This window comes from Cygnus olor, chromosome Z (genome assembly GCF_009769625.2).
Source record: "Cygnus olor isolate bCygOlo1 chromosome Z, bCygOlo1.pri.v2, whole genome shotgun sequence".
NCBI lineage: Eukaryota > Metazoa > Chordata > Aves > Anseriformes > Anatidae > Cygnus > Cygnus olor.
Window position 1 is genome coordinate 74864625 of NC_049198.1, and position 144179 is coordinate 75008803.

At 40.4% G+C, this 144179-nt stretch overlaps 1 protein-coding gene across 4 annotated transcripts; it reads left to right on the top strand.

Annotated features, from left to right (window-relative positions):
• The first annotated feature begins 335 nt into the window (after window positions 1–335).
• VCAN (versican) lies at window positions 336–113375 on the top strand. Of its 4 annotated transcripts, XM_040542050.1 has the most exons (16): window positions 336–568; window positions 658–756; window positions 7923–7998; window positions 16114–16485; window positions 26718–26892; window positions 27007–27134; window positions 41360–41653; window positions 53815–56997; window positions 75829–81354; window positions 83536–83649; window positions 85944–86057; window positions 93206–93364; window positions 93988–94070; window positions 108049–108193; window positions 110544–110726; window positions 111232–113375. In XM_040542050.1, exons 3-16 carry the CDS (start codon window positions 7929–7931, stop codon window positions 111360–111362), a joined length of 10677 nt encoding a protein of 3558 aa, XP_040397984.1. In that variant the 5' UTR covers window positions 336–568; window positions 658–756; window positions 7923–7928; the 3' UTR covers window positions 111363–113375. The 4 variants fall into 4 exon arrangements, with proteins under 4 accessions (XP_040397984.1, XP_040397979.1, XP_040397983.1 ...); XM_040542045.1 differs by lacking the exon at window positions 658–756; XM_040542049.1 differs by lacking the exons at window positions 336–568; window positions 658–756 and adding an exon at window positions 1213–1346.
• Window positions 113376–144179: the final 30804 nt, after the last annotated feature.

Below are 144179 nucleotides of genomic sequence, written 5' to 3' on the forward strand. Positions count from 1 at the left end.
AATTGGGGAACAATGCGCGTCCTGCACCCGCCTGCCCCTCTCCGCGGGGCCGAAGCCGCCGAGCGCAGGGACCCGTCCGGGAGTCCCGGGGCGGGGGGCTCCGGGGGCCGGGGACCCCCAAGGGCTGCCCAGGGGGTTCCCCGCGGAGGGCGGTGCGGGTTTGTAGGGGGGGTCGCGGAGCCCCGTGCGGGAGGGCTTTGGGGTCTCTCCCGCTCCCAGAAGCTGCGGGAGTGCTGCGATTGCGAGGGAGGCTCTGGCGGAGCCTGAGAACCCTCCTCTCGCCGAGCCAGCGCCCCTCCTCTGCAGCGCTGGCGGTACAATGATATAATAATGATGGGTGGCTGAGCCTCGCATTTGAACTTGCAGGCGAGCTCCGTGCAACTCGGCGCAGCTCGGAGGCAGGTGCTCGGGGAGCAGGGGGCACCCCGGAGCCGGCCACCTCCTTCCAGCACCACCACCAAGAGGATTTTTTTTGCTCGTTCATGCGGCCACTGGGATCTCTGGACTAGCCGAGCCGCCACGCCGTGATTTTTTTTTTTGCAATCTCTGCAATACGCTACCTTTTAAGGTAACTATAACTCTTTTCAACGCGCTTTTTCTCTCCCCCCTTCCTTTTCACGCGGGTGCCGGCAAACACCTAGCTTTGTTAAATTTAAGACGATCGTTTGGCCGGCGGTACCTGGAGGGACAAAGAGTTGAACTGCAAACCTTGAGCGGGAGAGAATAGCAGTGATTGGCGAATTTAAACAACCTGGGGTAAGTTCAGCGACGCGCCGGGGGAGAGGAGAAGGGATGCTCGGGGACCCGCAAAAAAACCCTCCGTGCACAGGAGAGAACAAAGAAAAGTAAGAATAAAAAGATTTTGGGGTGGGAGCCCTGGCAGAAGTTTGTGGTGCTGGTTGGTTTGAATGGCCGGGAAGGTAGAACTGCACCTTGGTTTGCGGCGGGGTCCGGAGGGAGAAGGGAGGAAGCTGTTTTGTACGGACCCTAAATACACAAAGCGCTCGTGTAGCAGGAGCCACGGCAGTGCTAGGAGGGAACCCTTCCTGCCACCAGGTCTCTTCTTGTGCTGGGAAAAGCGTGTGCTCAGCCTCCTACGCCCTTGTGTGCTCCCCCCACCCTCCCCTTCTTTTTCCTTTTCTTTCTTCTTCCTTTTTTCTTTCCATTTTTTTTTTTTTTTCCTTCCTTCTTTTCCCCGATGTTCCTGGAAAGCTGCTGTCGGGGCAGAGCGGGACGGAGGTGCTCAGGCAGCATCTCCCGGAGGAGGACGGCGAGCAAGCATCGTCCGAGCCACTTTTCCACCGCTGGAAGGGGGGTGGGTGGGTGAGGAGGAGGAGGATCAGAAGGTCAGCAGAGCAAAACGCCCCCTCTAACCCCCACGGCCAGCTTCTCGGGGGCACACGGCACTGCCTTCCCCCGCCACTCTCCTTGGGTTTTCCTTTGTTTTACAAAGAAAGTGAGCGAGCATCGTGGAAGGAATTAAGGGAGTTTCGACGGCGGGAAAAAGCGGGTGTGTGTGCGTGTGTGTGAGTGTGTGTGTGCCGGGGGGCGGCTCTGCCAGGGGCTCGGGTACCTCCAACAGGAAGGGGGCTCCGCGGGCAGACCCTTCCACGCAGCCCAGAGGTGCCTTCCCCACACAAAGGGGCGGCGGGGAGCCGCCGAGGGCCAGCCCTCATTGTCCCACTTGTCACGTCCTCCCGGCCGCCCCCTCTCCCGCCGGGCACCGTGATTAAGCCCCGAAGGATTTTTTTTCCTCCTTTTTCCCTCTTTTTTCCCTCCTTTTTCCCTCCTTTTTCCTCTCCTCCTTTTCCCCCTTTTCCTTCCTTTTTCCCTCTCCCCCTCTTTCCCCATTTTTTCCTTCTTTTTTTCCTCTTTTTTTCTTTCCCCCCTTTCCCCCCTTTTTTCCTTCAGTTTTTCCTTCTTTTTTTTACATTTTTTCCTTTTTTCTTCATTTTCTTTTTTTCTTTTTTCTTTTTTTTCTATTTTCTTTTTCCCCCTTTTCCTTTTTTCCTCTTTCTTTTTTTTCTTTTTCTTTTTATTTTTCCCTTCCCTTTTCCTCCCTCCCCTCCCTTTTTTTTCCTTTTTTTTCCTTTTTTTTCCTTTTTTTTCCTTTTTTTTCCTTTATTTTCCTTTTTTTTCCTTTTTTTTCCTTTTTTCCCTTTTTCCCTTTTTTTCCTTTTTTTCCTTTTTTTTCCTTTTTTTTCCTTTTTTTTCCTTTTTTTTCCTTTTTTTTCCTTTTTTTTCCTTTTTTCCTTTTTTCATTTTTTTATTTTTTTATTTTTACTTTTTTTTTTTTTTTTTTTTTTTTTCCTTTAAGCAATGAGTGTCGAAACGTGTTGCAGAAACCCATTCCAGGACAACCAGAGCGTGAATGTTGGGTGGTTTTTCCTTTTTTTTCCTTTTTTTCCTTTTTTTTTCCTTTTTTTTTCCTTTTTTTTCCTTTTTTTTCCTTTTTTTTCCTTTTTTTTCCTTTTTTTTCCTTTTTTTTCCTTTTTTTTCCTTTTTTTTCCTTTTTTTTCCCTTTTTTTTACATTTTTTTTCGCTTTTTTTTCACTTTTTTTTCCCTTTTTTTTCCCTTTTTTTTCCCTTTTTTTTCCCTTTTTTTTCCCTTTTTTTTCCCTTTTTTTTTCCTTTTTTTTTTCCTTTTTTTTTCCTAAGGGAGGTGGCGGAGGGGGAGAAAGAAGGAAGTTTCCTCCCAAAAGGGGATGAGTAAGACTTGGCGGGCTGCGAGCCGCGCAGCGCTCTGGCGGCGGGGCGGACCCGGGGGCCTCACGGAGGGGGGGGGGGGGGTGTCACCGTCTGCACCCCAAAACCTGCCTCCATCCCCTCTCCCCACCCAGAGGAGGGGATGGAGGGCGGAATGGGGCCTGGGGGCGGTGGGTCCGGCCGGGGGGAGCCGCCGCGGAGCCCCCCCGGGCGCTGTCGAGGAACGGGACTGGTCGGGGCGCGGCGGCGGCCCCAGGCGCCCCCTGGCGGGGGACGGGGGACCCCGGCCATAAAATGGTGGCAGGGAGGAGCTGCACGAGGCGGGGGTTCCCGTCTCGGTGCCGTGGTAGGGGCGGCTCCCACAGAACAGGCCCGAAGCCGCCGGGGAGGAGGGCTGGAGCCAGGGCTTGGTGGCCTCGGCCCGGCTTGTCCCCCCGAGCCAGGGGGCACGGGGAAGGCTGTGGGGTGCTGGGAGCCCCCACACCCTTAGGATGGGTTCCTGGAGTATCTCCACAAGCCTGCCTGAAGGGACAGGTCCACTTCTGGGTTAAATGAAGGCCTCGGGGGGACGTCCAGGGGCGGCTGCCAGAACACACTGTGCTCTGGTCAGCCTCCCATCTGTGTCTCACTGGCGACTGGGACGGCCGGCAGCAGGCCGGGGAGCTCCCCTCCATGCCCGGGGTGGCAAGGAGGGGATGCTGGAGGTGCCCCCAGGTCCTCCATGAAGGCCTCACGGAGTCCTCTGCAAGTGGTGATGGGCTGGGCAGATGCCACTGGTGAAGCAGGCTGAGGCGAAGTCGGCCATGTGGCAGCACGGCCTGCTAATTAATCACGTGGCCAAGGCATAGTGTCACCGGTAAAGTCAATTAAACGGCACTTACACTAAAGCTGATATGTGTTAGCAATTAATGGGCATATCATTGAAGGATCAGAGGCATGCAGACGCAGAATAAGGCACAGAGCATGTGTCTCTGAGGAAGGATGGGCCGTGAAGGTGTCCGCCACCACTCAGCAACCAGCAAGAGAGATGCTGCATGTGGGATAGGTTATTTCTAGCCTGCCCGTGCTTCGCTGGAAAGTTGTGTAATTTGCTGTTTTACCCATTAGTAGGAGCAGCAACCTCAAGTCTCTAGTGCCAGGTTCTCATAGGTGTTTTTTTTTCCTTTTTTTTCTTTTTTTTTTTTTCCTTTCTTTCTTTGTATGAGCCTTACCTGTGCAGGTAAGGAGGGTAGATGGGTAGAGACTGCTTTCTGCAAACATATCCCACTCTCACAGTCCAGCTGTGGAAAATGTGCTGAATCGATCTCAGCATGACCTGAGAAGCTGCAGCCTTTTGTGATAGCGTCACCTCTAGGAAAGTAGCTAATGTGTCATTTTTCCAACTTCGGAGGAGCTGGGCAGACTTCTTGGTTGGTACATCTCAGTCTGTCCAACACTGGGACGATTCGCCGTCTTTCTTAACCCAGCATTAGAAAGAGAGACGTGATGTTCTCCCATCTGGTTAAATTAAAATAGCATTGGTGTGAGATCAAGCTTACACTGCAAACTAAGCGCAGGCTGGAATAAGGTCAGAACTTATTGCTCCTATGCCTCTCTGCTCTTGCAGGGAAGGTAGCAGTGCCTGCAAAAATAAGAGCTCTGTTCTTTCCCCAAAGAGAGAACCTCCCCTGCTAGTTTTTAAAGATGTGAAGTATATCAAGGACTTGGCATCTTTTGGTTTAAAAAAAAATTTACCGTGCTCAGGGTAGCATCCAATTTAGAAATGTAGTGCAAATGACTACTGTGGATCAGTCTGTATGCAGTAGCTCCTAATAAACTGGATCAGTACAGTTGGACAGTAGCCAGCAGGCAACCCGAGTGTGGTCACATGAAGTAAGACACTTTTTTTTTTTTTTTTTTTAAATAGAAGGTGGAAATTAAACACTTACTCAAGTCGTGCAGCCTTTAGTTGGCAGGATTTCCTTGCTGTGTCCATAGCATTATGGCTTTCTCTTCCTCAAGGTGTAATAACACCAAGGCAAAAAAAAAAAAAAAAAAAAGTGTATGGAAAAAGGTATGATTGGAAAGAGTTTGGTTAATTGTTGTGGACTTAGGGGCAGTACAGCAGCCAGCCAGCAGAGGCCTTTATAGAAGAGCCGGATGGGAGATACAATCGATTTTAGAGCAGGGATTTTGTCCAGGAGCACAGTCAGCTGCAGTCTCTGGTACAAGGAGCGGAGGCAGGAGCAGCTCCATTTGATTGCAATGCCCTGCCTTGCCTGCAGCTCCTGAAGGAGATTGCTGAGGTCTGAAGAGCTCTGTGTTCTTCCAGGTGAGACTGCCCTTGGGGGCTGAGTTGGGTATTGCTTTTTTCGTCTGCTGCTTAGACAGGGCAATGGGGTAATTGCACATTTAATTCTGGCAGCTGTAGTGGAGCAGCACTCAGTAACCCAGGAGTGTTTATGGGAGCCTGCGGAGGACCAGTGTGAAAACCCTCATGCATGGCATGTTGCATGGGAGTCATGTTTGTTAATCTGAGGGGTGAGAATTGAACCCTTTCCCCAGCATTTTTCATTGCTTAAGGGCCTCAGGGTGGAGGAGATTTAAAAAAAGAAAGGGTTGAGAGGTGATTTTCCAAGTGCTGGGTGGGGATTTTTGGCAGGTGTCTCATATTGAACTCTGCTCAAATGAGTGCATTTTTTTTTTTTTTGGGCTGTCCAAGCTCTCAGTGTAGCAGGTGTAATTTTAGCAGCCCTCTGTACAAGGCCAAGAGTAGAGATCACAACCATGAATACTCTGATGGTTTGGTACCACCTGGTCTTCAGCAGGAAGTTATCTCTCTGAAGTTGTCTTTTCTGTTTCCATATTTTTTGGGGGTATATGTGTTTTTTGTGGCTGAAAGCTGAAGATGTTGTTTTCCATACGATTCCTCAAATTGCATGGGTGACTGCATTATAAAGGCAGGGCTGGGGCTATGGTGCTGTGTGTGTATGTGCGAGGTGGAGAAGAATGGGAAGATGAGATCCTTCCTACACCCTACAGCCACAGCACAAGGGAAAATGAAAGTCCTTTGCTAGTTCCTTTTTCTTTGTGAATTTGTTTGATTCCGTTGTTGATTCCCTTGTTTCTGGTTAGAAAATCCAAGGTTGCCTTCTGGGGGAGGAGGGAGACGAAGTGTGTGGGTAAACACAAAAAGCTAAACTTGTAAACAGTTTGTTCTAGGTTTTTGTTTAGCTGCTGATACAGCCAGTGTGTGACACGTGGGAAACACATGTGGACGGAGCAGCTCAAAGGGAGATCTGGAACCACTGTGCCTTCACAAAGGCCAGAGGTCTTGCTCTGTGGGTGGGTCCTGCATCCTCCATCTGTGAGGGTGGAGAATGCTGTGGTCTTCTCCACTCTGTCTTTAGAGTGCTTGTGTTAGTAGAGGAGCTGCTCTGCAGTGGCTTTGGTGCTCGAGGCTTCACAGAAGCTTCAGGACACAAATGTTGCTTGAAGCGTCTTCTGGTTTGTGCACATCTGTAGGCTCACAGTGACCTCTTATTTTCTGAGATGTGTAATAACGAGGATCATTTAAGTGTTTATCTAAGCACACAAATGGCTACCTGTGTCTGAAAACTGGCCCACTGCTTTAGAAGGACTCTGATGTCTGCAGCTCTTACCTTGTGCAACCTTCTTGCTCATGAGAGCCTTCCATAATGTGTTATGGGGGCATGGTATACTGGGCACAGAATAGGTTTTTATCAAACTAATAACTGTAGATAGTTATTAAATAGCCACTTTTGTTTTCTTCATGTACAGCTTTGATTGTGCAAATTGTGGGGAAGATAAAACTGGCTGGTGTTAAAGTCTTCAGAAAAAGTTTAATGGAGGATAGGGCTTGAACTGAATGAAGTCAAAGAGGTCTTGGTTCTTGTTTGGGATTCAGTCATAAAAATCCTGTGAAGTTAACATGGCCAAATCGGTGATATCACATCACGCTGTGTGCGCTATCGAGTGGATGAAGCAGAGATGGGACGTCTTTGGCAAGGCGCAGCCTGCTCCATGGAAAGCAGCTGTATTCTTTCCTCCACGCCCTGGGAATAGGCTGCAGCACATGTTTCCCCGTGCAACCAGCCAGCCCTGGCCATCCACATATAGGGAATGAAAAACTCTTGGGTTTTCAGCCCCTTTGGGTGGGAATTTTGAACACGATGCTGTTATGCTAGAGACTGCCTCACTGGAAGGGCTTGGTTTGAGATGTTTTGCATCTTTTCTTAACCATCCAGCCGTTACAGGGTAGATGCCAATTCACACAGGCTCCTGTGAAGTTTGGGCTGCAGCTGTAATCTGTGTAGAAAATGTTCCTGAGGTTGAACACATCACCAGTAGCTTTCTGAAGAAGTTACTCTGTCTTGCTGTCATGTTCAGGATAGCTTGCGGAGGTTTGTGGGTGTGTTCATTAATGCTTTAACGCTAAAACCTTACATGTAAAGACTAAGGAATAAAAATGCTAATGTAAAAAATGCTAAAATATCTATATGTAACACAAGGTTCATAGAGATAACACAGGTCTGTATCTACTAAATCTCTATTTCGCTGTTCCATAAAGCAATTCAGCTGTGATGTCTTTGAGTTCAGGTTACTTGCCCAAGTTTAGAACCCAAGCAGTGTATTTTGGCAGCAATATCAGGAAATTTGGGATTTTGTGATTAAAAACTTTTTTCTAAGGGCAGTGCTTGACAAACTGCTGCTGAAAGCTGTTCCCTGTGATGGCTCGATAGTGCATATATGTAACTATGTGGAGGAGAGACTATTTATAAAAGCATTATAATTGTTGACATTTATGGGAATTGTAATGCTTTTGTTAGCGTGCTTCTTAATTTTTCAGGGTATTTGCAGGTTCAAGCAAACCTTTTCAGAAGCTTTTCTGGTGAAACAGGTTGTTTGCTGGTGCTAAATGATAAGACAGTCTGTGTTACTATCGTTAAGTTACCTGGAAGTTGGCTCTGAACTGGCAACACCTCACCAGGGAGAAGTCATCGCGTTGTACTCATGTACTGCTACCACTGTATGGGATTAGGTTTAAAACAGTGAATAAAATGCCACAAAATCAGTATATTAAGGATTATTGTACTGTCCTGCTGAACATCGTTCCTGAGCAGATGACTGCTTCTAATGTCAATGATAAATGTTAATGTACTGAATTGTCACACAATGTACTACTAACCACTTACTCCTTTTTTCTTTATTTGTAGGTCAAGATGTTGTTAAATATAAAAAGTATCATATGGATGTGCTCCACGTTAGTTATAACATATATGCTACCTAAAGGTAAGTCTGTTATACACCATATCATTTATTAACATTTATTTTAGTGACAATGGGAGTCAGCATGGTACAATTGGTAGAGTATTTCCCAGGACTCAGGAGATTTGGTTTCCGTTCTTGCCTCTGCCACTCTTTTTACTGTACTGTGTAACTAACTTTGTTTCTGTTTTCTCCCTATTGCCTTACTGATTTATACAGAAAACACTTGGTGGGTGGGCATGCTTTTGAAGAGGTTTTTACACACCTATCTGATATCTCTGGAGGCTTGTAAGTGCCATTACTATAATTCAAGTGATGATAAAGGCAGTAGCATAGCGTGATAACAACATTACATAGCGTGAAGCAAAACAGCTTGCCTTCTCCAAATGTTCAAGAATGTGTCTTAATCCTTTAGCTTGTGCTTGTGAAATATTGGACCTATTGCTCAGATATATCTTATACATTGAGTGTGATTCACAGAAGAGCTTCCCCACAGTAGATAAGGTGAGAGCTGCCAGGGGCTAATTTTAGTGTAAGGCAGACACCCTCCACAAGGGCTTCAGTGCTGCTGATGGGGAGCAAGAACAGACTGCTGGGACAGACGTAGACAGGCTGCAGAGGTGGTAAATAAAGTGGGAGATTCCTGGGACTACAGGAAGAGTGGTTTTGCATACCTACCATCAGGTCCCAATGACTGTTCCCATCTAAGTCATGCCACAGCAGAATTTTGGGTTTATAGGTCACTGACACCCTCTCTGTATTCAGGGTGAAAGGTGACACGTAAAAATGGGACATGAGGAAAAACAGTAACCCCAGTTTATGCTTGGCTTTGTGGCCTGCTGAAGAGCAAGAAGATGGGGACAGTTGTGTTTAGCGGAGTTGACTTAAAAAGAAAACATGTTTTTCCTCCTCTTCCTCAAGCAGATTGGGAGCCTTCCTCCTTAAAGCTACTTTTGTTTCACCATTCTTCACTAAAAACACAACAAACCAGGGTGATTAGAGTCATCCTCAGGGACAACAAACTCAAAGCTTCAGGCAGAGGGCAAGACACTAAAACTGAGCTTCCATTTTCTTATTCAAGAAGGGCTGAGATTCATTTGATTATTAAATGTTAAGCTGTTTTTTCCCCATTTTTTACTTAGTAAAATGTCTGTAAATGTACATTGATGTATGGCTCTTGGATCCACACCAGTCATTTAATAATTTGTTCATATGAAGCATTCTGAGAGGCAAAGTAAGTGATGGTCACAAGAGGTCATGAATTGGTAATGTAAGTCTACATAGTAAACTTACAGCTTTTTATTTGATAAGTTATAGCTTTCTTCAAGGCAGAAATGTCTGTTTTAATATATGATAAAGTTAAGAGTGTTATCCATAGTTAGTCAGCTTTAAAATTGAGTAAATTATAGTATATCACTCAAAGGAGAAGAGGTATAAATATAGGATTTTAAACTGATAATTGATCTTGGGATGGAGAGCATGTAAGGAGAGAAAAAGCACAGCAAAGGAATCTGCCAAGATATTTAAACCTGATGGTTCTGCTACGACCGATTTAAAATCTGTTCATGATTATTTTGGGCCTCGGGGTCAATCTAATCTTACATATATTTTAGCAGTAGATGGGGTAGTTCTGCCCTTTCTCTATCCCCTGGGTGCTAGTTGGCATGTTTTGCTTTGTGATGACACTACTGTTTATGGGTATATAAGGCCAGATGAATCAGGTAAATGAACTATCTGAAAGCGGATGACTTTTTTTTCTTTTTTTTTTTTCAGCTGGATCAAGTCTTTGATCTGGCTCAATGCTTTGCACATCTGCTAGAGCTGGCAGAACTAGGGGATTGGGAGTGCATCGCTGGCTGTGGGAAGAAGTGGGTCTGACCCTTATAGTGGTGGAACACAGGGTGTCACCTTTAGATGTCCCCTAATTTAATCCAGCTTTCATCACCTCTAAAATGGCTTTTGTGACCTCTAGAATAGAATTTCAAGTAAACAAAAAAAAGTTTTTTGTGAAAGTGCTGGAAAGGTCACCTCAGGAATATAGACCAAGTTCCAACTTGTCTTTATTCACCTGAAACTTTTGCAAGAAGTGTAGAAAGACTCTTTTGTTCCTAGAAATACACTGTAAACTTCATGAGTTTTATTTTCGAAGTTGAGGGTTGTACTTTTGCCTTAAAGGTTCTTAAACATGAGATTCCTTAGAGTGTGGCCATGGTGGAGAGGACAAAGATGATGAAAACATTTTCATAAATCAATCCAATAGAGTCTGGTATCGATCCATGTCTTTCTGTTTTGTAGAAGTAACAGTCAGTTTGTGTGTATATATACACCCATTTTTGAGGATAGGTGTTACAAGATCACAGACAAACTTTTCCAATACAGCTGTTTCTTTAGTTAAAAGCAAAGCAAACTTTAAAAATGAAATCTGTGTTTGCGTTTTGATAATTAGACAGGAATTTCTTAAGTTTCAACTTTTTTAACATCGTGCTTTAGAATGCAAAATTTATGCCTCAAAATCTTTCACGAACCACACATTCCCATACCTCTGTTCCTAGAATGGATCTGGTAACCCCATATGGCTTAATTAAGTAGTCACTTGCATATGATTAATAGCAATATTTCCTTTCAGGCAAAATTGTTCTGAAAGCTTAAAGTCTTTCAAAACTCATATGGGGGAATTTGATAAAAACAACAATTGATTTCTAAGAAGTAAGTTCTGGTGAGTTGGCATTTTCTACTAGGAAATATGTTATCTTGAAAACTTTAAACTTCAGTTGAAAATACTAAGCATCTGTAATATTTGGAAACTAACCTTATTTTCCTATCTGCACAGCACTACTCTCTAATCATGTATCATTCAGTCTGATGTTCAATTTTGGCATCATTCAGGTTGCTTCAATTATTCGGCTGCTTGCTGGAACATCATCCTAAGCACTTCCCTGTCTCTGCCAGTGGCCCTGGAAGGCTTTATTTGTATGTTCACCTCAATATTTCTCTTTCCCTCTGTCTCTCTTTCCATCTGTCTCTCTTTCCCTCTTTCCCTCTCTCTTTCTCTCTTTCTTCTTCTTCTTTTTTTTTTTTTTTTAAGTGTAAATCCTGGAATCTGGGAGTCAAATTAAGCCATAACAAAACTGAAGCTTAATTTAGAACAGAGCAACTTACAAGCATGCAAAATTTGAAGCATTCATCACTAATTATTATTCATGTCTTTGTTTTCTCTTCCACTCTCATCTATTTGAATGGTTACGTTCATAAATACCTAGCATATATGCATGGCAAGCTTGTTAGTTTTTATGTAGCAACAGAAGTATTTTTCCTTAGAGAGCAGACTGAGAATGCCTTCTCTAAGACTTGAAATTCTCAGAAGATACATTTGTCAGGAGGGCAGCAGGAAACACAGTGTAAGCTTCTGGGGTCATGGGAGTGCCCCTCTGCAGGACCTTTGCTGTTTGCTGGGTTACATGTGAAGGATTAATGACAGAAGTTCATAAGCAAGGTTTACACCTACTCCTAGCTTGGTATTTACTCACTTTGAACTAGCTGGTCTCATGATATTGTAGTTTACAAGCTGGACCTTGTGATTATGGTCAGTGTTGGAGTTTACCTTACCTTTTTTAAGCTACCATTTGTCATGCCATGAGTAAGTATGCTTTCATGAAAGCCCTGTAATCCAGATAAGAACACAAATGCCTTAGGTTGCAGTGTGTGATAATGTCCTTTTGAAAGTGTATAAATAATATTCATCAGTTTAGTGTATTGTGTTTATATTGTATATGTACTATAAAATATATAGGTGCACGTGTATGATGTCTGCACATCTGCATGTACGTTACATTGAGTTCTGCAGCTGTGTTTTAAGTTTTCCTGGCTTCCTTTGTTTTTCTTGCAGAATATGAAAGTAGTTGGTTCTTTGTTACTCTGTCTCCTTCTCTTACTTTGCTTGCTCAGGCCCCAAATCACCTGGCAAAGAATTCAGGGAGAACTTTCTTTGGGTCTTGGTCCTCAGTTACCTCTGCTGTCAAAGTTTCATATAAGTTTGTGTAAGCAGTTCATTAATTTTAATTTTTGAATATCTTCATTAAAAGAAGGGTTAATGAAATTAGGGTTACTGAAAAGACTTCTCTTAGACTTATTAGTAGTAGTCAGATTAACAGAACACACAACTTCATTGGTCATTTCAGTTGCTCTTGGCAGACATTGTATGTATGTGTAGCTTGTGGATGAAATAAAAAATGAGATTAATTTTATCTCATAAATGTGGTTTAAAATAGAATCTTATTCTTTAAACACCGTTTTTGTTTGCTTACTATGTAAAAACATTCTGTTCAGTGAAGCTTAATTACATAGCAAAATTGTTCCTATAAGCATTGTCACTTCACGTAGGGCATTTGTTTGTTCCGCTTTTTGTCCATTCCATATCTATTGGTCTTGTCATATGGTTAATGTAATACAACATTGCAGAGTTCTGTCCTTTTTTTATCCTTTAAAATTCTACTTTAAGAGTTTTGTAACATTTACCAAAAATAAATAAATAAATAAAGTGCACAAAAAATTCTATGGAGATGCTTTGCTTCCAAGTGAGAAGTTTTTCTATAGTTTGTGTCCAACTTCAAAAGAAAGATATCAAGCCATATGTCATTGGCAAGGTAAGTTATCTTTACAGCCAAAATGGTAGACTAGGAGGACCTAAGGCATTTTTGCTAGAGGGGAAAAAGAGTGTGAAAAGTCAAGCTGTAATTTTTATTTATTTATTTATTTATTTATTTTTAAGAAAAATAGTATTATCTGCCATCATCTCCATGATAAACGGATTAATATATCTTAGCTTTACGTTTGGGGAAGATAGCACAATGTTAAGTCTGTGAAAATCCTACCCAGTAATTTAGACCTGACAGGACTGACATTTGTCAAGGAATCACATAGGAAAGGTCCTCATTCTGCTCATGCTACTTATTCTGATGTTGGAGCTATTTAATATTTAAAGTGGGGAAGACACAAAAATCCAAATGCTAAGGCCCACAGGACCTGCTGGTGAGCTGACTGTATAAAGTGCTCTGAGCCTGATGCTGCAGTCCCATTATCTTGTACAAAGCTCCATTGACTTTGCTGGGAGTTCTGCCAAGACATGTCTGTGGCCAGGTGATTTGGATTTAACTGTGTATTTTATTTCTTTATTGTCTGTGCATTTTCCCTAATGAATTAAGTATGCCCATAAGTGATACGTTTTAGTTAGCAACAGAATGCTCACATTAATTGCCAGCCAGTTTAGACATTTCAGAACAATCTCTTGCTGAAGAATGCATGATATTACCAGTATTTTAGGTCCTTCGTGGATAGGTGAAGGTATGTTATGGAACAGTGATATGGTATGGAACACTTGGAAAGCTTGTGATTGCTGAGTGGGCAATACCTACTTTTCTCAAGTTGTGTTCAAATTCCTTCTAAGGAATACTCTGTCACATAACATGCATAGTAGTTGAAAAAGAGACCTAACGTTGAGTACAAGCATAGGGAAAATACTAAAGAAACAAAAGGGCTATATGGATTAATAAAAGATACTGATGCTTTCTCCATTGGCGAGTAAATTCTGCTTGGACTACTGCAAGAAACCAAGTTTTTTGTTACCGTGCAGTAACATCTCCTAGCCTTCAACGACAACCTTTTTTTTTTTTCCAGTAAAAGATCTCTTCTTTTCTCACCTTCTGTCTTCTTTTTACTCATTCTCTCTTCTCATCTGCTAGTCAAAACAGAAAGTGCTTTTAAAAAGCACTTTATAATGCTTACTACATTTAGATGTATGTTTGTACCTACATGGTCTTCCTCTTTTCTAGATTGTGGTCCTGTGTAGGGTAAATCTAATTTGCATATCACGATGATATGTGTTTGCTGCCAAGGGTTTCAGTCTACTGATGTGAAGACACAATTTTTAAAGAGAATAAATTTCCTTAGGGTTCAGTACTGATATTCCAAATCACACATAACCAGAAACAACTGTCTTGAAAGTTTATTAAAATTCTGTCAGTCAGGATAATTATAATGAGGTCATTTTTCATTTAAGAAGTTCCTGTAATGTATATAGATGACAGGAGATCATAATAAATGCTAAATATTTTGAGACTGATTTTAATCTCCCACCTGTGCAATTTGGCAGGTTTTCCATCACAACTGATAGGACTAAGTCTTCATTCTATTCTTCTGGCTCTACCCCATGGTAATTCAATGACATTTCAAGAAATTAAAGGTGATATAAGAGCCAGTGATGTTTTCCTATTATAAATCTTCAGAATAAAACCAGCCCTTTCTAGCTTTTAGCAATCAATTAACGTTAGGGAAGTCAACTTTTTATTTCCTTGTAAGCGGTATCTGACTTCCCCCAAATTCTTGCTTCAGTGGTTTGGTGGTGTTTTTATTTTTTATTTTTTTTTTTCCTAAATCAACGTGTTAGCAATCAAAGCTTTTGAACTGGTGTTTAGTCTTCTGTAACTTCTACAGGCTTGCCTTCAATTTCAATTTGCAATTTCTCTAGTCTTCAGTTTTATATTGGTCCTGTTTTTGTCATCCCTTGTTTTACATACAGATTCTTGCTAAATCTGGCCCAGGCTGTGTGAAGCAATTAATGCTTGACTGTTAAATGTGAGTTGTAGCATCACCAATCTCTGTTTGCTGGTTAATGTAAGCCTGAAAATCTCAGTGCATGCCTGAATCATAGAGTGAAGCACCTTGCTGGTAAATCTACTCAGACAGTCCAGTTCCATGTGGACTTTTCAGCTGAGATTTGTATGCAGTGCAGCTGTATTCGCACAGCACTACACCACTGCTGTTATACTTTCTCTGGTCTAATCAGTTTTGATACAGATATCTTGAATGTCTCTGTGTTGTGTTCCCAAGAATTTCAACTTAGGTAGGCATGAATAGAAATGACCTAAGGACTTCTGGTCCAATTTCTGGGTATTTTTTTGTCAGTCCAATATTTTTCTTTTTCAAATTAGTTCTTTATTATCAAAATGCATGGCCAATATGCTGGTGATTGTTGTATTGAACCGTTTTACAAGATACTATTAAATTCTTTATGCTACATAATGTCATCTGTCGCTGTTAAAATAATCTATAAGCAGTCTTTCTTTTTTTTCCTTTCTCTTTCTCTCTTTTATGTTTCAAAATATTCTACTCCTTTTGTGAATAGATGGTATATAGATAAATAACTAGGTAATGTTCATGTGCTGGTGTCTCTTATTTCACTGTGCTGGTGGCTGGTATTCGAAGATATTTTCTTTTTAAACGTCATGAATCTTAGCTGACTTAAAATTGCTGATCATCATTTTCAGCCTTTGAAGAAATGTGTGAGTGCAGGTCAGTGAAAGAGGAGATATAGGTTCTATTACATGTCAGCTTTTAATCTTCATTAAGCCATTAAATATGGTGAAATAACATGACACAGAAAATAAATCTAACTGAAATCCTGTCTTCAGACAGTTGCTGTGTGCAGGTTGGATGAACAGTAGTCAACTTTCCCCTCAGGATATTGTCAGATGGAAGCATTTCACTGTAAAGTGTTTGCAGCTGGAGATGTCATAAACATGATAAAGGTCCTATCAAGTCAAGTTTGAGCCAAGTAGGGACTTTCTGCACACTTTGCTTCCTTTTTTGCTTTAACATCCTAAAATACTTCATTTCTGCAATGTGTTAATGGCCCCTAGGCTACAAGGAAATAATTTTGAAAGAATGACTAGTTGTGAGGATGTAACTGGAAAGGCTTTTGTTTCAGCATGTATGCAATAAAAAGAGTTAACCCTTGAAAGACTAATGGCGTAAGGGATGCAATGTAAAACAGCCTATGACTTTGTATACTTCTAGGACATGAGCACATGAACATGCTGTTTTGAGGTAAGACAAGGAGTAAAAGTCAGTAGCTCCCCTAAATGCCCCAATTTGTCCAGACAGGAAGGGCCTCAACCAAGGGCTGAGGATGTTGATACAAACTTTTTTTACCTTACAATGATCAGACCTGTTATGAACGAGCTAAGGTTCATAGAATTCTGGTCTTGAAATTCTGTTAATCATTAAATACCGATGAAATGTATGTTTCTGATTTTGCTGGTCCACTAATGCAATATCTCCTTTCTCTTCCCCTCCCTCTTCTAGTTAAAGCAGAAAAAAAAACCCTGGTGAAAGGATCCCTGTCTGGAACTTCAGTCCTGCCATGCTTCTTTTCGACCACACCCACTATAGCCTCCAGCTACGCAGCCGAATATCTTCGAATCAAATGGTCAAAGGTTGAACTGGATAAAAGTGGAAAAGATGCAAAAGAAACCACAGTCCTGGTGGCCCAGAATGGGAACATCAAAATAGGCCAAAACTACAAAGACAGGGTGTCTGTTCCAACCCATTCAGAGGAGACTGGTGATGCTTCGCTGACTTTCTCTAAGCTGCGTGCGAGTGATGCAGGGGTGTATCGCTGTGATGTGATGTATGGAGTTGAGGACACACAAGGCATTGTATCATTGGCCGTTGATGGTAAGGATTTATGTTTTTCATTTGTAGTCAGAAGTGATTACAGTCAGCATGGCAAAAGCTAATAATTACCATGTAACCTGAAGGCATTGAAAGGACCATCTTTAGCAAATTGTCCTTCCTTAAGTGTTGACTTGTTCCATTCTCTTTTTGTTTATTTTTAAGAATCTTTTCCATCCTGTGGCTTTCCCATTTCTCAGTTACACCTTTTGGGAGGCAACTGTTGATTCTTGGAACAAATGCCCTTCACTTGTTCCCGTAGTAGTTTGATTCTTTGATTGGTTTTATATCCTTTGCAAGATGAGCTCCTGCTTTTACAATTTGTTTTTAGCAGATACTTCTAAAGTTTTCCTAAACCAGTCCTTTTGAACCACGGGACATAATATAATACATCTATTTGAAAACATCAGTGTCTTTACAAGAAGACAAACTTGGTGGGCAGAAGTAGTTTCTTTATAATAGTTTCTGTAGAATGAAAAGAAGCAACTGCCTTGCCCTAATGGAGCTGTGGCTGGCTTCTCTTGCCACTTGCCGTATCTAAACTGAGAACCACTCTTTTTGTGATAGGAGCATCAAGCACAAAGGAGGGGTTTCTTTTGTTCCCATAACTATTATTGGATAGGTTGGAGAATCATCTGCCAGCAGCTGCATGAAAACACATAGGGAGAAAGCAGCTAATATTCTTCCATGTGGAAGATCCAGGGCTAATAGTTGGCTTGCAAGCACTAGAAGGAAATAGCCTCCAAAACTTTGAGGAAGAGAATTGTTCTTATAAAGAAATAGAAGAGACAGGGCTTTAAATAGAGTGTAAATGGCAAAAGGAGAATTGGATCTATAGGTGTTCTTCTCCTAAGATCCTGTTTTTACAGCATAAGTACAGCGTAGAGTGCTCCAGAGCCTGATGCTGTATAGCCCTGTCTGTTTGGCACTAAACCTGAAGTAATAAACTGCTGAAAGGCAGGACATGTTAGCCCAGGCACTATGCCATGTCAGTGCAAAGTCTGGGCCCAAATTACTCCACTTAGAACACTGTGCTGTGTAGATGTACCAGCTTGCACAAGCATTGGTTTGGACTCTGCCTTGTGCTTCTTTGCACTCAGGTGTTTTCTGAAAGCTGGGTATTTACTCAAGTGATTGAACCTCCAAACAAACATTAGTATCTGCTTTTGAAAGACATGGCTTTGGCTAAGATTTTTGGTAAGCTTAATACTGCGTTGTTTGTCCAGTATGTCAAACCTAACTTTAGCAGTCTTTTGGCGTCTATTCAATGGAAGGTTTTGAAGGTGTGGTCTTAATTTGGAAATACAATAAATCAGTATAACTATTAATGTCTTTATAACTTCGTAAGCTGTTTAGTACTAATGGCAAAAGCAAAAGAAATCCTGGTTTGAACATTATTTTTCACTAATGAATGTACCTGGCATTCCTTCTTCCTTTTCAAGTGCTCCCTTGACTACATAGCTATATCCAGGAGCAGCAGATGTTCACTACAATAAAATATCAGATGATTTATGGCAATACTTTACCTTGTGTTAGTGTTCCTGCAGAACACTGCGATGAGATGCACAATTCAGGTCTTTTGGGAATATAAAGAAAGTTTCACATGCACCATTTTCTCTCTGAAACTACTCTTTTCTGTGATTACTTTAATGTTGAAATTTGGGGTGAAGAAGCCAGATCTTGACCCACACAGAAAACAGTATTGTTAAGTTATCATTTTTGCACTTGATTTTCCATTTTCTACATTAACTACAAATGGCATTTATCAGACTTTTAAAGATTTCATATTAGTGTTGTCACTCAAATTTTATGCCCTCATTTCAGTAAGGGTTTCTGCATGCTTGCAAATTCAACTTTTATCTTAAAAAAATGATAACAAAAGGAAACGAGTTTGTTATAAATGTAATGTAATTTAATTTGATTACATCAAATTTTTGAGCCTGCACCCCAAAATGATAACAATTGCCAAAGGAGAGAGGTGTGTTCTCTGTGTGCATACTTCATCACCTGTTGTTAGCACAGTATGGGAGAATCCTCTTTCCATGTTAATCACGGTAACTTTCGAGGTGACGTCTGGGGTGGTTCAGCACTCTGTTTTGGTCCACTCTCCCAAGCAGAGCTGGAGCTGGTGCTTGTGCGGAGCCCCATAAAGCCCAGGTAAGATTATTACCAGTTTTGGTAACTTGCACATTCCAGGCTCATAGAGTGAAAGACAAAGTGCATTTGAGTAGCACTCAAGGTCTGAGAGGTCTGAGAGGCATGTTTTGCTTCACCTTTTCAGTGAATTAAAAGTGTGTGGACAAAGTGGTTACTGTGGTTCAGCTAATGTTAAAGTAAACTGCTTCATCATATAGCTGAACCCCAAAGTAAAGCAGAATTACTCAATTGGAAGCTTTTGCCAAACTGACTGTGTGGCGACAATTTAGAGGTAGAAGGAGTGTTACTGATGCTTCAGAAAGCAACATTCTTCTATTTCTATTCTTTAAGTGACAATGCTGTTCTGTACATTAAATCAAGTTAATAAATTACGGGAAAGGCAGCAACACAGGGCCAGAAGGACATGCTGGGTCACTTAATCTGGTTCCTTTGGCATTGCAAGTAACAATGGTACGTGCCGTGATATATGCCTTCATTAATCCCAAGATCAAGTGAGACTGCCAGTTTGCATGACTTGTCAGGCACTTTGCGTGTGCCTGACATTGGGATGTGTGCCCACATCCCAAAGATCCGTGTGGTTAGACTGAACCGTACCCTGCACGTTACTATTTTCATTTCACAGCTGGTGAAAGTGTAAGAGAAGGGAGGGAAATACTTAATTTTAGTCGACACAGGAAGCCTTGGAGCCGCCAGATGCCTACCCTGCTAGTTAATGGCAACCACGGAGCTGTCCTTGAGGCCGGGGAAGGAGCCAGTGCCGGCAGGTCCGCAGTCTCGTGCAGAAGGGCAGTTTCGTTGCACTGGATACCTCTTTTCCTGTCACTAATTGTGGGAAATACTTTCCTTACACCCTGCTTGCTGCTATAATTACATCAACTTCTCAGACAGGAAGCTTTTGCGTTCAAAATAGATCTAACAGTCCTGCAGTATTATGCACTTGGAGCTCTTACAAAAAGTGGAATATGCAGAACACATGTCATTTGTGTTTGTTTTTCCTTTGAGGTGTTGTCTCCTCTGCAGCCTTCATAATTTTCTGCTTGAAATTTTCCCCTTTTCTCAGAAACAGTTCTTTCTTTGTCAGTTCTTGCAATTTTATTTTTCTAATGTGTTTTGAGTTTATCTTCAGAACCCTTGTTATTGATATTATTAAACGCACATTACAAACTGTCTCACGTTAGGAGCCGTTGGTAGTTGTGCTTGGTCTTTGTAGGCCCCTTCCAGCTGATCTATTCTACTCTATTATCATAATTTTTGGATGCTCAAAGTTATTTTTTCCTCCATTCCTTGTTATTTCCTTGCTGCTGTTACCTGAAAATCCCAAGCACTAGAAGCCTTCAGATAACGAGGAGAGATGGTTTTCCATTCTTGTTAGCTGACACTGAGCTTCCTCTCCCTTCACACTTCTAGCTGCTTTTTGGCACTGAGGGATTTCACCAGTATCCCAGTAGAGACATGTCAACAGAGACAAAGTAGAAGTTAACTACCAGTAGGCAGTGATCTTCAGGCCCTCTGGCGATCATCCCTGAGTATTTGCTTGCCCACTAATAGTTTACCAATCACAATTCCACAACTGTGAGTTGGCTGCTAGGTGTGAAATCAGGAAACAGGAAAATGGCGTAGGATAAGTTTTACCTTCACCAATTTAAACTCAGGTGCCTGGCCAAGGCTAAGCATGTTGGCTCGTGCTACTCACAGCTCCTCTCTGATGAGGGTTGTGGGTAAGATGAGCTCTGTGGGAGACCATATCCCTCTTCCCTGACCAGAGAGATTTAGATGGATAATGTGAACGAGACTCCTAACCTTTAGGCAAGCAAACTTAGGTGAGTTGAATCCCGCAAAGGATTTAATAAAAGTGTTATTCTGCCTCTCTATTTTCATGTTCATTCCCTTTCTCTAGGTATAACAAAGTCCACTTGTATAAAATAGTTTCATAATACCTCATAAAGAGCTGACTTAGAAATGCAGAGTAACAGTATCCTTCATTCTTAAACATAATTGAACATTTAATGAAATTGTCATTTTGTGTGGTGCTATGAAATGGGATATTAAAAAGCGATAAAGATGACCAAGTGTAAACAAAATGAAAAAGTGTTTTTTGATTACCTGTCTTGGAGATGTCTGCAGGTTTGAAGTGGCAAATATGATCCTTCAGTTTTCTTGCCCTTTTTTATCTTCTGGTTAAATACTCGTCTTGTCAGTGAGTATGTTTTAGCAATAGTGTTACCCTTTTCTTACTGATGTTTCAGGAGTCCCCTGTTTTCATCGGCCTTCTTTTGTTAGTTTCTCTTTGAATCCACTGCATGTCTGAGAAGCCTTTTAGAAATTAGGTTTGAAAAAAAAATAAATAAAAAACAGTAAGGAAACTCCTGGGCTTAAAATACTGGCCTCCTTAATGGGAAGAAGCAGAAATTAGGGAGGCAGAGTAGATGGTAATTCACATTTTCATTTTTATGCAAACTCTTCTTTCTTACAGGCATTATAATGATAATAAATGGGAGTTGTTTCCAATGTGGGAACACTGCCACTCAATTGTGCTCTGAGCCCTGAGAGATTGTGTGTTGACAATCTAATTGATTTATTCTCTCTAAAGCCAGAACTCCCCTTTATTATCGCTGACGTATGGCATTTGAAGAGATTTTTTTTAATCTTTTAGATTTATCTGTCTTTAAACTTTATCACCTGTTGATGATGAAAGTCCATGCTTCCTTGAGAACTAAATGAAAATTGTCTGCTTCATTTTTAAGCTTGTACTTTACTCTCCCAAGTGAGTGATGCTAAGGAACCTCCAACTCCCTTAGCTATGAGGAAAGAGCACAATGCATAATGGCCATCAAAGGGAGGGAGAGGGGAACCGACTTCAGGGTCAGAAAGAGCTGAGTCTGAGCACAGGGCACCTCAGGGGCAGGGAGGAGGATGCTGTGGTCCAGCTGTCCTTGCCCTGGTGCAGGGACTGTGGAAGCGGTGGCTGATGGATGTGGTTTTTGAGTCGGGCTGGAGGACCTGCAGAGGGTCCTGCAGAGGCTGACACGAATGGCTGCGCTGATTTTTTTCCTGTGAGTCATCACCCAACATGAGGGCAGCTCTGAGAGGGGCTGCGTATTTTTTGTTTCTAAATCTTAAATAATTTTAATTTCGATATGAGTGCCTTCGCCTCGGTGAACGCTCGTGTGGCCAAGTGCAGAGGTAATAAGGCAGGTGATCTATTCAGAGGTGATGCAGATGCAGTAACCTAGTCCTCCACTTCGGCAACTCATCCCCAAGAAAAACACAGGTAATGCTCAGCGTCAGCTGCTTTCCTTCTCTGGAACAGTTTGTTTGGAGGAGCCTGCATACACCTGCAAGCTGTTGCATTAGTCCATGAGGATGGAGGCAAAGATTTTGCACAGAGGAGCAATGTGTGAGTTGGTGCAATAAATCTCTGCTCCTGGAGAGCAGGAGGATGGAGCAGAGCAGTTGGTGCATACTTTTTCTCTGCACACTCAGAGGATCCTGGAGGCATTTGGCAACTGATCTCCTGCTGATGCAATGCAGCCCTGTTCATCTCAGGTTGCCAGAGCATAAGACAGGTCAGAAAATGGGTGCAAAGCCTCAAATGAGGAACACAGCTGAATTATTCATGCAGAAAGCTGAAAATGCTGTGCTGTTCCTCCTTCTCATACAGTGCTCATTGCTGTTGCCTCTGTTTTGGCATGTATTTGTCATGTAAGTTGTTTTCTGCATTAAAAGCAAGAAGGATCACTAAATTTGTGCAGAACTCAGGTAGCTTTGGCAGTGAGGGGTATTTGAAGGGTCTGCACCACTGTGACTAAGGCTTGGACCTAAAAATTAACAGTATGACCACTACTGTCAGAATCTTTTCTCTGTAGGTACTCTTTGCTGTATGAGACTACTTCTGAAATTTAGGCTTTATGTGACTCCACGTGGGCATGTTGCAGGCAGTGTGAGCTCACTAGCGAAAGTGAACTGTCATTTATTAGCCACAATAAGGCAAGAACCATCTTGGAGGACTCCTTCCCCTGCCATCCCAGGGGGTGTTGCATCATGATACCCTGGCAAGTAATAAAGTAAAGCTGTAGCCCAAAGGTGTGAAACCATAGAACGAGTCTCTTACCCAGGGAAGTCCTAGTTTGTTAAAAGTGAAATACTTCACACTTTCATTCCCTGGTGTAAGGCAGGGCTGAGTGAGTAAAAGACATTCTCTTTCGCTCGGACAGAAGAAGTGAATTTTGGATGCTACAAATTACTTTCCTATGAGTGCCTTTTCTTGCAGACACGGCTGCTCCTTCCTGTAATTAGGCTGACTTTGTTTGCCAGATGTTCAGTGACAACATTATACTGTTTTCCAGTTGCTTTATTTGTTCCTAGGGTAACTTCTTTCTTGCCTGTTCTTTCAGAGAGCAAATAGACAAAGGGAAAAAATCCTTTACAAATGTTTTAAAGTGCAAAAACTCGGACAATGGATTTTTCCTCCCTCTCTCTGTCTAACTGAAACAATGAAAGTCCTGCACTTTAATCTTCTTAGCCCCGGGGGGTCTTCTAATTATTGCAGCTGTTGCACAGGCTTATACATACATGTCCTCCTTCCCATTCATCTTGTAGGCTCTTTTATGTCCTTTAGCTCCTCACTGGAAATGGAGGAGCCTTAAACTCTGAGAATAGGTGAAGTTTACCTTTTGGATCAGGGTGAGAAGAACAAAGCATTCCCCAAGTTCCTTTCCAGGATTTACAAATGACCAAAGGCGTTTTCTCAGCACTGCAAAAGCTCCTTTAAATTGGCAGTCACATTAACTCTTTAGTCCTGCCTTATTCAGGTATTGCAGAGAGCCCACACTTATGCCAGCCAAGAAGGGCAGTAGTTGCTTTCACCACGTAGAAAACAAGAAGCAAGGTAACTGGTTGCTGAGAATGCACTCATATATTTAGGCAGCCTGAAACTTTAAAAAAAAAAAAAAAAAAAAAGTGATTTCAGAGAAATATGTTGCTGTCTCGTGCTAAGTTAATGAACCTGTTGTACTGAAAAGCAGTGCCTGGATGAAGTCATGCTACATCAGTTAAGCAAACTTGTGGGGGAAAAATATTACAGGCAATGAATCTAAATTTATACAAAATATGTTTTAGTTATTATTAAAATGACAAACCAAATGAGCAAAGTGCTTCACATACTTCTGCACTCCTGGTTTGACTCTGAGTAATACTCACTGTCAAATATTGTATATTATTGGTACAATAACCTTCAATCAGGCCAAGATGGCCAGCTTGTGAATATTACAGGTTCATACTTAACGATTCAGGGTAAATGTTTTATCCACTTCCATTGTGAGCTATATAAAATTTGCCCGTTTCTTACATCTAGACCCCAGGTACCACGCAGGTCAATTGAACCTCGTTTTCTCATTTATTCTTGTACCACTGAAGAGAGCTGTACTGATTTACACCACGAGTACCTGGCCCACAGTGTTGACCATGTTACTAAGTGCCTAATAAATTAAAATAAATAATGCATATCACAGCTTAAAAAAATCTTTAAGTAATATTTTTATTACTTTAAGCTTTTAATTATTCCAAAGGTAATTAGTTGCTGTTTTCTAACTTTTCATGTTGTAAGGTAGTGTTCTGTGATGGACAGGGGATAAGGGACTGTGTGGCTTGGGGTACACAAAGCCAAAATACTGCTATACATACACATGTACATATGTACAGACATGCATATATAAATAAAGTTTTGCACAACTTAAGGCAACACAAATGGTCCATAAATTTGCCTTCGCCAGGCAATGGAGGATGCCCTACAACAGAGAAAGTACAGAGGTATAGGAGCTGGAAAAGCTCTCCCTCTAACATTCCCTTTCAGTGTCTCCCACTGCAGAGAGTTTTCATTAGTAAGAAAATGTGCTGGCTCGGGACCGTGGTGTAACACTGAGGCCATCTGGAGTGGTGTGGCCCCATCCATACAATTATGTTCTTTTGGCTCCCAGGAGGGCATGAAGGTGCCCACTGGAAGTTGTTCCTGGGCTTTGCTAACTCCTGATGTCTGCCCAGAAATTGTTTGGAAGGGTGTTACGGAGCCTGGGCCAAGTAATGCACTGAGCTAGTCTAACCACTTAACTGTCTTGATGATGGAATTGTGGGCACCTGGAATATTTAATTTATGAATATAAACATAGCTCTAATTTTTCAAGATGTGTTCTTCACTTGCTGCCTTTGCCAGTTCAACACTTGGGTTCATTTGAAGCTGAAATTACATCATTGCTTGGAAGAAGCACTATGCATTATGGATTCTGTCAGCAGCTCTGAAAAGGCATTTTATAAGGACTGTAGTGGTCTGTGAAGTTCCAGCTAGTGGCTGCAGCTGGTGTGTGGGTCCATACTGAATAATGAAATAGGGGGGTTCACAATGTTTCCTCTTCCGTTTCCTGTTTCTCCGCTACTAGCTTTGATGAAAATTGGTGTCTGATGATTGAGGTTTACCTTACCTGTCTGTGAAATGTGTTCTATTTTCATGTGAGAAACTTTCAAACCGAAACATGATATGAAGAAAAATGTGTATTTTCTACATATTGGCCATATTCAGACCTCTGATAATGGCACAGGTTTACTGACTTGGTCCGTAAGAGAAAAACTAAAAAAAAATAAAAAAAATTCTAAATACACTGGAACCTCTTGAATTACCACTTTACTAAGTTACCCATATTACTACTAAGTAGTAAATTAACAGACTTCTTCCATCTTTCAACAATGCTCTAATAACAAAGACTTGTCATTAAATTCATTATTGCCACAATGCCACCATTTTTCTGGACCATATTACAGTATGTTATTTCCTCATCATGAAATACTTCAATAAAATCATTGGAAAAATGAAATAAAGATTTATTTTCCTGTTTTGTAGACATTCTGTGTAGTGGTTTATGATGTTATAATGCTTCTGAATATTTTAAGAGTAAAATAAATGAGGTTAAAAGTTATTTTTCAGCCATCATCAGGAGGCATCCTTTTGATGCTAAACTGTAAGAGATACTAGCGATAGAGAGGAAAGTGATTTTGCCAGATGGGCTATGTGTTTTCTGCCACCTCACAGTTGGCACCCTTTATAGGTTGTTTTAGGTGTGCATGCACAGCTGTTACCGAATTCAGTGGGAATTATATGTATATAGAAAACAGAATGTGTCTCCTCAACAGAACCCATCTTAACCAAAACCATCTTAACTCTACCTCCGCCTCTCCAAACATCTGACATGTTCAAGCAACTTTGGAAATTTTCTAGATTCTTTCCAGAACCAGAAGGGCCCCAAATAAAAGCAAGCTTTGTTTTGTCTGTTTCACTTGTACTGTGTGCAGGAAAACCTACTTTTGAAGAATTGACTAACAGACTTACGTTTATAAATGTCACATTTGTAGTAAGCTTTGAAAGCATAGGAACAGACATCGGGGCCATAACCAATGATCAAAACTGTATCAGAAGCACAATTTTTTTGGTGTCACTGTTGGCCATGTGCCTCACTGCAGCTATCAGACCTCAAGGGATTCCCTGTTCCTTCTTGGCATTTCTGCGTGCAGCTACTGCAGCTGGCTGCTTAGGAAAGTCTGGTTTTAATCCTGCCTTTTCTGATGACTAGATGTGCTTAGTCTTGCCTAGTAACACAGTTTGACTTGCAAGTGGATGGGCCAATAAGCCAACGCATCAGGTAGCACCCATAGCATACGTGCCATGCCTACAGTGCAGTTGGCTGACCAGTCACAGTGACTGTGTGGTGCCATGGATGTACTCAGTGTACGGTCTTCCTTTTGATCATGATTTTCTGTAACACACCAGTGAAAACACATGGTTTCGTTACTTTTTCTGTGTACTCTGAGTATAGTTCCAACTATTTTAACATAGGGTGTCATATAATTACTGGTAGCAGCCACTAGAGGGGGAGACATCATTTATATGACGGAATATCTCATAGCCTTCTGGTGTTTTAATTGTACCCATCTGTTTTCAGCATTGTAACAATATGCAGGTAAAGTTAGAATATAATGATGATTGCAGAAGTGATGTAAGATGTGTCACTAATCTGAGCTTGTTATCTTTTCAGGTGTTGTATTTCACTATCGTGCAGCAACCAGCAGGTACACTCTGAATTTTACACAAGCTCAGCAGACTTGTCTGGACAATGGTGCTGTCATAGCAAGCCCAGAGCAACTGAAAGCAGCCTATGAAGATGGATTTGAACAATGTGATGCTGGCTGGTTGTCTGACCAGACTGTTAGGTGAGATATTTAAAAGGCCCCTTGAGAGTGCTTCTCCAAATTAATATGCTTAGCCTGTACAGACTTAATGTGCTGACTTGCCATAATAAAAAATATGAACATGCTGCATTTCAGGTATCCAATTAGACATCCAAGAATTGGCTGTTTTGGAGATAAAATGGGAAAAAAAGGAGTCAGAACATATGGGCGTCGTTTTCCTAATGAAACTTATGATGTGTATTGCTATGTGGAACACATGAAAGGTAAGATAGGTCCATATTAATTCTACATGACAAAATTCAAAGTGACTTGGGATTCTAATGTGGAAGGGCAAATAAATAAGAAATTTTGTGTACAATGCAGTTTGACTGTTTTGAATCTGAAGAGAATTGCTGAATGAAGTGAACCTATAGTTTGTGGTATAGCAGGCCTTAATTAAAAGCGAATGTAGAGTATACAAAGCGAAAGTCAAGTTTAAAGCTGCTATAGTTAGTGACAGTAGATCTCACAAAAGTTGCTGTTGAAACATCTTTTTTTTTTCAATGTTATAAAAGGATTTTCAAAGAAATACATTAAATGTTTGAGAAGCTATATATATCATATATATATAAAGATGGATAAAATACATGTGCCAGTAACTGTATTATAGTACATAAGGTATGTAATTAAAGTTTTTAGATGTCCAGAACATAAAATTAGAAATATATTTAATTGCAATCCAAGTTTAATAACATCTCTTTGGAAAAGGGGCATCTCAGCATCAAAAAGAAGCAATCAAGAACTTTTCATTGAGGAATAGGCATCTTTAGTGAAATTATTTGCAATTCAATAGTATGATTATAGTCTTTGCCAAAGCTGCACATTAAACGGCTCTAATGCAGCAGAGGGATTATGATCCTGCCACATGGTAACTACAAACCATGGATCATGGTGTGAACCCTACAGTAACTCACGGTCCATGGTTAGATTCTATGATCCATATTAATTCTGCAAAGAGTTGGATGGCAAAAAGAAAAGTATGATAAATTTCTCTGTGATTTGGCTGTTCCAGCATGCTCAAATCTTCATATTACAGTTGTGATATTATACTTTTTCTTATAGTCTCCCTTCTGAAGTGAATTTAACCATATCCTTTCAGTGGGCCTATAGATATATTCCAAATACCAGATATCCTTATGCTTAGACATTACTGTGACAAATTAAATATGTATACTTAAAATATAAGCGTAACAATATCCTTTCCTGTTCTGTAGCCTATTTTTTTTTGGCTTTGTGCTGGTTATGTGCATGGGAACTTCACTCTGGTACAGAAATACATTGCAACCAGGACCAAAGTATATTTTCCATTCATTGCAACAGACTGAATATGTCATACTGATACTTTCTTGAGAGATTTTTATTCCATACCAGTTTCACTGTTCCTTTCTAAAAAATACTTGCAATTACTAATTATAGGCTTTTGAGCCTATATATATATATAGCCTATATATAGCTTTTGAGCTGCTGCTTGACTGATATACATTTGGTTTAGTGTTCTTGAAGTCATTGGAACAATACAGTCAACTATGGTTCTGAACAAGCCTGCCTTTGTATACGTACAAATGCAAAATTAAGCTGCTCAGTGTTCATTTGTATTCTGTATTAGAGCAGAAATAAATTAGATCATGCAAAGTTTTCTGATGATGAAGTCTTTTAGAGACTTTAGTCACTGATATCAGTAAGCATTTTTCTTGTATATTTAGTAGCTGAGGATCTGCCCAAACTATGTTTACTTTAAAGATTTCTCAAAAAAAAAAAACAAAAAAAAACACAATACAAGTCTTGCAAAGACTATAAAAACATACAAGCTTAGAAACTGAAAATTAACCAATGGAATTTTTTTAGTGCTTAGTATTGTCTTAATTTTACTTATGCTCCATCTGTATCTGTCAGTGAACAGCATACATGAACACATACAATTCATAACATTCATTCCCTGTAAATCCTTGATGGAGTTGAATTCTGAATCAACTCTTGAATCAAGGCTTATAAATTCAATTTAGGTCTTTCCTATATTACAAAATCCAATTTTGACCTGGGATGAAGAACCAATGCGTTTTTCAGAAAACAATCTTCCTTTCCCTCTTAAGTACAAAGAAGTATGATAATATGGAGAAGCTCATCCTGGATGCATTTAAGCCAGCAGTTTCTCAAAGTCAAATATTCTCACCAAGATTTAAAGAAAAAAAAATAATTAAAAAGAAAATGTCTTGGATGTGAATCTCTTAGCATGTATGAAAAGGCTGAAATTTAAGAATACCAGGGGGTTTGATCTATCAAACCAAGTAACAGAAAGTATGTTCATTTTACCTTCTTCCTTGCGCTGTAGCTTCCTGTGGAAAACTGTTTAAAGCAAATGCAGTTTTAGCCTTTGTCTTAAAGGTGCTTCAGAGCCTGGGACAAGATTTTTAAAAACTGCTCTGACTCGAAGACTGCAGTTGAACACTTGATCCAACAAAGTTCTCCAACACAATTGCAAAGCACATTGTAGGGTAACAACCTGTTCACAGAGATGGATACAGGCTCAGAATGAAATTCTGCAGGAGGCAAAGATGCCAGCGAGTTTAACTATGGTCCTAACAAAATGCAAACTTTGTTTGACCTAGCCTTTATCTAAATATTCTCAGAGTACATATTTATAAAAATATTCCAGAATCTTTTCTGCCAAACTAAGAAAAGAACACTCCATCTTACACTGGTACATATTGTACACCTCTTTTTACTCTGAAGACGGTGTGAGATAGAAGTGTGATAAATGATGGCTGCATGTGTAGTTCATAGAATCACAGAATGGTTTGGGTTGGAAGGGACCTTAAAGATCGCTTAGTTCCAACCCTCCTGCCATGGGCAGGGACACTAGACCAGGTTGCCCAAAGCCCCGTCCAGCCTGGCCTTAGGCACTTCCAGGGATGGGGCTCCTCTTCAGCTCCCTCTTCAGCATTCTTGTAGGTCCCCTTTAGGTACTGGTAGACTCCTATAAGGTCCTTCTGGAGCCTTCTCTTCTTTGAACTGGACAACCCTAACTCCCTCAGCATAGGAGAGGTGCTCCAGTCCTCTAATCATCCTCGTGTCCCTCATCTGGACCCCCTCTAACAGGTCCATGTCTTTCTTGTGCTGGGGGCCCCAGAGTTTAACACAGCTCTCCAGGTGAGGTCTCACAAGAGCAGAGTAAAGGGGGAGAATCAGCTGCTTTTGGTGCAGCCCAGGGTACAGTTGGCTTTCTGAGCTGCAAACGCACACTTCTAGCTCATATTGAGCTTCTTGTCACCCAATACCCCCAGGTCCTGCTCTTCAGAACTGCTCTCAATCCATTCTCTGCCCAGCCTGTGTTTGTGTTTGGAATTGCCCCGGCCCAGGTGCAGGACCTTTCATGTGGCCTTGTTGAACTCCATGAGGTTTGCACAGGCCCATCTCTCAGGCCTGCCCAGGTCCCTCTGGATGGCATCCCTTCCCTCCAGCGTGTCGACCACACCACACAGCTTGGTGTCATTGGCAAACCTGCTGTGGGTGCATTCAAGCCCACTGTCCATGTCACTGATAAATGTGTTAATTAATACCAGTCCCAATACCAGCACTTGAGGAACACCACTCATCTCTGGTCTCCACCTGGACATCTATTGCAATTCTTTGAGTGCAACCATCCAGCCAATTCCTTATCCACAGAGCGGTCCATCTGTCATATCCATGTCTCTCCAATTTAGAGACAAGGATGTTGTGTGGGACAGTGTCAAATGCTTTGCACAAGTCCAGGTAGATGACATCAGTTGCTCAGCCCATATCAATCAATACTATAACCCTGTGGTAGAAGGCCACCAGATTTGTCAGGCACGATCTGCGCTTAGTGAAGTCATGTTGGCTGTCACCAATCACCTCCTTATTTTCCATGTGCCTTTGCATAGTTTCCAGGAGGATCTGCTCCATGATCTCTATAGGGACAGAGGAGATAATGACCAGCCTTTACTTCCCCAGGTTTTCCTTTTTTAAATATGGTCCTTTCCTTTTTTAAATAAAGTCCCCCTTTTCCAGTCAGTGGGAATGTCACCATCCTGTCACAACTTCTTAAATATGATCGATAATGTGTTAGCAACTTCATCCACCTGTTCCTTCAGGACCCTTGGATCCATGTCCTGAGGACTTGTGCACATTCAGTTTTCTTAGATGGTCTCAAACCTGATCTTCTCCAGCCTTGGGAGGTACTTCATTCTCCCAGTCCCTGCGTTTGCCTTCTGTGACTTGGGAACTATGGCTAGAGTACTTGCTGGTGAAGACTGAAGCAAAAGTATCGTTGAGTACGTCATCTTTTTTAATATCCCAGACAACCAGTTTTCCTGTTCCCGTCTGTACAGGGCCCACATTTTCCTTGGTCTTCCTTTTATTACTGATGTACTTATAGAAGCCTTTCTTATTGCCCTTGATGTCCCTGGCCAGACTTAGTTCTAAATGGGCTTTAGGTTTCCTAACCTGATCCCTGGCTGCTCAGACAATTTCTTTGTATCCTCATAGGATATCTTTATTTGCTTCCATAGTCTGTAGGCTTCCTTTTTTTGTGTTTGAGTTTGGCCAGGAGCTCTTTGTTATCCATTGTGGGCCGCCTCCATTTTTTCCTGACTTCCTCTTTGTTGGGATGCATTACTCCTGAGTTTGTAGAAGGTGATCCTTGAATATTATCCAGCTTTATTGGACATCTGTTCCCTCTAGGGCTTTACCCCGTGACACTCTATCAAGCAGATTGCTGAAGAGGCCAAAGTCTGCTCTCACAAAGTCCAGGGTAGTGAGCTTACTGTGTGCCCTCCTTGCTACCCTAAGGGTCTTGAATTCCACCATTTCATAGTCCCTGTAACCAAAGATGCCCTTGAGATTCACATTCCACACCAGCCCTTGCTTGTTGGTGGACCTTGAGGTCCAGCATAGCACCTCTCCTCGTTTACTCCTCTACCACTTGGAGAAGGAATTTGTCATCAGCATACTCGAGGAACCTCCTGGATTGCTTATGCCCTGCTGTGTTGTCCCTCCAACAGATATCAGGGAAGTTGAAGTCTCCCATGAGGACCAAATGGTCATGGAACTGTCTCACTTGCTGGGTTATGTTGGTTATGTCCATGGATAATGGTATTGCTACTAGAAGCACTTTACTGTGGTAATAAGGTGAATCTGAGTAGAGAGGAGAGTTTCTTCTAAGTCAGTTACAGTTTTACCAATGACTTTGAGAAAGTGGAGTTAGGCCAACACTGAGCACATAATTCCTTATGTGCTCATCCTTAAGCTTATCCTTAAGCTCTCTGTGTAACAGTAAAGCCCTTTATGTGGAGAGGTGACTGTGGTGGAAGAGATAGTTGCCACTTAGCTGTACAACCTCAGCCCACTGCAAAGGGATTTTGTTGCTTCTGTCAGTCAGTTTTAATGCTGGATTATTGCATGAGCTAACCAAATATATCTTTCCTTTTCCTTCCTTCCTTCCTTCCTTCCTTCCTTCCTTCCTTCCTTCCTTCCTTCCTTCCTTCCTTCCTTCCTTCCTCCCTTCCTCCCTTCCTCCCTCCCTCCCTCCCTTCCTTCCTTCCTTTTTTCTTTCTTTATCTCTCTCTCTTTCTTTTTCTTTCTTTCTTCTTTCTTTCTTCTTTCTTTCTTTCTTTCTTTCTTTCTTTCTTTCTTTCTTTCTTTCTTTCTTTCTTTCTTTCTTTCTTTCTTTCTTTCTTTCTTTTTTCTTTTATGGCTCTTTGTTCAGAAGTTTTCAATGAACTCAAATCAGAAAATAATTTCCAGAAGTCAGAAGGAGTCCTAGTTTTGTTGATATATGCTGTAGGCATGTTATACTGACATGCAAGGGAGTTAATTTATTCTCTTTGGATGAAGAGGAACAGATTCAGTGTTAGAAAGAAACAGTACCATGTCATGGTATAATGCAGGATAGTTTTTTTTTCCACTGCCTTCACTTAAACCTGCACCTCTGAGCCAGACTTTCTTTTTAAGAAAGAGCTGTGGAGCCAAGATGGCTTTGTCTATATAGCAGAAACAGTCTTTGTAAGAACAAATGATAATTTTAAATGCAGAACTTGTTTGAAGTTACATAGCATCAGTGGGATTACACTTTGCAACCACTCATCCACAGAAGACAGTTAGATAAAAAGTCAACAGAAGTTATTAGAAAGTGAACATCGCATAAAAATAGCTCCTGTGTTTTTTCTGTTGTATTGTAGCACACTCATCCATTGGTGGAAGACTTAGCAGTTCAAGACTTAAGTTTCTGTCAAATTTATGATTTCCCTGTTCACCCAACCAAGGCTGATTCTACAAAGTGTAATCCTTCTCTTGTACTGTCAGCAGTTCATTAATAACTACTGGTACTTAGAATCACAGAATCAAAGGAAAGCTTGGGTTGGAAGGGACCTTAAAGACCATCTAGTTCCAACCTCATGCCATGGGCAGGAATGCCACCCACTAAATTGCCCAGGGCCTCGTCCAACCTGGACTTGAACTTCTCCAGGGGTGGGGCATCCACAACCTCTCTGGGCACAACCTGTTCCAGTGCCTCACCACCCTCTGAGTGAAGAATTTCCTCTCAACCTCTAATCTAAATCTCCCCTCTTTTAGATTAAAACCATTCCCCCTTGTCCCTTCATTGTTTGCCCGTGGAAAAAGTCACTCTCTATCTTTTTTACAAGCCTCCTGTAAGCACTGAAAAGCTGCAATTCTCTTCTCCAGGCTGAAGATCCCCATCTCTTTCAGCCTTTCTTCTTAGGAGAGGTGCTCCAGCCCTCTGATCATCTTTGTGGTCCTCTAATGAACCCACTCTAACAGACCCACATTCTTCTTTTGTTGGGGATCCCAGACCTGGATGCAGCACTCCAAGTGGGGACTCACCAGGGCAAAGTAGAGAGGGACAATCACCTCCCTCAACCTGCTGGTCACTCCTCGTTTGATGGAGCCCACTTAGCATATTGTAGAGCTGTGCTTAGACATGATTTTTTTTTTCCATGGGAATTTGAAAGTTCATATCTGCATTGTCTGTTGTATTCAATGCCAAATCTAATAGACTTACTTGTGATAAATAAGTCCTTATTTGGAGAGCTCATGTCAGTGGGATGACTATTCATGGAATAAGATGGTGTTTGATTAATGATATCAAAATTTGGGCCATAATAAGATGTCATCATGGAAGGCATTGAACAGTTAATGGTCTGTTGGCCAGTATTAGAGATATTGTTACCCCAGAAGGCCATAAATGGTGGTAAGAATACTCTCAATACACAGCATAAATGTGTATTGAATTTACGGTACTTATTTGGGTAGTTACACTGAGGATTTGTAGGAGCAACACCATTTCAGTTTTCTTCCTTTCTGGCCACATGAAATCACAAAGTTAGCCAGAGACATGGATTTCTCCTTGAAACATAAAAAATTAGCTTAAATTAAAACCAGTTGTCTAGGCTAAGTCTTGCCATTTCCTTGCTCTGAGAAAAGCCACGGAAATTATAGACTGCACAATTATGTGTAAAATATTTTGAGTTTTGCTAAAAAACATGGGAGAATACTTCTGGGAAGGATTTTAAATTTCTGAGCTCCTAACGATAAAAAATAAGAATGTAGAGTCAATATATCATTAAATAAGTACTGGGCATGGGCTCTTACTACAAACTGATTCTATATTCATTATATTTCATTGCATATTTCATTGTACTAAGTGTTAAAAAACATTTAGAATACCTTTAAATGCAGGAGGTGATTTATTAATAAGGAGCTTAATAAAGCGATTCAGCTCCAAATGTTTGGATATAAGTCTGAGGTTCTCCTCACACCTCCAACTGAAAAGTGTCTGCACCAGTGTCTTCTACAGGATACTCCCTTGAAAGGAAGTGGTTGATGAGGATGGAGGTTCTGTCTTCAGATAAGGGTGTATATGATTCATTTGACACTGCTGTGATGTCAGAAATGGAGACAAAGTGAAATCTGCTTGCCAAAGCCCACTGATGAAGTGAGGAGCCGTGAGAGCATGCTGCAGAGCCAAAGCACAAACTACTCCATGCAGCATCATCTTCTGGCCAAAGCCTGTTAGAAGCCATATATGTCTAATAAACATATATATAATATGCAGATGGGGAGTCATGCTAAGAAAGTTATTTTGGATTAGCTGTTGGGAAGATTATAAAGTCTTATTTCCATACACCATTTTCAGCCCCCCAGTGAGTGTGGGGAAGAAAACGAAAGAATCAAAAAACAAAACCAGATGTCCTGTAAATACTTTCCGCTTAGTCTCATGCATTTTTGCTATTGTCATGGAAATTTGTGTGAGAACAATAACAATTTAAAAAGTCATAGTCTAAAATACAGCTTCAGGTGTGAAGTGTCTTTTGTGTTTTGGGCAGCTAAAGATCTTCTCTAGAGCCCATTCTGATTCCAGAGCAACAACGAAATTTTTAAAAAAGCACACGCAGAAAATGGTCTTTTCTTCTCAGTTCATGGCTTTTGATAGGGTCACAGTTTTTGCATTGGCTTCCACTGGATCCCAATTAGAGGAGACTGAATAGGAAATAATGCCGTGGTGCTTTTTTATGCACAAGGTGGTATTTGAGCTTAGAACCTGACAAAACTTGTCTTTAGGGAATTCCAAAAATCATGACTTCTCAATGCTTTTTGTGAGAGTGAAGCACAAAAGGAAAAAAAAAAAAAAAGAATTCAAAGTTAATTTTTCCCCTTTGTATTACACAGTGACACTTTGCAACTACAGCAGAGCTAAGTGTATAGCAGTTGCCAAGCTACTCGTCATGCTTGAGGGTAAGCCCGTGGGAGAAGCGTAGACTTCCAGTCCCGTCAAGTGCAATGGATTCCTGTTCAGCATATAGTTTTGCATAAAACAGACCCAAGACAATCAGGAGAGCTAAATTGTTACTGATGTGTATCAAAAGGAATTGACTAACTTGTTCTAACGTGTGAGAGAAAAAGACTTCTTCAACTTGTCTAGTCTTCTGCTTTAAAGCTGAACCTAACTGCTTAGGTCTGTGTGCCAAAACGTTCAAAGCAGCACAGCTCTGTCTGATGTCTCTAAAGAATACAGTTGAATGAAGCTGGACATCCAAAGTGGTTTTCCAGGTTTTCCTTTCCTAGGGAGCATTTCACCATAACCTGTGACTTTGTTAACTATACCTCTTTACCAGCCTGGTGTGTTGGAGAAGCATCCCTTAACAGCAGCAGGACGGAGGAATAGAAGTGCAGTTGAGACAACAAATCTTGTCTGTGCAGCTTGGGAGAGGAAGGCTGAGGCATGAGCTAGATTAATAAACAAGTTAACTGTATGTAGCCTCTGAGGACACTGCATGTGGTGAAGACAGATAAAACTTTTCAGGTCCATCTTGGCCCAGGTATATATGTGCATTTTTTTCCAGAGTAAGCAAGACAAGGGTAGTGGTCTCCGATGTCTCCATGTATGTGTGTACAGGTGGGACTGATGCGGGCAGTATTTCTTCTTCCCTGGTACACAAGCAGTCTGGTAGTCCTGTTGGTGACTGCAGCTGCCTTTTTGCAAGGGCCTTCTGGCCAAAGATAAAAAGAAATAAGGAGAAAATGGAAATTCTTGTGGGTAATTAGTGTTCTGTGAATTTAATATCCATCTGGATTCCCTTGATTTTTCTTTATGCCTTTGTTTAGGCAACACTCAAAGCAGTGGAGGTTGTAGAATCTGAGCACCCAACCACGTGAGAGCACTTCTTCCTTGTGTTGCTGAGTGCCAGTTTGGACAGTAATAATGAAGGGTCTTGTTACTCAGGGAGATTAAAATGGGTGAAAAAAGGGAATAAATGCAAGGGTCTCCTGGTCATTTCTCCAGATGGGTTGGCTAATAAGGAGGACATTTCATAGGTGGTTGACCAGCCACCATCAACAACAGCTGGTGTGTCACCAGATCTGTAAAAGCATTCAGTGAGAAACTCACATATTCTCTCTTAAATGTCTGTGTACTTTCGTAGAATCCTTCAAACATCTGTAAAATCTCTGTCGTGTCAGGTGTAAAATCACTTGCACGTGATACCTTCAGCTGCCAGGTGTCAGGAACTTGTACCTCATTTGGTTGATCCTGGCACACTGCATGATGGCATGTGAAGCTGAGGGGATGATGCTGTGCTCTGGGGAAAGATTGCCACATAGCCAGGCTCAAAAAGCTCCTCTAGGAAGTAGCAACACACCAATCCCTTAATTGCGGTTTCATCTATGGGAAAAGAAATTACTGGTGAGGTCTGTGCTGGAGGGCTACAGCTAGATTCATTACTTTTGCCCTAGTCAATACATGTTGTGTATTGACCCCTGGCTATGGTTCTAGCCTGCCCTTATTTCTGTGCTTGCTTTTAAGATGTGTGATTCATGAAATTCACACCTACAAACATGCCCAGCTCAGTGAGATGTCTCTTGATGAGAGAGAATAAGTGAAATAACCTTCAAAGGAATGAAGATTGCTATAAAACTAGCTGATAAGTCTGTGGATCTTAAGTTTTTTTCCTTAGGGCTGAATCAGCTTTTGTCTTCAAGGGAAAAAGCTGGCTTCTTCATCTAGCTTGATGTATTTGAAAGAGAGGGGAGAAGGAAAGAGGGGAAAAAGACATGTCAGGTGTCCTTTTTAACCAGGCAAAACAAACCCATGTAACTGGAAAGTCCTGGGGGTTCTTCAACTGCTCTGACCACCACGACTTGGCAATTGACTGGAAACTTGAAATTAAACAGTGACCAGGAATAATACACATTACTTTATCGTCTGCAGTCTAAACATTGTCATGGTCTCCATTTTGCCCCCTGGAACTGTAGGACTAGTTCCTCTCCATCTGCTGGTCTAAGCCCTGGGGTTTGCCTGCATAACACTGCTAAGTTCCTTGGAGTGGACTACAGATATAAAAACATTGCAGATAGATTTTAACATTAAAAAAAAAAAAATCTGCCCTGCTCTGGTGTTTGTGGCTATACTGTTTGTTTATCAATGTTTCTTTGAGTTTCTTTGGGGTACTCTCCTAGTGTTTTGGCTGAGGAATGGAGGTGCTTTCAGATACCATCATAAAGACACTCTAAAAGACTGATAGGATCAATCCTCTTGCTAAATATGGAACCCATTGTGCTGCCAAAAACAGGAGTTATTTTTACAGGCTACATGGATTAAATGCATGTTCAGAGAATTAGGACCAGTACTCTTTTTACATACTATGAACTGAATTTCCACACAGCTGTGGGACACTAACCATGTCAGAAAGCTGACATGGATAGCAACATATCTCATCATGTGGATGGGGGAATTCTGTATGAGCTGCAATTACATAAGGCTGGTTTTAGGAAATACAAACCTTTTACGTCCCCCTACATTCCAAGTGATTGCACTGGTGTACACAAACAGTAGGTTCTGACGAATTGCATCTGTGCTCTCTGGGCCAGTATATTCCTGAAGTGCTGTGTGCTGTGCATGCAGTGTGCATGCATGCAGAGACCATAGTCTGCTGAAGGTGAGATGTGCAGGAAAGATTGTATAGACTTGCTCATCACATATTTTTGGGCTGCTGCAAATGAAATTGATGGTATCCAGTTGATGAAGCATCTTGAGAGCTTCTTTCTTCTCAAGTGCTTGACAGAAAACATAAACCTTTTTTTAATTTATTTTTTTTGTAGTGTGGTTTTGGAAGAAGATTGCAGAAAATTTATATTGAAGGGTCTTTATTAAACCCATACTTTATTTTATTTTATTTTTTACATTTTGTGCCAACATTTATTACACATATTAAATGCACACTCAAACAAACAAATAAAAATTTATTTTGTTTTCATACTGGACAGCCAAATTGCAGAGTCATATCTCCTAGGATAAATTCCTGCTATTGGGAGTCTGACTTTTGCACTTTGGTAGACTGCTTTTAAATAGGAATTCTGGAATCATAGCATACCACTCTTTAACCAGAACAACTGCAAGCTGCTATGTTTTAACACATTTCTACCCTTTATTTTGCCATCAATGTTCCTGAAATACATGAATATTTACTTGGTATATGATGGAATGGCAATAAAAGCCGTTTACTGATCGCTCTGGTACCTTTTTGCATTCCTTGTGAATTTATCCTCACTTTTTTATTTTTAAAATACCAAATGAGTGGCAAAGAAAAAAAAATGACTTTGGACTTGCTGGACTGTTCTGGTTAGACTGTATTTTTTCTTAAACATGTGGGTGTTTTAATCATTTAGTTTTTCTGGTAGAACACCCTTTGACAAAGATGGTGTCTGCATGAGAGCAGCCAACTTCAAGAGACGAACAAAATAAATAGCTGATGGTTCAGTGAATAGATTGAGTATAAAGAAAGACATACCACCCCTCTTTTAAAATTGCTCTACTATCAGTATTGCATAAACAGGCACATTCCAATGCAAATTCAAGGTATATTTCTGTATAAAAATCTTCTTGTGCAATTTGGATGGGTAAGTTCTATGCAAAATACTCTACAAAAGTACAGTTTAAACCCTGTGTTTTGAAATCTCATAGCAAGACAAAACTGCTCGCTACGTTTTCTTGCTTTAACAGATTGCAGGTATCATCTCAGAGGAATAAATATCCGCAATTTCAATGATGTTATGCACAAGCTTCATTTGGAGGCAGTGATCCGGATTAGTTAATGGAAAATTTGCTTGTTTTTAATCTTGCACTGTTACCCGTTTTCCTTTGTCTTCAGTAAGTTTCTCCCAGAAAGAACGCTGTGGGATTTTTTGACATTATTTTATTTTTGATGCATCATATTTGTTGGGAGAAAACCTATAAAATACGTTGTTTCCCTTGTCTTATTTTATTGTCTACCTGGATTGATATTATCTGCTTTTTAATTGCAACAATTTTAACTACTAATTTCCATATACACCGTAACTGTTGCATGGCTGAAGGGTCCTCAGAGCAGAAGGGGCTGGTTTAGAGAGGTCTTTCTGTGCTCCACTGTTTCATGATACTTGCCATGGGGATAGTGTTGTGGGATAGCTGCATCCACCATTCTTTATTGGCCATAATACCAGATCTGCCCCTTGATGCAGAAAAAGCTGTCTTCTGCAGAAGTATTTAATAAAAAAGTGCATTGTCTTTATGGTCTGGAGAGCTGAATGAAGCACTCTGGCACTTCTGAGAGGTGAATGATTCTTCACTTTCCTTATCTTAAAGTGTGCCTTATAGACGTGCTCTGTCCCTCAGTACCTACAGTATTTTACCTCTAAGTTGGACACTCTTTACAGCATGTATAAAGAAACTTACACGGTGGAATTGATATTACAGCTGTAATAACAAATCAGAGTTTTTACCTAGGAGGAAAAAGAAAATTGGCATGTTGCCTCCTTTCACACTTGCATTCCTTTCAAGCCCGAAACAAGCGTAATATTGATGTGAATGAAAGTGCTTGGGGTGATGTAGTCTGTCTGCCTTTTGCTAGGTTACCTTGAGACCACTGCTGAGGCATGGCAGATTGCATGTCCAGTATGAATTAGCAGTGCTCTCCATTGTGTTCTGGTCCACCGTACAAGGGGTGGGGAAGAGAAGTACCGTCTGGTAACAAATATTTTGAATTTGCTCTGTTTCTACAGCTGAACACATTGATTTTAGGTCTGAAGCCTGAACAAAAACTAGAAAGGAGTCAGCTTACTACTTCATTCCCAGGACACAGACATCAGAGCCTTGATTTCATTTATAGTGTTTGGATGAACAAGGCAACAGATCCAACTGCATAACGGCAATTTGACTTTGAAGTAAAATACTTGACATGCTATTTGTTTTGTTTCAGTTTCCAACTGAGAAGTTATTATTTTCAAATTACTGTTCCATGGAAACTAAATTATACTAGGGGCAGTCTAGATTAATTCAGCTTTTCACACAAAAAGGGCTTTGTGCACACAGCTTGCCTAGTGCATTCCCTCACCTGTGTTCCCCATGGGGCAAGGTCAAGACTGATGTAAATACAACATTCGAAGCTGCTGTGCAGCAGCAGTGAAGAGCATTTGCTTTGTGTGTATGTCTCAAGTGAGATTCTAGTGATGACTAAAAAGGTCAGGTAAAAGGCTTGCAGATGTAAGGGATTTGTTTTACTGAGAAAGTAAATTCTGTTGGACTGGATTTAATCAGTGCAGTTGAGTCACAAAGTCTACTCCAACAGAGGTCACAGAGGAGCTTCCAGGCTCCTGTTACCTCTGCCTAGAGACTGGGGGAGGGACCCCATCTCCAACCACAATGTAGCTCATTGCGTAATGTTTGTATAAAAATGATTGTGCTTTGAGGTAGGCACATTTTCATATCGAAATCTGAGACTTATGATTTTCTGAATATCTGCTTTTTTGAGTAAAAGGGTAAGCAAAAAACTGATCAAGCAAAATTTGAAAGCAAACTTACAGGACAGGAAGAGGGGAGCTAAGTTGACTTGATCATAGAATTTGATACTCAGTCTTTGTTGTCTTTTTCTTCTTCCTCTAGATGAAGTGGTTCACGTTTCTGTTCCTGAGAAGCTCACCTTCGAGGAAGCTAAAGAGCTGTGTCGGAAACGAGACGGTGTACTTGCTTCTGTTGGGAACCTGTATGTTGCCTGGAGGAATGGCTTTGACCAGTGTGACTATGGCTGGCTGGCGGATGGAAGTGTTCGTTACCCTGCCTCGGTGGCTAGGCCCCAGTGTGGTGGAGGTTTACTTGGGGTGAGAACCCTGTATCGCTATGAGAACCAAACAGGCTTTCCTTACCCAGATAGCAAGTTTGATGCCTACTGCTATGAACGTAAGCTTTTTTTTAGTTATAATTTTCAGTACACTCACCACTCTAACCCTGAAAAGCATTTAATATATGTTTTGTTTCAGTTCTTGCAGTGCACATCAGTCTTTAAAATTTGTTTTATCAGTATGGCTTTGAAAAAAAAATAGAGGAAATCCAAACTAAAACAAATGTCTTAAAGTAACATTGGCAGATAGAGGCAAAATTTTAAGGTAAGATTACAGCCTGAGTACTGTTGTATTTATGTGGAGTGACACACCATATCCACAATTAGCCTGGGACTGTGGAATACGTAATTCAGTGCCTGACTGCACCCTGGTTTCTTCTGTGTAAAGTCAATGAACATGAGAACTGAAGAAATGTACTTGACCAGATACATGATTGTCATCTAGCCTGATGCTCTACTTCCAGTGATGGCAGTAAGAGAGGCTATTTACAGAGTGCGTACAAGCCAGGCCTTTTTCTGGTCTCTGAGATGCCAGTGAACTGGGGGCTATCATTGGATTCAAGACATTTTGCCACACCATATATTTTAGGCTTCTAAAGTAGTTATAATTACTCACCTGATGTTTAATATGTTGGTCAACCGGCACTGCTCTAAATTGCCTTTCTTACTGCCGCTTCTGTTCCTCCTGGTATTTTCAGAGACACGTCAATATTTGCCACATCCACATAGTAGACTGCATCAATCTAATCCAGACCTCCTCCCTCCATGCCTGTCAGCTTTCCTTTGTCTTTGGGGTTAACTATTGCATTGTAACCTCTTCCATCTTCTATACTAGCAGCCTGGCTCTGCTATTATGGTGCAGCCACTTCTTGAACAGGTTCCATTTGTCCCAGAAGGTTCACCAACTTCTAGTAAAGCCAAGCTTCTCTTCTCTATAACATCATCTTACCTCTGCATTATAGTTGTAGACCCCTGCAGGTCTCTTAGGCCTTCATGGAACTGACCATGCTTCTTACATCACCATGGTGGTCCTGGCCTCATCTGCCCAGCCTCCTGCAGAACATCCCTCCTACATTTCCTTCTGCCATTAGTGATGACTACTTACAGCTCCACTTCCCCTACACCTCCAGATAACGTTTCCATGCATATCATGATGTGCAACGTCGGCTGCTGTGTAGGCCTTTCAAATATCACAGACCAGCTAACTGTGTCTATTAGTAGAGGAACCCATCACCTTGTTTCTGCACTTTAAGATCCCTTCCATCACAGGACTGTTCCTGATGCAAGAGGACACTGATTCTATTGGAAGGTGGGTCACATCTAAGCGATTAGAGTGTGTCTTCCCAGCTAAACATCTGGAGACTTGCAGCCTTCTCAGCAGCATAAGGAGGTTGGACTACTCAAGAATTTCCCTGGACGCCTCTCTGATGAAGTTCCTTTGGTTGCAAATGGTACTATTGGCATTAAGGAGTAAAGGCGACTTGTGTTGAGTTGGTCTTTCACTAAGAAAATAGAATTTGTAGGGGGCTCAGTCCTGTGACTTGTTTTATCAGTCACAAGTGCTTGAAATGTGCATCGTGTACTGTCCCCATTTTTGTGGATGATGAGTAAACTGCAGCCACAGATCTTTCCAACTCAGGCTTTGAAGGCTCATTTATGAGCAAACCTTACTGCCTAAGAACAAATCCTGACATCTGGTGTAATGTTACGCTCTGACTGTTCTCACACATTCTTACCTGCAATATTTTAAATTATTATTTTTTGTTGTTCTTTATTGCTTGGGGGTTAGATGTTGCAAAACTTTGCATGTGGAAGTAGTCCTAGTGGACCTCAAAGGACCTGCATGAAGGAGTAAGGACTGGTTACGTTCAGGAGTGTGCGCTTTAATCTGCAGAGCAGAATTTTGTCAAATCACTCCTTCTGTCCCTTCCCAAAATTGTCTATGACTATCTATAAGTGTTGTGAGTAAAACTGACTAAAGGGGACGTCATTCATCAGACCCTCTAAAAGTCAAAGTAGGGGGACTTTGTGGTTTGCCTGTAATCTAGTCTGTAGGTAGGACAAATTCCAACTTTTCAACATATTAGTGTGAGTGAATTTCACCCCTTCCAAACAACATGTGCCTTTTCAAAGTACTTTCGGAGTTTTAGTTTAAAAAAAAAATTAGTAATATACCATTTGTCCTAAAAACATCCTCGTTAAGAATTGGGTTGCTCTTTCTGAAAACTGTTCCCCTTGTTATCCAGAAAATAAATATTTCATCAGTTTGCAACCCAAGAAGTAGACAGACTATGATTATGGATCATTTTACAAGAAAAGAAAAAAAAAAAAGTAAACAGAACCAACATAATTTAATAGATGGCAGGCTTGCTCTCTAGCAATTTTGATTGCAATCAACATTACATCAGACTTAATTAAATGCTGCTTGTTAGATGACTCAGGTTTTGCCAAGTACACCTCCTTTTGTGCAAGGAAAAGCAGAAGTAGAACGCTGAACCATATACCCTCCTTCAGGATGCCTGTCTGCCATACATTTCTGAATTTTTTGATAACTTTCTCTCTCCTTCTCAGAAGGTGCTCGGGATCTCACAGCAACCAGCTATTATTCTTCATTGCTTTTGGTATAAGATTTATGCATGTAGTGAGTAATGAGACGTACTGCCTAGCGTCTTGGTGTTTCACATCTCAGACAGCTGTCTGAACAGTGGCTGCAGAGCAAGCCACCCTCTCCCTTTTCTGGGGCAGAGAAAGAGGGAGAAAAAAACTCTGCAGTTTAGCTTGAATTTTAGGTCCTTGTTTCAAGTCATCTTTTATCCAGAAGTTTTCTCTATCACTTCCCAATATTCAGTATTTTCAGTATTCTCGATTTCTTCCCAATATTTCAGTATTTCAGTGTAGTAACATAACACATGAAATCCTCCATCAGCTCTGACTGCTTTTAACTCAGTATGAAGTTTTATGCAGCGGTTCCTACAGTGCCAAAACAGTCCTCTCCAAGACCCTGATTCTTTACAGTTATTTCCAATACAGTACCGATAGCTCTTGCTGTGCTCATTAGGTGTCTCACATTACACCTTTGTACTTTCCTCATCACCTGTGTACCCAATCATACCAGCAGAACACCTCTGTGGCTGAAAAAGAATAAAAGAAGGAGGTGGCTACATGCATTTATGGTCTGCTGAAAGGAAAAACAGTGAGTGCCTCTGTGGACGAGGAAGGTCAAAGCCAGCTATCCAGGTAGCACCAGTGCCGAGGGTCTGCAGCACAGATGTTCATGCACTGCCATCAGTTTTTACAGCATCCCTGTACGGTTTCCTCTGTCTCCCTGTGAAAGCCGGAGAAGTTCCTATTGACCCAGCTTCAAGTGCTCTGGCCACATGCTGCATGTTTAGTTTGAAGTGCAGTGGCAGTGATTAAAGACCTACTTCTGATGCTTTTACCCGTGCTGAGTAAGACTATACTCTCTGAGTAAGGCCACCAAAGCAAATGCCGCCCAGCCCCAGAAGGGATGAGTCTAGCACTCAAATTTACACGTACTCTGAAGGAATAGGTCTGTAGCAGAGCAGGCATCTGTTTTAATCATTACAAAGATTAATCTTGCAGGTAAGAAAGGGGCTTTCTTCAGCCCTCCTTAAAGTCTTCACTCCTATCTTGTGATTTAAAGTCTCTTTGATGGAAAATCACAAAACACTAATTTTAAATCACAGTTAAAAGAAACCTCAATCAGTGTTTTGAAACTCTGAATTACTTTTAAAAAGGAGTCATAGTGATCAAAATATATTAAAAAACAGTAACTTGAGCAGTGAATTAAAAACAGTTGGCACTAATTTCAACAAAACAGCCAACCTGGACAACATTTAACAGTACACTTAAGTTCAGCATTTTAACCTCAGCTGTTTTCTGGTTACAAAGTTACACTGTGCAAAGCATCTTGACTTTTGGAAAATAAAAGTGACCCAGGGTAATGATACATGATTTAAAATCTAAAAATCTTGTTAAAAAATAAAAACCTTCTTCACTTTGATCACAGATTTTTTGACTCTACAGAAACCACATGGCCCTGAGTTTCTGAAGCATTATCCATGTGTTTCATCTCATCCCTCCATGACTTTTGCCAGACTTCTTAGTTCTTTTTTTCTAAGAGGTACCTAATCATGTATCTGATGAGGCTTGAAAAACTTTCTGGTTGGACACATGATTAAGTACTTGAAGCTCCTTGGAGGTCAGCATCAGAGGAAAATTTTTTCAAGTGTGAAAATGCAGGACTTCTATTCACAGTTTAAAAAAAAAAAAAAAAAAATAAGTAAAAAGAGTTAAAGGTAGAACAGTCGTGGAACACTGGTGTTTATTTATAAGAGAATAAAACAGCTTCAGCAAAGAATACTTCATTTTTAATGGGTACCTGCTTAATGTTTAGCTGCTGCATAGAGCTATGGGCTATTTAATCCTGTCACCCATCCTATCCCACATCTCATCAGGTTAAATTCATCAGGCTAAACCTTGCCACAGAATTTAACAGATGTTGGATTAGGCATTTTGTACTGCAGTATCTGTAGAAAAATTGTGCTCCAGGAATGCACTATTGTACACAGAAATGCAAAGCAATATATATATATGGCTTTTGTCTTACATACCTACAGCAAAACTGAACTAGATGAACTACATACAGAGAAGTGGTTGAAGTTTTGAAAAATAAATCTCTGTTTTTCTGAGAAAAAGTGGTTTATTAAAGCTGAATACTTCCATGGACCTGTATTGATTTTGGCAAACCTCTCAGCAAAACATTTTTTGCTTGACTCAAAACACGTGTCTACCATTTTGGAGTCATTTCTCTGGACTGACCATTTTGTTTCAGATTTGCTCTTTCATTTCAACTTTCTTTTTCATGCACCTTTGCCATTTCTCTTTATGTATGATTTCATTCTAGCTGGAGATTAGAAAATTCCAGTTCAGAGACAGATGCTGCATGTGGTCATCCACGAATGGGGTCCATGTTGTTTTGATTGCTCTAACACAGCCTCATCAAGAGCGGCTTTGAGTCATCTGCTGCTCATGACTGGGGGCCTGCTTGTTTGCTGCTTTATCTGTCTAATGCTCAAAATCAGAGTGCATTTTCACAAAGGATACAAAGGAAACAACAGCCTTTGTAATACACAACAGTCCAGGACTTTGCAAGACCAAAGGGGAAAATAATTGTCTCTGTGCAACCCTCTCCTCTGCCCACCCCATAACCTCTTCAACCTGAACCCTCTGTTTCTTGCCAATTCTCACTAGGATGTGGGGTTTTGTAACCTAAGGTGACTTGAAAGCAGTGTTTTGTTATGCAGGCTGTTGAAGTGGGGAAAGAGAAAAATGTCCTCCAGCATGAGCCACCACAAGCACAAACTGCTGCCCAGAAACATCGAATGAGCTTGACTTGTCCGGCAACAGAAAGGGTAAACTTTTTAGGCATAGCTCAAAGACTGGCAGAAAAATTGTTGTCCTCCCTTTTGCTGCATGTGACTTAATTTGGAAAACTTTGAATAACTAAGCAGATCTATCCTTCTCCACAGCAACCGTCGGTAGCTACATGTCCCAGCTATTTCCTGGATGAGGAGATTATTTCCAGCCTGATGATAGGGACAGTATTAGGGCAGATCTGTGCATTTTTGATCAGTTTGAGAAAGACTGCAGAATGTTGGAGACATTAGGCATGGTGATGCTCCATAAACAATATTGTAAATCTGAGGAAAAAAAAAAATTTAAAAGTTCATCTTAGGAGAAGCACAGTAGAGTAGTAAGAATATTAAAGCCAGTGTCCTCCATCACTTCACAGCTCAGTCCAGTATCAGGATGGGCAAAATACCTTTGAAAGGCAAGCATTTGAAGGTAATGGCACTGACCATAGAGTATGCAAGGCTGTTGGCTCTGCTTATGCTTCCCTTTCCTCTCAGTAGAGGTGAGGTCTTACCTGCATGCAACAGTTCTCTGTCTTTTATTATTTTGCTGAGGTGGTGGATTTCCATTCTTCTCTCATATATGCTTAGTGAGACCTACACAGCCGCAGAGATCTCCAGAAGTAAGTCGGACCAGGTGCAGGAGGAATACATTCCCAAAGCTCTCTGCAGGGTCTGTAGCAACAGGCAGACATCCCAAAGGCTATGCGCAATAACAGCTTCTAGAGTGTTTCTTATCCCACCCTGCCATGTTCACATGGTGGAGGGATTGTGAGAAGCCATGCAAGGCATACTGAAAATGGGCAAGAAGGCCTCAACTTGTGCCACACACCTCACTAATACCTGGCCCATAGAAGGAGGAGGAGGAGGAGGTGGTGGCATGGTGTGAAGCATGAAGACAGAGAACTTGGTTTATCTGTCAGCCCCGTGGACCAAGTCCCCTAAACGTGATCCAGCTGCAGCCCTTAGGTGGCTCAGGAGGTATAGCTTCAGAAGGATGTGCTTTTTGCCAGAGAAAGTGAACATGCATTTCTCTGAGTGATTTCACAGGTGGGTTCCTGGAGAGCAGACCCTGAGGGCAAACACTGTGAACTCGGGGAAAGGGTGGAGAAAAGGGGACATGGTGGCAGGCATTTTTCTTTCATTCCCTCAGATCACTCAAAGGACCAGGAAGTGAGGATGGGATTAGGAGCAACAAAGGGGAGAGGTAAAAGATCCACTCTTTAGGTATTTAAGTGGAGGAAAAATAAATTGTCTTTGCTCTTTATTACCTGTGCTCACTGCTGTGGGAACTGTGTAACTCAGGGGATACACGGGTAATTTGTCTCCTTCCACAATAGGTGGGGAGAGCAAAGCAGCAAGATTTTTGGTGTCAGTTCCTGACCCAAGTGACAACCTCAGCTCTCTTCATTCTTCCATCATTTATTATTATTACTGCATTCAGAAGACAAAGATTGTTGCTTCTATTTGGTGCTGGGACACATATTTCATTAGGAAGAGCTGACTAAGGAGACTCACCTGTATTTTGTCTTCTTTTGGCAGTTTCGTTATAAATAACATGAAAGAGAAATGCTTTTTGCTATTGTTCTTTGTAGATTGGCAGGTTATAATTTGTAACAACACTTACATATGGGGAAACTGGGAGATAACATCCTTCCCCCTTTAACCAGCTGACTTCAGATGTTACGAAATAGCAAGTGGTTTCATTTAACAGGATTTGTGATCACAGAGCTCATAGTGCTGCTGCCTCTGCTGTTTTCTTAGCTGGCAGAAAGGAACCTTAGCCAGTACTATGACGAAGATGCATAATCTTTCTTTTTGTTTTTAAGTTTTTCTTGCAAATTAGGTAGACTGATAGCTAGCTATTTATTTTAATTATTATTACTCTTTTTAAAAAGCCATTCAGTTTCTCTGGTTTTGCACATATTGTGTAAAAGGAGAAGGATACTGCATATGGATTTTTCATTATTTTTCTCATTATATTTGGCTCATGTTTTGATGTCAAAACACAGTGTAGGTAAGTGGGAGTATGTGCCTGGAGTTATGGGGAAACTGTATAGTTGCAGTATCAGATGTTGAAGCCTCCTTATGGTCTCACACATCCCATGTGAAATGAACAAAACTCCACATCCCCTGTCTACCCTTCTGCTTCCTGAAATGAACGAGAGAGGGGGTACTGAGTAAGTGTAATAATGACAAATTTCTGGCTCAGTCTGTAACCCAGAGGACCAGTTTTTATTTTTTACTGTTTTGATCTGGTCTTACTCTTAGGCTTGTCCAGTAAGTTAAACTCCAGCTTGCATAGCTTGCAGAGACATGGGAACTTTGAAGGCTGTCCTCTCCACCAGGGCTGGTAGAAGGGAAGGGACAGGCACCCAGAACAAACTTAATAAAGCAGCAAACAGGAATGGAAGTGTAACAATATATTAAAATGAAATCAATGAATCAGCCTGCTAGTGTAGACATCATGCTAAAAGTGAGTGGAAGACGCTGAACCATTAATTTTGACTCTTTCAACACTAGTGATATTTTGGAAGAGTTTATTTTGGCTGCTAGGATCCACAGAAAGAATTCAGTATTTCCAGGTCTTGTTGTGATTTAAAACAGGTTTTTTTAAATTGTTTTGGGTGTTGGCAATGACTCAAAATAATCTCCTTTTTTTTTTTTTTTTTTTTTTTTTTTTTTCCTATTTGTAGGGACTGTGTTCATCCAGGTTCTTAAGTACATTCCTAAATGTAAACACACAGGCAATTTTTTTGAGTGCAAAGGAACTGCTCAAGTGGTTCTTTTTAGACACATGGTTAACATTTTGTGGAATTGATTACACTGAAAATGTATATATAAAAGTTATAACATATATATGTAATCTTTAAAATAAGCATTTTCTCCTCCAGAAAGTACACCCAGATATCCTGAAATTATTATTAAACAGCATAGAACATATTAAAATCCTTATTTGGTAATTGCAAAGTTAAACCATGTATAAAGTAGTGCAGTGTGATTTCCTGAAAATATTGAAAAAATATTAAGCTTTAATATTGCTCCATTATTTTAAATCCTTAGTTAAACAATGGTGGGAGAGAAAAGGAAGAAAATGCTGTATGGTGAAAACATAAAATAAATAAACAGAGAACGAAAATATATAGTATCTCTGTAAAACCATATACTGCATCCAAAACCAACTTCATTCAGGCTGTTCAGTATAAAAGGAATAGATTAAAAACCTACATGATAGTCTTTCTTTGATACGAGCAGCTGTTGGTGAGATAATTTGCTTTCTTGCTTCTAATATGTTCATGAATTTTATTACGAAAATTTGCCTCATCTTGTATCAGAAGAATGACAAAGGAGATAGCATATTGCATGCATGATGCAAGGAGTAGAGTAATACAAAACATCTGGGTGGAGAGGACAACAGTTCAAACTGATGGTCAGCCTATTAAAAAGGCAACCTAGTCTTTGCTTTTCTCATTTCTCACAGAGAAAAAAAGAAAAAGAAAAAAGAAAAAAAAATATTGATAGATTTCTTCATGAAGAAGCATCTTTTTTTGATTTGCTCAAAAAAAGTTTGAGAACCTGAATGATGTTCATGAAAAGCCTTATATATCATATTTATGATGAGGCAGTTTTAGGGGTCCAGAAGTTGATTTGAACCAGAACTGCTCTTTGCATACTGGCAATTGCCCGTCCACTTGCATAGAAGAGATTTGGTTGTTTATTGATAAACTCTTTAAAATACATATATACTTTTCTTAAACCAATATATGAATTAATATTTACTGAATCAATGCACTTGGTATTTGGTCAAACTAACTCCATTAATGCATACATCTTTTTTATCAAATAATTAGCAGATAATGACATATGAACAACAAGTAACTGTATCTTAGGCATACACCTGTGAACTTTTGGGTCTCTCAAACATTTCCAGGAGATTGGGAAGTTATTTAAATGGTTGTAAGTGTACACAATTTCCCAGCAGTGAGGAAATAAAATTACCTTTTTCTTCACAGATAATAAAATATTTATTCATGCCCTCATTTTTGTGTAGCTTTGTTGAATAGTATTAGATAACAATATTCTTTTGAAGGGTAATATTCATCATCCCTTGAAATGCGGTAATTGGACACTGAATGAGTAAACAATGTTGGCTGGAAGGCAAATTTGGTCTGCATTGGGGAAAGTCATCGTGTGCTTTGAAAGGATGATACAGGACTATATGCTGCCTGCTTTCCCACCTTGCCATAAAGAAGAGCTGTAAGACAAGCCTGTGGATTCTGTAGAAGAGTAGCAATTACCAACTACCACTCAGCAAAGCAGTGCTAACCTACTTATTACTCCCTACTTGTGAGGTGAAACCCTGTGGCTTAAACCAGCCTGGTGCACTCAGCAATGAAAAGCAGTGTAAGGCACAGTACTGTTTAAACTTTCGATTATGTGAGCACCGTCTCACACTCAAATAGCGCATGAGCGATGATAAGCAGTCACTTCAGGTTGTAGAAACTCAAGACTCAAAACCCACTGTTGTTAAGGCTGTGCTTTACTTAGTGGGATTTCAAGAACTTTACTTCTTCTTGCTCAACTGAATGCTTTAACCTACAAAACAAACAAACAAACAAACAAATAAATAAATAATATATATATATATATAAGTAGCTGAATCTCCTTTATAAAGCCACATGCATGCACAAGAAAGATCTGACATATGGTAGGGAATGAATCCATTCCTTTTTCTGCTGGCAAAGAAAATTACCACTTTTAAAAGCAGCGACGTCATACCTTTCTGGCCTCACAATTTCCTTTTCACTTCGACTGCTCTTTCAGGAAAGTTCTTTTTCCTCATTTCACTGCTCTGTAAATCCACCTATTCTTCTAGAAATCCTAAGCAGACAGCATCTGGCAAGCCACTTCTGTCTACGTCAGGGTAAATCAAATAGCACTCTTGCAAAGGTGGCACTTTCAAAGTTTGGTGTGTGAAACTGAACAAATATTTGTGTGACCCTAACTTACGCATGCAGAATCCATATCTACAATATCAAAGAACCACGCAATTAGGCATGGTTGTGTGAAAGTAACTGATCTGTGCATACATACTGGGTATGCTTGAGCATAAACTCTCTTACAAATATATGCCTTCAGGTGAGCCTTCCTAAATTTTTTCCTTTGTTTATGCTCTGTTATTTGTTCATACTATTAACTCCTTTACTTTTCCCAGCATTACATAACTTCCAAGTCAGAGACTGCTGCATTATCTGGAACATCTTCATCCCTGTATGCCAGGCAGTAAAAATACAATTTCAGAATGCACTTTTCTGCAATAGCAGAATAGTATTCATACCTTACATTAGGCAGAGTTTCCTGATCTCTTTTACTAACTCACAGCAATAGTAAGGAGCCCTTGGTTTCAGGATTGTCTCATAAAATACTGTATCTGATTTGATTTCTGCATTTTAGAGGAATAAATTTCTTAGCTCAAATAGATATTCAGCAATATCTTCTTTTGAAAGATGCTATACATATAGTTGTGTCTGTCTCTGGTAAGCAGTTAGTTCTCTTACACACAACCAGTTTAATGAATTCTTCATATACTTGGTGTGATTTAAAGTGCCATATTTTGCTTTTAACTGTCATCCATGTAAGGCTTCTCACTCTTGGTCACTTGGCAGTCAACAGCACTTATCGTCGACATTCACATCTTCCACTTGTCCATACCCATTGCCCTTCTGAAGATGACTGATCTGGAAGAACTGGAAGAGGGGAAGATGTTTCCACCTTGGGATTTTCCTGAGTTAATCTTGTTTTCTGAGCACAAACTCACTTTTTTCAGGAGTTTTAAGTCCAATATCAGACTTTGGAGTGGGATGCATTTCTTCCTCCTGTAGGGTGGAAACCTGTATCAGGAGAAGACATTGGATGGGTAGCAGGATTCTTCAAACCATCGCACTTTGCTTCACTGGAAAGACTTTGCTTTCTTTGTGTCTTGTTAGCTATCTAGCATAGCGACACCCTTTCTGCTCCCATCATTCAGAAGATTCAACGCTGCCTTTTCATGTTCAACACTCCCCAAGAAGCACTTTTCTCTGTAGAGGAGGTTCAGATGCATATCTTTGAAGTGTTTTCCAGAGATCAACATCATTACAGTACTAAGTTTATGGTCCTATGGTTTACTGCTCTCACCTTTACCCATAATCTAAATTTCTCTGTGTAATTTAAAAGCAGGGCAGCAGCTTTTGTGGCATTTTAACACAGTATTTTCTGACGGCATGTTTGTTCCTGTTGCTTAAGCATGCTCTCACTCCTGTGAGGGTTTATTTTTATGATTTGTAATTATGTGCTGAAAATAAACAAAAGTGGTATTTTACTCTCTTTATGCATTTTAGTTGTATGGTAAAGAAATCTTTGAAGACAACCCACAGATTTACAGTACCACTCATTCATGACATTGTGAAATAAACTTTTACATTCCTTGATAAGTACTTAGCTATTTCATGGATACTTGTGTAATATTAGGACTTCTAGGGGTAATTACATAAAAAATGACTAAACAGAATACTGCTTCTGTTCTCATTTCATCTGACATTAAGTTAGATGTCCTGCAGCTTTTTAATATGGTCCTATATGTTGTCATTCAAAGCTTGTTATATGCTCAACAGCTGTCTAAAGTTTTTTACCCTTATATTATTTCTCAGTGTAACATTTTGTTAGGAACATGCAAACTGAATTAAGATAATATTTGTGTTCTTACTGAACAGTTCCTTAACATTTTTTTTTCTTCTTTTTTTAAGGTAAGAAAATTGTAACAGAGCCTACAACCATTAAGCAGGTCACAGCTCTGAAAACTGACAGTGAGAAACCATCATCTGCTAAAGTCACTGTTAAACCTCCTGCTTTTGAGACTTCGATTACTGAAGTGTCTGTCACCAAAACAAAGGCCCCTGCTTGGGAGCAAACAACCGCAGAGACTGAAGAAGATACAGAAATGACTACTGATGTGACTGAGGAGAAAAGGGAAATGGAGGTGCTTATGGAGAACATTAAGTTAACCACCCTTCTACCTCAGACTGTCACAGATGGCAAAATAAGCCCTTACGATACACTGGGAAGGACTGAATATGATGTTTCACCTAGGTTAACAGAGAGCACATCTGCAGCTTTGGAACTGGAGCACACTTACTCTGAAGCAGAGTTGCCCGAGGAACAAGGTAGGTCTGAAAGCACTGAGGACGCTTTCTTGACCTCTGTAATTTTTCAGGATAGCACAGCTGTAGCTAAGAGTTCCACTGGTTCGTGGGAAGATATTGAAACAGGAGACACACAAAAACATGGTGCTGATAATCAGACTGAACAAATAGAAGTGGGTCCTGTGATGACAGCTACAGATAGCTTGGTACCGACTTCTCAGAGAGAGTTTCCCAGAACAGGGACTTCAGTTTCACTAACAAAAGCAAATATGTATCTGGGTGCCCACTCAACAAGAGAACCCACAAAAAACTCAATGGAAGCAAAATCTGACAAGAAACTCACAACTGTTGTAATCCCTAAAGCTTTGTTCACTGATCAGTATGATCTTACTACAGAGGGGGAGGGCAGAGAGAGCACGTACACCGTTATGCCTGATAGAGCTTCTGGCACAGCTACTGGTAGCGTCCCAGAGTCAGAGGTACCTGCTGTATCAGAGACACTCATAGATGAGCTTGCAGTAACCACTGGACAATCTTCTACAGCAGATGAGTCAACTCCATTCATTAAATTTAGTTCTTCTGCAACTGCGCTTGATAACAAAGTGTCAGCTGAAGGAAGCGGAGAGGACTTAAAAGACGTGCAGCACACCGTGTCAGCTGGAATGCCTGTATCCTTTTCTGTATCGACTGCCAACCATACAGGATCCGAACTCTCTGCTTTCTCAGGAAGTACCATTTCCCCGCAGAAGTTTGGAGAAGGCGTCACTTCTGTTATTCATTCATCTCAGCAAACAGAAGGATCAGATGTTTTAGAAAAGCAGGAAAAGACAAAGGAGCCAGAAATGAGAACAATAGATAGTAAGGTCCCTTATGTCACTACTGCTGTTCCTGCTTCTGTTACAGCAGAATCTGAAGGACGTTTTGCAAGTGAGAAGTTCGCACATGCTCCTCCAGGTTCTGACACATGGCTGCAGACAGATAAAGATTCGGGTTATATGACAGAAGAGTCTTCTTATACTAAGAGAATTACTGAGTTAGATACAGAAGGTGATGTCTCTGGAACAGAGCCTATGTCATCTCCAGGGCAAATGACGGAATATACAAAGCATCCAGGAGCTCCAGTGTCAGCAGTAACAGATGAAACTGAGACAAGCATGGAAACAAAAAGTGATGAAGAAGCTGTATCGGCTGATTTTGATCAGAGTAAAGGTACTACAGATGTCTTCCACACAAGCGGCTCTTTAGATTTGGAAATGACCACAGTATCTAAAATATCAATGGATGAAAGCAGTGCAACAAGAATGCCTTTTAGCTCCTCAAGTGGTACTGTATTACCAACTGCTGTGCCCACAGTCACGGAGGTGACTGAGCACGAAGGAGGTGAAACATCAGGGTATATTTTGAAAACATCCATTCCTACCCCAGAAGTAGAACAAACAAAGGCTACTGAGAAATCAGTAGCGACACCTGCTGAAGAAGTCTCTACTGTGATGGAGGTCTCAAAACACACAGTGACAGAGGAAGACCAGATGGGTGTCGAGACATCGACTGAGGAGGAATCACTGGCAACACTTCAAGACAGGGAAGGAACAACATCAGTTGGCTTTGGAGGGACACAGGAATCATTTATGTTTACAGATGTAACAGAGGTGGAGACACAGAAAGTACACGATGCTTCCCTAGTTCCAGTTACTGTAGATAGTGAGGTCACTAGAGATATGCAAGTTACTGATCAGACTCCTTTTGATGGTAGCGTTCATACAGAAGCAACAGATACAACTGCAAAGGACAGCAAAGTGTTCGTGAAGGAACTCACCACGAAAGAACAAGATCAAGAACCAGATACTGCCACGGAGTCTACGTTTTCTATGACATCTATCCAAATGCATGAACAAAAGACAATGACAGGATCTGAATCATCCCAAACAACCGTTCAGGAAAAACATGTCGAAACAGGTTCAGCCTATGATGAGACATATATCGCAACAGAAGTATCAGTGACAGCAGTAAAGCTCACAGAATATGGAAGAGTTCTGGGACCTGTTGAAACTAGCACCAGGTCCCTGCATCTCACTGTGACTCCCCAGGCTGAGACTGCTACTGATCAAGAAGAGAAGGTCACTGAAGAGATGCCCGTAACAGCTGGTACACAAGCAAGAACATATGAAAGCAGAGGAACCCCCACCATGGAAGAAGAGAGAGGTATAGGGAGCTGGGGTTCTGTGCTGCCCCCCCATACGATGCCCGCAGGTCGTTCTACTGCAGGAAGCGTTACTGTTCTGAGTTTGGGAGCTTCTCCAGATCAGACTCTGGAAGGTTCAGGAATATCAGAAGAACCAGAAGAAATCAAAACAGTTACATTTTCAGCTAGTGCAACAGAGAAGACAACAATTCTCAGTGATATAACTACATCTCCTATTAGCACTGTAGGCAAAATTCAGCCTACATCAGCATCCCAACCTTTTGTTTCTCAAAAGTCACCACGTATCATTCCTGAGGAAGAGGAGGAGGTAACCAGCAGTGACATTGTAATAATTGAGGAATCTATTTCTCCCAGTAAAGCCACTGCTGAAGATGATCTGACAGGAAAGATGGTAGAACCAGAAATTGATAAGGAATATTTCACATCATCAACTGCTACTGCAGTTGCACGACCTACTGCACCACCCACAGTGAAGGAGGCCACAGAGGCTTTACAACCTCAAGAGGTGTCTCCTTCTACTGCACACCCTGATAGTGGAACTGACATAAGATTGTATGTTATTCAAATCACAGGCAATGATACAGGTAAGATTTTGCCTTTTAGACCTGCAGTCCATCACAATGGACAGTTTGTCATAACACACTGGTGTAACACCCTTAGAATATACTGGAGGTGCTTCCTGGATCACTGAAGCATGCAAAGTTCAAGTTTTATCTAGACAGCAACTTACTAAGTATTGGTAGGTCTATTTTTCTATCCATTAAAAAATGATCAGAAAAGTTTTATATATAAGACAAAAATGATTAGAAAAGTCTTATAGATATGGTTTGGGGTGAAATTAATTTCTATGTAAGAATGATATGAAACTTGCTTTCCTATTGAGATTCATGATGGTTAAGTTCCAGTTTTCTTATTTAATATTGCCACGTCACTGATTTAACTTCAGCTATCTGTGAAACAAGCATTTTAATTTCACAGCTTCCATTCCATGCATTACTAGTCCTAAACGAAGCACTAGATTATTTTAACATTCCATTAGTCTGTAGCAATTAACAATGCCATGTACAGTGTAGTCAGCTAAAAAAGTTTAATGCATTCTGCTGTGTCCAGAGGTGGAATCTCCTTTGATTTGAGGGAAGGGTTTTTACAGGCTTTTGTAGCATATCATAGTATTTTTTCTATCCATTTTACAGAATCTGTGATGCAAATCGATGTAATTTTTACAGTTGCATTCTGTTTTTTAGCTGATGGCATTGTACATGTGTATGCAGCTTCAATTCCATGGGTATTCAGAACAGAAACTCCTGAAGTAGCGATGAACTGTTGAGTTTTATAACGACTATGTCTCCTTAACACAATAGCTGGACTCTATATGATTTTACATTGAAGAAGACTGTAAACTGACCATTATTTAAGATGCCTTGGTAAAACCTTATTTTTTAAAATAAGATGTAGAAGAAATGACAAAAAGGATAAAGCTCAAATATCTAGTAGGTTCAATACTGCATTTTTTTTAAATTATTTTATTTTGGAAAAAAAAAAAACTAATTTTTTTTTATATATAGCTTAACTGTCTGTGATGCTCTTGAATGGTTATATAAGAAACTGTCTTGTCATTGGTTCTTTGCCATAACATCCATATCTCTGAAGAATTTTTCCAACAGAAATCACGATTTATGGAAGTCTTTTGATTGGTTTTATCAGGTTTATGCTTGGTAGAATTATGTCAAAAGTCAAAAGGCAGAAGTAGATCCCTTGAGATGTGCCGTATCATTATTGGATCTTCCATGCGGTGGATTTTGTATCTACATTTACTTTGTGCTTGTTACCCCACTTTATGTTTACAAGATTTAAAACTGCACAAGTCATATCAGTGGTGACTAAACCTTCTGTTTCAGAAAATAATAGTTCTCTTATTTCATTATTTTGGCTGAGGCTGTAGGTGTTGCCATTGTCTTGGAAGTCTCAAATGAGACAAGAGCGGTAAGTCAGAACAGAAAGGTAAATTCTGAAGACAAGAGTTAAGTTGCATATTAAATGCTTTTGTACCTGAGGAATTTTGGTTAATTCAGCTTAATAATTAATAGTTGGGCTGTGCAGCAGTGAACAACCTTTCCTGCATACGTTGTTGAGTTATACTGTGGTGTACTGCATACAGTAGAGTAGATCGCATTAGGCAGCTGTTTGTTCCAGGTGGATGGTAAGAAGTAGGATGGTTTGGGAGTGTGTGGAATCTCATCGTTTTCTTCAGAGAGTGCATAAGGTGTATGGTTCAGGATTTCTCTATGTATACGTCAAGGGCAGACTTGTTTTATACTTTCCTTGGAATGGTGTGGGTACTGTGATTCAGTAAATTAAGAGTTAGCCAAATTTCTGATTTCTGGACTATCTAAAGGACAGCCGATCAATGCACAGCCACTCTCAGCGGCTATGTTTGGTCTCACTTGGGTTATCTAGTCCTTAGGACAGACTTTCTTCAGGGTTTATGTTCTGCGTCTTCATAAATGTTCTTGAACTGTGCATCCATTTTTTTCCACGTATATATGTGCATATGTGTAGGGGTGGTTACATTCCAAACTAAAGGTATACAGCCCTAAAACTCTGCCTGTAGGATTGATTTAGTCTATCAGGATAGAAGAAAAAAAAATAAATTCCTGAAATATTATGAAATACCCTATATGGCAGTATCTGTGTTCTCTTTAAGCATAAAAGGATTTACCGTGTACCAAGTGCACGGTCAAAAATGAGCTTTCTTTATTTTTCTGTTTCCAAAATCTAACAATGGAAATCCCTCCAGTTAGCTATCCACAGAGAAAAGCTGCCCTATACCTACTTACTACAAGTTAGGCCAGAGCTGCCAAAGATTTATTCTGTCTGAGAATTTGGATTAGCGTTTTCTTTTCTTTCCTCCAGAAATGAGAGTCTGTGTCTGAAAAAGCCTGTCCAGCCCAGTTTCATTTCATTGTTTTGCAGTCCATAAACTTTTCTTTGTGCTGAAGAAAATGTATATAGGAGATACTGAAGATGAATGAATTTCACAAATATTACTAACACATGCCCTTCACTAGAATGTAGTTTAACTTCTTATCCTATCATTCTTTGTTTGAAAACTGATCTAGAGTCATACATGAACTACATAAATTGTACCTCTGACTGTTTGTTCTCAGCTAAATGGCAGCAAGAAATAGTTTTCATCATTACATCTCCCTGATAAAACAAGAGTTTTTCCACCTTTGCTTTGGCATACATTCCAGACAATGTAGCTTAACATTCTTAAATAAAATAATCAGTGAAGGATATCAGCAAAGGCCTTCATGATTTTAAAGTCAAGCTCCAGAAGTACATCCTAAGAAATGACAATTTGCTTACCAATCCTTTCAGATAGCAGCTGTTGTAAACTGGAATAATTTTGAGATGTTTGCTGTATAAGGGCCACTGTATATAAATTAATATAATATTTTTCTTCTTGATTGTTGGAAATATTTATGAGATTAATTTAAAAAAAATCTTTCTTCACCTCCTTGCTATTCATCTTTCGCTAGAAACAACTTAACAGTGAAGTGGGGCTTCACTTAATGATGGTATTTGAGTTCTTCGTGGATCTTCAGTGTGCTGAGGGGTCCCACAAGGCTCCCTGATGGGGTGTGGAGGGGCATGGGTGGTCCAGGGTTCCCAGTGAGCAGGATGGTGGCAGACCCTTTGCAACAGGCAGGCATCCTATGCGTCCCCATGTCCACGTTGCCAGAGAGGGAGAAGAAATGGGGAGGATTCCCCACGCCTTTCTTCTCGGTCTCAAACCCTTGCTAAGCTGGCACCACCTTTGCTGAGGTGCTTTGAAGTCCTTGGTTGGAATGTGCTGGAGATGCATGGAATGTGTTATGGATGTATGGAATGTGGGGGATATTTTTCTTTATTATTATTGTGGACTCAAGCTGCACTTGAAAGACCTTGTATGTTGACTGGGTTGAAGTCAATTAAAGCTACTGGCAAGGATCTCAGGCTGCCTTATACCCTCCCAGATTAATGTGAAGTAGTACCATATATAGCTTAAATATTTCTTATTTAAAAATACAGTAGGCCCTTAAATTTATTAGATCAGACATCCAGGGACAGTTTCTTCTATAGGACTTCTTTTCTCATGCCATCCAAGAGCTAAATAGGTATACTTCTAGCTTTTAAAATGCATGCGTGCAATCAATTAAACATTTCATAAAGGAATTTCAGTTACTTTGGAATAATAAAATATACCTGTGGAAACAGAAGTGATTTGGGGGCCTGGCAGAAGGTCATCCTCATTAGCTTAAACTAAATGTGCACAAATGCTGATATGAAAGAACACATCACTGGATGGATTAAACTGCTTGTTTGTATAAGAATATAGTGGTTTTCAGTGAGAAAATGTCTTGTACAAACAATCCGTGCACTTCCACGTGAGCAAGTGTGAGGCAGCTGCACAGACTAATGAGGAATATAAATATAAAACATGGTATTTCTTATGGCCCATGGCACATGGCAGATCTGTGACAGGTGTTCCAATAAAGGAGGAAAATAGATTTGTGCACTGGGAAACATCCTTTTGTTTTTGTTGTTGTTGTTGCTGTTGTTACAAAGAGGACCACACAGATGTTCCATGATGGAGTGAGCGTGGGACTTCATTCACTTGTGTGAAACAGCAGGCTATTCCCTCTGGATGGTGACCATGTTGCCAAAGGGGTAAAGAAAAATAGACCTCACTCTGATGTCTGACCACACTAGAATTTCTTTGTTGCATAGGATAGGACAGGAGACATCCAGTCTTTCGAAGCAAAGATGGAAAACTTGCCATTTTGTGCCCGTTTATCTCCTAACAGTTCTCCTACCTATTGTAGTGGTGAGCTCTGATGCTGTTGCTGGAAGGTAATGGATCAACAGCTGAAAAAAAAAAAAAGAAAAAGGAAAAAGAAAAAAAAAATTGAAGGAACTTTTCAGCTCATAAAAGCTTTATGAGCTGAAAAATGCTTGTGGGGGTGTTGTTTAACAGTGGTTGAGGGGATACTGGAAAAATAACTCCTGTCTGTATCAGAAGTAATTTGCACACCTGCATTTTTTGGAGACATTTAAAAGTCTTTTCTTAGTGAATGTATTTCAAAGTGCTTATTGGACCCTGGGACTCACACCAGCTCTGTCTGGTTTCTTGTCCCCTCCAGCTTTGAGCGGAATGAAATTGCAGGAACTTGTGCTTTGTAGATGTGGAATTTTATGGAAAGAGGTTACAAACCTTTGTGTTTCAACATGTAATTCTCTGACATGCATACTTCTGTCTTAGAAATGCAAGAGGGTTTGTGAAATTTGAATGAAAATGAGTACTGCAGAATGCAGGATGTTAATGAGTCATAGTCATAAAGCTGAACAAAAGAGGCAGAATAGGGTCTTTTCAGGTCTGTTTTAGGCCTCGTCTTAAAATTCATTTAATCCTGTTGTCTTCTCAGCTCCTTCTGGGAGTCTCTCCCAGACCGTCATGGCTCTCCTAAAGTCTGATTCTAATATCTCGCCTGAATTGTTTCTTGGCCAGTTCATACCCGTGTTTATTCTTGCCAGTATTGTCTTCAGACTGAATAGGTCTTTTTTCTTCTTGACACTTATCCCTTGATACTTTTATTTCTCTGTTCAGTCATAGAGAATAACCATGTCCCCATTCAGCCTTCATTTTGCTCAATTCTGTGGGGGAATGTGTGCCCAGGAGGGAGGAAATGCTCTGGGAGCTTGCTGGCTCTGGGTGCTGGGATGCTGCTAGGTGGTGGTGTGGAGGGCAGGGGTGGCACACACCTCCAGCACCTTCTCCATGTGGCCCATCACGAGTGCTTGTAGCTCTCTGCACCTCTACCCACATTGTTCCCTTCTAGGTTCTTTTGTTTATGCCCACTGGCAAATACCTGTCTGGACACTGCTCTTTGTAGCATAGGCACACGTGCTATGTGCAACTCTTGGTCTACTTTTCAGAATATGTCTGAAATGTCAATGTATTAATTATTGTGTTAGAGAGGTCTGCTGAGGGAGTAGAAACTCATTTGTGTGCTGAAATCACACGTGTCCTACCTCAAATGATAAGTATATGCTACTGAAACTTATTATTTATACTTAGGACCTATTTAAAATCAAAGTTTATTGTAAAGAAGAGATCTTTATCTTGCATACAGTTCATTCTCCTGCTTTATTCTCATCCTTTAGGCCAGACTGGATGGGGCCTTGGCCAACCAGATCTAGTGGGTGGCATCCCCACCCATGACAGAGGGGTTGGAACTAGATGATCTTTAATGTCCCTTCCAAGCCAAGCTATTCTGTGATTTATGCAGTGTCTGCTAACATGCCCAAATGGATATGTCTGGATAGCACATCCTTGCCTGCACAAGTTGTTTGCTTTTCTTAGCAACTGTTTAATTCTTGATATCAGTCATGCATTTAAGAGAAAAGAGAGATCCAAATGTACCTGAACATCATGGTGACCAAAATGCCATTTAATTTGCAAGTACATCCTGACTTGTGTACTTTTTGAGGTTATATTCTGTGGCTGCAGTTCTATTGGCATTGTGCTACTAGACTGCGCTAACCTCATTTCTGATGGGATGTTGGAGCAATAGTAAGGTGTCTCTGCTTGGGCTGATCCAAATTCCCATCTTATTAAATGAAAAACCTCCTATTTGTTTAGCAGAAGCTGAGCTTGTCTACTTACTGACTGTAACTTTCCAGCTGACATTAATACTATGGCAGCTGATGGTCCTCACCAGCCCTGGAGAAAGACCACATTCTCTGCTGCTGCTGTAGTCAATGGATATGGTTTTATTTCAATGTTTGAATTATTAGTGCGGTCCTTCCTCGTAGTGTTTTGTTTCAAGCACTGGGCTTATGTGTTCAGCTAAGAAAGAAAAATAGTGGTTTGGGAACACATTTCCAAATGAAACAGGTTTGTCAGTGTGTGATAGCTGCTCAAGTAATTTTCAAACCCTTGATGACTGAATTCTCCATATTATTTGTAAAATGTGGCATAGACAGCCAATTTTTCATTTTGTTTTGAGTAGTTAAGTGTTAAATACCAGCTAATATGGCCAGATTCTGATATCATCTTCCCCAGTGTAATTACACCACAGTAATTCCAATGAGGTGATTTAGAGCAGAATTGTTTTGGGGGTGGTTGGTATCTGAATGTCTTTGTAACATTAACAGCTTCTGTTGCATTCTATAATTAGGTTATTTTTTTCTTCAAAGCAGATTTGTGTCATAGGGACTTTAATGAACATATTTAACCCTACCGATAGACCTGTTGCTTAATTAAGCCAGCTAGAATTTTTCTGTATCAGAATATTCACATTGCTTTGGTGTTATGAAGGGCTTTTTACAAAAAGTAGAACACTGTCACATGTAAATCATGCTTAAAATGCAACAGCAAGGATGTCCAGCATGAAAGAAAATGCTAATAAACGAATAACTGTAACAATGTCAAACTTTTTTGTACACTTTTTTTTTTTTTTTTAAAGGGAAAAGGAAAATACCAACCCCATCTCCAACAGAGCTAAAACTTGATACTCAGAAAGTTTCACAAGAAACTGAGACAGTGGATTAATAAGTAGTCTTTAGGACACTATTGCTGGCTCTTCCTGAAGACTTATTATAGAACAATAATTTCTTTTTTCACATTCCTTTATAGACTTCCATAGATACAAGAAACAGTGCCCTCACATTAAATACTGTTCAGAGGATGCCTATACATTCCCTGCTGTTTTTGCATTGTTTCCAAGGAAACGTCTCAGTTCTAGACATAGGGATTACACATTTCTAGCTTTCTTATAGCTTTTTGTTTATTCATGAGACAAATGAAGGAATTTTATTCATAGGTACAATGTAGTTTTTCATACATCTGTTGTAAAGGAAGAAGAATCCTTTTAGAAGTTTTGTTTACATGGAGAAAGACTTAAGAAATCCTTTGGCAAAAAAAGATGAACTATCATTTACATTGAAACTACATTTAGAATATGAATTAATTTTTTTAGGAAGGTGGTTTTCTGTACCAAAGTCTTCTGAATTTATCCAGATTGTAAGAAATCTTACTATTTATGATGGGATATCAACTTTTTGCCATTTTCAGACAATATTAGCTATACTGTTTTGCTTTACATGAAATGATTAATTGGATACAGTGAAACTCTGGTTGACTACAGGATATGATCCTGGAAGTGTATATAAAGATATTTTTATAAGTGACTCAAAGACTAAAGCTCTTAGTAGGAAGCCATCCCTTTAAGATGGATCACTTAATATTTAGTCTGATAATAACACTTTAAAAATATTTGGTTGGCTATTCTTTCTTTTTTAGTGTGTATTTTTCAGTGGTCTTTTTTTTGCAGTTTTTTGCACGTTTTAGATCCAGTGATTAAATTCATTCTTGCTGATCCAGCTAGCCTTTTTCCATCTCCCTCTTTTTGACAGTGTTTAGATGATAAATTTGATCAATAATATACATAATACCCGCTGGTTTCTTTCAAGATATTTGTGAATTATTTCCTGGCACAAGTCAGGATATGTTCGGAGTGTCTGTACCTATTTTCTATAGCCTTTGGGAACATGGAGCTGAAGTTATCTATATTGTTCTGTGGAATTCACATTTATTAAAAAAAAAAAAAATTGCTCAGTGAGTTGTCTTAGTATTTGCTTGACCAATCCATTGTTACTATGCTTGCTTAAAGAAGAACTCATTATCAAAACTCATATAGAAGTTTGTGTTTATGAAGACAATAAATGAAGAAATGCAGTTGGAAGTTTGGTCCCGTCCAGGAGTAATTTTGTCTTCCAGAAGTCCGTGCCTGCTTTGCTATTGCCTCTGCTGTACTCGGTTACCATTGTTTTTTGTTTGTTTGTTTGTTTGTTTTTTTGTTTCTCAGTAAATTTTTTCACCACAGTCTTGAGTTTTTCACGTAGTCCAGTGAGAGTTCCATAGTTTCAGTGGGAGTTTTTTGGCATATGGAGAAGAAATTCCACATACTTAATACACTTTCGTGCCGCAATAAAAGCATAGAATATACCTGTACATACACAGAATACCTATATGCACAGGGTAGCATCCTTTTTAGTCAGATTTTATTGTGGGATTTATCTAAAGTATTTTTTTTTCCTCTCATAGAAGTGGTGGATGAAGTGATTCTTGTGTTGATCATGCATTTGCTACTCAGGCTTGTAGTGGATTGCCAGCGACACGTTTAGCAACATATTAAATGTTATAAGCAAAATTCTCAAGTCCTCTGTAAACTCTGCGTAGACGTGATCCAGCTGAGAGATTAGGATAAAGTCCAGAGGATATATCTCTGGTGAAAACAGACAGCGGTCAGGGAGTTGTAATGGAGAGTGAACCTGGTGGAAACCCTCAGTGGCCATGGTGAACTAGTTCTGAGTCAGTAGACATAAAACTGTGTTAGGATAGCACAGAGTTTGTTAGTTATTGATTAGCAGGGTTATAGTTAATAGTCTGCCCCCACGGCCTTTTTTAGAGCTGCACCAAGCTTATCAGAGCTGGACATCTAATTTTTTTATTATTATTTTTTTCAATCTACTTGGCTGAAAACTTTTGATTGCCAGTATTTTCTAAGAAAGATGTTGTGATTACTTTTTTTAAATGTTTCTAAAAGCAAATTAGTATTATTCCAAAACAAATCTTACAGGAAAAAAAAAAAAAAAGAGTAGATAGAAAAATGTTTTGCTTTTAAAATGAAAACATTTCTCATTGTATTCTTGTGTGTGTGTGTGTGTGTGTGATTACATGGTTAGAGAGAAACTCATTCTCTGTTATGTGTCATATGTTCTATGCCCAGCTCCAAGCAATGAAATGGTTAAATATTGGCAGGTATACTGCAGGTTGCTCTCAGATAAGTCTTCTGTAGTTATTAGCTCATTCTGGAGTATTTCTGCTCCATCAGGCTTCTTTTCGGCTATACTCTTCTGTCTGTTTCATCTGCTGTGCACATGTCCCTGCAAAGCTGAGAAAAGTGAGGATCGAAGGCACCCCAAAATTGATCCAGGAAGAAATTAAATGTCAAGTTTAGTATTTGACTTTTGAAAGGCTTTGACATGCATGACACTGCACTCCTAAAAATATATTTTAGTCACATTTGTGTCATTCTGTCTGTAACAGTGAGGTTTTTAAACCCTTATGTTGGTCCAGTTTATCCCCAGACTGCTTTAGATTTTTTAATACCCAGAGCAACCATACGTATTAACCCGTAAAGATAAATTTCAAATGGGTGCAATTTTTTTTCCTTCCAAGTCAAGAGATCATACTAAGAATAGTCCATTAAAATTGCAATTACAGAATTCATTCTGTGTCTTTTGAGTAATATTTGCAATGCATAAAATGCTGAAAAATCCAAATGCCATGTATGTCAATCTCTGTGTGTGTAATCACTCAACTATTTTAAAGCATACATTTGCATTTAAGCTATTATGACGATAACTCTAGTAACACTGGCAGATAGGTCTAGGACAAAGGTGATTTGCCCCACAGTGGCCTATTCTAGCAAAGCTTTTCTCATATTTCAATGAATAAAACTCAAGCCTAAAAATAGATCTGCCATGACAGAGTGAGTGTGTGTTATCACATAGTTAATAGCTCTAAATTTGTCCCAAATGGGGGAGCGGGCCTGCAGACAATCAGTGTGTCTGATCAGTTATGGTTTTGAGTGCTGGCTGCATGACCAGAGGGCTTGTGCAGAGGTTAAACTAAAACTGCGCTTACGAGGCGCTTGAAAGATGCTTGGAAAATTATAGGGGATAAAATTTCAGAAAAGCATCATGATAAGTGGCAGCACATTTACATAAATTACTCCAATATTCTGGGGTAATAACATATTCACATAAATATGTGGTCCTATATATATAAACAACTGTCTGTCTTAGAGCTTGAACATCAGAATATTTTCTGATATTTTGTTTTTGCCACATAAAATTCCCCCTTTGAAACAAATGACGTAGGCTAAGAAAAGAAAGTAAAATTTAGCCCTTGCCTACTCCATAAAATAACCTGTATTACTCCTACATTAATGTGATATTGACTTAAATTTTTCAAGAATTACCACAGGAAGGAGTCTACTCTAAGTTCCTAAAGTCAAATATTGTTGACGTTTACCAGGGAAAGGGACAGGGGAATGAATATTTATTATAGGGCTTTTCACAAGCAGCTATGGGAGTTGCCAAATGGTGGACATCTGCTTCAACACTGTAGCTGTAGCATTTAGACGTTGGCCCCAGATTTTTGTGTTGGTAAGTCATTTGTATTTCTTCTGGGAAGGGGCACCATCTTCCCACGTTAGTAGGGACAGAATTAGTTCTTTCTCATTCCATTGCATAATGGCAGAAGCATTAGGGGTTGCCCTGGAGTGAATGTAACCGTGAGACAGCAGTGAGAATGGGCTAGGGAGGGCAAGGCCTGTTGATCTCTCACTGTTTCCTCCTCAGCCATGGAAAAGCTCCCATGAGATCAAGACTGAAGTAGTCTTGCTTTCTTTCCCAGCCAGCTCTTCTGCTCGCCACCTGACCTGGTGAGCTGGCCTCTGGAGTTGGACGTTTCTATATATATGTATCCAGACAGACTGGCTAATCCAGATACCGTGTGGCTGCACAGTCTGGCTTTTAATTTGTTTAGGATTTCAGCTGAAGAAAAAAAGATTTTAATACTTGTCAGTGGTTTGTTTTGGGTTGTTTAGCCCTGCAGAGTTTTAGAAGCGTCCTCTCTGTAGGCAGAAAGTAAAATGTTATCATTGGAAGGACGCTCATGGATCGTGCAAGAAGAGACACCACTGATGGGAGCATTGGTTTGTTAATGCCATATTGGAGCAGAGAGGAAACGGGAAGAAAATAATCCTCTTTAGGATATTTTTTGACAAATATTCTGTCATTATACAGGGAACTGTATCCTGCACTTGCAGGGGCTTAGACTTGACACTGCAGGAGTGCCATTTTTAACAACTTGACATTTTGTTCGATCTGTGTTTTCTTAACAAGTTTACCACTGTGTCAGGGGGGAGAATGCAGGAAGCAATGAGGCTGAAGGAAACACCAAAGATTGCCAGAAGGTTTCGTGATACTCTTTTATGATAAAACAGTCCCTTTATTTCTGACATTGTTTTTGTATCGTCATGTCTATTACTTTAAAATTTGGCAGGGATGCTGTAGCACAACCATGCAGGCCAGAGTCCTGTGCAAAACAGATGTCCACATAAGTGACATCCACTCTACACAGGTGTTTCTGGTCATAGCCAACAATTCGGTCAAGTGGGAACTTGTGGGAATGGTATAGCTGTAAAAGGCTGCAGTTTAAGAACATGCCAGCGACTGATACTGAGGTTTTCAGCAGGGCTGTATCTTGCATGGAAAGAGAGACACTCAAATACAGTACAGCAGATTCGTGGAGTAAATCCGAGCAGGCAAGGCTGACCACCCACCTTGAATTTCTTTCAACTCCTACCCATCCAGCTGTGCACAAATTCTTCTTTTCAAATATTTTCTTCCAGAGATTTGCTTGGGTGATCGACATTTCTATGCAAGGCTCATTTATATAATTTATATCTAATCTTTCTTTCTTTCTTTCTTTCTTTCTTTCTTTCTTTCTCTATTTCTCTTTTTCTTTCGTTCTTTCTTTTTCTTTCTTTCTTTGTTTCTCTCCTTCTTTTTCTCTTTCTTTCTTTCTTTCTTTCTTTCTTTCTTTCTTTCTTTCTTTCTTTCTTTCTTTCTTTCTTTCTTTATTTCTTTTTCCCTGCTGATGAGATTTTAAAAATATTACCTTCTCTTTTGACTGTCAGAGGAAGAAGAAAACATAAATTTTGATTAAATTTAGAAGGTAAAAAAAAATAAGCCTATGGAAATGTGCATTACGTCCTTAAATGTTTCTAAAGTTAACAAAAGTTTTAGAAATATATCTCCAGCTGGGGAACACTTTTAAGTGAGCTAAATAAAACCCTTTATTTATTTAGACTAAACAGTAATCAAGAACTGGATTTTGTTAGACCTCATCATACATACTGTCTATGTTAATGGGAGGTAGAAGGATGAAAATAATCAAAAATTTAATTATTTCAGCACCTTTCTTTGTTGTCTTTTACTTAGGTGTGTATAATAGTAGCCATGTTTCTTTAACACCTTAGACCAGCTCCTTGGCAGTATTTCCCACCTTTCTTTGCTGGGGGAAATGGGGTATGCCTGAAGCAGTACTGCACTTTGACCGTGCTTAGGTAGGTTAATGATATTACAAGATGGCACAAGTTAGAGGAATTGCATTTACTTAAGACTGACACTTGGAATTTTCCTTCAGCAGGAAATGTCTGTGTTTCAAAATCTTATTTCCTTTGAAATGAGATGAAAAGAAGAACAATATAATCCCTACTCCATTAAACAAAATGGTCCAAAAGATGTTATCAGAATGCTTTATATCTGTAAAATTGAAGCATTCTGTAGCAATTTAAATGTAACATTTTTAGAGAGAAAAAAAAAAAACATTCTACACACCTAGTTTTAGAAATTTTAAAGTCTTTTTTTTTTTTTTAAATGAGGGCCATCTTGTTAGATTGCTCCTTCACTTCTTCACTATGCTATTAAAAGAAAATATTCATTGAGACTGACACATTCCTGTGGCATTGGTTGAGTTTTTTTCACTGGGAGAGTTTCAGAAAGCTGTAGTCATAAACCTGCTTGAGTCAGTCTAGACTGCCAAGCTGGTCCTCAGCAGAGCTGAGGTTCAGGGGAGTCAATGTGTGGCATAAAGCTCTGTAAGTCTTTCCTCATGCTAGGTCCTCTCCCAAGCCCAGACGTGAGCCTTCACTGACCTTTCATACAGTGTAAACTCATTTCGAACTCTTACTTTGAGGACTCTGAAATATTTTACAGAAGAGTTGGAGACACCTGTTGGCTGAGTTAAAGCCTGCTGAGTGTATGCTCACTTTTGGTAGGTCACTTTTGCTAACCTGTCAGGTGTGTCCCATGAATGTGCATGTATTTTGAGGTACAACATAAAAGCCATGACTTTTGGTTCTTCAGAAAGTCTTAGTCAAACACAATGTGCATGTTTACTAAAGTGTTCTGTAGATTGTCTGTTTGGATCAGCATTTCAAAGCAGCTTTGATCCACAACATAAGGCTGGACTGAGCGAAATTCTGTGACTCATTTTGTGTGGGAGGCTAGACTAGATTCTATGAATATACAAAAATGAGTAAGATACAGATTCATGTGCCTTCAGTCCTTACTGCTATCGGTGTGCTTTCCATAGAAAATTTTAAAAATCTGGTCCTGCTTTGTATTGCCTTTCTCAGAGTAATGCTTTTTAAAGGTCTAATCAATAACTGGTATGAAGGGACATCTGTTTGAGACATCTGACTTGAGTTGTCATTTAGCAACCTGCCTGAGCTGATGGTCCATTCTTCCAAGAAGTGCTGACTGCTAGGGATTACAATTTTGTCTGTCCCCTGGTCCTCGAGCACGCAATCTTTTGAAGGTGACATTCAAGGCCATTGCTTGTAGGGAGCAAGTTTATCATAGTGCAAGTGATGGGGTTCTTCTACAGGAGATGGTGGTAGTGGTAGCACACTGACCAACTGCAGCAGTTTACGCTCACTAAATGTCACATTTACAGAAATATGATAAAATATGGACAATATTTTATTGTTATTTTAGTCATACTCTGAACTAAATCCACAATGATAAAATTCTGTTGAAACCAAAATCAAAATTGTCTGGTTATCAAGTGCAGGACCAGATATGACTACTGCAAACTATTATTTATTTACTTATTTATTACATCTTAGCCTTGTGGTTATGGATTCTTGATAGTGATTACAACGTAGTTTGTGATAGCGTCCCACTATCTAATGATACTCACACTTAAAAGGCAAACAGTCTGAAATGGTTTTGGTCTTTCAAAAATCTTTATTCTTTTTATCTCTATTGTAATCAAAATACAGGGCCTGATTCAAAGTCCACAGAATATTTCTTTAATCTTTTAGTGTATTTTGTGGCCTTATCAGACATCTAGTTCTACAGAAGACTAAACTCTGTTACTTCTCACACACGTCTTGGCAAGTTGTTATAAAACAGTAAGTGGGAAAAATGCAGGAATCCACAGGTGAAATTGTGCTATCTTCAGCATGTCAGATCAGATATAAATTGTCATATTATGAATGAGAATTCAGAAAAACATGCTTAATCCATAAGTCTTCTGATTTATATTTTTTTTCACTTTTTTGAAAGTTTGGAAAACGTTAGAAGCTGTTTTTCATTTAATTCTTTATTCATTCTTATTCAGCTGTTTATCTGAGGAGTTTTTAGAGAGAAAATTCTTTCTACTGCCTGTCCCCCAACAATGATCTTGAAAAGCCTTTTAGTGATCTTTGTAGAATATTAAAAATCTTTTCAAGAAAGACTAGTATCAAACTTTATAAATTTTTTGAATATGTGGAAGGTAGCATTGGGTAACACTGGGGCATCTCTTTTTCGTTGTCCCATGAGAAACAATTTGGGCTTAGAACCAACTGTCATTAGAAGGGTCGAAATGGAAATTAATGCCACCTCAATCCATCGCTCTGTGGTTTTGAGTAGTAGCAGGCAAATCCTCTTGTGGCTGAAAAAGCACCTGGAGCTGGGGGATTTCCATTTCTTACACATAGTTGACTGTTACTGAGGTAGATGCCTGCACCATGCAGGTAATTTTAAATGTCTACATGTATTAAATGGATTAAGAAGCACTCTAGGCTGCATATGCACTCATCCGCCTATCTATTTCATCTTTATTTCACTGCATACTTCAATTTTCTCAGTAAAATGTCTTACTGACAATTCTCCTTTAGGACTTGTTTGGATTGGCAATCTAGACTGACTACCCTTGTTTTTACTGCTTTTTAGCTACTTGTTTTTACTTTCTTCTTCTGGGAGCGATAGTAAGAAAGCACCTCTTTGAATAAGTGCTCCTTTTGGCTTGTTTGTCATGGTAATGTGTGAACTATTGATAGGAATATTTAGGAGCTAAATTCTTTTCTCTTAAAGTCCTCGTCTTGTCTCTTATTAGCAGGCTCAGATGTATGTGTCTTTCCCTGCAGATGAAATGGACATGAACATAAATATGGGAAACATCTGTCAGCTACATGTAGCCAGTTCAAAACTATTGCAAGTGTTTGTGTGTCTGCCCTGAGGATCTAATAAACCATTTAAGAGTTTTCTGTCCTGTATTCATATTTTGTGTTAGGACTTAGGTTTTCATCCTAGTGTCTTGTTTATTCTTGGAGCACAAGGTTACATGTTATATGACCTGCATTGTTTAATTATTGGTTTTCTCTAGGGTTTAAGAGAATTTACCGTATCTGTTAATGCTGAACATTAGGAACTTGATTGCTAACACTGATTAATCAAAGCTCTAGAAAGGAGAAGAAATTTTAATAAAAAATAATTCAGTTGAATTCTTTTCTGTTTTCTTAAAAGCTGGTTATTTTGTTCTTGAAAAAAAAAAAAAGAAAGAAAGAAAAAAAGGCAGAACAAAAATACTTAGTATTTGATGAAAGTTTATTATTGGAATATCATACCATAGCTAAGGTTCTTTTATGTGGATCTCTGTGGCATGTGAGATCTTGAAAAAGCTAACAAAGTAAAAGTAATGTCTGATAGAGATCTTTGTGTATGTAAGAATTTGTATATATCTTCTGGGTGAACTTGGAACAGATGTTGTTCATTAAATTTATTACCTACCATAAATGATTTAGCATGAGCTAGTAATTTGAGTGGCTCCCAGGTGTGCACTGCTACAAAAATAATACACTGGTCAGAACTTGTTAGTCATGGTACCCTCCTACAAATTACAACCTATCCTGTCCCATCCAGGTTTTAAAAAAATTTATGTATGGCTCTATGCAAAAGGATGCTACATGCTTTGTGCACACAATCCTAACAGCTGTATACAAAGTCATAATCAATGCTTATGCCAGGCTAGCCTATATACCAGGTTATTTATACACATTCCTTCTTAAACTTATTTATACATATTCCTTCTTAAACTGTGTACACAGTACAAGCCATCTTTCTTGTCTGTGCACATCTTCATATGTAGCTCTCTGGTTCTGTACGTTTAGTGAAGTTGCATTACAGTGAATTTACTAAGAATCAGAAATTCTCAAAGCTCCCTAGCGGGTTTAATTTGCTATTCCCTTTTTCATTTATTGAGTTCTTGTGTATTTGTTGCATTCACCATTTTGAAAAGAAAGTGTACAATTCTGTTCTGATGAGAGCTTCTACTTTTTATGAAAATATGATTCCTTGTTATAATGACTAGTATTGCTCTTTGCTGAAATTTGTGGGTTCTGAATGTGACTTTATTAGTTACAGGAAGACATGCATCTCCACATCATCTTGGACAAATAGCAAAAATCTTGCTTTTCTGCGTGAATAAAATTTGAAAGGTAGATCTGGGAAGACTCAAATAAATGGCTGCAGAAGCTGTATTTTCCTGTGGCAGCAGGCAGTGTGTGTAAATATTTCAAACCCACTGGAGGAAGGAACAGGGAGAAATTCTCTCATTACAAGCATTGCACAAAACAACTCCCTACAAGTACATGCTGGGGAGAGAGGTGTTTAATTCTGTGGTCATCTAACAGAGTTTTCATAGCACAAAGTAAACACCAGGCTTCAGTGGTGCAATAGCGAGTAGCTGGGCAGAAGACAGGTACAAGACAACCTTTTTTCTTTGCTCTGGGAGCCCTGAACTTAGTGCTGTACAAACTGAATCTTTTAGTGGAAATGAAGACTCAGTAATACTTCATAAGTTTAGCAGTAAACAAGGGGTGAGATATTAGAACATTAATTCTCCATAGAGCTGCAATGACCTTTTCAAGACCCAAGCTGCAGTCAATTTGCACGCACAAAATACTCAAGACAAGAATCACAAGCCTTTCACAGTGCTGTGCTGTGCACCAGTTTAATATGATTTAATACATTCCTATCCAGAATGATCACCTGATTACTCTGTCTCTGAAGGCTCAATAGTTCTAGAGGTTAAATGATGTTCATACGTAAGAGAGTTACTTTAGACTAATTAAATACTTTACTTTTCAGTTTCTCATTGTAAGTAGATTTAATGAGGAAGATTTACTTCTAAATTTTGCTCTGTCATTCACTTGGTATGCCAGAACACCTGAAAGTATTCTCTGAGAAGCATCCATCACTGATAAGGCTGTAAGACTGTAAGAGTCCAGTATGTTCTTCTCTGCTGATAGATGTAAATAGAGGTCTATTGGTTATGCCAGTTTATACCAACAAAAAATAATTTCACTTTGGACAAAATGGTTTTAAAGGTAGAACCAGCAAGATATGTTCATGGAATAAGATTTTAACACAAAGTTTCCAGCTTCAAGCCAGCCAGCCAGCCAAGTGTTTTATCAATCAGAGCCTGATATATTTATATTTTTCTGAGTCTGGTGTATGTATGTACTTAATGAGGATAGTGTCTATCGTCTAGAACAGAGGGTTTGATGTAATGTTTGTTCTGAGAAGGTGCATTTTTAAAGTGTCTGTGGACTTTGTGATCATAAATCTTAGAGGAATTCATAAGGGCTTCTGCAGCTAAAACATTGTCTACTTAGAACATCGTTCCTCTTCTTTATCTGGTTTACTAGCTAGAGAAAAAAATGAGAGGTCTGCAGTCTGTGGGAATGTGTGAATAATTTAAAGTGAGTAATAAGCAGAAAAAAATGGCTGGGCTTTATTCATAATACTGTCTGACTGGTGACTGATTTTTGAATCTCGTTTACTTTTTATTTGTTAAATAATTTAGACATCTTTGATATGATAAGCGAGACTTCATTTACTGCGCAAGGTTTGAAGTGGAAAGAATAGAGCAGTTTTTTGTTTGTTTGTTTGTTTTTTATGGTGTTACTAGTAATTTGAATTACTCTATAATGAGGATAAATGGAGCTACAGAGATATGTCCTCTATGTCCTATTTTGCTTTAGACTTCACTTTGCTTAGTTTCGTCTAAGCTCAGTTTTTGGTGAAGGCTAGCTAACATCACAAACCTGTATAAGTAGTTGCTGTAGGTTGGAATCACAGTCTTTTGGTCTGAAAAACTGTTTTCGTCTTGTCTCTGCTATATTGCACAGGAGAAGTTGGCTCTGGCATGGGTTTGGGAATACCTACAGTAATGAACAGCATTACATAAGCAATGTATTCAATACACAAGACCTTCAACTAGAAATTAGAACACTGGGAGAGCATTTAACTTAGTGTCAATGGAAGAATATACTGAATTTGCTATGTTTCTTTTTGAATATTGTTTTTCTCCTATAGATTGTTTATACTTCATGTGTCTACTATAATGCACAACCATCACTGTTACTTAGGGATTATGAAAAGCTCTTTTTTTCTTGCAGATCATCCGGTGAATGAACTTTTGGATCTGTTCAGTCGCCACATGCTTCCTCATGCAATAGATGAACCCCACATTGATGCAGAATCAACTCAGACTGAACCCTGTACTTCAGACTCTGTGCAGGATTCATCTGAATATATAATATTGGATCCTTTCTTTCCAAACTTTATAGAATTTGAAGAGGAGGAAGACTGTGAAAATACTACTGATGTTACAACTCCTCCAGCTTTGCAGTTCATCAATGGAAAGCAACAGGTGACAAATGCACCTAAAAGCACAAAAGCTGAGGAAGCGAGAAGTGACCAAATTGAAAGCGTTGCACATTCCAAAAATGTAACCTTTTCACAACTCAATGAAACAAACACTTTCATAATACCTGAAACTGAAGCTTCTGGTACGATGCAACCAAGCAAAGCTGGAGAAGTAATAGGGGCGTTCGAAGTTACGCAACCGACAGCAGATGTTGCAATGTTAGAACCAGTGTATAGTGGTGAGTCTGAAGCTGCCACAACAGACAAATCAGTGGAGATTACTTCTGCATATGAGCAGTCACCACAAAAAAATAAGGAGAGTGTAACATGGCATGGAACTGAGGAGAGCTCTACTAAAGGTGCAAAAAAATTGCTTTTGATTACTAGCGAATCTTCTGGAGATGGCTCCACTGAATCTGATTTGTCTAGTTCTGCATTCACAGAAATTGTGACAATGTCAAGACAGGAAGATGATGAGAAAGTTTCTGGTACAACTTCTGCTCCCAATGCATTTACTGTGGAAAGTTCTGCTGTAACTGCTGGTCTGGATGCGGGTTTTGATACTTCTACTGTCAGCACAGCTTTGAAAGGCCTTATTCCAGAAGAGGGGACTTCTGCTCCAGGAAATTATTATAAATCAACTATTAAACTTGATGCAAATTACCCTTTTGAAAGCCTTCTGGAAGAAACAAGTCAGACAGCAAAGCCTGAGTTAAGCACTTCTTCTTTTATAGTTCTAGAAGGCTCTGGAGATGTAGAAGAGGACACCGCTATAACTTCAGCCATGACAACAGAAATGGCAATAACAGAAACACTTCCAATGCAAGACATTTCTTTGGGTTCTGGCACCGTAGTGCCCACAGAAATTTCTGTAACCATTTCAGGACTCACCTCTGCTTTGCCTGGAGGAACAAGCAATCTTTATTCTACTTTTGATCAAAGTTCTGAAGCAGCTGTTCCCACCAATTCTGTGTCTGAGCTTATTACAGAACAAGTAGTTGGCAACTCGGTTCCAACTGAAAATAAAATTGAGGTAGAAAAAGAAATACAGACTACTGTTTATTCAAGTCAGGAAAATTCAGCCACTGCTGCAGAGGGAAAATCAGAATTGAATGAACTTGGAAGCACTACTGATGAAGTCAGAACTGCAAGTCAGGAACCCATCCCACTCAGAGAAACAGTACCAGTAACAGGTACCATGCATTCTGAAATCAAAAAGGTTACCAGCATTCCTTTCTTGAGAGAGAAGAAGCTTTTTATCAATGAAGGATCAGCTGAAGAACCAGCAGACTTTTTATCAGGGAGTCCCACAAGAGAAGTGGTAAGTACTGACTCCCCATTTACTGATGCAGGTTCTGGAGACGTAGATATTATCATTGCGTCTGCTACTTTGACTTCAGTTCCATCAAGGTCTGTCGCTGAAACACAAACAGAAAAGCATGAAGGAAAAGTTTACATCACAGATGTTTCATTGGAGAATGCAACAGCAGAATATGAAGAACACATGGGAACAGGTGAATCAGCAATATCAGTTTCAAGTACTGGGTCAGAGGGCTCGACAAAGGAGTCTGGAGTAGCAAGTCAGATGTCCCAGACTGTGTTTAGTACAGGAAACCCAGGAGAACTAACAGAGGAAGCAGAACCAACTTACAGAGCTCCTTCTGAAGTAAAATCTAGTCATGGTTCTGGAAAAGATAAAACACCTCATGTTGCACCAGGAGTTAAAACAAAGGATTTAGAAACAGCTGAAGTCACATCATCACCAGAATCAGTGGTTAATAACAGCCCTCTTGACATCATGGTGACACACAGTACTGGAAATATAAAAGCAATAGCTGAATCTACAGAAAGCAGAAATGGAAAAGATAGTTCTTCAACTGTCTCTTTGGGCAAAATTCTCCTGATTGAGCATGGCTCTGGAGAAGAATTCAGAGGTGACAGCAGCACTACAAAACTAATGTCTAATGGACCTACTGAAAAAGTACTTGTAGGTCATTCCTCATTTATTGATCAGGGTTCTGGAGAAGCAGAAACTTTCATTGAATCATTTACAAAAACAGCAGTTTCACTCACTGGGAAACCAGAATCACGAGAGGAATATGGCAGAAAAGTTGTCAGCACGCCATCTGTGGATCATGCCTTCACTTCTGAACCTGATGAGCTAGTCAAGAGTGCTGAACATGAAGTAACCATGATGGGAACTGTAACTGACATAAAAATGGAAGAGAAAACAGTTGATGAACTGACGGTGAGAGCTTTTACTACGAAGTTTCCTTTGTCAGAAGATACACATTCAAAGGAAGATAGGCCATGGGAAATTTCACCAAAAGCGATAGAATCTTCTGCAGAAATGACTGAAGATCCATTCTTCAGAAGTACACAGGCTAATCATGAACATCTGGAATTTTTAAATGTTCCCACTGTCAGACCATACTCAGAAGAAAAGAAAGTAGAAACTGAATCTGGTGAAAAAATATTTTTCCCATTTAATAATGACAGAGTAACTGAGTCTGTAACAATTGAAAGGAAATACATAAGCTCTCCAATTACAGTTACAGAGGAAGAAAAGAAGTTGGTGCAAAGTATTTTTCCTACAGAAGATACTCCCGTATCACTCCTGACAACTAAAGAAGAAAAGCTACCAAATAATGATCTCATTGGTGATGCTTTATTTTCAGGACAAGGATCAGGAGATGAGTTTACTGTTATACCTTCTGTAGTGCCATTGGCTGTCAAAGAAATCACAAGTACTCTAAGTCCTCAGCCTTTTCATCCTGCAAATGTAGGACCCAACCTTTCAACTGACAAGACACAAGACTTTGAAAGAGAAAGCACTGAAAGGTATGCTGAAGTTAATGAAGGAATTACAAGTTCTGCAGAAGAGCTGCTGTCAGGAACTGCAGACTCGATGATCACCAGTTCCCCAGCTTTAACAGAAGACAGTTCCAAGAACTTCACCTCTGAAGGCAAGGAGATGACACATTATTTTTTTGTTATTGAAGAACCTCACAATAAGGAAACAGACCACAGGAGGGGAGAAAATGAAACAGACAGGCCAACAGCTACTTCTAAAGTTGCGTCTTATGAGGAAACTTCACATTTGCTGACTGAAGATGTCATAACTCCTGTTTCTGTAATACTGAGTGGAACCCCTAATCTTGAAACAGAAGAATCACTTGCAACATCAGCAACAAAAATGCCAAGCAGATTATTACCTGAAAGCTCTGGAGAGGGATCGGGCTGGGTTGGTGTTTCAGATTCATTTCCCCCTGACACATTTACTCATTTGTCGATACCTCCTCTGACGAAAGTCGAACTAACTGCTTCACCTAGTGTTCCTGGAGAAGTTTATTCTGAAGTTATGACAACAGAGGCACCGACAGATGGATCACAGACTGTGATCACAGGATTAGCATCCCTTTTTACAGAAGAAAAAGAGATTGTGGCAAATGAAACTGGTGCTGAACCGAAGACAATTACGTCAGAAGAACTAACAAGTGATACTGGGATATATGAGAAAATTATTCCAATGGTTGATGATAAAAGAAGTGTTTTATTTAATGTTTCTGTTTATGGTGATATTACACTAATTGAAGAACGACTTGAAATCCCATCAGAAGAAACAACTATTATAGACATGGATCACTCCAAATCAATGCCAGAAGATATAATAAGTGTGCAGACAATGCCAAATCGTGCCATACAATCAACTTATGGCGGTGATGATAGCATGAAAGCTGAAGTGGACAAATATGATTCAACACCTAATTTTTCTGTAATCAAAGAAAATTCACTTGGATCTGGTGATAGTCTTTCTTTGACTACTTCCACCCAGCTAAGTAGTGAATTAGTAACATCTGGGCACAGACCAAAATTGGATGACAAGGATTTAGGTTCAGGGAATACTGTGAAGTTTGCAACAGAAACTCTCACCACTACTGGCCTTTATGAGCTGGGAATTTTCCTTCCAACAGTACCCTCATTGGTAAGCCCTCATGTGCCTCATGAGTCTAAAGAATCTGAATTTGAGACTAAACATGTTCTAATGACAAGCACAACAGAAGACACATATGAGCTGAACACTTCAGCAAACAACCGAGTCATAGCAGATCAGAGTGAAACAATGTCTGTTTCTGGGTTTTCTGGAATGGGCCAAGAAGAACTGGATGATAAGAAGCCTGTGGTTCCTTCCCTTACACCAGATTTAACTACTGAGACTGAAAAGGCTTTGACAACTGGCACGCTTGATCTAAGTATTGTCACCACACAGAGTCTTTCACAACACATAACTGTACCATCTAGCAGCAATGAAGAAAAGCATCCTACAGTATATATACAAACAAAGTCAGCATCGGCAGAGTATGAAGAAACAGATTCAGCAAGCCTTTATTCTGAACCTCAAACTCCTAAATCCTCAGTAACTGTTCAGTTAGTTAACGGAGTGTCTGAGTATCCTGAGGGGATTGTTTCAAGTACGTCATCATCAAAGGGCACAGATCAGTCTGATCACTCATCAGAAGGAACTTTCAAAGAGGTTAGTTCTGATATTGCAGCAACTTATAAACCACCCACTACAGACCTTCTAGATACAACAGAGGCTTCTCTGCTAGAGTTTTCTCCTAAGCCTCAGTCAGAAAGCCCAACTACTGAAAGTACTCCTCACTTTAATAAACTCGTAACAGACAGGTCAGAGGAGACAGATTCTTCTGTAACTGATCTGGTTGCTGAGGAAGAAACTACTGTTTCTGGAGATTCTTCATCAATACATACCTTCCCTACTGCTTTTCTGAATTTTGGAGAAAAAGCAAGCACAGATGTTCCAAATGTTAGCACCATAAAAGTTGAGTCTTCTTCAGAGAGAGTGAACAACCCCAGTCAAGAAGGTGACAGGAGTACAGAGAGGGAGATCCCATGGCTTCTTTCCACACCTGTTTCAGATTCACCCAACAGTATAGAAGGTGGGTTATTCAAACCTGAACAGGAAGCAGTTACAATGCTAACTTTGTCTTCACAACCTTTGGATAGAAGCATGGAAACACAATCAGCTTTGCTTGGTCGAGAGGAGATCACAACAATTTCTTCTAACATTGCAACAAACAATACAGCCCCTGGAAAAAATCCTTATCCAAATAAGCAGTCAACAATAAGTTATGAGGAGCTAAACACTCTTGAACTTGTAACTTCATCATTTTCCCTTCCGGAGGTCACTAATGGATCAGATTTCCTGATTGGCACGAGTGTGGGTTCAGTTGAAGGCACAGCAGTGCAAATTCCAGGTAACTTCTACATATGATCACTGTCATATTTGTTTGTTTTGATACATGTAAATGTATGTCTTAACTCTGATAAGAGGTATGACAATCAAAGCACCATATGAAATACAACAGAACTCATGATCCTTAAGATTTGAAATCAGCATGATTGTAAACCCTACTGTGACAAAATGAAAGATGGGGGGACTGAAACTCAAGCTCAGTGGTGTTTCCTGAGTGTTTGCATCGTGGAGCTCTGGATCAGACTTGAGGTGACCAGCAAGTTCTAAAAGACAGGAAGGTAACACTGATTGTGGTAAATAATTCAGCTGTAATACCTTATTTTTTCCAGTTTTCAATGGAGATAGATATCATTATCTGATAGCTATTCTGTGTTGGAATGACAATAGTACTTACACAGCTGCTACACAGGTAGGATTGTTTTATAACATGTTACATAGCAGATCTAGTGTGCATTTTAGGATTGGAATTTGCTATAAAAAATAGCTTTTCTTGATCCGCAAGATAATTTTCCAGAAAATAAAAAAAAAAAAAAAAAAAAGGACTTCACAAATTCAGCCTGTCTGTAGCTTAACTGGTTGATACAGTGTCTGTCTCTTATAAATTATAGATCTTCTTGTTTGACATCATTTGCCACAATATTACAGTTTACATTAATGGTTGTTAGGCACCATTTCAACAAATACACAAATGATGTGGTTAGGATCAATATGAGTAGTGCATATTCAATTTATATTTTATCTAGATATAGTTGAAGAAAGAAAAAAAAACTCACTTAATATTGCAGGGCTTTCTATTGTTTTTTCCTAAAATAATCCAGGTAGCTGTCAATTTGAAAAGGTTTGCTAGGAAAATATGCAGTCTGTAGGAAGACAAACATGCAATAAACATGGTTAGGTGCTTAATACAGCCCTCCATTTTGGACTTGCAGTGAGGCAGTCCTAAAACAAGGACCCTGTTTTATGGAGATCAGATTCTTCTGAAAACCTCCAAAGCAAGATCCTGTCCACTTACATGCCTGGATTTATGTAGGCAGGATTTTCTCCTGGAGGCTTTCAACTGAACCTACTTTCTTCCAATGACTCTATGGGGTACTTGGTACTTCAAGAAGACTAGTTCTTTAATTTCTAGATTAAAAAGGTAAAATAGATCTTATCTTTTATTTCATAAAGAATAGTCAAAGTATTTTGGGAAAATGTAGCCAAAAATATAAACTTTTCTCATGTCTTTGAGTCAATTTAGGTTACAAAAGTATCTTACCCGTTTTGTAAGTTTTTAGAGCTAGGACTTTCTTCATGTATCCCAGAGGGACTGTCTTCATGATTTTCCTCTAACTCTGAGAAGTGGATACCTAGAAATGGTTATCTAGTGAATTTTTGTTTATGTGAGTGATTGCACTTAGGGATTAAATCAATTACAAATACCCAGGTATGTAAACTCAGTTGAAATAAACATCACTAGAAGGCATCAAAGCTCTGCATGGAAAAGCTATTTAAATGATAACTCCCATAAAAAATGAGGATTTCACAGCAGGTAAGCTTTTATCTTAATGTTTAATTCAGTTACATATGTATTCAGTACCTTTATTTGTATTCTTGAAATGTATTTTAAGGAAAGACAAGTGAGAAACGTGCATGTGTGAAAACATCCTTTCAAAGAAATAAGAATTTGTGGGCATTGCTTGACTGAATATAGTGAAATGAAATGTCAGCAGACAGACAGTATATTAAAGAGACGTATGTTCTGTGTACCCAATCATTCCACATAAACTAACCCTGTTCAAAAAAAGCAAAAGCATTTTCCATTCATTTTGCTTATGTTTAACTGATTTCAGCTATAATTAATTGTCATGTCATGCAAACTAAATCCTCAGTATAATATTGTGACTGCCAAATATAGTACAAATTGCTATAAAAATGTAGTAATTCTGAAAATTATTTATACTGGTTCATAGTAAATGCCATGTTATTTTAAAAGTTGAAAATAGTGATGCCTCAAAATAAGCTTTACTGTTTTACAAAACTATTTTATTCCTAATATTCTATTTTGCTATTATAGTTTCTGTAACAACAGTAAACCCTGAAATATCAATGTAGAAATGAAGACAGATTTCTTTTTCCAAAAATTCAAAAAGACATCGGCTCATTGAGGCTACAGAGTAAACTTTCTTTTTCTACTTAACAGGACAAGATCCATGCAAAAGCAATCCCTGCCTTAATGGTGGTACCTGCTACCCACGTGGTTCATTTTACATCTGTACATGTTTGCCAGGTTTCAATGGCGAGCAGTGTGAATTAGGTAAGGTGGTGCCATCTAAATACTGGATTGTCTACAGATTAATTGAAGTATAAAGTTTCCATACACAAGATTTGCAAAAATTTTTTTTTTTTTTGAGGTTGAAGAAGACAGACATTTGAATAAATTCTACAGTAAAGCCTTACTTATGGACAGAGAAATAAAATGAAGAATGTCTACTAACCATTTTTCTCTCAGCCCATAAAGTGCACAAACAGGTGCACATACAAATGTAAGAGAATTATTTAAATGAACTGAGTGTCCTAGATGAGTTAACACTAAATTCATAAGTATATCAGATAAGAATAGATCAGCATTATTATTTGGGATAATTCCTTAAAATCTTTGCGTAATTATTTGTAAGGGTGTTAAAATAGCCTAGTCCCAAGCGTAGCAAGGAAGCTGAACACTGAATGCCTGCTGATATTTTTTCAAGAAAATTGCAAATATGACCATAGTCAGATGCATCTTCAGTATAAATTAGTATTTCGGTAAGTCTTCCAGCTGAGGACCTCCTCATGCTGCCTGAGACATTTGGCATTCCCTGCTGTGAATGTTGGTTTCAAGAGACTGACCAGTACAGTTCAGGGTAACCAGCTTTTCCTTCCAAACCAACAAGCCAATGTATGATGAAACTGGCTGTTTGGCTGTTTCATGTAAAACTGTTTTAGTCTTTTTTTTTTTTTTTTTAATTTTCAGTTTAATTCCCTGATCAATATCAGGGGGTTGCCTATTACACAGTCACTTGCTGAATTTGAAAGAAAAAAATACGCACAGTATTGCTTAAATGAGTTCCATTCACCATATGCAGCTGGGGAGGAAAAATTCAATCCACCCAAAGGTTGATATTAGTATAAGTTAATTGTCAGGACTACTGTGGTTTTATTTGTCTTTTACAAGAAGACAGTATATGGTTAAAAAAAAATTAGCTAGTGTTTTTCTCTGCTTACCTAGATCTTATTGATGAATTCAGTATTTCTCTAGTGGGTTGTTAGTGATAGATGTCACATCTTAGATGTTTCATCTTAGATCTTCTTCCTTGTCAAGAAATGTGGCATCCGCTATTTACAATCCAGAGATCAGAGAGAATAATTTTCTCTCTTCCTTCAGATTATAAAAGAATAACCTGGCAACTTCTTACCCCATAGAAGTTTTACCATTTTATTAGTAATTTGGAATGGGACTCTCCACTGCCAGTTGCCATTTAAAAATATATTTGGTGGTGCTTGAGAAAGTAAATCTCAGCATTTCTATACATGTATTTAAGAATATTCCAGATATAAAACACAAAAAGTCAATCTGAGAGCTTTCTAAATTACTACAACAAATAAAATACATAATGCAGCGATTATTCCTAGGATTTCACAACTGTTGGTTTAACATGCTTACATGTTAAACATACATGTTTAACTCCTCTTTTAAATTTTTGATAGCCAATGTCTTACAACAGTGTGGCTTTGACTAAGGTGTTTGCAAAATCTTCATTAGAAACACAGTTTGTTCTTATAAAAGGACCTACTAGTTTATAGCCTATGCAAATACATCCGCAAAGTATTTATAGTAAATGGAATGGTTGTCCAATTTAAAACAAGAAGCCAGATGAGTAGGGGAGAGAAAAGTCATTTGTTTAATATGGAGCCATTGACTCAGGAGTAACCTGTGCGTGGCTGTGAATGTTGCTATCTGACTGGGCATTCAGTGAGATTATCTTCATGGTGGTTCATCCTTGTTTTGCTAAGATTAGATAAGGAAGAAATGAGACAAAGAAGAAATTACAAAATAATAAGAATGTAGGACACTCAGCTTTGAAGTCTGAAATTAACAGTCTTTCTGATGATATGAAATTTCTAACATTTGAAATTTTTGAAGATATTTGAGTCTTCAGTATTTCATGAGAATTTTTCATGCCATGATCACACATTCAAGTCAAATTCTCTACTGATAAGGTAAAATACCGCATACTGAACAGCATGACTTCTTTCTCAGTTGTACAATGTGGGGCTGAAGATCTGGATTTTAGAAATTAACTCAGGAGTCAGAGTGCAGGATATAAAATTGTGGATCATTAAAGTCACATATCCTGAGGAGAACACTGCTTGATTTTGGGTGAAGAGAAAGGAAAGTTGTGCAGAGTGAAATTAACTATCAAACAAAAAAAACTGCTATCTTGGATCTTTTGCAATACTTCATTCTTCTGGATTGAACTGGTTCTAGTAATGATTATGAGCAAGGCTGAATAACATTTCCGTTCTGGGAGGTGGGTGGATTATAAGCACACTTTTATCTTTATGTTGTAGATATCGATGAATGCCAGTCTAACCCATGCCGCAATGGAGCCACGTGTATAGATGGCCTCAACACCTTTACTTGCCTCTGTCTGCCAAGCTATATAGGTGCTCTTTGTGAGCAAGGTAAGGTATACTTTAAAATCTAGGGTGACCTAGGTCACAGATGTGTAACCGTGAAAGAGGGAAAATACCATTAACTCCAGGTCTAACTCGAGTAAAAGAACAAGAATCCATGCTTATGTACTTTTATTTTGTTAGACCCTGAAGTTTATCCTTTCTTCCTTTCCCCTCTTGTTCTTTTGCATTGTTACATTACAGAGTTACTTTTCACTATGAGCAGCAGAGTGTATCTGTTTTGTTTTGTCTTTTTGTGGTTTTGTTTACTTGTTTGTTTTTCCAATCAGGGGAGGAACCTAAAAACATTTTGAGAGATGAATCATACCAGCAGCCAGCTAAGACTCTTCCAACTTTATATACCTATCTGCTTCCATTTCAATACTCTTCTGGAGTAGCTAAGCAAAGCCTCCTCGAGAAGAGGGAGGATTGAAGAAACTGTTAAAAACTGTGGCAAGTCGTTAGTGATGAGGAGACATTACAATTTTTAGTCTCAATAAAATTTGAGTATGGTAGACTTCAATGATTTGTGGCTCAGGAGTTTTTGTTTAAGGTTGCATCTGCACCGTCTTTGCAGGTGAATGAGAGCAAACACTAGCCACATGCTAAACTGACCAGAACTCATACTATTGCCATACTAAATATTAACAGATATATCAGGCAGTCTCTGTGTCAGAGTAACTACAGCCATACAGCTTTCAGGTGGCTCCAAGGCAAACACAGCCTGTTCATATTGCCTTGCAGACTACTACGAAGACATATAACCAGGTCCTTTCATCACTAGTGATGCTTATGGGATAATGAGTGGAAAGAGTTACTGTTGGACTGAACTTCTCTCTGTAAAAAATTCTATACAGTGTGAAAGACACAACAGAACACATCTCTTCCAACAGGTGTCACTGGAAAGTAGGAACAGTCTACCGAATATACCAGATTATATGTCCTTTCACAGGGCACCATAACCTTGACATCGTCATCCCACACTTTTCTAGACTGCTTTGTCCTGTTTTAGGGCAAGTAGGTGCAGGATCACAATTACAGGGAAGTTTTAAAAGATTTTCTAAACCAGGCAATTGAAACTAGATTAAACATCCAGGTTCCTGTAACTGTTACTTGCACTGTCTGCAAGAAATCCTGCTGTATTTAATAGAAATATTTACTCTGCAAGATGCTTACTCAATATGTGCCTGTAGGAGGGGGGAAAGGGTAGCAAAATCTGTTCTGTCACTAAAATTAATGAAGGCGTTTCCATGGAAAAAAAAAAGAAAGGGTACTTTAAAGTGTACTTTCTAAAGCTTATGAAAATATCCTTCTTTCTCTTTTTCTTCAGCTGAGTGGTTTCATTTCCAGATGAATGAACTGGACCTTTGGATTTGTTTAATTAATACTGCCTATTTTCAGGTTTGTTTTTCATCTTTAATGAGTGGAAGGCAGTTTGCAAACTCTTCCAGATCAACCTATAGAGGTTTGTTTGTTAGAGCTGAACCCTCTCAAAGCTGACTGGCTCCAGCACTTTTCATTGTTTAATTTTTTCAGTAGTCTGCCTAACCTTGTGATTTGAAAGGAGCTTCTGAATCTGCTCTCCAAAATTACAAGTTGACAGTGTTTTCACAACAAAAGAAATAAATGTTCTCACTCCCCTCCTTCTCCCTGTCATTTCAGCAAATCTGTAGCAGTGAATGGCTCTGAGTACTGTGGTAGCTTTAAGCTGCTTTTTACGACCAACCTGAGAGTGCATTTTAGGTGGTTAATGGGAACATTTCCTAGTTTGTCAATCAGAACCAGAGCCCTGCTCACTCAGCTTTGGAATTTAAATTTCCTCCACTTAAAGTCCTGCAGTGGTTTGGGACTTGGGAGAAGTGTTCAGTGCCAAATTTCCACTCCACCAGACAAAATAAAATTGTGTTGGCAATTCAGACACAGTTGTCTGGCAAGCAGGCTTTATTTCAAGGCACCAGTCCTGACCTCACTAGATTTAAAGACCAGCCAGAACGACAGAATGTGTACCTCAGTGCCACAGGAAAGGTGGAGTTGAGCACACCAAGATTATATTTCATTACTTTCTCTTTTTTTTTCCTCCAGTATATAGTATTTATTTTAGAGAGCCTCAGAAAAAAAAAAAAAGGGGGGGGGGGGGGAAGTTGAATGGCTTTTTTAGACATGTTGCTGAGTTTTCAAAATATCGTGGAAGTGAATGGAAGCAGTGAATGCATGTTGCCTCTGAAAATGAAACTCAAAATATAGCAGACAATTTCACTACACTCTGGTCTCAAGACACTGGTGTGGAAAAAAATATGTAGAGTTCAGAATTTTACCAAAATGCGCCCATGAGACTTTTCTAGATTAAGAGATCTTCGGCTGACATCTAGCATAGTATCAGTGTTAAGAGGCGATGTGACATGGGGACGCTGTGGCTGCATGTCAGGGAGCTCCGACAGGTGGTGGGAGTCAAGGAGCCTTCAGGGTGATCTAACCTAGGGTGAAAGATATCAATTCTGAGAATCACTGAGCTGTAATTGGCTCCCTGACAGACATTTTTCTTGCCAGGTGGAAGCAGTTCAGCAGACAATCTGAGCCCGGGAACTTCTTCCTGAAGAGAACTAAAGTTGTCTGATGTTAGAAATAGAGTAACCGAGGGTGTTTCCTTTCTAAACCAGATTGGTAGGTCAGCAAGCCAGCATCGCTTCTGATTCAGACTAGATCAAAGGGGAGCAGAGGACCTCTGTTAGAAAATACCCTCTTTTGCCCATCACGTGTATCTTTTCAAAGCACAAATGCTTGCCACTTGGTGACATTTGCACGTCACTTCTTAAATGCTGAAATACCCAGAAAAAGTTTTTGGAAAGGTGACTGCAGACTGAAGCAGGCCTCAGTGTGAGTCTTATCCCAGGAGATCCAGCGGTCATTTCATTGGCATGCCTCTGTGGAAAGCCCTTTGGAGAGCTTTCAGCATCCCAATGAATGAGGTCAGAGCGGGGTAGATGAGCACCTCTTTCTGTCTTCATTTTCCTTCCATGGCTGGTTGGAGTTCCCTTTCCTTTTTGTCCCTCCCCCCCTTGCTATTCTAAAGGGTGTCTACCTGCTTTCAAGGAGTGGTGTTTGGCTTTTAAACTCAAAGTCTGGCTTTCTCCACTGCAGGATCCCTGCAGGCACACCTCACCTAGCCAGCTTACCAAATGCAGCTGCATGTTTGGGCCTGTGTGCCAAGCTGGTACATATGTTTGTTACTGGACATGCCTCCTTGGCAAAACATAGACAGCTGCTCTGTCTTCCAGGTTCTGAAAACAAAACTTTTTTTTTCTTTTTGTCATACAAAACCCCACTTATTTTAATTTTATTATTATTATTTTTTTATAACCCAAGTTCTTTGTTTAAATGTTTGTGATTACTTCTGTCTTGTTTGATTCACTTTGTTCCCAGAGCTTAGTAGCTTGGAATGGAAATGTTTGAGAAGGGCTCAGTGCAAGGATACTTTCTGAAAACAGATGGTCTCTAGCTGATGTCTTTCAGCTGAGGAGGGACTGTTTTGAATATTTACCAGAGAAATGGTTCCTCCTCAAGATGTGTGGGCTAATGGGCCTCAGGCATTTGTTCATTACCTGAAGACAGACGGTCACGGGTAAAATCCACAGCTGAGCAGGACTCTCCTTATGTTCTAGCACCTCTTTTTCTGTCTTTATTTGCTTTAAGGCTCTTATGGAATTTGTTTAAAGACAAGGGACCTACTGTCAGCAGCATATTGCAGCTGTTGAAAAAGCAATACCTGCTTATGTATTAAATTTACAGAGAACTTTTTTTTTTTTTGAACGCAGATTCTAGAGATGTTGTTACACATATACAATTGCAGTTACAAAGAACAGAGGTTGTGTAAGTAACTCCTTGCACACATCACTGAAAAAGCCTGTAAGTTGTAATAAATCTTAAAACTTAGTCAGACAACTTTTAAAACGCCATAAATATGGCAAGTAGTGTTTCAGTCTTTCCATCACATTCTGGAATAAGGTTACAGAAAGCTGTGACTACCTCCCAGGGTAAGTCTACAGTGAACATGGGGTATTGTATTCAGTAAGTCCTCACACCTACTCTGCTCTCACAGGTGATTCGGTCAGAAAGTTTACAGCCACCTGCAATTAGACTTTACCGGTTCAAGAAAGGCATTAAAAGGCATTAAAAACCTATATCCATATGGAGCAGTTACCTTTACCTTTGTGTCTCTCTTTCATTTGTATTAATGCAGTAAGATGTGTATGCATTAATACATATGTGTCTGTATATGTGTATATATATGTGTGTGTATAAATGTATATGCATGTATACATGTCCTTGTGCACACACAAACTCAGGGCAAATCAGTGTTTGTTTCAGTTCTCTGCAACAGAGATGAAACAGTCCCCACATTTTTATTTGCCTGGTTAACATTTGTTGTCCTCTGGCCTCATAATTCTCCCTTTCTTCCTTCCATTTTCCCCTCTTCTTTTGACTCTTTCCTTTCAAAAAATAAATCCTCATTTCCTCTTCTAAAAATCCTATTTATTTTACAGACTTCAGCCCTGTCTTCTTCTCTTTGGTAGTTTTGGGCTACAAACAAGTGCTGAAGAAGTTATTTAATTTTTTCCTCTTGGAAAAAAAATCCATGTTGTTTTGGATAGGAGGGAAGAGTTGTATGTGCACCATGAGTGCGTGCATATCAACTGTGAGTACGTATGTTGCAGTTTGGCATCCTCCGCCTTATGAGGAGGAATTCTGGTGCTGATGGTTCATATTCGGGCCATTACATCTCATTCTTTGAACCCAGTCTTTGGGCTTTGCTATTTTCAAGCTGCTTTGCTTCCCATTCAGCCCTTCAGCAGACCTTCTTTCAAATCCTGGAGCCCCTCCCTGCAGAGGCAGGCAAGGCTAGCTTAGCATAGCCTGGATCTGCTCTCCAGCTATGATGTTCTCAGCATACAACACTGCTTGTTATTATCTGACTTCTTTCCTGTGGGACAAGGTGGTCCCTGAACAAGATGAATAATAAAAACTTAAGTGCCTTTGCAGAGGACACATCACTGTTAGTCAGCATTGTGTGGTTAAACAAATGTTCAAGGGAGCCAAAGGCAGACTAAACTTTAAAATGGCCTAGGTCCCAGAGATTAAAGCTGTATCGGCACCCTGCACCTCGTACAGAATGCAAAGAGGGAAAACATCAAAAACTAACAAGCTGCTAGTATAAATTACAGTCGTTTTTTCATAGCTGGGATTACTCAAAGCACAAGCAGTTTTCTGCAGCTTAACTTGTTGAAAATAGAAGAGAGATGATCAGTGTAAACTTTATTATGCCATCATATTCAGTACATTTATGTCTGTACTGACAACTTTTAAAAAAGGATTTTGATACTAGACTCCTAAGACAATAATAGCTGTGTTATTAATGTTGCCAGGAGCTGACAGAGAAATTCTGGTAAGCCTCTGAAGTGATACGTTTACACGTATTCATTCATATATATGTGAAGTATATTTTTTTTATCTCGGGAAATTTAAAAAGGCAACCAGACTTCCAAAAAAAAAATGACACTTCCATGCTTCAGGATATGCAAATGGCATCTTTCTGCTTTGAATTAAGAATCAGCCTTGTGTTGTGAATTATTTTTTTTTCCAGAACTGCCTCTCAGCTGGTAGCTGCTCTGACCTGAGAAATATTATAGTTAAAGAATTTGCAGTCATATGTCATTGGCGTATTCTGTGTTTGGCTTTTCCCTTTACTAATGCAAAGAGAGTCTCTTAGGCCAGAGCATCTCATTAACTATTGGATATATTTATTTATTAAAAATACAAGATCTGATTCACACCCAGAATGTACATATAACTCTGGAAAAGCAAGATGGTTCCTTTGAGACAAAGTTTTGTTTTGGCATTGACACAAAATCTTGTGGGAAATGGCAAATCCTTGTTTGTAGAGGAAAAAAAAAAAGCCAAGCTTTTGTTTCTGTTCTTTAGCACCCTGCAACAGAGGCCCGTCAGGGACTCAGCATATGCTGAGATTGCTGGGATCAGCTGTAGTGAGAATATGCCGTAACCTTGTGCTGAAGTGTCCTTCATGGTGCCATTTCTTACACAGTAAATCAAAACAGTCTGAGTTTTCCGTAGTTGTTTTTTATTTATTTATTATTTTTTTTTTTTCCCATTCCTCCCCAAAACTCTCTTATCTTAATGACGGGTTCTTGTCATTGAGCACAGCTCAGGCACACTCAGGCATCATATTTGTTATTGTCCTTCTTACTAATACTGATTTTTGCCTGTGATTCATTCCTACAGTGCTGTTGCAGAAAGAGACTTGGGATGGGAACCTTGCTTCTTGCCATCTATTCTGTTTGCAGCTGCCTAACCGTGACGAAATAATTAACGTTAAATCCACAGATTGTTACTCTTCCAAGGCTCATGCTTATTTCTCTTTAGATGAAAAGAAATACTGGCTGATATGAACTTCTGTCTATTATGTATTCTTATCAGCACCATCCCTTGTACAAGCACAGACAATGTGCATTTCATGACTTTGTATTTCAGCTTTATAGCCTTCTTTAGAAACTGATGCTTAGAGTTTATTAAATTATAGTTTATCATGGAAGATGGGTTTTGGAGGAGGATTTGGAGGGGTAAATTCAGAGGGATAATACTGCAGCTTTGTGTCCGGACTGAACAATAACAAGCACGTTCCTTCATAATTATTTTCCATTACCAGTTTCTTTCAAACCAAGGTAATTCAGTGCAGTCATTCAAAGAACTAGCCTGCCTTACAAGTAAAAAATCCAATCCCCACATACAGACTCAGAAAATTTAGATGAAATGTAGACTAATGTCAGTCTAACATAAAGTCATTTCATTCACCCTGAGTAATGGAGTAAAAATATCCTTCTGAGATTGTCTGGCTACAGCATAACTTGAATAGTAGAAGATCACAAAGCTGCCAAGTACAGTTATACTCCTTACATAAATAATATACTTGCAGTTTACACCAAAACTGGGTAAACAGAACAACATGAAAATTTAATTAGCACTCAAGATACTTAATGAATTTTGGGCATCTTCTTCAACCTTTGCACTACAGAGAGCCCATCCATGTGAAACACATCTGTGTTCCATGCCCATTATCAGAAACGTGGTTTGTTTATTTGTCACAGACACGGAGACCTGTGATTACGGCTGGCACAAGTTCCAAGGGCAGTGCTACAAATACTTTGCCCACCGGCGCACATGGGACACGGCTGAAAGGGAATGCCGTCTGCAGGGAGCCCACCTGACGAGCATCTTGTCCCATGAGGAGCAGATCTTTGTGAACCGTACGTACTGTTGTCATCTCTCTAAGCAAGCACAGGCACTAAGGATTCAGAGCTAGGATCATATTGGCTGTTGACTAAACTTTTACATCTCCATGTTAAAATATACTTTTAGAATGTAGAGATGCAAAGATGTACTTTGTTTTCTTGGTGTTCACTTTGGCTTTAAGTGCAAGATCCTTAATCTCTATTAAACTATGACTTGTTACATAGAAAATGTTTCATTTTGGGGGGAAGTGAACTAGTTTTATGTCCTATGCCAAAAAATATTTGCCTTTTTTTTTTTTTTTTGCTCTCTGTCCTTTTTTTTTTTTTCTTTCTTTCTGATTTGTGCCCAGATAGGAAACTCATCTGTTTTCTTTGGGGGGGATGCAGTCAGGAGATAATAGGCATATAGGTATAATTGTTTAAAACAGTTAGATAAGAATCTCCATTTTTATAGACATCCAAGTTAAAATAAAATGCTGAAAAATAGCCTGTAAATAGTTGTTTGCATAGGGAGTAGAAGAATCTTAAGAACAGGATGTCTGATTCATTCTGTGCAAATTCTTTTTCTTTTCTTTGATGAAATCTCTCCCATTTATGGGAAAGTTAAAAAAAAATCCTTCTGGTTCCTTTCCCATTAGATATTGGGCATGACTACCAGTGGATTGGCCTCAATGACAAGATGTTTGAGCGTGACTTCCGCTGGACTGATGGTAGCCCACTGGTAAGATGCCTTTGAAATGAAATCATCCACTCCTTTCTTTTTGTGGTGTCTTATCAATTTCCCACCAGAACTGAGGGAAGCTGCATGAAAACATGCAGTCACTAAATATGCATCCAAGTGAACAGCCAGGATACCGCCTTGTTTCAGGATAATTTCTATTTGTGATGTAGTTCTAAAATCTTAATTTTAGTTCTTATTATTTTATATGTGGGACCTCCTAATGTTTCTAAAGAGAAAAACTCAGAAAGTCTGAAACTATTACTTAAGGGTCACTGCTGCAACTGGTTTTGCTTTTCAGCTCTAAGATGATTCCTTACCTATATAGAGCAGAATGCATTTTTTCAGATGAAGATATGGCATATGAGCCCTTGCATTGGCTGGGTCTTTTTGAGTGCATGAAGAAGCCTTTCAGGTCTTTTGGGGGGCTGTTGTAGTCGGTGTGGCAGTTTGATGGCCAGGATGGAGAAGCAGTCATTCTTAGGTGGTTCAGGAGGCCTGCAACCAATAATCTGTCCATAAAGTTTTAAGTTGCTGTAGATACCTCCTGTTGCCTTAAAACAGCAGAAGGAGAGGGAAAACACTGTCTGTCCACATTTAGCAGCCTTAAAATCAGCAGAAGGAGAGGAAAAACACTCTCTGTCCACCTTTAGCAGACCTAAATCCAATAGCTGCTTGATACAGGAAATGATGACAGTCTTTCCAATTCAAAACAGGCACTTCTGTAGAAGGGACAGATGATTTATTGCTGTTTAACACCCACTGAATAGCACTATATATATAAAAAAGCAGTTATGCTTATTATTTTCCTCCCCAGTTGTGAATTCTTCTTAAAGGAGAAAGCATCTGGACTACAGGATACACATGTGCACGTGCTCACACATGCAGGTAGTGATCATTGCTGCATACTATGTGACTACAACTTCGGTAGAAAGACACCTGGATCAAAGCAGGCTTCACTTACTACATTTTTGTGTAAATAGCCATAGGTTTATAGTCCTTTAAAATAACTTATAAATGAGCCATTTCTTGGGAAATTACCATGTGTAGGAGGTGACAGAATGGGAAGAAAATGAAGGAAGATGAAAGTGTTTGTTGCCCAATTGAATGCTCCGTAGTTCTGTGGTGAAAACAACTTAATTCATGTTTGTACCCATTTGTGCTTGGAGCCACAGAGTCTTGCAGGATATAAGGAAGGAGTTTCTTTTCATCACTTTCTCTTGCCTCTCTTGTATTTTTGGGAGCACAAGATGGGTCATGGCCTTGAGCTTCACTCATTCTGGATTATTTCATTCTCTGTCTTTTACATGGCATCTCGCACCTCACTGTCTGAAACAGGCACTCTCTGAGGATGGTTTAACTTTGATGACACTATCCTCTAGTGGTGGTGATTCGTTACACCTCAGGTAATAAATAGAAATAATGAAAAAATCAACTGTAAGCATCAAATTTAGTTCCCTGATGGTGTCGTTAAATTCCAATGAATTTGAATACCATGTAGTTGAAAAATGTACATCATTTATGCATCTGCAGATGAAAAGCAGTTATGATAGTGTTAAATGTGTCAATGTAATTTACAATAATGAAAATAAGCATTATTTCATACATCCTCAGGTTCTAAAATAAATTTATGAGTAGAGAGACAGCTGTTGCACATATCAAAATCTCAACAGCCTTCTGGTGTTCTACATATCAGGGTGCATCAGCTTTTTTTGTCTTTGTTGCCCAGCTCCTCTCCAAGAGACTCTTGTCTATCTAGAATTCTATTCAACAATTCTGGTGTAGTAGGAAATTCATCAAGTGTGCTGAGGATCCCCCTGATATAAGAGATACTTTCAGTTGGAGATACTATCAATATCAGAAAAGTCACACCAACTTTCAGGTGGACAGTGCATATAAAAGTGATATACATTCATTCATCTTTATCTTGATAGTTTTCTGACAACAGCTTGGTTTAATCTGAAAATCATGCTTATATGATTTCATAAGTTTTTGGTTTAAAAAAAGGTTGTGATGCTCTGTAGATTTAAAAGAAAAAGCACATGAATAGCAGCAGCAGCAAGACACATCATGGATGAAATTATTGTCCCCATGCTGCAGCTGACCTAGTACTGCCCAGATTAAATAGCTGTGATAACCAGTGTTTACACGTAAAAGTTGTGACTTCTCTCTCACGTGAGGTTTTTTTTTTCCTGAACCGAATAAAAGGAGACACAAACCTAGAACTGGAATCAGAAATCCCTGAGCCACAGGCTTTACCATTGGACAATATGGGATAAGGTCTGGATTACTCTGGTACACATTTTCCATGGACATAAGAAGCCCACAACTCAAATAGTCAGTATGTTGAAAAGAACTCTTTTGCTAGGTGTTGGCATGTATTTTATTAGCAATTTCTGGAAAAGTGATCAGGCGACTTTTTTTTTTTTTTTTTTTTGCACCTGATAGGTATTTCAACCAATGAGTCTGATGGAAGAAAATCAGTCCTCTTTGTGGCATTTTCAGCTCAAAACCAAGCCAAGAGTTTTTCCAGAATTTTTAAACTGAAACTAAATGTCAGCCACCATTAAATATGATAGTCAAACAAAAACACCTGCATGAGTTCCTTAGTGAAAAACAACAAACATACATCCAAGTGCACTGCACATTGTTTCCAGTTACAGTGTGCTCCTGAATACACATATCCTCCTCAGCTATTTTTGTGGTCTTCATGGTCATATGCAGCAATGACATAAATCTTGTGCTGCCTCACTTCCATAGGCTCCCAAAATACAGTTGTTGTGTTGTTTTTTTTCTGCACAGCCTTCTTGTCTGTTCACATGAGATGAGTGTTAAAAAGCTGCAGTGATGGGGCTGGAGAAGGTGATAAATTCATCTTTGTCATTGGTCTAGTAATGTGAGAAGGGTTAGAATCTCAGATGCAGTTGTGGAAATTTCCCCTCCCTGACCAATCAATGGATATCAGTTTTGCCAATCAAATAAGCAAGGGCCTTTCAGTTTTCTGTGAGATCAGATCATGCCACTTCAGTGGGACAGGGGATTTGTTAAGGTTGTGTAGGGAGAATATGACGAAGACTTCTAAAGTGTGAGCATATAAAATTAGGGTTCTAACTGGGAAGCCTAAGCTAAACCTAGATTACCCTGGGCAGATTCACAGTTGTATTGAAAAAAGGGGCAATTATTTAGGTGCCTAATAGTGGACTGTCTATTGTCAGCCACTTTTGGTATCTTGACATTCTTGGTGATCCCCCATAGAAAATAGTGACTGTCAAAAAATTCAGCAGTCAAAAATGCCCATTTCTCCTTGTGTTTATTTTTCATAAATCAACCAGAATTTATGTGACTTGGAAAAATAATGCCAATAAACAAATTTTGGAAGAAATGGTCTAATTCTCAGAGTTACCCAAGGAAAATGTTCATTTCTTGAATAACAAAACAAGTACAACCAAATTGAGTGAGAAAGCAAGTAATAATGTTCAAAACACATTTTCTTTTTTATTTTTTGGTCCACATGACATTTTTCCATGCCTGTATTGTAGATTGACTATGTTTGAATATATGTTCAAAATTAAATGCTGAAAACATCAAAATGTTTTCTTTAACAAACTCTTAGGACAAGGAAAAATATCTTTATGAAGTAGCAACAGGCATGGTTTTAGTTCGAAGTATTGTGAGGTTCTGTTCCTGCAAACAGTGTGTAAAGAGACCTTTACATCTACCTCACTGAACTGTGTGATGCATAGTTATCTGTGTGCTTTTAGGGGATTTTGACAGGTTTTAGGTCTTAATAGTAAAGTAGTTCTCAAGGTAAACCTGCTCAGCAGTTTCCTGCTTTTCAGGCAAAATGTCATAACCTTGTGCAGCATATTGGGCTGTCTAGATAGTCTCAGCACTTCCTGCTAAGCTTTACTTTTTCATCATGCTGTACCCCCTGTATCCCAAACATGTACTGGTCTTGAAAACTGCAAAATAACATGATTAAAGTAGTTAGGTCATACCTTTGGTGCCCTAAAGTTCAGCTGGCAGTCCAGGTACTACTTTCACATAAACAGATTGCTTTCCATGTAACTGATATTTCATTATACAGATTTTTATGGGCCAGACATTATATTTGTCCTCCTTTTTATTTGTTGGATTGTCTGTTTATTGCAAATTCCCTTTAAAGACAAAGTGGGAGCTTCTTGGATATGGTCAGGGCAAAAGCTCTGGAGCTCCTTGGCTAAGTTTAGGGCACCTAGTCCAATATGTAAACCAAAATGAGATGTAATTTCACTAACACTGGAAAGTATTGCTGGCCACCTGTATGAATCCAATTTGTTCTGATTTGTTGTACTGTAGCTGTATGGCAGGAAGCACTTTTTCTCATCTACAATGTGTTCTTGCTTCTTTTGTTTTGGAAAAGAAAGAGCTTTCCGGCATTTCCGGTGGTTGGGAGAGGTGGATTTGTCTTCTGGAGCTGATGGGCCACATGAAAAACACTTAGGCAGTGTTTCCAGTGTTCCCATTTCCTATCAAGGGAAAAGAGCTGATTGCTCTTTCATGAGTGCAACACAAAAAGAGAATGCTCTTTCATGAAACGGAGACCCAGGCTTGTGGTGCAAGTTCACCTCTCACTGTGGTGAGAAGTATAAGTTAGTGGCTACTGCCACATGCCTGGACCTGTAGCATCAGCCACACATGAGATCATGTGGGCTAGAGGCAGGGGATTTGTAGCCTGCAAATTTTGGCTCATCTGCCTAGACCCTAATTTCCAGATGGTTAATCTCAAAGACAAAGGCACTGAAGTGAGCTCAGAGTGCTCACAGCACCCCAGCACTCCTAGAGCTTCGTTTTTCATTGCATCCTCAAAATCACGCAAATATCTGCTCAACACATTTGAGGTATATGCATTTCATTGCACTGACAGATGGAAGAGGCAGAAAGAAATAATGCAACATTTTTAAAAGCACATTTTTTTGATCTGCTTTCCTTCTATTACAGTGTGGTTGCGGGGCTGTCCCACTGATACTTAGTATGGGAAAGTCTTAGTTTTCCTCTGCTTGATATTTTACAAGCGAATCAAACCAGCTACAAATAAGAGCTTGTTTACAAATAATAATAACAATAACAATAATAATAGTAATAACAATAATAATAATAAAAAAATACAGAATCAAAATTATTCTTGCACTTTTCTGTAGATTTTTCTCCTGAATTTCTGGGATAGTGAATAACTCTTTTACAATGGTTCATAGACAATCTTCATTTCACTTATGTTATAAAATTCTTGAAAAAATAAAGGCAAATAAGTTTGGTAAAATCACAGTGGTACAGGAGAAAAAGACAAAGCCCAAATAGTAATACAACTATATAAAAAGAAAGATTTGTCCATGCCTACTTGGGTCTTTGTATATCTTAAATTTGATGTAATACAAACTACAAAATAACAAAATTTACACTGTCATTGGAGACGTTTAATAATTGGCTTGATCAAAGACAGTGTGAATACAATGTGACATTTGAAGGTATCTTAGGGAAATTGAATTTAAATAATTCACTTAGCTCTGTGAATAGTAACTTTTACAGCTGTAAAGCACACCCATCCAAATAGAAGAAATCTGGTGTTGCTTTTGGCAGCTTCTCCATTGTGTTTGGGCTGCTGGCGTTTCTCTGTTAAGGGCCCTTGTGAGTAGGCACAGCTGTAAAGGAGTCCTTTGGAGCTATTCATGTTATGGATTAAGCGCATATAGCTACTTGGGGTTGTGCCTTGGGCCTCTGTCTCACAAGGGGAGTTATTCATATCCTTCGGAAAATGCTGTTGATAATTAGTGCTTTGTAGGGCAGTGAGCTCACTCCCATTACATAAGATTAGTGCCGTAATAAGGAGCTGGCTAGTGTCTGTGGCCAGATTGTCACTGGGAGAGTGCTGCCAGCTAGGAGAGTAATGGGCCATATTGCCACTTTTAAAACTGTCCAGAGACTCCACGTTAGTTTTTCTTCCCTTCAGCACAGCAGCATTACGCCGTGTGTTCGCAGTGCTGGCCCTCAGGTTGTCAGTTCTAGGTAGCGGCATAAAAACCAAAGCAAAACCAAACCCAAGTTTAATTCTGGAGAAAACAAAGCCCTCTCTTTTCCTCCCTTTATTGGTCAGTGAATCAGAATGGTCTGACCTGAGCAAATCTGTAACTGCACCCCTCGCAGAAAGAGTAACGATATTGAACACAAAGCCCTTCAAAAGGCATGGGGTTTTGTAGGGAGGTAGCCTACCTCCGAGGGTTAAATAAAGCAAACAAACTAAAAAGTACTGTAGTCAGCTGCAAACAAAAAGCTCATTGTGCCAATGTCCCACAGGATCCCTGCAGAAGGAGATTTTAAATCTACCAAATGTTTTGATTTTGTGCTGCAGTCAGTCATTAGAGACTCTTTTTAAGATGCTCATTTGACCTGCATTTAACTGGGGGAGAACTATATAATGTTATTAATGACAGGTATGTTTTTAGTTCAGACTGTTGTAGGCTGAAGGAAGGGCCTCTTGGACAAAGCGTTTTTTTATCTTACTTTTACCAAGGGGGCCAGCAGTTTCTTCAGAGCCTCATTACAACTGGCCCTGGGCTAAAGCTCTTGGACAGCTTCAAGCCTGCAATAACTGTTGAAATAAATGACAAAGCGGAGGATTTTCTTTTTTCAGTGACTCTCCTGGAAGTTGTGCACAAAAGGAGTAAGTCACACCCTACACAATTTGCATCACATTGATAATATATAATTAAGCTGGTGTGACTCCCAGAAAACATGTATTATGCCATTTAACACCCCACCACACTTTTCTTCCACGGTAAGACACCTGCCCATTAGCAAGAGAATTTCACCAGCTCCCCGTGCCACTCCTTGTTCATTCTCCATACTAAGGGAACTTCTGGAAGACTAAAACATACAATATACCCAGAAAATTAAACTCTAGAGTGTGTGAACCATGATAAAAAAAAAAAGTCACTACCCTAAGAGGAGTTGGTGCAGAGCAGATCAAGCAGGTCAAAGTTATCGGGGTGCTGTCCATTGGCTTCAGTTAGCTTTTAAGGAGTTAATAAGAGAAAGATCTTTTCTGAAGAATTGTGATTTTAGAGCTACTTAGTTAGCTTCTGGGCTCAGTAGTGAGTAGACACTGCCATCTAGTGGGAGCTTCATGCCATGCCTGCCAGCTTGTGCTTTTCGTGGAAAACTTGTTACATTGGGGTACTGTTTAAAAAAAAAGTCAAAAAGCCAGTCATCTCCTCCATAACAACCCCCCCCGCCCCCCCAAAAAAAAAGAAAAAGGTTGATTTTTTTTTTTTTTTATTACTGCTACATCAGCTGGTGATTTTTACCTATTTCATTTCTAGTTCAAAGCTCCTTCTTTCTCCCTGTGTGACTCTGCAAAGGGGAGCCAATTTTGGGTGCCTGCCTGATCCAAATCCTGCCTCTTTCCCAAATCCCGTGAACAAAAAGCCCAGATTAGGGGCTTGAAGGAATTCATTCTACTGTGATCTCTGAATTAAGAATATTGGGATTGTGGCACGTGATATTTTTTGTACCCATAGGCAAGTTTAGACATAGCAGTTGTCTTCCAATTGACTCAAACTTCTCCCAGCAAAGATTTGCCAACACATTTAGCTTTTATTTTAGCATGAGCCTGAAGTATGCATGGGATCTACCCTATAGAGTTTTGGGTACCACCCATGTCTTTAATGCAAGGCATGTGCTTAAGCACTCACTGACTGGAATTTTTAATCTCACAAATACTTTTGGTGAGTTCTGCCAAACTACTCCCATTCATAAAATTAAACAGAAGATCTTTTGCAGATATTTGGGGTGAAATTAAGTGAGACAGAGCCTATGCTGTAAGGTAGTTTCTTGTCTTTCTCAATATGTAAATGTATTTAAATACTAGGTGAAGTTAATGTAAGTATTTTATTCATTGCCAAATCTTCTCAGCAATCTGTTTGATTTTATTTCTACCAAAAGGAAATACAATCCCTTTCAAACTTCCCATGATTGTCTCAAGTAACAGTTTCAGTGCTGTCTAACAAAATAAGCCACAAACATTCTGAGCTGATCCTTATTCTCACTGTACCCTTGTGCTGATCTATCTTGTGGTAGTTCAGCCAAACTAAAACCATGGGCAACAGCCAGTTATTACATCTCGAAAAGCAAGATGTAGTTTTTAGTTAAGCAATCAAACTATAAGAGAACCTCCCCAGTGATGGACTTGTTCACTAGACTGTCCTGATAAAGATTTGTTTTTTAAGAATATGCATGCTATTGTGAAAAAAAAAAAAAAAAAATGTATTCCTGTTCCATAGCAAAATTATGGGAAAAAATGAGGATAGCAGCCAATACATTTTGCAGTGGTGGCTTACACTAATTTAGTGATAAAATATGAGACAGAAACTAGTGCTTCACTTTAAGATGACATGGCACAGAGAGCATCCTGTCAGCTGAGTCCCTGCATCTTTATTTGTGTGTTATTTTTTTTTTGTTCTTGAGTTTTTTTTTTTTTTTTTTTTTTTTTTTATTTGCTACATTAATCTTGAATTTAGAAGCAATCAGATGGGGAAGCAGGCAGAAATAAATAGAATACAAATCATATTGGAAATTATAAGTGCCAAAAAGTGCCAAGGCAGTTTTATACTTTAAACTCATTTCGACATGCTGAAAACATGCTTTATTTTCCCTGCTGGAAAGGCATTAACCCTACAAATCTAAATAGGAGATGTATTCCAAGTAAACTGTTTCCTAGCTTTAGTTTTGTAGAAAAGATTATTAGCCTTTGCACAATAACGAGGTCAAGCAGTAACATTTTGTTTGCATCAGTAGCTGTTCTCGGTTAAACATGGTGTTTGTTGGCTATTCTGGAATGCCAAGCCCATACTATTGATTTCAGCCACTTGGTGTGCCCTTTGGAGATAAAGGACTGATGAAATATCTAAGTGCATGTCGCAAAGCTGAGATACTGCCCACTCCTAGATTCACCTTGGCAGGGCAAACATCTGAAAGAGCTGAATGGATTACACATTAAAAAGGAAATGAGTCCCTCAAGTAAGGCTGGTTATCTGAAAATTTAAATAACAAATCTCCCACAAGGTAGGATCTTGTTTGTGACAGGAAGGCTCTGCTCATTCAGTTTAATTACCAGCCATCTGAATGACAAAAATAGTGACCAGCTAATAAAATCAGCCACTTTACAGCTCTTGCTGTAATTCTGGCTTTCTTGGATTTAATTTGTGGACTGTCATTCTGCCACCTAACTGGCAGATTAAGGCTGTGATTTAATTCAGTCCCATATAAGGGGAAAAAAAAAAAAAAGAAAAAAAAAAAGTGGAACTTTTATTATAAAAGCATCTTTGTGGACTTTTGTAACCATCAGATCCAAGGTCCTCCCATGAAGCAAGAAAATACATAGCCGCTGTTCCCCAGGCTGGGAATCAGTCAGCCAGGTGCGTTGTCTGCTGCCACTTGGGAAGCCTGAGGAGTTGGTCCCCTGCCTCAGCTGTGGCTCCAGCCCATGGACCTTCTGCCCTCTTTCTACGGGAAAGTTTTCAGTACTCTTCAGCAGAGGAAGCTAGAACAACTAAGTCCAATGTGTTAGCGTGGGCTTCAGTTTCACCAAAAGACTGTACAAGAAAGATTTCCTAAAAGGCAAAAGAGTACAGTGGGAGCTCCTGTCTTTGGCATGAAATGATGGCAAGACACAACAGTGTGTGGTTCCCAAAGGACCAAATGAATGTACAGATATCAAAATCTTGTTGCCAAGGCCATTTCCTGCAGCTACCTGATCACACCAAAACACAGATTTTTTTGATAACGTGAAGCAAGTGTCCTGCCTTTATGGATGCTGAGGGCTTTGCCAAGAGCCTGGTGCAGCAGTGTCGGCGTCCTGCAGCCTCCCCAGCAAGACATGCTTCACAGCTGGAGGAAAAGGGCTAGACCTTCTATGAAGCTCACTATAAGCTTACATGTCCTATAGTCTGGAAGTGCTTTTCATTTTAATCTGGGGGAGAACTTCACACATGTCATGGTAATGTCCCACAGAACATCACTTTAGCATTAGCCAGGGCAGTAAAAATGTTTAGGTCCCTCCCTTGGATCACCCAATATAAGTGTTTCTGCTGAGTACCTTTCTTCCTTTCGTGGTCTTTCTTCCATGTATGAACTTAGCATTTGAATCTCTTTAGGTTTTCAGGACCCTAAATCATACCTTATGAATGATACAGCTAAAGCTAGTGGTAAGGGTGTTGATTGAAGCATGACTGTTGGCAAAAGGATGCCTTGGACTTTATCAATTCAAACACAGCGCTGCTTAGCGTGGCTTCGCTGGTGTGCTAAGACAGCAGCAGTTTCTCTGAAGATAGAAGGTAGTAGCAGGGTGGCTGGAACGATGCCAGTGAGCTTTGGCTCCTCTGTGAACATGGCTGATCTGTTTTGGACATGATCTTAAAAAATGAACAAACCCAAATGGTACACGTTGCCAAGGAATGAAATTAATTTTTTTATTATTATTATTATTTTTGGGGGTACAATATAACTGTTCTAAAAGACAGTAATTGCATTGAAATACAAGGAACTTAAATGACGTAACCACTTAAAGAATGGCATCTTATTTAGATTATTTTGAGCGGTGTTTTCCAACAGGAGATTTATGAATTGAATGTTTAAGATACTTCTTTTTGCAAGGGGAGGGGAGTCTGTACACCTCACAGGCTTTGTATGAGAGATTGTAAGGAATTATCTCTGAAAACAAACAGTACAGTGCAGTATGTAACATGGGATTTGGTTCTTTCCCATTACTTTTCTGCTGATGTAGTTTTACTGGACATAGTGCAGTCACCCCTGGTTTACAGTAGTTTAAGTGGAAAACAGAGTCAAGCTCATGGTCATGCAAAAATGTCGTCTGTAAGAAGAAAGCAAAATATTAGTTTATTTTTGTAGCAACTTATTCCACTCAAACTGTGAGTATCATTATTATGTTATCGGGGCTAAATAAGGAACTGAAAAACTACAGAAGAGCTGGGTGGGGACCTAAGAAAGCAATTCAGCAGTCTGGAACTTCCTCTGCTAAGCAATTCTGGCTCTGAAACCAAGTGAAATCAGAGGTATTTAGCCAAAACAAACTCATGCAATGATGATATCAGATATGAGGTAACAGCATGTCATACTGGAGGATATCACACTTTCTTGAGTAAACCACACAGCTCAGATATAATCCCTTACCGTTACGCTGCAGCCCTGCCAACAAAGCAGACAAATTTTGGGCCTATTATGGCAAGGCGAGCACGAATATATGGAGTCTGTGTGGTTCGGGTGGGAGCTGGCAAGCTGCTGAGCACCTTCAGCTCGCACGCCCCCAGCTGCCACGAAGCGTCCCGGTTCCCACACACTGACCCCTGCAGAAGCTTACAGCTCTCTGCAGCAGCAGTTCCACAAGACAGAGCCAAAAGGTTTGTTCAGGTCTTTCCTTTGCTGTCAGGGCATCACTGATCAAACTTTTCTACCATTAACCTGGCTGTTTTCACAGCTTTTTCCTTGTGTCCATATGTCTTGGCATATTCTTGAAGGATTCTACCTTTCAGTAGGGCTGGTGGTGAGTCGTGAGGGGTGAAGGTGAGGGGTGACCGTGTCCTCCTGCAAGTAGAGGAGATGGGATGAGTACATGGGGCCATAACACGGGTAAGCCTAAGCGTTTGGTGTGTGCATGCACCCTGCCTTAGCCAGCAGTAGGCATCTCACATGGCCTCGGCACATTCCCAGACCAGCTCAGCTGTGCCAAGTCACTAGACGTGAGGTGAGGCAGCACTTCCAACATATCCTTTTGCAAAAGGGAGCACTCTAAATTACAGTAATACACACTGCGCATGGACACATCCCTTACCTCCCATTGTCCTTCTCACCGGCCCAGGAGATATCAGGAGGTATAAGCAGAACTTTCTTTAGTTAGTTTTGTTGGTTATTTTTTTGTACCAGGTGTTGCAGGAGGTCCACTCACAACAGATCCCATTTGACTCGTGTACGGTATTTTACTACCATGCTTACAAAAACTCATACTCTTCATTTCTCAGCTGATGTGAGTTGCTGAATTCTGGACCTCAGTAAAGAAGTTAGCATGTGTTGCAGTTTAGGACTATGAGAGATGCTAAAGCATAGAGATGAAGTTAAGCTGGTCCCACATAAGTAGGAAGATGTTTTATGAATTGCTAGAGGTAACAGATTCAGTGCAGAACAAATTTATTTACATCATGATTGTTAAATTGCTTGGATAATTGAAACCTGTGATGGACATATAACAGAAAAAGTTTACGTATTTAACTCTTTTTTTTTTTCATAGCTTAATTCCTTTTAAGGTAAATACTACTTGCATAGAGTATGTAAACTGTATTTCTAAAATGTTTTTGCACAGGCAATGAATAGTGGTTATTTCATAAAGCTAAGAAAATAGAAAGCTAAACTTTTATGACATTTATGTGGGCCAACTCTAGACAGAAAATGTAAGCACTGAGGGGAATATAAGCATTGTAGGAACTCTGTCATTTTGACCATACAAGGGACTATCTACCCAGTTAAAGTCTGGCATTTATGTGAATTCCTGTTCTTTTAGATATCTATTTTTAACCGCCATTAAGATCGTCCTGGAGTGACACAACAGAAATCTCAAAGAAAATTGCTAAGAATAGTTTCCCATATTTCCTCTAGCTTTTCTTTGCATAACATTAAGGAAATCTCAAATTACTGTGCTTCAGTTGGGATCAAGATGAAACAAGAAGTGGAGTAAACAGTATCTCACCTCTGCTAACTTCAAGGACAGTAAGACATATGTCCCCTATCAAAGATGTTGAATAGATTTTCTATCTGTATGACAATCCCTTTGTTTCTATTTTTCCTGCTGGTTGGAAAAAAAAAAAAAAAAAAAAAGTGACCCAACAAAGACATTATGCAATGATGAACTTAGCCATGCCTGAAAGAGTGCATTCTACAGTGAAGTAAGTGTGGGTTTAGCTCATCCATCAAGCCATGCACAGCCTGCCAGCAGCTAGCATCGTGCAGCTCTTGGTAGGGACATACCTTTAGGTAGGTGCTGAGCTGGAAGCTGCAGAGCTGTGTAGCTAAATAAGCGCAAACCTGCATATTGACAGCTTCGATCCCAAAAAGCAGAGTCTGCCCAAATCAACATGTCAATTGTGTGTTCCAGGTGCAGTGCTAGGAAAAAAAAAAAAAAAAGTTTTTTTTTTTTTTTAAATGCTAAAGATATTTTTCAGCCATTTGAAACTTGTTGTTGTTACATACTGACAATCAGATTTTCACTTCTAAAACTACTGTGCCAGTTTCCATTTTCACTCATATGTATGTGATCCAGATGTCTGTGGTAGTAATTTCTCTGCAGAGGGCAGAATTTGGATCATCATTTCTCAAGCTGCTCTATACTCTCAGTCTGCCACCTAAGCCTTTTTAATGGCAATATCAATCTGCAGTGGCCTGCGGCCACTTTCTGACACCTTTACTTATTTTACACTGAATTCTGAAAGTCATCCCATTGCATGGCTTTATTAAATGAAGTCAAAGAATAAATAATTTGAATCTGAGAAGCCATCCTGTGGTTTGTCATTTAGTAGACATGGACTAGTAGGGGTAGTAGCTTATTTACTGCATTTCCTGGCTTTGCACTTTCAGCCTATGTAAGGTAGAGTGTGACCCAACACATTTTGGTTGAGATTGTCCTTGAACTGAATTGTGTCAATTTGTTTTACTCACCTGATATCAGTCTACAGTAAGTAAAATGTTGGATCAAAATACTTTTTGTCTGTTAATAGAGTGGGAAGATATTGTATATCTAGCTTTGTTTAGTTTGTGCTTAACTGCCTGAACCAAACAATTGAGGTTGCTCATCATCAAAGGTAATATTGTGTATTCTTCTGTAAAATGGAATGTAAATATATTCCAACACTGGGAATAATGGGTGTGCTTCTCTTTTCTGCAGCAATATGAGAACTGGCGACCAAACCAGCCAGACAGTTTCTTTTCTGCTGGAGAAGACTGTGTTGTTATAATATGGCACGAGAATGGGCAGTGGAATGATGTTCCATGCAATTATCACCTGACTTATACCTGCAAGAAAGGAACAGGTACAAACTTTACAGTAACTATATCATAATTCCAGTTTTATAAACATAAAGGGACAAATTCTAAGTGGTTTCTGGTGACCAATACAGTGAGCCTAGAACTGAGTTAGTCCCACAAAATTCTCCTTCTTCTCTATCCACATATTAAACTCTTCCTAATCTGCTCTTGAGTTAAGGTCAAAATGGTACACAATAGAAATTCCTAGTTGAAACCAGACAGGTTTCCTATTTGCAGATCTCAACAAAAGAGGCATTTATGTACCTGGCAGGCCTGCTTTACCTGCGTGCCACTGTGAACGATGTGGGTAGCAGTGACAGAATGCAAAGAATGGCACAAAGCTGCACCAGGGGAGATTCAGACTGAAGGAATCTGAAAGGCACATTGGGCTTTTACACTGTTAGAGCTGATGCTTACATACAATCAAAGAATGGCTTGGGTTGGAAGGGAACTTAAAGACCATCTGGTTCCAACCCCCCTGCCATGGGCAGGGACACCTCCCACCAGACCAGGTTGCCCAAGGCCCCGTCCAGCCTGGTCTTGAACACCTCCAGGTATGGGGCATCCACAGCTTTTCTGGGCAGCCTGTGCCAGGGACTCACCACCCTCTGAGTGAAGAATTTCTTATTAATAGCTAATCTAAACCTACTCTCTTTTAGTTAAAACCATTACTCCTTGTCTTATCACTACACCCCCTGACACAAAGTGCCTCCCCAGCTTTTCTGCAGCCCCCTTTAGGCACTGGCAGGTCGCTGTAAGGTCTCCCCGGAGCCTTCTCTTCTCCAGGCTGGACAACCCCAACTCCCTCTGCCTGTCTTCACAAAGAGAGGTGCTCCAGCCCCTTGCTCATCCTCATGGCCCTCCTCTGGACCCACTCTAACAGGCCCCTGTCCTCCTTGTGCTGGGGTCCCAGAGCGGGGTCTCACAGAGCAGAGCAGAGGGGGATAATCCCCTCCCTGCTGGCCCCGCTGCTGTTGGTGCAGCCCAGGGTACGGTTGGCTTTCTAGGCTGCAAGCACACATTGCTGGCTTGTGTCGAGCTTCTCATCAACAAACATTCCCAGGTTCTTCTTCTCAGGGCTGGTCCAATTCATTTTCTGCCCAGCCTGTATTTGGGCTTGGGATTGCCCTGACCCAGATGCAGGACCTTGCACTTGGCCTTGTTGAACTCCATGAGGTTTGCACAGGCCCACCTCTCAGGCCTGCCCAGGTCCCTCTGGATGGCATCCCTTCCCTCCAGTGTGTCGGCCACACCACACAGCTCGGTGTCACCAGCAAACTTGCTGAGGATGCACTCGGTCCCACTGCCCATGTCACTGACAAAGATGTCAAACAGTGCCGGTCCCAACACCGATCCCTGAGGATCACCACTCTTTCCTGATCTCCACATGGATATTGAGCTGTCGACCACAATTCTTTGAGTGCAACCTTCCAGCCAGTTCCTTACCCAGTGAGTGCTCCACACATCAAATCCATGTCTCTCCAATTTAGGGACAAGGATATCATGGGGGCAGTGTCAGATGCTTTGCACGTGTTCAGGTAGATGGTGTCGGTTGCTCTTCCCCTATCCTTCATTGCTGTAACCCCATCATAGAAGGCCACCAGATTTGTGAGGCACAATTTGACCTTAGTGAAGCCATGCTGGCTGTCACCAATCACTTCGTTATTTTCCATGTGCCTTAGACCATGCTAAGGAGGATCTTCCAGGAGGGTCTGCTCCATGATGTTGCTGGGCACAGAGGTGAGACTGACCTGTATTTCCCCGGGTCAATGAAACCTGAAACATGAGAGTTGCCAGGAGCTGTATATTAACACCTTAGTTGTTCTTTGCCTCTTTAGACTGGGAAAGTAAAGAAGAAACCAAAATCTCTTGTGCACTCCACTGTTGCCCGATTACCATTTACAGCATTTTGATAACATGTTCTTTGTGTGTTGAAGGGTGCATGAGTTTTAAGTGCTTTTAAAAAGTCTGCTGTTGAGGAAGACCTGAGAAGTTTTGAGAATGAGATATTTTTTATTAAATGCTTGTAATAACTTCACTGCTTTTCAGGTTTTGCAGCTTTCCAGTGAAAATCTTTTCTTTGTGTGAGTATGAAGACTTTTTTGGTTCAAATTTACATCAGAAATTTAAACCAAAAAGGAAATATTAACCACATGATTTGCAGTTTTACCATTTCCATCATTATTGTATTTGATGTACAATACCAGAGAACTACAGAAAAGAGTGATCTCCCTGTCCTTATTTGGACATGTCTCCTGGGATTTTTGCTGAAATCTCTTGACATGTCCCCATAGGCAGAATTTACTGCAGAAGGGCATTTACAAACTGATGTTTGGGGTTTTGTCTTCCTTTAAGTTGCCTGTGGTCAGCCTCCTGTTGTGGAAAATGCAAAGACTTTTGGGAAGATGAAACCTCGTTATGAGATCAACTCACTTATTAGATATCACTGCAAAGACGGCTTCATCCAGCGTCATATTCCAACCATCCGGTGCCAAGGGAATGGAAGATGGGATATGCCTAAAATTACATGCATGAATCGTAAGTTCTCTGAAAAGGAATCAGTGCTGTCTCAGAAACAATAGACTTATTAATGTAAAGATGATCATCCATAATGATAAGTAATGAAAAGAAATGAGTATATTTTTTAAGAGAAGTGCAAACCGTGTATTATAGATCATGACAGCAGTGCAGCTTACGCTATCTGTAGAAAAATCACTGGCATTCTAAAACTAATGGAAATGTTCCTTTTCTGTTTTTACAAAAGCCATTAAGACTCTTTTCAATTAAGCAGCAACATTCTTACAAAGTCTGTGAATTGATAGGTTCCTAATGGTGCTAACAATTCCTTCTGCAGATGTGGTCTAACTATTTTCAAGAGATGCTTCTCCTGTCTGTAACATGGCCTTAGTACCAGTTAATCATTTGTTAACTCCCTAATTAATCAAGAATAATAGAAACTTAATGTGAAGTGCAGCCAGTCCATTCATGCTGAAATCATTTCAAATTAATTTTCTTTTTTTCTTCTCCCTCCTTTTCATTACAGCGTCCACATACCAAAGGACTTATTCTAAGAAATACTACTATAAACATTCTTCATCAGGAAAGGGAACATCATTAAATTCGTCAAAACACTACCATCGCTGGATCAGGACATGGCAGGACTCAAGGCGCTGAGTGCTAAATGGTGAATGGGGATTTCCACCATTTCAGCCAAAGTTCTAACTTTCTGTGCCTTTTCTATCACTTATAGGAGTATTATCAAATTGTTTTGAAACTATGGACTCCGGTATTCACAATGCATTTTGCAAAAATATTGTGTTTATCAGAAAACAAAAAAAAATAAAAAATAAAAATTATATAGAGGAGAAGTGCTTATGGGGATAAAAAGAAACCATTTCCAGCCTATAATGATTATTAGTTTTCTATATGCCATCAGTGTGGACCATTTTATGACATATACCAGCCTTCTGCAATATTTAAACAGCTCAATTTTAGCACCAATGAAAATGTAAATAAGATGATTTTAATGTTGTTTAATTGTGTGTTGTTTTAAAAATCCTGTATATAAAATGAAAAGTCACACTAAGTTCAGGCATATTTATGGTTAGAACGGCCTCAGAGGTCTTCAGTCATTTGTGACATTGTTTTTATGTTGTTTACCTAGGCTGGAAATGGTTGAAATAACTTCACTGACTGAAATTTGCTATTACAAGGTGAAGATAAACACACAAGTGACATGACTTTTTTTTTAATGCAAACTGTGCCAGTTACCATCCAAGGTACAGTGCGTGTCCATGTGACGCAAAATTTAGAGCACATAAAGTGGGGATATCGCATGAACTAGGGACTGCAATGTGGAACTTTTTTTCTGCTCTCCATTCTAGCCTCATCATTTGTGAGAAAGGACTGCATGGAGGACTTGTATATGACAAGGAAGGCCTGTAAAAATCCAAGTGCTAATACATTAACTTTATCAACCAGGGCCACCTTTTCTGAAAGAAAGAAAAAATAGAAAAAATAAAAAAATAAAAAAATGACTTTCACAACATTAACCACAAGGTCTATATTACAGGTCTCTGCATTCTAAAATGGAGATAGACCTAGTGTTTGGGGGATCTTTTTTGTAAAAAACAAACAAAAATCAAAAAAGTAAATAATTTTGTATATATAACCATTTTTTAATCTTTTTATAAAGTAATGAATGTTTGTGTATGAATGCTGCAGCTGTGAAGCGTACATAAATAAATGAAGTAAGCCATACTGATTTAATTTATTGGATGTTATTTTACCCATGCAAAGAAGATTAAAAGAGCTCGCCAGTGCCGTATTAGCCCCTGAGCTCCAGTTTTGGAACCATCTTTTGCTATTTTCCCAGAGAACAAAATTCCTGCTAAACAGGATCATTTGTTTGTGGTTAGATGGGTGAGAACTGTGTGACTTATGGAAGAATCAGGATCTTGGCTTTCTAGGAAGAAGTGTGTGCACAAAGAGATTATAGGTTGTAGTTGGTGCAGTGTGTGCGTAGGAGTTTTCTATTACAATTTCTTACCCTGGTCAGCGTGACAGCTGACCTGGATGTGTACAGTAAGTGTAGAAGGTAATGTTTGGAAGGACCTCTCCACATAAAGGACTGTGTCTGGTTGTTTCTGCAAAGTTCCCTGCACGTCTTTGGGCACAGGAAAAAAAAAAAAAAAAAAGGATAAAGTAAGTTCCTTAGGATACATACATACAACTTTCAAAATAACACTGCAAATACAAACAGAGTTGGGAGGCTTATGCCTTTGTGTTAGCGTGGGGATATGATGCAAAAAGTTGAAAAGGAAAGGAGGAGAATTGAAAACCCAGCCAACATGTACAAGTTTGTCCCAGGCAGAGCTGCCCATGAGGCGACCTTGCCATGGCTTATTGGGAACAGTGATTACAGTCCCAGGCAACATCTCTTAAAAAATTGCAGCGACTGCTCCACCATGGATACCCAGTCATTGTGCGTTCAACATGGCAATGTGTCACTGCGTTGGCTGGTTCATTCCCCACCCCTGCCCCCAAACAATGCACATAATACTTTTCTCTATTTATATTATCTTGTATAGTGTATAATGTGAATGTCTGTTTTTTTTGTGAATGAAAGTCTAAAATCTTTGTAACTTTTATATCTGCTTCTGTTTCACCAAAGAAACAAGGTTTTGCTATACTGTGACTTGTCTTGTTATTGCATGTCTTCCTGTTTAAATCTATGCAATGTGATTTTTTTCATATGAATACGATTAGACTGTCAGGTACTTCACAGTTATCATGGGCTTAGTCAATTGCCCACTGGAGTCAAAGCGAGTCAGTTGGCTGAACTTTAGTAGGTGCTGGATTTGACTTTATATGAGCAACTGTAGGAGATTTGGAGTAATATTTTAAGATATACAGTACATGTGTTGAAGTTGAATATAGCTTGTATAAGTCAAAGCTCTGCTCATAAGTATACAGTATTCTGCACATCACTTCCTTGTACTGGAAGCGTACAGAACAGAAAATATATTTTAACACTTTGCAAACTTTCTCACCATATGTATAAAAAACCCTGCATAGATTTGTTGTTTTCTTGTCTTCTTGTTGGATTTAAACAATGTTGTAAGGCATTCAGATAACATTGTGATTGTAGTTTAAGTAGGTTAGGTGCAGTGCTTATACTGATTTTTTTTCACCTCCTTCTATTATGCATAATAAAATAGGACTGACAACATTCCATATTAAAAAAAAAAAAAAAAAAAAACAACAACAACAACAAAAAAAACCTGTTACCCATGTTTGTTTATTTAGACAGAGAATGGAGCTTTGTTCAGCTCTGGAGGCTCTTTTTAACCCTGACCTAAACCCCAAGTGGTGCAGTGCTAGCATGCAGCTGGAACGCATCCACTCACGTTGCAGGGCCAGGTCTAGTGGGACACCGGGACATCACCGCAGCAAGCGGCTCCGTTCCTGTACCTGCAGCAGCACCAAGCTCTGGAGTGTGGCAGGGCACTGTGATCAGCCTATAGGAACAGAAGACAAAGCCAGAGATTCAAACACAGATCATTTATTTATTTATTTATTTTAATGAGTATTCCTTAGCTCTGCTTTCTTGCCTTCCAGGTTAACCCAGAGTCCTGTTTAATATTTTCTAGTTCCCCAGAACTAGAAAATAATGTCTGGTGCAGAAACTCTTCTTTAAGTTGCATTTGACAAATCCATGCAAGACAAACACCAGAGTAGTACTCCTGTAGTAGTCTCCCCCTGTTGCATAAGTATTAAACACTTCTTCTCTACTAATACACTTTCTGCTGTTTAATGGGATGCAGAAACAGCTGTAGATGAGGAGGTGAAAGGTTAGTATGGGATGGGGTGTTGATGGTTACAGTCTTTAGCTGAAAGGAGTCCAGGTGTGCACTGCACATCCTCAGATTGGTGGCAGCATGTGGAACATTTGGACCAAACAAGGTTCAAGCTGCAGGTCAGTGCACAGGGCTCAAATGCCACATGGGAGCATCTGTGTTTCATGTACCTATGAACATCTGGATAGAGTAGACTTCATTAGTCCAAGTGTCTTCCTGCCCCTTACCACGTTGGCTGAATTTGACTTCCCAGCAGATGGAGTTCTCCTCCTGTAGAGGCTGGCATTACACTGGGTAGAAATGAGCCAGGCTACCTATTTTGTTCTCAAGAGGATGTGCTGCCTAGTGGAAACATCCGTGTATCCCAGCTGTGCCCTAAAAGTCACACAACTTGAAGCTAGGTAGGAAGAGACAGCTCCCTGATGGCAGATCTCCTTGCAGGACATTTATTTCTGTGGGACATCTCACCCAAGATGCTGAGACTCATCGGAGACTGTGGATGGAAGCGGCATGTAGGAGAAAACACAAGTCCCTTGACATGCTACAGGCATGCCAGCAAGATACAAGTGGGCTGGCAAGTGGCTGCCAAAGGAAGGGACAGCCTGCAAGGAGCTTTGCAGTGAGGATGTTTTTTGCCAGGGCAGTGGCTGAAGGAACACTGTTCGAGGGTCAGTCTATGGGTATGGTGTGGGTCCATGTCTGATACTTTCTTAAGCGAAAGGTCTTCATTTCTGCAGCCAGCATCCTTGCACTGAGTGGATGCACCAGCACACACACGCAGAGACATTTCCTTGACAAGAGAATGGTGAGCCTGCAACAGCTGGTGTGAGTTTGAGCTGTGAGAAGCTCTGCAGCACAGGAGCTTGGCTGACTGAAGACAATCTGAAGAAAGAGGAGGAGGAGCAGCAGCAGCTACCAGTTTATATATTATCATGTAATTGCTGAAAACCTGGATCATGGCAAAATTCCTAAGAGCATGAGTTCTGGCTAAAATTAAATCCTTAGTGCCCTCTGCTGCTGTCTGCTGCTTTAGTAAGTTCCCCCCCCCTTTGTTATTTCCACACTGTAGAGGCTGACACTTCATTCAGAAGGGGTATATTTTTGTCTGCTGGGCTGTTGTCTGTTAAATGCCTACCCAAAAAAAGAAGTCTTGCAGGTATATCTCCAAACCAGGAGGAGGCCTGAGGCCTGAGGTCTCATCCCCCGAGGAGGGCTGCAGAGATGCCTCCTAGGGCTTCACAGCAGGTCCATCAACTTCCATGGCATTCATAGGCAGAGGGGTATGAATCCTGGTGTGAACCAGAGCTATGGCTTAGTCCAGGTAGCAGGGTGAATGGGTGACCACCTTCTTAGCTTGATTAAAAGGCTTGCAGCATGCCCTGCTGAGCATCCCACCCCAGCTGTCTCAGAGCTTCAGCACTCCAGGAAACGTTTAAGTCTTTACGTACTGAAAACAACTGGAAAAAATATTTGTTTTCAGTTCAGCTGCACTAAAACTCAAAGGCAAATGTATCCTCTTTCAGCAAAAACATACCACTTTTCATTGTATTACTTATTGTAAGCAACAATGCGTGTAGACTTCTGTGACCACGCTGTTTTTCCTGACAAGCTGTGAAAGGGATACAAGTGATATTTGGACTAAGCACTAGTGGAAGCTGTAACATGCAAACATGCCAAGCAAGGTTGTTAACATGGTGAAGCCAAGCACGGTCATTCTAAAGAAAGAAGAAAAATGAGGAAATACAGAAAAATGTGTATCACCTGAACACTCAAGCAGTAGAAATAGAAAGAAATTTAAGGGCCTGTAAAACACAATTTAATGCAAACTTTGGTTTTCATGGAAAACAAATATTTTCAAGTGAAGAAGCCATCAGCTGCTACTATGATAGGGGCTAACTTATGGTTTAATGCAGGTGGAAAAAAAAAAAAAAAAAGAGAGAGAGAGAAATCAGTCCTTGAGATGTGTCAGTGAGGAATTTCTTCCAAGGATGAGAATGGATTCATGACACTGGCAACCAAATTCAAGCAGGAAGTGATCCAGAATCCTGCTTCTGGGATGGTCAGAAGAATGGGGAAGCTACACGCAATGCAAACACAGGTTGTGGTCCTGCACAGACACAACAGTCTGATGTACCAGCTACATGCGTTCTGGTTGTAAGCTGTAGAAATTGCTTCGTCCAGTGGTGAGAAGTTCTGTGGTGGTAGAAGTCTTTAATACTTTAAGACAGGAGGAGATCAGTTCAGAAGAGGGAAGAAATGGCGTGGTTGTCTTCGGTAGCAAGTGAATGGCAGGAGCTTTGGTCCTGTGTTTCTTACACTAGTGTGTTCAAGTTATTAATCAAAAATAATTTTCCTACATGGTGTGGAAACACATAATGCAGAGGCTTGGGAGAGGTAATACACAAAAATCTGTAGCAGACCCAGGAAATTGTTCTGTGGTTTTTAAGGGCCCTGTTTCTTCACAGGTTAAAAGAAAATGTAACATTTCTAATTAGAAGATGGAAGTTTTGATTCCAAAGGCATTAGAATCCAAGGCTGCTCTCTTCACGGTTAAAATAAACCTTGGTCTCACCCATATACCATATATATGTTAATATCTTATTACTGTTTTTTTAATGGCTTTCTGAATGAAGAATTCCTTTGACAGCAAAGACCGTACCTGTTCTGCTGCACCTTGATCACCTTAAGCTAGGGCAGCTTTTTGTTGTGATCAAACCTTGACTTAGTAAGCACGTTGTAGATCAACAAGGCGAGAGAGCATTCCCAATACAGCATCCGTACAGACCTCCTGGCGGGAGAGGAGACAGCCCCCATCCTCACGTGGCTTCTGAGACAGCTACAATTTTTACCTTCTTGCTCTATCCTGCAAGCAGGCAGGTTGGGGGTGCAGCAGGAGCTGGGAGGGGACAGAAGCAGGACAGCTGACCCCAACTGGCCAAAGGAGTATTGCGTACCATCTGGCATCATGCTGGACAAGTAATGTGGGGAGGATGCCTGGGGGATGGCAGGGCTACCAGCTGCCCCCCTTTTCTGGGGCTGGCTTCCCCGAGCCATTTGGCTTGCCAGAGAGAAAGGCTGCCCCTTGGCCACAGGGACTGCCCTGCAATGTTATGCATGATGGCCCTCGCGGACTCCTCCTGTCACCCCAGCGCAGCAGCCCGAAGGAAGCTGGGTCCTCTCTTGTGCTCTTCCTCGAGGCTCTGCGCAGAAGGGATGCCACCTCTGGCACAAGGGCTAGGGGATGGGAAAGAAGCACTCACACAACCCCTGAGAATTGGCAACAGAGTGGTTTGTTGCCAGGACGTCTTGCAGGTAAGCCTGCGGCATGTCCATGGTGTTTGGGGGCTCCAAGCTAATGCTTGGGATGGAGCCTGCGCGACGTTGAGTAGGGGGCTGGCCGGGCACTCCTGCGACGCTGTTTCTGTGCTCGGATAGCAGAGAGCAAAGACGCGCCGCAGTAGTCCCAGGTCTGTTCTGGCCGAGGTGGATCCACTTCCATGGGTTCCTCCATGTCTGCTGGTGGATCCACCTCCATGGGCTCCTCGGTGTTGGGCAGAAGGCTAAGCCAGCCCTTGCCTGAGACTGCCCAAACGGGATGCCTTCCGTCCGTAAGGTTTCCAGGCCGCGGTGCCGAACCACAGGGTCGTCCAGTTCCATGCCTACGTCCACTGTCAGGTTGATTTCCGTGCGTGGGTCCGATGTTGCCGTCTGGTTTATGACCCTGGCTGGGTCCCGCGCTGTGGTATGGATGACAGGCACGCCTGTGGTCCCCGCGGCTGTCTGCCTGATCCTGCTGCCTTCACCCCACGCCGCTGTTGCGCCAGTGGTAGGGCCGAGGCCTGCAGTCGCTGTATGGATGCCGGGAAGGACTGCGCATGGCTTGGAGTGGCTGATGACCAAGCCCGTCCTTGCTTGTGACTGGCCGCATGGGATGCCTTCCATCCGGGAAGTTTTGAGGCCGGTATGCTGAACCAGAGGGTTGTCCACTTTCACGCCTAGGTCCCACGCCACTGTGCGTTTGATTTCCACGGATGGGTCCTATGCTGCCGTCTGTGTTTCGGCCCTGACTGGGTCCCACACTGTGCCCCGGACGATAGGCATGCCTCTGCTCCCCGCGGCTGTCTGCCTGATCCTGCTGCCTTTGCCCCACGCCACCATTGCACCAATGGTAGTAAGGCCCAGACCCCCTGTCGCTGTACCATTGCTGGGAAGGACTGTGCATGGCCCGGAGTGGCTGGTGATCAAGCCCATCCCTTCTTGGGACAGGCCGCATGGGCTGCCTTCCAGCCGGGAAGTTTCCAGGCCGGGCTGCTGAACCACAGGGTTGTCCGCTTCCACACCACGGTCCCATGCCACGGTGCGCTTCGTTGCCATTTGTGTGTCCAACGCTGCCGTCTGCGTTACGGCCATGGCTGGGTCCCGCACTCTGTTGTGGACTGTAGGCACGCTTGTGCTCCACGCAGCTGTCTGCGTGACGCTCCTGCCTTCTCCCCACGCTGCCGTTGCGCCACTGGGAAGGCCCAGGCCCACTGTCGCTGGATGGCTGAGGGGCCGGCCTGTTCCCCGTGTCATTGTGGTGCCAATGGTACTGCTTATAGGTGTCTGTGGGCTGCGCGCCAGAGCTCCCTTGGGCACTGGTGTCTGTTGTGCTGCCGGCACTCTGCTGCTGCCCATGACGCTTCTCCTTCTCCTCAGTTGCCTTCCTTCTTGGTGCTTGCTGGGACTGCATCGCTGTCCGCTCACACCAACGAGGGCTGCCTCTTGCCTTCCTGCTTCTGGTCTTCTTTCTGCCACGGATGCTGGCTGTCAGAGGGCCTAGAAGCTCAGCGAGTGGCGGGCCAGCAGCAGGGGGGCCTTTTTATAGGGCCCGCAGCAAGGGTGGGGCAGTGGTGGCCACTGTGACCTCAGCAAGCCTCTGTGATGGAGCGGCCCATGCATGGCCAAATATGAGTGGCTGTGTTGGGAGTGGCCTGGAAGATGTCCTCACGTGGAGGAAGGAGGAGAGTTGGGGGGGCTGAGGGCACCTTTTCTGGGGCTGGCTCCCCTGGGCCATTTGGCTTGCCAGAGAGAAAGGCTGCCCCTTGGCCATGGGGACTGCCCTGCACCTCCCATCCTGTGCCCTGGGTTTATTTTTAACACTGGTTTTTAGGTAATTTCATTCTATTCTTTACGGAAAAGAAGAGAAGCAAGGTGCATTTTCAGCCCTAATTCCCCCTAATTCCCATGTGCACTTGTGCTCCGAGTGAAGAATTTCTTCCCCACGTCACATCTAATCTAAATCTTCCCTCCATTTGTTCAAAGCCGTTATCCCTTGTACCATGGCTACACTCCCTGATAGAGTCCTTCTCCGGCTTTCTTTTAGGCCACTTTTATGGGTTGGGTTAGGTGGCAAAAATGCAGGACCTAGCAAACTGCAGCCTCATCTACCTTGGTCCACATGTTCCACATGACCTTTTCCAGCTCAGGCTCTAGCCTCTGATCAGTGTAACACAGACTCATAGAAACATTAAGGTTGGAAAAGACCTCCAAGATCACCTGGTGCAACCATCACCCTGCTACCAATGTCACCCACTAAACTGTGTCCCTACGCACCAGGTCCAACCTTTCTTTGAACACCCCCACTGTTGTCATGATTGTGGATGGTTCCAACCTTTAAACCCTCCCAAAAAGATGTTGTCGAGCCTTTTTGTCAGTGCTGCAGCCCAAGCTGGCCTTTCTCTGGGTGTTTTAAGCCACAGCCCTGTGATTCCCAGCGTGGGGTATCCAATGAATCTCTGCAGCCCTTGGCTCCCTTCCCGCACAACTTGGTTATTTCCCTTTCCTCTGGGTAAAATCAAATTGTCTTATTTTCAATGGGTTGGACAGCTTGTTCTAGTTTTCTTGTAGTTACCGTGTATAAGGAAATCCTAAACACAGCATAGAGTGATTCATGATACCTCATCAATCACACCATTTCTTCTTGTGGAGCCAATATCCATTTGGTATCTCCATGTGGTATCTGCAGCATTTTGGAGCAAAGGTCTATCTGTTGGCACTGTGTCGACACTGACAAAGAGCAGTGAAAGTGGTTTGAAGGAGAAAAATAAATAAATAAATAAATAAATAAGGGAAAAGGGATGTTTTGATTCCTTCTGTCCTGTGTCCCTTCCATACTGGCAGCCTGGCTCCCTTCCCAAGGGTATGCTTTCCAGAAAGCCATTTTTGAAGGCAGGCTAAGACAGACCAAAGTCACATGAAATTAATACTGTTATAAAAGGGAATTGTTATGTCAGAGAGAAAAATGCAGGGAGAATGATGGGAGGAACCGAACATAGGTATTTATTTGAAAATGGAAAATCAATCCATGTTAACTTTGTATTAGGGAAGAACTTGAGCACATACAAAACAATTTATACCAGCCAGCCATTGGCATCCCCAGTGAATGCACATGAGTATCATAGCTAGCTATAGCAAAACATACACAACTGTAGTTTTCAGTAAATAGGCCTAAATGTGTGTTTTCTCATTTGGTAATACAGTTTTTATTTGCCCTCTCTGTTAACAAGATTTTTTTTAAAGCTGCTACTATCCTTTATGACTTAATACACAACTTCTAGCCTGTATTTGTACAAGTGGGCTACACTTTCGTTGGCTTTTCTGTTCTGGGAAATTGCTAGGAACACTCATATAGCACTCATATAGCTGAACATTCGAGTTTAAAATGACAAGCAATGGAGATGCAAGATTTTTCAAGATACCTGAAGTGACATCAACATACTGCTGAAGTGAAGGGACTTCTGAAGTGAATAGCTTAGGACATCCAGCAACCCTTACTGTTGCTTGAGTAGCAGATTCCTCCTGAACGTGAGATTCCAAATCTGAAAATTAAGGAAAAGCTTGTAGGTTGTTTTTTGAGCTTTCAAGTACAGTGGATATTACCTGATGTGTAATTACACTAAGTAAGTTACTTTATCTTTTATCACATTGCTTTAAAGCTTTACATATTGGGAGCTTTGTTTTTCAGGGAAAAAAAAAAAAAGATATTTGTATTGTAATGGAGTCAGACGGGTGACTGCAAGGCAGTATTAACACCATCAGCGTTCACCTTAGAGGATTACAGAGAATCATGGAATGACTTAGGTCGGAAGAAAAAGAAAAAGAAAAAAAAAAAAGTGTTTGCCAAAGGAGAGATGAATGAAATCACAGAAATTTAACCCTTTTTGTCATGCCCTGCCCAGCTGACTCCAGGCACAGCTTTGGTCCTCCAAAGGGAGCGGGGTCGGGGATGACTCTGGGCTGCTGAGGCCAGCACAGGGGCTGCAGTGTTTGCAGCCATAGAGCAGCTGAGATGTGCCTCCAGCCCTGGCGGCAGCAGGAGGGTGGTGCTGTTAGAGGAAGGGAGAGCACAGGATAACTGGTGCTGGTGCCACAGGTATTCTGAAACATCCAAGGTAACGCCTTGAATTCACTGTTAAATAGAGTTAAATTTGCAACTAGGGGTAATATGCATGGTCCAACAAATCTTCAGGCTACTTGGATAGTTGCAGTTCATTCCTGTTGGAGTAAATCTCCTTTCTGTTAAACCGCTGCTTTCCAAAAGTGTGTGCAGATCAAAACAATTGTCCCTGCACACAGCACAGTTGGCTACTCTGCTGCATGTGTGGCTTGGAGTAGCCACCTTCCCTCGAGGGCACATCTTCAAACCTTCCCCAGCTGCTGCTAAGCTTCACTTTACATCTCTGAAGCTCGCAGATCTTGCCCTTCCTCTGTAAAGAAATAACAAAGTGTATTCAAAACAATCCTCTCAACTTCTGTGGTGATAATCCACCAAAGTTAATGTTTGTTTTATTTTCTTGTTTTTTCTTACTCTCTTCCAAGAGTCCAGCGCTGTCTGTACCTGGAAATCCAGGACTGCCTCTCGATGTGTTCAGTGACCTCCTGAGGTCACAGGGGTGTAAATGCCTCTAGCTGATCTCACACTGTGGAAATAATATATTTTGGTTGAAATCTTCGGTTTGTGTTCCACTGGTGATGAGAGAAGAGCTCAAGAGGGAAATGAGTAACTTCTGTGTAAGCTTCTTTTCCATCTTGGCTGTATGACCGTTTAAGTAACCAGCAGTCTTAGCATTTAACTGCTGCTGCCTCCTTACTTTTCATAATATACGTTTTGCAGACCTGTGTGTCTCGAGATATGACAATGGTAATATCCCACCCTGAGACTCCATGGTCCACTGCCTGAGAAACAGTTTTTGACATCAGCAGCCATCCCTCCATCTCACCCAGAAAGTGTGATCCAGTAGGTAATGCTCTCCAGCTTGTAAAAACTCACAAAACTGTCAGACTTTGGAAAAAGTGTATAGCATATCACAATAAGGTGTGTGTCTCCTAGAGGAAGGAGAAACCATAAATCTTTAATAGCCTTAATCTCACTCCATTAGAGTTTGAAATAGTTGTCACACATGGTTTAAGAACAGATTCATCCAGTAGTGAATGGGATGTTACGTTCTCAAAACTGGAGAAATCCAGTTTACTTTTAATCAATTATATTGCCTTACATGAACCACGAGTTCTTCAGATGAAAGTTTTTCTATGTCTACTTTTGAGGCATAAGGTGTGGCTAATGGTTAACTCAAAAACTGAACACCTTTCTGCAGCTATGTCCCAGTATTTCATGGGTTCACTCAACCATCTGTGTGTTTCTGTGCAATCTAAGTGTGGGAGAACTCAGCATGGATTCCCAGGAGGACATTTGGAGGTACTGTTACAAATACTAACTCACTGTTTGCAGCTATCTAAATTACCCATGGCATGAGATTCAGGGATAATGTAAAGGCATAGGAATGTGTTGAAGGACCAATGCAGAACCCTGGCTAGAAGTGTCAGAGAAAGCCAGGCAGAGGAGGAACCCCTTGCCAGTGATTTATCATGATCTGGTTTTGTGGAGGTAAATAAACCTATCTGAAACATGGGCCAGAATACGTATGAATAAACTGGGATTGAATTGTAAAGCTGAAGGGAAAAAGGAGCCTCCCCAGGTAATAGGGCTGATACCCACTGGTCTGATACCCAGTTTCACAGTCACTCTTGACCCTTCTATGGCATGCACAATTTCAGCCTAATACATCCATGCAGCCTGCTGGGAGCATGTGAGGCCCCACAGCTTGTGGAGCAGAGCCTAACACAAGTCTAAGACAAACTTGTACATCTCTTTCCCCCCACCCCGAAATGACATTTTGGGGTGAGAGAGACAAGATGTGGCAGGAGGCTTACTGCCCTCCATGGGGGAAGCTGCATGATTTCCCTTTGGCTAGTGCTCTTCCAATAGCAACAGAGCACCCCAAACCACCCCTGCCTGAATCTGTGTTTGCTTAGGACCTCTCACTCCAAAGCAAGCAGGCAGTTGCTGCTTGGTCTCGCTGCCAAAAATGCCATCCGGGATCCCTCACTTGCAGTCAGAGGTAGTGTGGGAAAAGTGTTGCCCCTACCATGTACTTTCAGCAAGGACCAATTGTACAAGCTAGCGTTGTGCAAGGAAATGCAAACACATGGGGTCATTTCATTTAGCCTTACCTTAGGAGTGGGGAAAGCACAAAAAAAAAAACAAATAAACAAAAAAAGCACAATTGGAAATGTATACATTATAAGTACAGATAAGGAAAAAGAACAGGAAAAGGAAAGAACAGGAAATATTTAAATGACCCTTCCAACAGAAACCATTCCAAGATTCTATGAAAACAGAGACATATTAGGAAAAATAATCATTGTCTTGGGATCAGTTTTGGTGGGTGTTAGGAAGTCTCCTTTCAAAAACATTCTCTCCACATCCAAGAATGAGATAAACTCTAAGTGTTGGAGTACATGGATTTTTTTAAAGTTTATTACTTCTTCAATTTCCCGCACATATAAAAATTAAACCCATATAATTATGCCCCACAGCAAAACATCTTTGGATGAAATGACCAACGGGACGACAACAGCAGAAGCTAAGGAATTTTTATTTACTTATTTATTTAAAAAAAGGGGGTTTTATCTCTCTCCTCTGTACCTTTCCTGCAGCAGACACATAGCTACCTAATTTCTGAGAGACACCATCAGTCAGAGAGTTAGAGGTGAAGGCACTTCATTTGCTTCCCTGCATTATTCATTTAAAAGAAAATTTACCTACCTAAAGACCCAAATTAAGGGCATTCATGCCCAAACTTTGCAAAACTACAGCTTTTTTTTTTTTTTTTTTTTTAAGTGATAATTAATACTGCTTTTCAGCTCCTCAGAGTACTGGCTTGGGTAGCTACAAAGTTAGTTTTATATCATCTGCAGATTGATATAATCTGTGCTGACGTGGAACAGAGTCAGGAAGAAAAACAAGGGATAGCTTAAAAAATTAATGTACTAATTTCTAATCATATTTGTGAAGTACAAGCCATGCCAAAAAATACATTTTTTTTACAGCAGCACTCTGCTGCAAGATGCTGGATAGACACACCTTCTGTTCAAGGATCATAAGGAAACACAAAATCATGATAAGGCTGCTCTTACAATATTTTAGTACCTCCTCACAGTTGTTCTTCAAAAGGATTTGGGCTGTACAAAGAGATTTTCAGTACTCAAAGGTTCAGTACACCCAGGATTTGAGGCTTTGTTCCAATATTTTTTAATGTAATAGGTATTTTATTACACAATGCAATTAACATTGTGCCCATAGGCAGTGTTTACCAATATGAAGCCAAAGACAACTAAATAAAAAGTCCTGAAATGTACATGTTTTGCCTTATTGTGTGTTCAGGACCAAGTTCAAAATGGCTGGGTTAAAGTGGATAGCTGCCACTTTCTGTAATCTCAAACATTCAGACAGAAAAGGTATGGGGAAGCACTGTTTACTGTGGAAGTGCAATTTCAATTTTTAAGGCTTGTGTTTTTCAGGAGCTACAAATGTACTCCTGAAAGCAGAAGTGGAAGTTTAGCCAAGCTGGATGCTATCTCAGAAATGTTACAGAACAGTGTAAAATTTGGTGTTGCTGTTGATAAAAGCCTTCCTTCCCAAAGTCCCTCCAGGTAGCCATGGCATGCTCACACGGTGTGCTTGTGCAGAAAGATGATGCTTCCCTCTGACTCTATGGGCCAATGTCCACTTTTCACAACTGATAATGGTTTGGTAAATGAAAAGCTGACTGCAGTGATCTCCCTTTTGTCTATGCATGTCCCCGCCTTTCACTTCAGAGCTTGGCTTAGCTCAGTTTTGCAGAAGTGGCCTTGGAGGCTCATGGAGCCCATCCTTGGTGTGCCCATATTGCTTCCTCCTTCATTGCAAATCAGCCTGTTCAACTCTAACTCGAGGATCTTCCCCAGCTCCCAGACTCCACCTTACAGAGGTCTTTGGGAAAGGGAGAGAGATCCTGCCTCTCCTCTGTCTGCAGTCATCACGCTGCAGGTTCTGGAAATTTCTGAGTCTCCAGTACTTGCGTCGCTCAAGCCATCTATGTGGCTGCTATGACAGTGTAGACTCTCATTTCCTATCTGCTACAACAGCATCCTTCTCCAGGGCCTCAGTGTTTCATCATGCAATGCTGATGTGCTCCTTGGACTCGGGTGTTAGGATGATTTTTCCAGCCTTGTGCTTTAACCCTGTCATGCTTTCTAACACCCTTCTCTTGCTCTGTTGACGCTCTTGCCTGAATGAGTTGTAGGTGCTCTACCTGGACTTCTGAAATACCATGATCTTGGTGTGATCTTGGTGTGATCTTGGTGTGATCTCCTCCACACGAACAGAAGACTTCTCTCTACCACCAAGCACCTCACTGCACCAACAGGCTGCACATTGCTCATGGGTTATGCTTGCAACAAAAATCCATCTTGGTCTTCTGAAAAAGTCCCAGTGAAATTCCATATGGATCCACTGACATTTTTAGAGTTACAACAAATGTATCTACCTTTTATTTGAACCACAAGCTGCTGGTGGTCAGCACCTCCGTATTTCATACACCTATTTTAAAGCAAATGGTGAAAATGATAACAATGTTTCTCCAACTACCAGTACAGAGTTACAGAGTTTACCGAGTTGTGAAGCAAAACAGCTTTTGCCCCCCTTTTTTTTTTTTTTTTTTTTTTCCTTCAAGCTCAGTGTTTTTAGCAAAGGAGGGCCTTGCTAATGCCAGATACTCAAAAAGTCCTCAGACAGGTTGTCAGACTATGTAAAATTTCTTAAGAAAATTGGTTTCTAACTTTGGAAATGTTGGAATGCTATTTATTTATTTATTTATTTTAGGATTTTGTTGCAAACTCTCAGGTTGAATATCTTCACTTTTTAATGAAAGCTAAAGTCTTACATAGTTCCATGATTGGGGACTTTGACAAAAACCGTACAGGGCCTGAGCTATAAATGTTAAATCTGAAGCCTGCATAGGAAAACCAAATAATAAAATAATAATAATAATAATAATAATAATAATAATAATAATCATCATCATCATCATCATCATCATCATCATCATCATCATCTCAGGTTCTATATATCAACATCACCTTCAAAAGCCCTATTTGAGGCATCAGGTTTTTATGGATGACTACTATTTGTGTTTCATTGACTATGTTGTGGTTAACTAACTGGGGAAATTCCACTGCCTATTAATATATTTTTTATTATGGCCACTGCCAAAGTCTTGAAACTGAGGGGAAAAACATTTCCCTCCATTGTTTCAGTCTTTATGTTAGGGGCACGTATCATTTATAAAAGCAGAAAACAATAAAGGGAGTTTAAAATTGTGTGTTTTCAGTGAAAATGCTGCTTGTTTTCATCCTTTGCTGTGTTAGCTTCTTCAAGAAATGTGGCATTGGCCACCAGTTTAGGGAACACTTTCAAATTTTACCTTGACACCAAGATGCATAACATGTGTCTCCACTGAGGAATGAGATTAAGCTGGACAAACAGCAACAAATGCTATGCAGATAAGGAAGCTCACTGGTAGCAGTCTGTCCCTGTGAAGTGACAAGCCTGAAACATCAGGTTATTTTTCTTTGCTGCCTGTGGATTTAACTGAAGTAAGACCAGTTCTGACTGAGGACCATTTGGTCAAACTCTGGTATACAGCATCCCAGAGCACACACACAAATCCTTTGAGAGGGGTTTATATGAGCACTGAGCACTGACCAGTCCCCACGAAGCTTCTGGGAGCTGTTCCTGGCAGCATAGTGTGGTATGCTTTGCTGGCCGGGGGCTGGTTCATTGACTCGTGGCAAAAGTATTCCTTAAAACACATATATGTGTATTCATGGAGAAACCTAGGGTTTCACTGTGCTTTGGATAAATTGGCTGCACTCGGGCTATGATTTCTTCATGCATGCTGAGCAGGGGCACATTCCATGGGTTTGACTTTATTTTGCTGTTCAAGAAGCGATAAAGATAAGATGCTTTGAAATGTCTGTGGCAAGCTCCCGTTCAAAGCTACCTGATGTGGATCAGAGATGCACCTTTTATAAAGAGTACGTGTGACAGTCTTTGTAATTTAGTACATCCTTCCTTGGGATTGATGTAGTGGTTATTATTACATCTTTTTAAGTCATATATCATTAATGAGGGGGAATATCAAGTAAACTAACAAGAGCAAAGTGACATCACCCTGCTGCTAAACATGCAAACAGCAATGTCTAGAGTTGAAGAAAGTCAATGTCAGTGACTGCAACTAATTTTTTGGCTCCCTAGACTTGTAGTTTTCTAAACTCACCTTTCTGATAGTGTTGTCAGAAAATGCAGCAAAAATAAACCTGCACAATGTCTTTTTTTTTTTTTCTCCATTGTTCAGGTGAGCACACGTTATTTATTTCAGCTCCAAAGTGCTGTTGATAGCATCCTTATTAGTTTCGGGGAGACTGACCTTGAGAGGTGAGTGCGGCATGCATCCCTAGCCATAAACCCTAGGGTTTAGGACTGACAGCTATTTTTGGTCGGGGATGTAACCTTCTCCCTTCACCACACGGGGGAGAAGTGTTTGAAGCTGTCATCTAGGATTTCTCCTTTCCTGACATATCTTTCTTCCATAACTACCATGGACTTAATTGTCCTTGACTGAAGGGGTTTATAGGCTGTTGGCTCGAAAGCTTCTGTCCTTCTGCCCTCAACACTCTAAATTGATGGCCTTACCAATTTATAGTGATGGGGAATTTTCAGTTAAAATATCAGTGCTTAATATGCCAAGACTTTTTAAATGACTTTCTTGTGCATTTCATTCTCTGCTACTTCATTGGCAGTTTTATTTCCTGTTAGTAGCTGAGTATGGCAAGTGTTATTTTTATTAGCTTTGTGATTAGTTTCTGTCCTTTACAATATGAGGTGCCTTTCTCACAATCTGATTTGGCTCCTAGCAATGCCAGGCGAAATTACTTTCAAATACTCCATCTGTTGATTTTTTTTTCTGGTTCATAAGAAAAAAGTCACCTCGTATGGCCTATGAATTCATGGTTTCTTCTGGTTTCTTACAAGGAAAATGTACTGTGTGCTTTTTCAGGGAACATTTTGCAAGGAAAAGGCATATCCTTGAATTTTACAATGGCCTGTCTTCAACTTTTTGTCATCATGATGGAGTATATGACGCTCTTTGAGTAACAGTGGACTGCAGAATTTAGCAATATGGAGATTCAAGTTAGACCTCTCCAGTTTGACCTAATTATTGTCTGCATGGAAAGGGTTAAAGAAAGCAGTGTAAGAAAGACTCTAAAATCCTTCCTTTCAGAACAAACAATGGAGGGGCATTCATTTTCCCCTTTGCTGTAAAAAGTCCTTTTTCCAAACTGCATCAGTGAGTTGAATGAAAGACGTGTATCTACCTATAACCTTCACCTTTCATTATATTCCTACACAACCCTTGCAAAAATAGCAAATTTAATATCAAGCCAGAAATACGGTTTCAAATGGAAAATACACCTTGCGTATAGAACTATATTCCTTTTTTTTTTCTTATCATCCAGTCAAGAAGAAAGACCGCTCTTGCAGATTTTGCTTTTTTACCTGACAATAAGTGATAAAGGTGGAGTGATAGGAGGTGCAAAGACAAGGATAAGTGTACAAAAGCATGAAGGGGATTTAGGAACGCTAGTACTGTTGCTTTCTACAAGTTTTTTTGTTTATAATTCTTTCAGGATTGTCTGAAAACCTCTTCGTGCTTTGTTCACTTGGCCAGTCCACGGACCAGAATTGAAATGATAAGTGTCAATAACTCTGTATAGCAGTAACCACTACATTGATATCCAATTACGGATCTAAAATACAACCCCAGCACTCCTTGCAATTTGCATAGAAATTACAGCACTAAAACTCACTCAGTGAAGTTTATTTGCTTAGATGTTTTTTGAACAGTTATGAACTGATCTTGTGTACTATCGAGAGGAAGCCTGAAAAACACTATTTTATTCACTCTTCAGATGGAATGAACTTGGTTAATTTATTTTGGGATCAGTACTAGTAATAGCCTTGATAGGAGGGGCAAAGCAATTTCATGTCTGTTATCAAGTAATTGTATCTTAACGATGCACTTTTCTTTTTCCCTCTCTAGCACCAGTAAGAGGCTGCACAGGACACTTTGGATGACCTCTGCTCTCCTTTGCCTTGCAGTGTGGCTGGATGGTGCCCTCCGGCACAGAGGGGGTGGCCCAGAAGAAGCAGTGATGGGGGACAGCTCTGCCACCACCTCCTGCCCTCAGCCGTTTGCACACGAGAGGCTCAGAGGCGGACAGGATTTTGTCTTGGGATAAAAAATACCTGTTTGTGGTTAGGCGGCAGAGCAGCATGAAGCCTTTGGGTTTCTCCCCCCAGCCTGACACGTTGACCACACCACGACCACCCCACAGGTCACCCAACTGGGGGTGGGGGGACATCCGCGAGCCCAATGTCCCCCTGACAAGAGGCGAACCCATCAGGACGAGCAAGAACCTGGCAGCAGCCTGGCTCTGCCAGCCTGACTGCGGGCAGCACAGGGCCCATGTTGCAGAGTGCAGGGATCCCTGACGCCCACGGGCGAGGCAGCAGGCAGCGGGGTCCTTGTCCTGCGCGCAATCCGACGCTAGATGTCAGACGGCGGCGGGCTATTGCGTGGGGCCGCCCGCGGGTGGGCTGGGGGAACGGAATTTGCAGCTGTGGCCTAGCCCACCCGCTCGGCGTGAGAGCAAAGGGTGGTCCGTGTTATCAGAGGGAAGCAATCTTCTGCAGGAACCGGACCGTGCTTCCAGATCATGACTTAGGCTTCAGCACGACTCTGTCTTAAGCTGTGCTTAGGGCTGGTTGAGGCGGGGAGACTCATCTGCGGGTGTAGATGACTTAAAATTGCATCCCCCAGACTTTAGGGGCTGCTGGGGGAAGGTGATATAGAAATGCAAGTCCTTACTGCAGCTAATGGTGATGTGGAACAATTAAATGAACCCAAAGCTGCGTGTCATGCTTCAGACGAATCAGGCTCATTTTCTTTACACACAGTGCTGTCCAACTCAGTTTTAACTGTTTGTCTCCCCTTCTCATTAATGCCCTCCATTTTCATGCCACACTAGGTACTGAATAATGAAAACTTGGGTTTTCTACAAAATTCCTAATGCATACTTCTTTTTCCTGGCTGTAAAGATCAGTAGTTATATTAGTTAAAGTATGTGCCTTAAAGTTCCACAAAAACATGCAGAATTCTTCTACAAATCATATTTGAAATCCTTGTACTATCTGGTCTTTGCAGACTATTTTGGGCAGAGAGGCAACTCTTTGTCTCTTATTTCTACTAAAAACATTACTGTTATGCAGTTGCGTGAGTTGTCCTGAAGTTCATGTGCAGATTTGGCTGATTTTATTACTAATTGTTTTAAGTGGCAATTTGATACCTGGGACCTGAGCCCTAAAATTTTAAAATAATATATTTTGCTATCCTAATCATTGACAGAAAAATAAATGCTGTTTTGATAAGTGCCACTATCTGTTTTTATTCAAATTTTGAGAATGGAAATTATCTCTGATATGGAAGAATTTGTGGAGATGGAGGCATTGCCCTAACAAGGGAAAGAAGCACCTGTCCTAGACATATCTCTGTTATTGGGTTTTACCAGTGTGGCATGCCAGTGCAGATCCATCCCCCGAGATTCTGCAGTGCAGGCATGGCTGTTGTGAATATAATGCCTAGAGGCTGTGAAGTTCAGGTGAAATGCACAAGCAGACTATGATTTTCCTGCTACATGGATTTATAAGCAGAGCTGCACAGGGTAGAAGTAGGAAGGTGAGTGTTTGTGCCTGCAGCTGGTGCTGAATACAGGCTTAGTGTTAATTGGGTGGTTTAGGGAACGAGTGTGCACAGACAGCAACAATCATTCAAGGCATGGAAAAGGCTATAGGAGAACACTGACAAACTCTGTGTCACTTTGGGAAGGAATGGCTAACAAGCAATGCAAGGGAAAGATGAAGAATAAAAGAAAAGTGTTTTTCATAGTCTGTACAATTACCACTGAAGTGAATTGGAACATGAACTTCGTGTGGCTTAGTGTTATCAAGATAAAGCTGCATGCACTTCTGGAAGTGAAGTGCTGCAAAGCAGTGAAGCTTGAGTGCCTCATGGTAGCATGTGATCAGTTTCCACCAAGTCTGGTTTCATGCCCAGCTCCCAGGCCTGACTGCAGCATGACACCAACCAACCCTTCTTCTTTGAAAAAGTGTTTCAATCTGTGCCTGGGTGCTGGAGTTTGATATTATATCCAAGGTGGAGTCCTGCCAATATTTTTTTTTTTTTTTAAGTCTCAGAACATTTCCAAACATCCATCTCAGCTAAATAGTGGTATGGTGTCTGGAAAGTCAGTCAGCTGCTACAGCTTGTAGTGTCAGATAACGTCATGTAATCATAAGTAATGTAGAAAATGTTGAATGGAATACCTAAAACCCTAAATTTTCATGATCTTTTACAATCAATAGTTACCTAGGGTAAGAAAAAAGGGTTGCCTTTTAAAAAGGATGACTTAACTACTCAAGCAGAACTATGAAACGAATGAAATAACAACAGAGGGATTAGTATTCAGACCTGTTGGGTTGGGGATATGATTTCACATTCTGATTCAATGTAGAAATGAAACTATAGACTTTAAACAGAGAGTGGAATCCAGCATTTTGGAAGCATAGCTAAACTGTCCAATCTCACAAGATTTCTACTATACTTGGCTGTAATAAACAGCATGAAAAAGATCTCAGAATGGGAGGGACCTGTTTCTCAGTTTGAATAGAACTGAAAATCTGTATTAATCACCATAATGCTGGGGTATTTAGGGCTGGCAGCTGAGGTGAATATGCTGTGAAGCAAACAGGATCAGTTCTTCTCTCTCTTTCCTAGGCACTAACTAGGACAGTGATGCCAATGTGCAAGATGCTGTCAGAGCACTATTCTGCTGCATTTGACTGTCTCCATGTTGAGGCACTGGTGAGGCAATTAAAAACTCTGATGCCTGATGAGAGAACTGGTCAGCATTGAAGATATATATCCACGGACCAGAACTTTCATTCAAAATTTTACGTAGCAGTAGTGCAACATGTTCCAGAAGGCATGAAGCTGTCATAACTTCATTTGACTAGGATCACAGAACACGTCAGGTTGGCAGGGACAAGATACAGTTTTTGTCTGTGTGTATATCGTTACATGAAAATGTTTATTATGTATCCTACAGTTGATATCCTTAAGATATTTGCTGGAATAATCTTCTTTCTTCTTCTCAGGGCATATATTCTTGACAGAGGCATCAGAGAGTGAATGCTGTGCATACAAGACATATCTTACGTAGAGTGGATACTTGTGAGAAGAAATGAGTTCAAATTGAAGTGCACCCAGAACTGAAATTTGTTGTGGTACAACTAGATGATCTTTAAAGGTCTCTTTCAACCCAAGCCATTCCATGTTTCCTTTGTAGTCTTTGTAACTGCAAAGGTCAGATGCAGATTAAGTAGGACTGGGAAGAATAGTTGTTCCTACATGAGTATTCTGAGATCAGAGAGAAGGCAGTTTTAATATGTTTAATGTGGGAACACAATTTCAAATGTATTTACAGTGTCTCAGAAAATGACAAGTGAAAGAACCAAAGTATCACTGGACAATCTGGTGAGATATACTTCTGGCAGGAACAGCTGAAGTGGCAAGACTGTGTGATCAAACATCACAAAGATTATCTGTTATGTTATGATGTTATGTGAAAGAGGCAGGTAGCAATGTCTTTTGCCTGAGTGCCCTGCAACACTGCTTATCTGTCAAGTAATGTTATTAAATAATTGTTTAATCAAATAAAGAATTCAGGGCTAGTGTATGATGATACCAGCACCTGGGAATTGGGCACTGTGAGGAGTGAAAGAAGGCTATCAGCGTGAGGGGACAGTGTTAGAACCCTATATGGGACAATGGAGAAATGTTTCAATATGTAGGAATACATTTCTACTTGGTTTATACAAGAAGGGTTGATTTACATAATGATAAAGCAGACATATGCCCTGTACAACCAGTGTTCAAAGATCATTTCAACATGACCTTGGAGTTCACAGTCTAGCTAGCCCTTGATGACCCTATGCAGGACTTAGCATTTATTCCTCATCCAAATATGAGTTTTAGGCCTCACCCCAGAAAAGGTAATCCCCAGAAGCACCAGTGAGTGCCAAGGGCACTTCCCTGGTGGGAGCTGGGCGTAAGCTTCTTCTTCCCTCATTGCACAAAACTTTCCACCAAGCCCTTGGCAATGAAACCTCAGTGCAGTGACCCTGGGCTCAAGTACCAAAGGTGAACGCCAACCAGATGGAGGTTATTTTCTCTTGTGCTCTCACCAAGAATCTGCTGTTGAACTAAGTGCAGTCATTGTGTCACAGATCATTGCAGAGTTAGGAGAGAATCAGCCTTTTCATAAGTAGTTGAGAACTGTCCAGTACTCTGACTTGATTTGCATGTTTATGTTTATGCCAAATTAGTTGCATTTATATGGAATCTTTTGGGGATAGGATTGTAACTCTATCACGCAGCAAGTGTGACTCTCAACATGAATAATGGCTTGGTTGTGCTTTGTTTGTCCCATCTTACTCACTCTGAAGAAACTAAGGGCATCTATCTATTTATTTTATTTTAATTTAATTTAGATCTATAATTAAAAAAATCTTAAAGTTCTCATTGCAGTGGTTAGCTGTCTGTTCACATGAGTGCAACCCCCATTTAAGCTTGGATGATACTACAGGAATTACCCACTGTTAAGTGGTAATAAAAAATCACCCACTATTAGAAAGAAAGCAGTTATTTTCTCTTCCCTTTGCTCCAGTCTTACACTTCCTTTTTTTTTTTCTTTTTCTTTTTTTCTCCTTAAGTTTCATTTAATCATAGATTTTCTAAGAAGGTCTGCTACATGGTAGGCACATCTTTATTTTCTTGTTCTCTTCATATCTTCTTTTTGTACATCCCTGTCCTTGACCCAGACTTTTTTGAAAACCTTGACACTGATCTCCACTTTCATCTTTGTTGGTATAGCAGTAAACAGGGCAAGTCAGAAACAACCCCTAATTTTAGAAATCAGGGTAGTATTTCATCCAAACAAAGTGACAGGCAGGCAACTTGGGGCAAAAATTATCCACAATGGTATCTGCGCTGTTTCTTCTGACAGTGATAAAGACCTCTGCAAATTTTGCATGGCTTCCTTTTTTTTTTTTTTTTTTCAAACATATATCTCCAGATTCTCTTTGCAAAACAAAACTAGTGTCTGTATATAACTCAAAGGATTTCTGTGAAAGGTTATGTTTTACTTCACTTCTTCTAGGTTTTGCAATAGGAAGCTGAATAGCGGCAGTCTCCCTGAGGCCTGCCTGAAGACCTAAGCACTCTCTAAACTGAGAGCCACAGTATTCCACACATGGAGGAGCAGCAGAGCTAAATGTGGGTCTCGTTATGCCGTATTAAAGATAACTTATAATGACCATGGCAATTGCAGCAAGTAACGTTAAATATACAAGAAGAACATTGAGCAATTGTTTTCCATGTTTATTTTAGGCCAGTTCTCCACCTCTTCCTCTAAACACCCTTTAAGGTCTGCAGAAGCTTTCCAGTTGTGCAGTACAAAGACCCTCTTTGCCAGCCAGTATAGACTAATACTGAGAGAAACGCGAGAGTGAGACCTTGCAGGGTACGGTTAGGGCCTGCCTGGGAAGTGGGATCAGAGGCAGGTTTGCTGAATCAAGTGTGAATCTGAAGTGTTCTTCCTGGGATTCTGGGGCTGCTTTCAGAATTGGATCTTTCTCATTTTAACATGCAAGAACAATGTTTGTAAACCTGAGCTGCGTATCCAGATTGCAGCCTCCTCAGTATTTCCCCTCAAAACTTGCATATAGAGCCAAAGAGTGGGAAATGCATACCTACCTGTATGTTTTCTGCAAGAGGAAAATCTTTAATGCGATGCAAATCATCTTTCCATCTCCTTTTCATTTCTCGAATAATGTGAAGGGTTGGAATAGTGTTGATGACCAAGCCCAACACCTGGAATTGCCAAGCACACCAGTCATCCAGAGACAAAGGCTACTTTTTCTAGATAAAATCTGCTCCAGAGTGAAATGTGGAATGTGAATCTAAACTCTGTTTACTGTGAAAGGTCTGTAAGCTAATTTTAGCTGTTGTTTTTTAATTTGATTAGTAGAAACTGTTTCTTTTTCAGTCATGATATTAGTGGGCAAAACAGGCAAACTTCAGTGGAATTCACATAGCAAAGTCCATCTACTTCATGTTTATTCAAAAAAAGAGCATTAAATAAAATGATTGTACTGATTGTTGTATGAGTAAATATAAAAGAAGACCCTAGCCATGAGCAGTAACAAGTTTCTTATCAGAAAGTGGAATCCTGGTGGTGCTCTGGTGCAATCCATGAGTCCCCAGCCTCCACAGAGCCAGTGTTTGGGCTCTATATTGAAAATAGCAGCTTTTGCTGTTGTTCATAGGAGAGCTGTGCTGGCTCCCAGTGCTTTTGCTTCCAAGAGCTCTGGGGGTGCATTCTGTGAGGAACAGCATTTCTTCGAGGAGCAGGGTTGGTCTCAGCCTTGTGATGCAGCCGTAGCAGAAAGGCAGGGGACCAGGGGCATTTCAAGCCCCATTTGACACTAAAGGAAGCCCAGTCTGAAAGGCACTGGCAGTTCAAAGGAACGAACGAGCTGGCCTGCTGACAGACGGCAACCCGCACTGCTGTGCTGCAATGCAGGCAGGGCCGCGGCGGTGAGTAATGCAGGCCCTGCAGCGAAGGAGACCTGAAGGCCTTGAACAAAGCGCTAAACAGCCAGACAGGAATTTAGGTAAGGCACTTTCATGGCTTCTGGGACAACAGCTGTGAACTCCAGCTGAGATGCAGACAAAATTGCTGATTTCTTGGCAAGAGACAGTAAGCAGCAGGGCCTTCTCTTCAAAAGACCCCTGGCAGTTTATCTTGAGATGTCCAGTCAATGGGGCTAAGTCAACATGTAAGATGAAGGGGTTAGTGATCTCCTTTCCCTCCTCCATGGGCCCAAAGTCCCCTCCTGGCTGATTTATGAGTTCCTGCTGGTTTCCAAATGGCCCCTGATCCTCCCTTGAAACCTGAGACCCACAGGACCCTCCTGAAGTTTCTCCTCACTCAGGGGGAAAAAATCAATTTCCAAGCTTTCTGATGAAAGTTTTGTGCATATTATCCTTCTGTCCTATTGCTATATGTTTTACCCGACGAGAGAGGCTAGGGATTATTATATATCAGCTATCTCCTCTGCTAGGCATCATTTGTGACAACATTTGGGATAACCCACTGTGTTGCTTTTCGCTCAAACGACTGTGCTTACTCTATCGTGGGTACTGCGGGGTTCCTACAGCTGTAGTATCTCTGTGCCTGATAACAGCTTAGATGAGGCAGGGAAAATTATTTCCATTTTACATAGGACACACACAGAAGATACAAACACAAACTGTGTAAGACCACACAGGGACTTAATGCTGAATAACGTGCCTGAATCCAGCCTATACAAAATGAAAACATCCTAGCCACCTGCACTAACTCCTGTTCTTCACCTTAACAGAGACATCTTTGCAAGAGGGAAGAAGACATACTGATCAAGTGACAGCCACTCACCAAAAATCAATACAAAGTGTAGTTTTCATTGGAAGGCTTCCAGTGAAATTTATTGCTTGACATGTTCCTGACAGGTCTCTTGAGAGTGTTCAAAGCTTGAGAGAAATTGATGGTGTTCAAAAATTTGAAGCAGGAAGTATTAGCTGTGTGTGTTTTGCTTTGGGGGGTTTGATGGTGTTTTCTTTCTTTTTTTTTTTTTTTTTCACCAGTCCTTATTTTTTCTTCCATTATCTTGGCTCTAATTGAACTATATGGCTGCAACCGAACATGGAAATCTTTGAATGCCATGACACAGCAGCACTGACATTTTTGGCAGGAAGGACATGGATGCACTGGCTTTAATAGAGCATGTGCTGGGCTTGAGACATCTCTGCACTTCACAATGAAGTCCTTCTCCTGAGTTTTGAAAGCAGTGATTCAGGTCTTGGCATTAGGCACGACAAAGAAAATATCCTTTCAATTAATGCTAGGAAACATTGTGGAAAAATCTTTCTGAATCTCTGTGTCTTTATTTTGGGAGAGATGAGCTGGCTGGCTAGGAAAGTGCCTAGAGTCACTTCAAACCCATGACCATAAAACATCTATGGGTCTTGGGACTGTGTGGCTTTCAGGAACTGTTTGGCCATACGACATCAAATCCTGAGGAGAGTGGTAAGTAAAGCATCAACCTTATAAGACACTGAGGCAACAGTAATGACTGTTGACTCCTAAGGAGTTTAAAGACTTACATAAAAGCCAGCTTGCTGCCATCAAGACAAATCTAGGAGATGTGATGGGAAGCTGGTGTCCCTTGTTGTCAATGTTGCATGTCAGTAACACTGGCCAAAACAGCTGGACATGTGCATTTTGGTCCAGATGAGGAAGTGAATGGGTGAAACGAGACAGAATGAATTACTTTTGATTAAAAGAAACATCATCTTCTACTTTGAAAGTCCTGAATTAAGTTCCGTTGAGCAAATTTACAGTGTCTTTGTGGGCCTTTTTAGCAGTGCTGCTAGCACAACACAGACCAATAACTTTTAAAATAGAGGTTCCACTGCTGCCAGGAAGGTGGTTGCTTTATCTCCTAAACTCTTGATGGTGTGTTGATCAAGAGAACAATTATTTATTAATTATAATAATTATTTAACAATTCCTTATTTTGTTGTGCAGTGCATTTGACACAAGATAAGCTACCTGCAAGCACTTGTTTTGACAGTATGAGTAATAGGGACTTTCTGCATTTTCAAGGCATCAAGTTTTCTTTCACAAGAAGGTGATCTTTGCTATATTTCTTTGATAGGTATCCAATTTCTGAACATTGCTGCATTTTTGGTGGTAGTAATCTTAGCAGCGGGTACTTCGGAATTAACTGTTCTGTGGCTTTTAACCAAATGATGTGAAAAATTGTTACATATGGTCCCCCCTGCATTTTGTTTGTTATGAGCAGTCTCTGAGAAAACTTGCCACTGTCCTATTTCATTAAATAATCTACGGAGCCAAAACACTATTCAGCCAAATGTAGATGCCAATGAAAACTGAGTCACATACACAATGCAGTGAATCATTTGAGGTTCAGCTGTGACCTTGGTCTTTAGTGCTTACAGCTGACTTATATGATTGTGCTGTGCACTGACATGTTTTGCTATGGTTTGTGTTCAAGGCTGCTTACACTGTGTAAGAACAATAATATTTAGAGGATTTGCTCTGTTCTGTATAAGGTAAATCTGAACTAGCATAAGTTTCAATGCTGTTTTCCTAACCCAAGTATGCTGCATGTACTTGGAGCCTTCACAAGTCTGCACTGGAGATACAGCTAGGGTAGCTTGCAAGAGTGTACTGCCTGTGAGGATCTGGGAACCAGAAAGGGGATGATTCAGCCAACAAAGCAGACACTGGACATAAAGTTTTTAAAGTAATGGGGCTCAAGGGTTCAGGTGCTCAGGAAGGGCAGGAGGCATATCCCCAAACTATGGCAGAGAACTGAAAACTGAGACCAGAAACCTGGAGCACCTGTATCCAGTTCCCTGGGGATCAACGCACATCTGGGCAAGAAAACTGTTTCTCTGCGTTGAATTTGCCTTTAAGGATGTTGTCATTAGGCAAACTGCAGACACGTTGTGATGGCTTGTTTAGCCTGGGTTTTGTTTTACTTGTGCTTTTTTGTTTCTTTTTTTGTTTTGTTTTCTGCACTCAGCCTGGGATAAGGAGAGGCTGGCCAGGCAGATGCATGTCAAAAACAATGCCAGGGCCTGGCTGTCCCATACAATGAGACATTGTGCAAGACTGTGTGAGTGAGCACAGGGTGGGGAATCCCAGAGGACATGCAGCACTTTGGGAGGACATGGCTCAGTTCACAGAGGCAATGGGATTTGCTTTATTAGCAGGGTACGAGGCATGAGGGTGTGCTGGACGCAGCTATGCTGGATGGGTTTTCTTCAGAATGATATCCCCCTTGTGCAGGAAAATGCTCCCTTGAATACCACCAGAAAAACTATTTGTCTCTGCAGCTGCACCTAATCTGGTAAAACTGATTAAATCACTAACTTAAGGAAAAGTCCGTGACAAATGGACCTTGTAAAATTAGCTGCTAGGGTACATCCGCGGTGCTCGCTGTGCTGTGAAATGCACTCTGCCATCCCTTCCCTTCCTCCCTTTTTTCCTTGGCAGAGGGGTAGGAGTTGCTCAACCGCCGTGTAGCCTGGAGCACTGGTGCTCTCCAATTCAGCAATAAGAAAAATTGCCACAAACAGGACGGACAAAAGTGTGTACTCAGTCTGTTCGGTCATTTCAATACTGTGAAAAAAATCCAGACAGCAAGCCTGGAGATGCAATCAGGGGAGCTTGAAGTAAACATGTACTTCCTTAAAGAACTGGAGGAGTTGTGGGAATTTTTTTTTTTTTTTTTTTTTTTTTTTTGTGGTAGTGGTGGTGGAGCAGGGGATATGAGCAATTTTGAGCTTGAAAAGTTCAATTATTCCTGAAAACAGAAGGAAAAAAAAAAAAAAAACATGCATTTTAATTTTAAAATGCTGATATGTGAGCCTCATCCACATCTCAGCCTGGTCCTATTTTTTTTTCAAACAGCACTAGCTCAGTTTTCTCTGCACAACTGTATAGCTGCAGCACAGATAGAAAAGCCACTGCAAAGAAATAGAGATCCCCAAATTGCCTCCACCAGGTGTGGCAGCATGAGTTCCTTGTGGATGAGTTTGGCCTGTTTTTTTTCACTTTTGTGACAGTAATGGAGTTTCGCTGTCTGCACAAGTCAGGCTGACTTTCCCTGTGTGTACTCTGTCACAGACTGCACTTTTCACCAGTGACTTATCTTCTGGCCTGATCCTGACAGGTATCTACTCTGTTTTTCCCTTGGTCCTTCCTTGCAGGCACTTGCCTTGGTTGGAAGAACTCAGTGCTGGTCAGAAAGAAGTCAGCTGAGAAATGCATACTGCACTCATAAATGGCACGAGGTCAACTGGGCTATTTTATTTTATTTTATTTTATTTTATTTTATTTTATTTTATTTTATTATATATACATATATATATATATTTATTTTTTTTCAGGGGGGACCATTGCCATTAACTTTCATATACAGTTTGGACTCCATGATAACATAAAATTCCTCCAGTGACTTCTAATTCTCTCTCAATAACTGAAATGTAGGGTTATTGTTCAAAAGACATCTGGTCTTGATTTAAAGGCTAGGAAATTAATTTAAATTTAAGGAGACTTTCTACAAAAAGAAAAAATCCATCAAACCAATCAGTCTCAATCTGATTAAGACAATACTTCAGGATTTGTTTGACAAAATATTTATTCTTTTGTGGAGTAAGGGAAGAACGAACAGGCTCTTTTTTTTTTTTTTTTTTTTTTTCTTTTTTTAATTTTGCCTTGAAACTATGATTTTGTACTGCCAAGTTTTCACTGTAATTACTTTTTATACTAGAAGTCAGTCACTAATTCAATATAAAGCCGATGTAACAGGAGTTTCAAATATATTTGAAGTGAGGTTCTTAAATACTGATCTAAACTCTTTATGAGCACAAACTGTCATAGAGTTATAGCTATGTGAGTTCAAAAATAAATTAAGCTAATAAATGAAGTTTGGGAATTAAATGGCACATCTTGACTCGGTTTTCATTTTCTTTATTCCTTAGCCGCAGCACGTGTCTCTCTCTCTCCCTCTAACTAAATGTAACATGTATCATAGGTCTGGTAGCTCAGACAGAGCAGAACAGCAACTGGGACTCTGCCGTCCTTCAGGAAGGTCAGAGGATTGTATCATGGCTCTGTCAGATGGGTCTGACAGGAAGATGTGTCTCAGCAAATTTACATTCCTGCGACAGATTCTGACGGCAATTCAGAAGAAAAGCAGCAATCAGGGTAACAAGCCAAATGGCAAATGCAGGGTTTCAAAGTTATCCTGGGAGGTGGAACCGGTCATTTACATCTGTGGTGGCATCTGGTAGCCCTGATTACTGGGCTTTCCTTCCCAAACCCCATTTCAACAAAAGAGCAGAATAATGTTTCCAGCCCAATTTGCAGAGTGTCAGAGTGCTGAGCTCTGTAGTGACCTTGTTCTGAAGGTAATTTATTGAGGTCTGCTGGGACCTGAGTCTTTTCCTTGCTCATCTGGATGGGTATCAGAGCAAGCCCTGGCTGAAACCTGGTGTAAGGGTGCAAATGCAGAGGAAGTAAAAGGGGAGGCAGGTTAGGAGTTAAGTACAGAGACAGAGATGTCAGGCTCCCACACCCCAAGCAAAACGTGTACTGAGCTGGCCTCTGCTTTCTCCTCCCCTTTTGGGAATGGTACCTGCTGGAGCCTCGGCCCCTGCCGATATCGCTCTCCCAGTCCCCACATTTCTGAGAAAACAGAGAGACAGGCAACGAGGACTCCCCACCTTCTGTAGCACATTGCAGAGCCAGCCTATTTTATTTGTCCGGTGTGGAAACATCACCAAAAAGGCATTTTTCTTGTAACAGATTGGGGCAATGTTTTACTCTTGTCTAGATCTGACTTCCTGAGCAGAAATCGTACTTTTATAGACAGCCGTACATTGGAATTCAGAAAAGAAAATACAAGGGTTGGGGAAAATATTTTATCCTTTAGCTTCTAAAAAATATAATATTTTCTGTATTTTTATTTTTGGCAAAGACTGAAGTGGATGCCAGCCAGCAAGTAAGTAAAATACAGTCAAAGACTGTCCTTGTCCATGTCTAAAATGGACTACCAAAAATGTATCATTTTTTCCAACATTTTTTTTGGGCGGAGTGCGGAAGGTGATTCCCCCTTCACACCCTTACAAAAATGTTTATACAGAACAGCTTTAGTTTAACCTGAAAGGAAAATTCTGAGAGTGCCTCAGAAGGCCTGTGGTAGGAAATAAAAACTGAAAACAATTTCCATTAAATCGCTGGCTCTGAACATGATGTCGTGGGCTTGGCATATATCGTGGGTTTAGAGCCGAACAAACGGCCCTACAGAAACCCCCAAAGTTTTAAACTGCATCTTCACAAAGTGTCTCTGTTACTCACCGACCTCGGGAAAAGGAGAGGAGGAAATGTTTTGCTGCCTTGGGAGGGCACAGTAAATAAGCTTGCTGTCTTTTTCTACCTCCTCACTGAAAAGCAGAAGAATAGTGAAAGGATACTGTATCTAAGGGAAAAAAAAGTGCATACGATGACAGACACAAAGGGAGCGTATAAAGGATCATATACTTTTTCAGAAATAAAGCGGTCCTTTGTATGAGGATCGAGGGCTTGGATTTGCCTAGTTTCTTACAGCTGAACCAGCTCTGGCAATGCTCTGCCCTCCTAACACAGCAAAGGAAAAAAACCAAACAGGTCTAAATTCAGTTCTGGGGGAATGGTACTGAACTGAGTCCTGAGTTGACATGTCCCTGGTTTTTCCCTTGCTGGGTTAGGTTAACCCTCGTAATTATCGACAGAGACATCCCCAAGTGCCACAAGGGCTGGGAAGCGATCCCAGCTGACCTCCTTGCCCTGACTTGACCTTGATTTCTTGGCTGTGGACACACACCAGCAGTGTGGCATCCAGAAAGCAGCTCTGGGGACAGCTTTGGCTTCCTGGGCTGGAGGAGTGGTGCGGTTGCTTGGCCACGTGCTTAAAGTGAATTTCATACAATCATAGAATCGTAAAATCACTTAGGTTGGAATAGGCCCTTAAGGTGAAGTCCAACCATCAACTTGACACAACCAAGTCCACCACTGAACCATGTCCCCACGTACCACATCCACATGTCTCTTAAATACCTCTAGGAATGGCGACTCCACCACTTCCCTGGGCAGCCCGTCCCAGTGCCTAACCACCCTTCTTGTGAAGAAATCCTTCCTGAGATCCAATCTAAACCTCACCTCATGCAAATTGAGGCCATTTCCTTGTGTCCTATCCTTTGATATCACTTGAGAACATTGAACCACCTTTGAAGTTGAAAATGCAAAGCTAATGCATTTCAGCCCAAAAGTGAATACAAACATCCTTTTAAGAGTGGATTTTGCCTTTGTTATGAAAGGAAACTGTTTTATTTTCCTGTATTCATGAAACATGTGCAGT

Coding starts and splice junctions, on each gene's coding strand:
- VCAN (XM_040542050.1), top strand. CDS start 7,929: ATGTTGTTAAATATAAAAAGTATCATATGGATGTGCTCCACGTTAGTT. Junction 81,355..83,535: donor CACAGCAGTGCAAATTCCAG/GTAACTTCTACA, acceptor TCTACTTAACAG/GACAAGATCCATGCAAAAGC. Junction 86,058..93,205: donor AGGTGCTCTTTGTGAGCAAG/GTAAGGTATACT, acceptor TATTTGTCACAG/ACACGGAGACCTGTGATTAC.